The 143,122-nt window shown below is 44.6% G+C and overlaps 1 protein-coding gene and 1 pseudogene across 10 annotated transcripts; one reads left to right on the forward strand and one right to left on the reverse strand.

Moving 5' to 3' along the window:
* Positions 1–10,689: 10,689 nt before the first annotated feature.
* Positions 10,690–115,791, forward strand: TNRC6C (trinucleotide repeat containing adaptor 6C). Of its 10 annotated transcripts, none has more exons than XM_030962217.1 (24): positions 10,690–10,818; positions 31,117–31,216; positions 32,084–32,105; positions 55,501–55,857; positions 74,771–77,356; positions 84,347–84,556; positions 85,773–85,939; positions 86,577–86,681; positions 87,124–87,204; positions 87,805–87,874; positions 88,069–88,214; positions 93,553–93,726; positions 94,928–95,074; positions 95,472–95,594; positions 96,921–97,004; positions 97,845–98,076; positions 99,997–100,164; positions 101,202–101,393; positions 102,144–102,287; positions 104,965–105,081; positions 107,392–107,589; positions 108,863–108,933; positions 110,449–110,588; positions 113,816–115,791. In XM_030962217.1, the coding sequence occupies exons 2-24, from the start codon at positions 31,154–31,156 to the stop codon at positions 114,174–114,176; spliced, it is 5,958 nt and encodes a 1,985-aa protein (XP_030818077.1). In that variant the 5' UTR covers positions 10,690–10,818; positions 31,117–31,153; the 3' UTR covers positions 114,177–115,791. The 10 variants fall into 10 exon arrangements, with proteins under 10 accessions (XP_030818077.1, XP_030818082.1, XP_030818083.1 ...); XM_030962222.1 differs by having other exon boundaries at positions 93,577–93,726; XM_030962223.1 differs by having other exon boundaries at positions 87,805–87,862; positions 93,577–93,726.
* A 15,825-nt stretch (positions 115,792–131,616) lies between these two features.
* On the reverse strand, positions 131,617–132,389 carry LOC115911351 (annotated as a pseudogene).
* Positions 132,390–143,122: the final 10,733 nt, after the last annotated feature.

The following is a 143,122-nucleotide window of genomic DNA, read 5'->3' on the forward strand; positions in this document are numbered from 1 at the left end:
AGGCTGTTACACTTAACCTGTACTAAACTGTGCATGAATGATTTATTGTGAACTTCTCATGCAAATGACATTAATAGACTCTGTCATACATAGGAGAAGATGCTAGAAGATTACTAAAAGCTGCTGCACTTAAAAATGTTTCAGAAGAAAATAATGTCTTATATTGTATTACCTGAGAAATCCATCTGATCTCCCCTTGAAACATGAACATGAGAGAACAGTGTGAAGGTTGTGCTGTTCGTGTGTAGTACCTTGAGGCTGTAACAGAAAAGCTACAAGAAGTATTTTAAAGGAATATATATTGATACCCAGAGCTGCATTACAAGCAGGGAGAGAGCTGTTTTCCTCACGCACATCCTTCACCCCGCCTTGTGATCCAGGAGTGTTTGATGACTTCAGGATCACACTGCAGAGAAGAAACAAACCAAAAGCAGTCCTGTCTAATTAACTGAACATATTTACATGTGTAAAACTCTCCTGTAGTCCTCGTAATGACTAATGCATAATTATGCACAGACAAATCCCCACAGTAAACACAAATATTTTTGTTTGTGATTATTTATCTCAGGAGAGCCTGGCAATTTGTCAGGGCTTTGCTGAGCTTCTCAGCTGAGCCCATTGAGGTGTGGGCAGAGTGTGCCTGCTGTGGTCACCCCAGGAGCCCTTTCAGCCATGCAGCAATAGAGGAGGGCAGCTTTGGGCTCCCAAAATGCCTCTGCATTGAGAAATGTAGATTTGTGGAATCACAGAACTGTTTAGGTTGGAAAGAACCTTTAAGATCAAGTCCAAGCATTAACCCAGCATTGCCAAAACCACCACTAGACCATGTCCCTCGGCACCACAGCTACATATCTTTTAAATACTTCCAGGGATGGTTTGGATTAACACAAAGTATTTTGCAAGTTTATTCCAATTCCATGGAAATCCTGCGATTTCTCCTAATTTTAGGCAACATTCACAACCTTTTCATTTGACAACCTTCTCTCTTTTGTGCTGTCTCCCTCAGACTGCTGGGATGGAACAGGCTGATGTGTGCTCATCTTGTCTGGATGTTACCAGGTGATGTTTGCCACAGGGAAAAGCCATGTCCCAGTGGCTCCTTCCTCTGTCCATGTTCACTTATCTGAGCTGCAGGAGCCAAGTAGGTTTTGTACTTTGTACTTTGGCTTTTGCTGTCCTGGCTCACCCCAGGGCATTTCTGCAGGGACAGACAAACCTCCCCTACCAAGCCCCTGACCAGGGCTAGTTTGACATCATCCCTGACGCCCCTGGTTTCAGTGGGGCTTCTGCACCAGAAAATCCATCCTGTTTTGATTCTCCACAGCACATTGTGGTGCTCTGGAAGGCTGTGGGGAAGGAGAGCATGGGGCACCATGCCCAATCCAGCACTGCAGCAGGTACAGGCAGCTGTGGTGTGGGAACCCAGGACATCCCTCTGGCTGTCCAGGACACCAGGACCCCTGCCAGGGGGCTCAGAAGCCCTGGCACAGAGCCCCAAACACCTGTGGGTTTGATTGTGACCCGTGGAGCAAATTACCAACCTTAGATGAAGACCAGCAAGCCAAAACAGCTTAGGTAGAATAATAGTGAGGTTATCATGGGGTGGAAAAGTAGATTTTGGGGTTTCTGGAATGGGAGTTCAGGGGGCAAGATGGAGGGAACTGGGCATGTCCAGCCTTTCTCCTTCTTCTTCTTGGCCTCCATCTTCTGCTGTGATGGTGGCACTTTTAGATTGGTTTAGAGTAGAAGATCACTATCTAACATAGGTGATAGGTATTGGAAAGTAATTGTAAACATTGTACATGTAGTTTTTAGTATAAAGACATAACACTGCCCTGGGGCAGGCAGAGTGCCTGGAACTGTCCTGCTGGATGGACCTCGGCAGAGCAGGAGAAAGAATTTTATAGATAAGATACAATGAACAACATTGAGACTGGGAAATGAAGAGCTCTGACTCCTTCTTCAAGCACCAGGCTGGCAAAAGAGACTTTCGAACTCTTCTCGGGGTCACTCTGACAAGCAAGAGATCCCGACGCTGTGGGAGCATCTGCCCAGTGCCCTGAGCATGTGTGGCAGCTCTGACCCACCCCACTGGTGGTGTGTCTCCTCCCTGAGCTGCCATCACCCTGCCTGGGAGCTGTGTCACATCTCAGCCCATGTTGCTCCTGCCTGAAACCCCCAGGGCCACCAGGAGCTCTCTGAGCCCTCTGTGCCATGTCATCTTAATCCATGGAGCCAAGCAACCCCCAGTGATAAATTCCTCACTTAGTCACTGGCTTTCCTCCTAAAATCCTCTTCAGGGAACAATTCTCCCATGTCTGATGCAGTGACTAATTGATAACTTTCTTTAAGGGGACTGCACAATAACTTTCTTTAAAGCAGTATATTATGATCAGTGGGTTTTCCAAGGAGCGTGCTGCTCTCTTAATTCTCACCTTCATTATTTTAATACCTCTGTAAAATGGATTTCTAATGGATCTATATTGCCATAAAACTTTAGGGATGGTGGGTGGGTGTCAATAAATTCTTTGCAATCCGAGCAGCTCCTCCAGCCGGGTAAGGAGCAGAGTGACAGGCTCTGGGGACAAGCCAGGTCTTGACTCAGGATTGCAGCTTCCAGCAGCATGACCTTCCCTGATTTGACCCCATCCTGCTGTTTCTGAACACCTTGCAAAACTTCATTAAGCAACATGACTAGTATCTGTCAGAAGCAATTCTTTCTCTTCCACCTCCTCACCCCAGGGATAAGTCATATCAGCTCTGTCAGGAATACAGAAGCTGCCCTAGGTACAATCCAACCCCAAGTGTTGATACCTGGTGAGTCTGTACAGAGCAGCAGTCATCACATCTCAGCGTTTTCACCCAAAGTTCCCAAGGCAGGTAATAAATGTACATTATATTGGCATCAATCCCCTTCAAAATGTCCTCTGCCACTGACAGAGAAGGAAGGCAGCAGCCAGGATGCCCAGCTTAATCAAAGAAAGAAAGGAGTGGATGTTATGTCCTTCTGAAGGTTTTACAGAGGTCAAATTATTCCCATGTGTATTAGACAACACACTAGGAAAAATTCTTTTACCACTGGGTCCCATAAAAACTGCCCAAAAATCTCATTTTTGTCTCATCCATAGGGGCTATCATAACTCATTTTTACCTTGAAGACTAAAGTTGCTGGTCCAGCAACTGCTCAGAAAGGAGCTGCAGCTGTAAGCATTTGCCACTCTGCCATGCTTTACCCTGAAGAGCTCCAGGGTTAGGAGGTGATGGAAGGAAGGTGATGTCCACATTCAGCACGTGTGATATAAAGAAATCCTCTGACAGAAATGGTGGAGGCTGAAATCTGTTGTGTTGTTCCACTGCCAGCATGGGATGACTGGATATTATAAAGTCCTGCTGCAAAACCCCACCAAAGGCTGGTTTGCCCTGAGGAAATGGTGTTGGGCTGCCACAGGCACTGCTCAAACCAATGTGGGAGCAGTGCCTGGCCCAAGGTTTATTTTTTAGCTTAAGTATTTGCAAGGTTTTTCACCACTGCTTTAATGACTGGTGGGGTGCTAGGAGGCATTCCCCCTAGCCCAGGCTTCTGAAGAATTTTCATCCCTTAGGTGCTTGGGTGCAGATCTTTGAGCTGCCAAAAAAGGTCAGACTGGTATATACAGCAAATTAACTTTTTTATGGCCTGCCCCAAACTCTGCTTTTTTTTTGTTTTTATTGGGGTGAGAGACTTGCAAACAGGTAGGAAAACCAAAAGCACCTTGACTTTTGAGCTCATCATGAAAACAGCTCCAGTGCTTCCCATCTGTGCAGGAGGCTCTGTGTGGGGTGAAGATAAAATCTACAAGCTAAAGGAGACTTGGAAAAACCTTTTTGGAAAGGCTTCTTTTCAGCAAAGAAGCACTGGCAGCTTCCTCCCAGTTCATTGAAATGTTGGGTAATCAGGGTTTTTTTTTCCCTTTCTGCTGCAGGATTTTTATTACAAACACTTGGCTTGGTGCCCCTGTCAGTGCCAGGGGTGACAACTCCAGTATTTCACTGGGGGTTCACATGCTCAGCAAGGGTTTTCTGTGCAAAACCAGAGATTTCTGTAACATTTGCAGCCGTGCCTGGATGATGAGCACTGCCTGTGCCACTGAAACACTCTGTGTCTTCCCTCTGCTTGTTCCAGCCCCCTTGTACCAATAAGTGATGACCTAAAAAACAGAGGAGGAGAGGCTGATTAATGGCAATACTTTTATTCTCAGAAGCACAACGGGAAATTTGCATCTTTGCACATTCCTCCAGCCTACAGACTTATCTCAAGGTGCCACATTCAAAGGTTCCAACCTCTAAATCATTGCTTCCTCTCCCCCAAAATAAGCTATGGGGTGAGCTATGGGGCAAGCAAATCCTGGGCTCTGAGCCCTCTGTTCAGGGCAGATTATGTATTTATTGTAAAACAGCTATTGATAATAAGCAGAATGTGTTATCACTGCTGCTGTGGCAGGCAGGGTAGGGAGTCATGTGCTTCTTGCTTGCTTTTTGGCCTCAGGACACTTGTGTTCCTGTTTGTACAATAGCTCTGCTTGGAGAGCAAGAATAAAAAATCCCATGTTTTCCCCCCTGCCAGATTGCTGTTTAGCATCGTGCTACATCTCTCTCGTGGGAAATACAGGTTGGAGACTCTCGGGTTGGGGAGGGAATTGAATCCAGATGTTGTGTTTTCTGGGCAAATGTTTCAAGTATTTGGTTTTTACACAAAAAAAAAAAGACTATCCAGCGTAAAGGTGTGGTGTTTTCTGGGCAAATGTTTCAAGTATTTGGTTTTACACAAAAAAAAAAGGGGAACAAGCTCATCCAGTGCAGGGTAAAAGGTGAACTGTCAGACTCCTGTGATGTTGCTCACCACACTGGGTTTGCTGATGTGAAATGTCTGTGCCAGGCATCAGGAGGAAGATGGGGTACCAAGTTTTCAGGAGCTCTTTCTGTTTTGGGCCAGTGCCATGAGAGGACATTTCATAGCTGGGTACAACCACCCTGATGTGGAGGTGTCACAGCAGGGCATGGTCCCAGCAAGTGGGAGGAAAATGTGGGGAAAGAAACACAAGTTATGAAAGTGAGTTTTTCCAATAAAAAATTACGTATAAGTTCAGTACAGTTCATTAAAAGACCTTTGAGGTCTTTTCCAGTTTAACAATTCTGTGATTCTATTTCAGTGTTCACCCTAAAGACACCCTGTTGTGGTAGGGTGGCCAGGGAGGGATGTGCTTGCATCCTTCAGAGGGATTCCATCTTGCACATTCATATTTTCCTTGGAAAACTTGGGAAGAGCCTGTGGTGTCCTGGATCCTGGCTTCCCTGAGTGATCCTGCCCTCAGAGCATCACCTCAGACAAGGCAGAGCCTTAGAGCTGTAGCTTCACTTTGTGTGGGCTCTGGGAAATCCTGTGCAGCATCAGAGACTGGATTCTCCTTAAAGAATGGGGCTGTTTGTGTCGCTGGAGCACAGCACAAGGGCTTTGACTTTGATTTTGTGTGTGCTCCTTATTGCTGGGTTGTAACTCCACATTTCTCTTCACAGAGAAAAGCAAGGCACAATTCTTCCCAAGAATATTCTTATCTCATTTGCTGTGCCTGTGTTTGTGCAAAAGTAGGATGCAATATGGAGATTGTTTACCCACAGTGATGGGGTTTTGTTTCCTTGGCCTGTCAGGGCCAAGTGTGTGTGTCTGTGGGGACTGTTGGGTGACAGCCACGAGATTCAGTCCAGTTGGAGTGGAGTTGTGTGCAGAGTGAGTGCTTGGCAGGTTCAGTTTTAGATTTATAGAATAATATAGTATAATAAAATAATTAATTAGCCTTCTGATATCCATGGAGTCCTCCTCATCATTCCTCCATCGTTGGGGCTTTCTCAGCACAGCAATACTGGGTAAGAAGTGTAAGAAATGCTGGGTGATGATTTTATGTTCGATTGGGTGATACAAAACCAAGCAAGAGATGTGATGTCTGTGCTGGAGGAATATTTTGCCTGGGTGTGGTTGAGCCCCCCCAACACAGCCCTGAATGTGTGAAGAAGACCTTTGCTTAGCTTGGCTTTGTCACTCTTAGCAGAGAAAATGCTGTATCTGTGTGAGTGCCTGGCTCTGTGTGCTCAAAGCCACCCCACCCTGGGGACACTGTGGTCACAGCCCTTTGTGGAACTCCTCTTTCTCTGTGAGCACTGAGCCCTGGATCATCTGTCCCTTTGCCTCCCCTTCACCCCAGCTCACATCTGTTCTTATCCACATGTGACAAAAGCACTACCTGGGCACTGGGGGGAAGGAGAGCCTTCAAAGGCAGCAGGGGCTGCCTGCAGTGATGGCTCCTGTGCCGGAGCAGCTCTGGAAAAACACAGCTCAAGGAGAAGCCTGTGCCCTGCCAGGGTCCTGCCAGCTCAGGGCAATTAGGGGACAGATGTGCCATGAGTGGTGACAGCAGCCACCAGCTGCTACAGAGCCCCAGGTGCTGGGGGGACAAACCCACCTGGATCTGTGTGAGCCCCCCAGGAGAACAACCAGGGGAGTGGGAGGGCAAAACCCCAGTGGGAGATCAAAGTAGGGGGGAAAAAATCAAGTTACATTGGATAAAGCCCTGTATTCAATGGTAAAGAGCTCAGGTAAGACAGGAAAAGTTTACTGGAATGTGTTTTTATCCATCAAGGACAGTATTTTAGAACAGGGATGTCAAACACAACAGGCTCTCTGTGGGGCTGTGGTTATATCATGCTTTTGATGGTAATTTCTCCAGGGCCAAGAAAACAGATTAGTACACAAATCACTTTCAGTTTTATTCCATTTTGACATTTCAGGGTCTCCAGCAACTTGGCATCACTCTGCGAAGCCAGAAATATTTGTGTGTTAAAAGTGTGTTTTGAATTACAAATATTTTAACGTTCACAGCGTGGAATTTAGGGGACCGGGAACATTCCTGGGCACAATTGCCAAGCAGAGTTTTTGGTGCAGGGCAGCCTCCTGTAGGTGCATGTTGTGCTATAAACATGACATCTCTGGAGTGTGAGAGGCAGAAGAGATCTCCTTTCCAAAAGGAAAGAAATCTCCTTTCCAAAAGGAATCTCCTTTCCAAATCTCCTCGGAAAGCAGCAGTGGTGAGCTGCTGCAGCTCGGGGGTGGGTTGGGAAGGAGTCTATAGGTGCTGACCTACATTTAAGTGAGGAGAGTGAGGGGGAGCTCAGCTGGCCCTTGGGATGACACAAGGGCATTTTCCCTCCAAGCCAGGTCTGTCACCATCCTGGCGTATGAATTCACTCCCGGTGAAAGGTGCCAGACTGACATTCCAAATAAGAGTGGAAAAAAAAAAAACCAGCCTTGTTCTTAATAATTCTTTCTCTTCTTTGTGCTGATGAAGTACAATGGGACATTTAAATCTGATTTTTATAACATTTTGCATTGCTATAGATCACGGTCTGACCTGGAGAAGACACTTTGTTCTGACTACAATGATCTGATATTTCATATTTTAGTGTTTTTTTGTCTTCCCCGTAGTGTTTCTGTTGCATTCTGGCACAATATGGGCTCCCTCCAGTGGTCAAGGGGCTCCGGGCTCCCGGCGTCGTTTGCCCAGGGGCTGGCACAGGGTGGCTTTGGGGCTGGCATCACAAATGCCAACGGGAATCATGCTGGGATTGCGCTTCTTTCCCCCCAAATCCCCCCTGTGGGTGCCAGGCAGCAGAAACAGCCCTGCTCTGTAACCCCCGCTCCATTCACATTTCAGATTTCAGTGGAACAGCCCGAGCAAATAAAGATTGAAGCTCTGGATTTCCTTGCAGTTCCCAAAACGTTCGCTGCAGAAGGGGCAGAGGAAACAGGAGAGGAGAGAGAACCGGAGAAGATCTGCTGGAAGACCCAGACACAACAATTTTAGCGAAAAAAAAAAAAACGACCTCATTTTTTGCATTCCGCTCTTCCCGTGGTATTTTGAGACCAGATCCTGACTTTCTCCTGACAGAAACAGTTAATGTGGTTATTGTGGGGGACAAGTCAAGCGCTGCCACTCTGAAATGTGACATTTCCATGTCCCGTCTGGTGTACTCAGCCAGGGTTGCATTTCAAACGCCGGGATTATTTTTGGAGTCCCCGGGTAGGACGGGGATCCCCTCCGATGGCCCTGAGCCCAGCAGGGCTGCGCAGGGGAGGTGTCCTGGGCCGTGTCCGTGGGTAGCCCAGAGTGTCCCCAGGTGTGTCCCTGCAGTGTGTGCTCACACCTGCCACAAACAGGGGGCTCTTGGGGTGCAGCAGGGATGTGTGTGACCCCCCCTTTGCACCCCTCGGCCGGCCCCCGCAGATCCCCAGCCCGCGGGGGGGTGTGAGGAGGGGTGAAGGCACCGACCCCCATTTGCAGGGGGTTGGGGGGAGCCCTCTGTACTCCTTTATAGCCCTTTGGGGGGTTCAGCTCTCCTGCACCCCCATCCCCAGGGGTTGTGAGGAAGGGGTGAACGCACCTAACGCTGTTTGCCGGTGTGGGTGTGAATGCACCGACCCCCATTTGCAGGGGGTGGCGGTGAAGCCCCTCTGTGCCTTTTGGAGGGGGGCACAGCTCTGCCGTCCCCCACACCTCTCCGCGGGGGTGTGTGACGGAGGGGTGAGTGCTCCGAAACCCACATGCACGGGTGTGTGGGTGTGTACGTGTTTTGCACCCCTTCGGGGGAACACAGCCCCTCCACACCTCTTTTGGGGGGACACATCGCTTTTCCCCCACCCACGGGGGGGTGTGCGACGGAGGGGTGAATGCTCCGACGCTCATATGCTCGGGTGTGTGTGTGTGTGCGTGCATGTTTTGCACCCCTTCTGGGGGAACACAGCCCCTCTACACCCCTTTGGAGGGGGACACTGGGACACTTTTCTCTCGCCCTCTCTCTCCCCCCACTCACGGGGGAGGGGTGTGCGAGGGAGGGGTGAATTGCCGTTCGCCGCCGTTGGCTCGGGGGTGTTGTGTGTGTGCGCGTGTGTGTGTGAAAGCACCGACACCCACCTGCCGGGGTGGGGGTGACCCCCCTGTACCCCTCTGGCCTGTGAGGGGGCTGTGTGTGTGGGGGGGGTCACAGCCCTCTCCCCCCTCTCCTCCCGCGCCTCGGCGGGCGGGGGGCGTGGCCCGCGGCGCGCGCGCGCGGCCTCGCCGCCGTTTGGCTGCGGCCGCCGCGCTCATTTGCATACCGGCGGGGGCTCCCGCCCCCCCGCCGTGTCACGTGGTCGGAGGGGCCGGGTCGGTACTGGCGGCGGGCGGGGGGGGGGGAGGGGAGCGCGGCACTTCCTGTTGGCGGCCAGCGCGGGAGGGGGCGCGCGCGGAGCCGCCCCGCGGTCTCGCGCTGCCTGGCGGGGCTCTGTCAGTCAGCGACAAAATGGCCGCGGCGGCGGCAGCGGCGGCAGCGGCTCCTCTGCTCCCCAGGGCGGCACCGGCGGCAGCGGCGGCGGCGGCGCGGAGGAGCGGGGGACCGGCCCGGCGGCACTGAGCCCGGCACCGCCTGCCCTGCGAGCGGACGAGGCGAGAGCGAGCGGGAGAGACGGCGAGCGGCGCTGCGTTCTCCCCCCCTCCCCCTCAGCACCCCGGCGGACCGACCGACCCTGCCCGAGGCGCTGCTGCGGCTCCCCGGGGACACGCCGCCGCCTCGGCTGCCCCGCTCCCCGCCGCCCACGCGGGTCCCTGCCGGATCCCTGCGGAGCACACGGAGAGAGCCGCGGGATCGCCCCGCTCCCTCCTGCCTGCGGATCCCGCTGCGAGCCAGGCACACAGACTGTCGGGTTTCCCCGCTCCCTCCTCCCTCCGTGAAAGACTTTGCTGGATCCTCCTCCCCGGATCCCCTCCCCGCGCTCGCTCCTTCCTGCGGGAGCGGCTGCCGGATCCTCCTCCCGCCGCGGATCGCCCGCGGGGTCCCTGCGGAGCCGCGGACCCTCCTCCTCTGGCAGAGCCTGCGCTGGATCCTCCGCCCCCCCGGAGCTCCCGGCGGGATCCTCCTCCTGCCCGCAGCCCCATGTGAGACTCCGCATCCCCCCGTGCCTCCGCCGTGCTCTTTCAGTTGGGTTTTTTTTTGGTTTTTTTCCACCCCCTCCTCCTTTTATTTTGAAGGGGGGATCCATCTTAAAACTCTTTTTCTGGATCCCGGTTTCTCTTTTTTTGATTTGCACTTTTTGAAAAACCCTCAGATGCTCCTCCATGTGGACTGAGAACCCATCAAGACACACACACGAGAACTCATCCCGATCAACTCCAAATCCTGGCTTTCCGTGGGTTTTGCTGCAACACATGAAAGCAAACTTGTATTTAAGACACACTCGTGCAGAAATTTAGCTGGGGACTTGAACGTGTATTTTGTCTTGGTTTCTTGGTCTTGGTTATTTTTTGTTGTTGTTATTTTTTTTAATTTTTATTTTGCTTCACTGGAAATCAAAAGCTTGTTTTGGAATTGGACCTGCTTTTGCTGCACTTCTCCTCTGGGCTGGATAACACTGAAGCTCTTTGCTTTTCTACTTGGATAGTGTTTTCCTGTTGATCTGTTGGGTTTTTTTCATCTCCTGTGTGGCAGACTTTTTTTTTTCCCTGAGGGGGGTAAACAAACGACGACAACAACAACAAAAAACTTAGTTTTTTTGGCCGTGTGAGATTTTTTTCGTATTCATATTCGTGAAATTACGGGTACACTTACAAAAAAAATTAAAAAAAATAAGAAGCATTAAAAATAAGAAAGGAACACGTCAGAAAGACCCCTACACGGTAGACAAAATACTCACTTGTTTCCTTACAGCAAGACTGAATCGAAAGCTGCCAAAGAGCCCCATAAAGAAAAGACTAAAAGGTAAGAAGGGGTAAGAGCCTCTCTTAATCCGGGCACGGTAGAAGTTAGCAGGGGAAGAGACCTGCAAAGCCGGTGCATTCCTCCTTTTTCACAAGTCTAAACTAGATTATTATTATTATTAAACTGTTTATTAGTCAGCGAAGCAAGAAACACCCCAAAACATTTCAAAACCCCTTTTATTTTTATACGATTTTTTAAAAATGCGAGCAATTTCCGGATATTTTTTAATAGTAGAATTAATTGGGTGGTTTTTCTCTGTCCGGAATCGCTGTTTCTCCCCGCGCAGCGAGCAGAAAGTGCCATTTGTGAGCGTGTTGTGCCATTCAGACATGACATGAAGGCAGCTCTTGCTGCAAGGCACGACCGTGTGTGCTCTTGCTTTAGAACTTACGCGTGTGAAAATTATCGCACAGCGGCTTGGAAATGATCCCAGGGCTGGAAAACTGTGGGCATGGCCAGCAGTGCTGCCCTATGGGCGAGCACATGAGCTCCACCTTTGTCCTTCATGGCTGCTTTCTCTTAAAAGTTCAGATATCTAGCTTTGGGTTATTTTTCCTTCCCCCCCCCCCCGTAATGAGACTGCGAGCATCCGCAGTAATTTTCTCCTGTGTATTCACAGAGAGATCTTCGTCTAAACCTGGAATATCCAGGGGGAGAGAGAGTATTAAACAGAGTTTATTCCTTTAACTGCGAAGCAGAAGGGGTGGAAAATGGGGAGGGCTCAGTTGTTAACCTGAGAAATCTTGAAACACTGGAAGTTTATTAATTGTTCGAGGCTTCTTTGTTTGTATCACAAGTTTGTGTCAAAGGTTAATCTTCTTAATATGTAATTAGTTGAAGGTTCAATTATGGGATTTATTGAACTCAATTGGGTTCCCCCCCTCTTTTCCCATTAAAAATAATACTGCAGGTCTTTGTGACTAGTTTATTTTCTGCTACAACTCGAGTGTATCTGCGAGATGAGATTTATTCAATTATTCTAACAGCCAGTTTAAATTTAGAAATAATCTTTGGGACGTCATACCCGAGTCTGTTGCATATTTTTCCCTCTCGTTTGCATATGTATGTATCTGGCGAATTATGCTAATTTATGTACAGAAATTTGCTGTGGACATTAGGCCGGTTAAGGTAATTAAAATTCCAATAAATCCCGCTGTTAGTGGGCTGGCCGGTGGTGCAGAGCTTTAAATCAGGTGGGTGTCGGTGGTGCTGTGGACCTGAGGACAATGCCAGAGCGGAGGAGCAGGAGAACATCTGCACTGCTGCTGGATGCACTGGGAGAGCCAGGCACGGCTTCCAGATCCTGCCCTCCTTCCCTGCGGTGGGTGGGGTTTTTTGGGGTTATTTTTTTGATTCCCCGACAAATTTAAATGAGAATTTAAATGGTGTTTCCTCTCGGATATTACATTTTTTTAAAAAATAATAATTTCGAGAAGGTACACACGGGTTCTCACTGCTTCCCCTGGTGTTTTCCAAGGAAATAGGAGGTGACTTGCAGCGGGTGCAAGCTGTGCTTAGCACATCACAGAGTTTCCTTCCCGCAGCCGCGGTTCCTGGGCTTCAGGAATCCCTGGGATGTCTGGCTGCCCGTTGCTGTGTGTTATTTGTCAGCTCAAAATGGTGTGTGCTGAGCAACAGCCCCCGGATGCGCTGGCGTCCCTGCTGTGGCTTCTGGAATTCTTTCCAGAAGGTGAAAGCAGCAGTGTCAGCCCTGGATACCCCAGTGTGGAAGCTGCTCCAGCCTCTGGAAGCTCGGTCTGCTCTGGGGAGCACTGTGGTGCTTTTTGGCTGGGATTGCTGGTGGATAACCTCACCTAGCTGCTTCCGAGCCCAGGACTCAGTCAGTGAGAAAAAAGGGCTGTAGTAAATCAGATTAATTTGAACTTTTTTTAGGGAAAATGGGTGCTTAAGGGCAGCAGCAGTAGTGGAATAATGCCTTGTGTGGCTTTGTCCTTATTTTCAAAGGGGAACGGATCATTTCTGAGTGGAAGTGATCTGCCTGGCTTCCTGAGCTGAGGAAGGTTCGTTGCAGTCCAGCCCCCGGAGAACAGGTGCTGCCACGGGGAAAACTGCAGCCAGGACTTGCTCCAGGGCGAGAGGGATGGGCATTAGTAGGGGCTAATTTTAGGCAGAATTTTGTACTTTGGTGTAAAGGTTTTGTTCGTAGCAATGAAAGAAACAAGACAGACAAACCTTTTTTTTGAGACCTTCCCTGGATTGCAGCAGGATATATTAATTTTTCTGTTCTATGTGTGGATTCCCATATTGACAGATTAAAGTCTGGGATCCATCAGACTAAGAGCTGTTGTGTTACACGCGGGTGGTTTGTGTGTGCTGTACATCAGCTTTGCAGCACATGGATTATTTTGGAGCTGTCAGTGGTGCAAGGTGCCAGTCCCAGTGCCTGGGAATATCCCTGTGGGCAGCCTTGGGCTGTGCCATTTCCCCGCTGGCCACAGCAGAGTGGAGTTTGCTGTGGGACACTGCCCTTGGGCTAAAAACCATCTGGGGACTTGGAGGTTCACCCTCAGCCATGGAATCTTGGCTTCCTCCAAAATCTGTCTCTGATCACCTGTGAGTGGATGGGTTTGCCCATTGCAAAGCCTGCTGGACCTTGCTGGGATCGATGAAAACCCCACCTCTGCCTTAATTTCTGGTTTCTTCTCCAGGATTTCTTTTCTAATAAGATAACACACTCTGCTTTTGCTAAGTTGAGGTTTCTCACTGGTGTTTGTGGGAAGTGAGGTAATTCTGTGCTCTTTTTGCTTGAAAGAAGTTTTTAAGACTTTGAAAATGATGAGATGGAATTTCCTTAAAATAGAAAAAGCAATTGGGCATAAGACTACTTTTAATCTGAAGATTCTTTGTTAGAATTCTCAAAGCTCCCATGTTCCATACCTTGCCAAGTATGGACTAACAATAAAACCAGATGAAGTGAAAGGTTTTGTCAAGCAGGGATTTATAATCTTGTGTAGTCAAGCAAACTGTTGCTGAGTGGCAGTCTTGTGGAGGGCATAGCTTTAAATTAATCTAGAAATAAAACCGCTTATTTTTCAGTTTTTCATTCACTTCATTCAGAAAGGCCAGGAATTTTATTGACAGAGTTACTGCCTGCTGTTCACTCAAAATGACCTAGACCTCTGCAGCCCCTTCAGATGCTCCGTGCCATGGAGAGTCCTTTTCTCTTTCATGTTACATTTATTAAAAGCCCAATGGCAGCGTTTACTTTCAGTTTTAGCTGTGAAGACTTAACCAAGAGCGGGGGATGTGGGAACGGGTAATATGTTAACTTAGCAGCTGGCCTCGCCGAGATAAACATGCGCTTTTCCAAATGCTGTCATCTGGCCCCTTTCCAAAACAAGCTGAAGGAGGAGGTCAGGGGTGGAGCCATCCCCTGCTTCAGTAAAAAGAGGCTTTCATTTGGAAAGAATTGCCAGATCGTATTGACTAAAAGAACTGCAGATTTAAAATAAAATGACCAAACCTTTCCTGAGCAAACCAAGTGGTCTCTCTTGATGGCTTCAATTTAAGTGCCTTGTTACAGTGCTGCTTCTCTTTAAAGGTTGAGCAGCTTCAGTGCAGAGTGCATATTTCTGCTTTAAAAAAAAATCTGTGTTTTATGTAAGACTTTGAACATGACAACTGATAAAAAATATATCATCTTTGGTAACAGTAGAGACCTGCAACACAAAAGTGCTATTGTTTTAATTGTTTAAAATTCAGATTACAAGATAATGGTAATACCATTAGAAGGTTTCCCCTTGGCCTAGAAGCTGCAGGTAGGAGTGTGTCGATCCCTCAGTATTAAAGATGAATGATAAGGAAACCTCTTAAATGCCTGTGACGCTGCAGTCTAGCCAATTTAGGATCAGCTGATGCCTTCTAGTGATAATGGCTTGAGGTTTTCAGCTGTATTATTAAGATATCAGCCAGGGCAAATAGTATTTAGAAGAGAAGTATACTTTATTGAATGGGGAGATGATCTAGAAGTGACAGTAAATTGCATTACTAAATGATCTATGTGCTCTGCGCCGTCTCTTCACTGGCAAACGCTGTTGGTAAAATGAAAGATGGTTATTCTTAATGTATGAAAGCAGAGGAATCAAAGTATTATTTGATCTCCCTTTAGGAATCCGTGCTAGTTAGGAAAATTGTCAACTGAAAGCATGGCTAAGTTGTACATCTTAAATGCCAGAAGGAGATGTACTTAGGATTATTTTATCATTACTTAATCATGGTTAACTTCACTGTGGATTCCCAAATACAGTTACAACTGTGTTTTCTGAAACTTCATTTGTGCTCCTTCCTGCCTTGTCACTAATGTTTTAAAATCTCCTGCCCAAGATACAAATGTCTGGATTTGATCATAAAGAAACTGGCCCAGAGCAGTCACTGTGCTCTTTGAGGCCGTGTCAAAGATGGTGGAAAATGCAGCACTACTCTAAAATATGCATCTGATTCTTTTGTCTTGTTTTTGAAGAGAGTAGCATGTCTGTCTCTTCCTCCCAATAAAAAGGCTTCTGTCACTGAAGGCAGCTGTAAAATCACTGGCTGTTGTTGCATCTCGAGGTTCAGGGTACCAGGCAAATCCGAGTGAGTTTTGGTCTCAGCCCTGGGTGTGAATCAGCGCTGTAATTTTTCAGCACTGAGGTCTCAAACGTAGTTGTAATTCAAGTTCATAAAATATTAGAAGCCCTGCCGGTCCTGAGGTCTGGTTTCTGGAGCTCTTCCCCGTGGGTTTGCAGCCAAGGATGGCTGAGAGGGAGAACAGTTATCTGTGCTGCAGCAGTGATGGTTTATGGCTGGGTGCCCAGATTGTCTGGCTTTGCACACAGCTTTATAGTTTGCCTTTGAGGGCTGTGGAGGAGGTGGAAGTCATTTGTAATAAACAGCTATCTGCAGCCTGCTTTTTCTGGGGTTTGAAATGTACAGCCATTTAAGAAATTGCAAACCCGATGTACATTTATTTAGATTTCAGTCCAGAACCTCTATGTTTTAGGAACTCGGTTATGAGACATGATAACAATTGCTTATTGCTTTGTATTGAAAATATCTAATATTTATTCCTTGGGTGTTTGGGCTGTTTTTTAAGCTCTGCATTGCTAGACAATAAGATTTTTCAGGTGTTTTTTTTTTTTTTATTTGAGAGAAAAATTGACATGTCAAATTGGTTGGCATCCTTTGTGGTAATTAAGCCCCAGAGAAAAATATGTTTATATATCTCAATAGTTATCATGCAGCTACCAGCTATAGGCTCATTTAGGAAAAGATAACAGCCACCCCCCTTCCACAGCAAGGAAAACAACCACCCTGGGCTATGTTTAGTTGCTGCCCATGGGTGTTTTCAGAGGGAGATCCATTCTTCCCTCTACTTCTGTCCCCCAGCTTCTTGTTCTGGGGTCGGTGCATGTTTTCCCATGCTGATTTTCTGAAGGGATGGTGCTGCTGCCTTTGTTATGGTCCTGCCCAAGAGGAGTCTCTTAGAATGGCATTACATGATTTTTCTTAGATGTGCTCTTTTCCTTCCTATTCCTTTCTTCCCTTCCTGTGTTCTGTATGCACAAAGTTTGCAGTTTTCTCTCTCATCCTGCATTTCCAAAGCTTCCCGAAGGGAAATGGGAGAGCTGTTTGTTTTGGTGGAGGGATGGGGAGTGCTTGCTGTGGCTTGAACACATTCTGGGTGGTCAGTGTGTGTCCACAGATCGATTCTTAGTCCAGGCTGACTTCTGCCAAGTCTATTTTAAGCTCAGCCAGATATCTGTGTTGTGTCAGTTTGATTTCAGTCCTGCTCAAGCCTCCGACTCTCAGGTCTTTTAGTTCTTCAGAATTCCAAAGTGTTTTCATGGCTGATGCTCACGTCATTCATTGGTGCTGACAATGGAGATCCTTGTTTTTAAACAGTAGCTGGTTACTGGTAAACAAAAGAGCATCAGCCCAGTGCTTTAACACAAACCATTCTAGAAAAAAGGAGCAGTTCAGGGAGAATGCCAAGAAAAAAAAAATCCGCTGTACAGATGCATAATGTGCTGACTGCCATTTTCCTGTGTTTCTACAAGGTCATTAATAGACCATGGAAGGTGGTCTTGGTGGTGTTTGTAATGTTTCTGCTTGAACTCAGTGTGTGTTCACAGTAGCCTTGAGGATGATCCTGCACATGAAATATGAAGCTAAAAACTCAGGTAGCACTGCGGGCATAACCTAATGGGGTGTGTGTAAATCAAGTAAATCACTCCTTACACGAGTGTGTTACCAAAAGCAGGAGCAGGAATTCCTCATTATCTCTCTGCTAACGTCATTCTGTCCGTCTGCAGGTCACAACTTTCCTCTTTCCTCTGTGTTTTTAGTTGCACTTACCAAGTGCCCAAACTTAACAGAGGAGAATTGCTTCCAGTGTTTGTATTGTCTGAGTTTTTACCACATCGTCAGCTTTGAAATGGGTGCTACCTTGAAATTCTTTCTCTTACAAAAGATGCTCCATCTCTGCAAATCTAATCATCCTTATCTCCTTATGGTGGAATGTTTTAAGTGCCCAGTACTCATTCCTGTTTTGTGATGCAGAAAAAATTGCTCTTAGTTAAAAATAACCTGTTGGCATACTGTGTGCTGTTCACATCTTCCTGCCTATGAAATTATTCGGTTTCTCTTTGCTGGTGTAAACCATAATGAAGTAGATGTTTATCTTTAATCTTTTAAAAATAAATTATAATGGAGATTGCAACATCTTCTGATAAGGAAGGAGGAGAGCCTAGTGATAGCAAACTAAATGCTATTTAATGTTTTCTAGTATGATCATAATAAAATATATGTCTGATCGAGGTGTGGAGCTAAATTTGGTGTGTCACAGTAATAGAACTGCTGCTGTTGAGGAGCAGTATCTCTGTATAAATAGTTCTGTTTCAGGTGAAAGATTTATTATCTGGAACTTAGTGGAGCTTGGTGAATGTGTAATTTTTACTATTTCTATTTTTCTAATCAATCTCATAGAACTCAACTCCTTCACTTGAGAAAAGAATGGTCCGAGTAAGTCTCATTACACCAACAGTGCATTGGAGATGTCGGTCTTTATACTCTGCTACCACATTTACATGTAGTAATTGACTAAAGCAATGGTTGGCTTAGTGGATGGATGTTTATATAATGATTTGCCTAAAAAAGACCCTTAACTTTAATTTTTTCTTACAAATTCTCTCCCTTTAATTTTTTCTAATTTGTGAGAATGAAATGTACTTCACAAATCTCTGGGTGAAATACTGCAGTGATGACAAAACTCACTGCTTTTGAAGCCAACAACCCAGACTGATAGATATAATCTTTTTTTTTTATCTGGGTGATATTGCCAACACTGATAGTCCACCTTCACTGAAATTGTGCTTCCCTCCTGCCCCATCCCCAATCCCTCAGTCAGCATCCAGACAAGCAAGAGCTGTTCTTTCTGGAATTCTGGTTGCATCTCCTGATCAGATAACATACTTTGAGACATATTGGATATATTTCTGAGAATATTTGCTCCCCTGGGCATTTCATGCACTAAATGAAGGCATAAAATAGTTATTAGTAAGATCGTAATTGACCATAAATTGATTTCCAAAGTGGTATTTACTGCAACTAGTTTTCCTGTCCTGGAAGATCATTTATGGCTATTTCCTTTCTCCATTTCTCCCCACCCTGTCTCTCCTCCCCCATGGAGCTGCTATTCATTTGCTAAGTTGAAAAATGGATGATGGCCCATTCTGATGCTGGGTCTGATATTCTAATTTATGCTTTTAGTATGGAAAGTGAAGAGAGGAGCAGAGAAGTTTATTTCCATTAAGCTCAAGTTTTAAGGATTACCCTTTCAGCAGTGCAGAGCTAATCTTTTAAACTCTGGTAGGTTTGTGGAAGGAAAGGTGGATGGATTATGCTGTTTCCTTAATTTTGGATGGCAGGATAAGTCTTGAACTGAATCCAGTTTCCAGCCTAAAGAGTAATTGTTTCTTATCTTACTCAAACTATGCTGCCATCTTAATTTTCAAAACAGCCTTGCAGCTGAAGATGCAGTGGAACAAAAACTTCAAAGTTTCAAAAAGTATTTTCTTTAAGTTAAATGACATGATTATGGTGAACAGTGTATTTTGATTTTTGCAGTGAAATACTAGAAGTGTATAAATCGCACAAACCAAGTAGATTTTCTTCATTTGTGTTTAAACTTTCAGAAATTTGCAGTGCACAACTTTTAGTACAGTTTATTAGTCTATAGTGTGTTTTGTCTTCCTTGACTCGGATCAAATTTGGTGTTAACCTCCTGCCGAGAATTCCAGGACCCCTGACATTTTATTGTGACTCTTGATTAGCTCACCAGGGTTCCTGCTACGAATTCTTCTTTCATTCATTTGATAAATTGAATTCCCTATTCACAGTGCCTTTAAATAGAATGGTATTTGGAAAACTTGAAGACAACAGCTTGAATGTTCAATGAGCTCACTCAGCAAATTTAAAAATGCAGCAGAAGGAAATTATGGGTTTGTGTATTCTGAAATCTTCTAAAAGAATAAACATCTTACTAAAACTTAGATCTCCATCATCATATTTGCTTTAAGTGTATTTCCCGTTTGGTTTCTAAGACAAGGAGGTTTTCTGACATCTCTTTTCCCTTTTTCATCTTGATTTGCCTTGCTGTGTCAGCAGCTGTGCATTCAGTTTACCTGTGCATGTGGGAGCAGGTATGGTGAGGTGACACAGCACAGAGGGACAGAGGGACTTCAGCTTCCCGAGGCAGTGTGGAGAGAGAGCACCTCATCCTTCCCACCCTGGGCTCTGCAGCATGAGGAGCAGTGTCCTTATTTTTTCCTGATTGTGGATCTGGGGACATCCCTTCCCTGTGGGGCTGCTGGCCTGTGATTCCCCCACCCAGGTGTCTCTGTGGGCTGCAGCAGTGTCCTGCATCTCTCCTCTTGTGCCTCCAAGGTGACACCTGGGGATCTCAGTGCTGGGGTAACAGAGACCCACCCCTGTTTTCCTAGAGGTTGGCTTCTACAGCTTCTGCCACACATCTAGGAAATGATTTTAATGTCACAGGACAGCCCAGGCTGGAGGGGACCTCAGGTCATCTCAGACAGGCAGATGAGTGTTCAGGTCGGGTGACATGTGTGTGTCAGGTCACTGCTGCTCTCACTGTCCTGCTGCTGTGCTGTTTGATTCTTGGACATGCCTGGTACAGTGTCCCTGCCTGTGGCTAGGAATGAGGGCAGTGTGTGTGCATTTTTCCACTCTGCCTGAGGGGAGGTGTTGCTCACCTTCCTGGGCCTGTGTAATCACACTGGAACCACTCATGAACATGGACACCCAGTGGACCTGTGGCTGCTGTAAGCTGGGGGTCGTTTGCTGAAGGTATTAGCACCACCTGATTCCCAGAATAATCACAAGGGCAGCACCATAAACCCTGTCTTCAGGAGAAATTCTGTTTCCTTTTTTTGATGCTGTAAGTTGTGTTGTCCAGCCCTGCCTATGTGAGAGCACCAACCTGGTCTTCAGCTCTGGCAATAAATGAGTTCACTGTGCTTTCACCTGCTGCTGACAAAGTGATTGGGCTCAGAAATAATTGAGCACTGGCACCTAACTGTGATGGAAGGGAAAAGGAGGGTTAGATGTGTTGGAAATCCCTACAGGCAAAATGGTGCATCATTGTAGTAACATAAACTTGATTTTCAGTTTTTTTCAGCAGAGTAGCATTAAGGCTTAGCTTTGCCTGCTGGAGGGCTCTGAGGGTTTGCTGCACAGTGCTCCCAGCTGTGGCCTGTCCCTCCTGACCCCGTTGTCCCTTCAGGATGACAGGTGGCTGACTGGCTCCACCAGCCTCCGTCCCTGGGAGTGGCAAAACATCCTGTGGAGCTGCTGCTCCTGTTCCAATTTCCTGGCCTCCTACGTTGCAGTGTCCCTGTGCAGCTGCCCCAGGAAGCAGTGCTCCTCTAAAGTGTTCTTGGAGTTCAGCTAAATAGAGCCAGCAGCTTGTCTGTGCCTTGCTTCTGCTCCTGGGTCAGCTAAAGCATGACACTTGGTCACTGAGGGGGACTGGCACAGGGCTCTCATCTTCTGAAGTATTTCCAGAAGCCAAAATAGCCAGCAGTATCTGGAGAGACAAACATGCTGTGCTCTTGCTGAGCTGCTGGATTCCAAAGCTGTTTTCCTTTGTGCATTATGTCCCAGGAAGATTGGGGACGAGCTGTGGAGCAGATGCCAGATCAACTGCTGGTAAATATCATCAGGCCTGGGAGGGAATGTAAATCTGGTTATCTGCACCCTTCACAGTGTGTAGCTTAATTTTTTCATCTCTCTGTGTTTGCTGGGGGAGGAGAGTTGTTTTCCATAGCAGGTTTCTTGCTGTTTGTAGCCTGCTTTCAGTGATGAATTTAAGGGGAGCTTTTTTTTTTTTTTTTTTTTTTTGGGTGTGAGGCTTTTTTTCTTTTGGTCCTTGCATAGTCTGAGTGGTGCCCATGGGTTGGGGTGTTGTCAGCAGATTGAGAGAGTAAATTCTGATATGGTTCATGCCTGAAATGCATAAATGGCTGAGGTTTGGTGTACAGTTCTAGCCCATGGCCACATTAACCTGCTAACTCCTTGATCTGCCCCATGTTGGAGCTTGTATGTACACTAATATCCCTGCACTGTGGAGAGCAGCACCTCCACAGGAGAGGGGATGAACCTGTGAGGTGGCATCCCTGTGGGATTATCTACATGAATCTCTTCATTTGGATTGGAACTTCCATGATTGATCCGGTGATTGTCCCCACTTGCTGTGCTTTGATTGGTGTCATGTGTCTTGGAGTGCAGTTATCAGATGCCTTTTAAATAAAATGTCACTAGATGATGAGTTCCAAGGGTGCAGTTAATGCTCTCATGCTGCATGGGAGCAGGCTGGAGCTGGCTCTGCCTGGAACAGGGATGGTGTGAGTAGGAAATCCTCTGCAGTGACAGTTTTGCTCAGTAATGAAGGGTTAACACACACCTGCAATGTTCCTGGTTTTACTCCAGTGCTCTCCTCAGCACCCATCCCTCTCAGCTAACACACCAGGAGAAACTGGAGTGTTTAACAAAACCAAAAGGAAGTCTTTAGATGAAGAAAAGAACAACTTCAAGCCCTGCAAACATTTACTGGGACTTGACAGTGCTCAAATATGGGCTCTTCAAACTTCCGGTTTGCCAGTCATCGTTCATCTGCATCTTTAGTTTATAAAACCTTTTCTTCTCTGGAATTTCCCCCTCTTCCAGTCATTGGTAATAACCAAGAGAAGCTAAAACAAGGCCAGGTCCCTGTGCTTTTGAAAAATATCCGTAATTGAATGATGGTAACTACCTGTTCTGCTTTATTTTTGTTCTACTCTAATCTGCTTGAGTGGTTATTTACCTTATGTGTACACAAAGGAGGGTCACAGTAAGTTAACACTGGGTGAGCTGGAAACTTCCAGTGGGAGCCCAGGTCCTGCAGCACACACCAGCTGCAATTCTCTTTTTCTCTCCTTGGGATCCTGCCAGAATTTTATTGCTCTCCAACCAATATTCCAAAGTGACATCTTAGAAACGCCGTGTGCTGCTGCTGAAAGCACAGCCTTGAGACAGAGCATGGAACACAGAAATGCTTTCTGATTCTGGAATTTCTATTTTACACTTTGTAGGAGCAGGATTATTAATTTAATCTCTTGGACAACCTAAAATCTACCTCTAGTTTCACCAATTTTAATTGAATGTGTTGCTTTTCACACCATGTTCTCAGCTAATGCTGTGATGTTCTGGGTTGGTTTTGAATGGCAGCTACATTCTGCTCCTGCAGAGATTCCAGATTTGGTGGGATTTCTGAGTGGCTGCAGAAATCTGGCTGCTGCTCCTGTTCAGATCAATTTTCTGTTACACATTTCAAGATAAGTTCACCAGAAACTGGAGGTATCAAAGTCCCAGCCCACATCTGTTAGAATGGATGGTATCTTGATGTTTCAGAAGAAGGAAACTCCTGTCAAGGCAAATAATTTATTAATGAGAGTTAATTGCAAGACAGGGACTTAATTGGACAGTGAGAAACCCCAAAACATGGGATCAAGAAATCATAAACTGAGGTCAAACAAAAACTCTCATTGCACTTCATTTATGACTCCCCACAGGAACAAATTTTGCACCCAGACTTTCAAATTACAGGGTGTAATTTAAACTGTGTGCTCACAACTGTACCTGTAACTCCTCCATAGATTTGTCTTGTGCACAGGGTGTGACTGGGGGCTTGCCCCCACTAATTCCCTGGAAAGGAGATTGTAGGATTTCACTTTGTAAATGGGTAGAGGCCTCCAGTTCTCTAATTGTTTTTGTGTTTAGGAGTTGGTGTGGCCTTATATCAATTTTGCTTCATAAAAAATAAATCATCTTTTCTTTTTATGTTTTTCCTCTTCTCCAAATGTATATTTATAAAGATTTGGTATACATTTTAATGTTGGGTTTTTTTAAAACGCTTCAGCGTGGAGGATTTTTCGTTACCTAATCCAAATCTTCTTTGTTGCAATTTAAATTCACTGCTACTTACCACAGCTAAAGGAGAAAGATTTTACTCCTTGCTTCTCTGCCTCTGTCTTTAACACCTTTTTGAATAGCAGTGTTGCCATTTCTTTAGATTAAGTGAAGTTTTTTCCAAGGGCCTGTGCTTTTTTTATCTCCTTGGTGCTGTTTTCTGGGTTTTCTCCAGCTGACCTGTGTCTCTCTTGCTGTAGAAGTCCCAAGCTGGACACAGCACATCAGCTAAAGAATTTCTGACCATCTGTGATGTTGTTGCTTTGCCTTTGGAGTGAAATCCACTGCAGCACCTGCTTTTTTGTCTCCCCAAAACTGGTGCTCTGCCATTTGTTCCCTATGCTGTATTTATATAGGATTTTTCCTGCCAAACATGGTACCCTGTGCTTTTTCTCACTGATTCTCTGCCTTTTTGAGTTCATCAGGGTGTTCTGAATATTATCTCTCCTTAATTGTTTTCCAGCCCCATGACTTGATATATTCTAGAAACTAAGTGGACACATTTGTCCAGCAGCAAAGTGGTTAATAAAAATTTTACTGCTGGATGTGTGGCACACTGCAACAGAAATTCATCAGGTCCCTGCCTTGTGGGAGGGGTTTTGTGGGGTTTTATTGTGATTTTGTTATGTACCTTAAAATTATTAAATAATAAAGCAATCATATTCTCACTAACAAAAATATCCATGTGGATTGAAAAGTCAGTTATGTAGTTTAGTTGCTTCTCTTTCATCTTTTCCAAAAATACCTGGGACTATGCGGTAGGAAAAAAAAAATCAGGCTTTTTTTTGTTCCATAAATCCTTGTTAGCTCTTGCTGATGTTTTTCTCTCTTCCCTTGTAAGTTTTATGTACAGTCTTTGCCATCTGCTGCTTTTCCACAGTGCCATCCATCCACCTGCTCGTGCTTTAAGGTACGCTGCAATGACTTAGACATGGTAGAATGACAGCAGGCCCTGCCAGGGGGAGAATATCCCATTTCTCTCAGGAATTTTTAAGCTGTTCTTGCTTTTGCTGGCCTGGTTTCCTCTTTGGATTGGCAGCAAAATGTTTAGCTCTATCTCCTTTTCTTCCCTGCCATTTCATGGGAGTTTTTCTGAGAAGCCAGATCATCTCAAATTTTGGGAAAAGGGACTTTTAAACACATCTTGAGTGTTTTGCCTGTATGGCTGTTTGCTCCTCTTGTTGGGTTCTCTTGATAGGGGAAACTTTTTTGTAACAGTTTTGTGTTAGGAAAGAGAAACATATGGGACTTTTTTGGTCTTCAGTTTGTTGTTTATTATTATTAAAAGTTGTGGTACATTGTCTGTACTAGATTTAGTGCACAGGAAAAGCACTGTAAGAAGAAGACAAAGACAACACTTCAAAGCTTCCATCTTACTTCCTATTTATGTCTATACTAAAAATCCTAAAACTTAAATTTCTCACCTGTGATGGTGTTCACAGGGGTCTTAGGATGAGGGAAGAGATGAGAATGTTGACTCCATGTTTCAGAAGGTTTGATTTATTATTTTATTATATATATTATATTAAAACTATACTAAAAGAATAGAAGAAAGGATTTCATCAGAAGGCTAGCTAAGAGAAGAAGAGGAATGAATAACAAAGGCTTGTGACTGACTGAGACAGTCTGGACAGCTGGACTGTGATTGGCCATTAATTAGAAACAACCACCTGAGACCAATCACAGATGCACCTGTTGCATTCCACAGCAGCAGATAACCATTGTTTACATTTTGTTCCTGTGGCCTCTCAGCTTCTCAGGAGAAAAAATCCTAAAGAAAGGATTTTTCAGAAAATATCATGGCTACACTCACCTAATAACAAACTACACTATTCTCTATTATCTGTTTTACACTCTAGTAAACTCTAGTCTATCTCAAAGTCTTAGCAGCCCTCTCTATAAGCAAAAATTAAAACCAGCACTTCATAATATTCCCTGTCCCCCAAGTTCCCACATGCAGCTGGAGCTATATTCATCAACCCTTTGGGAAGGAAGCCAGAATGGACCATTGCAGGGATGGAGGTGGAGTGTGGGAACCCAGGGCATCCCTCTGGCTGTCCAGGATGGCCAAGACCCCTACACCCCTACCAGGGGGCTCAGAGACCCTGGCACAGAGCCCAAAATGCCTGTGGGTTTGATTATGACCCGTGGAGCAAATTACCAACCATAGATGAAGATCTGCAAACCATGACAGTTAAGTAGAATGATAGTGAATTTATCACAAGGTGAAAAAGTAGATTTTGGGGTTTTTAGAATGGGGGTTCAGAGGGCAAGACGGAGAGATCTGGGCATGTCCAGCCTTTCTCCTTCTTCTTCTTGGCCTCCATTTCTGCTGTGATGTTGGCACTTACAGATTGGTTTAGAGTAGAAGCTCACTGTCTAACATAGGTGATAGGTATGTTAGAATTAGTTGTAAACATTGCACACGTAGTTTTTAGTATAAAGACAAAACACTGCCCTGGGGGCAGGCAGAGTGCCTGGAACTGTCCTGCTGGACGGACCTCGGCAGGGCAGGAGAAAATTTTTTATAGATAAGAAACAATGAACAACCTTGAGACTGAGAAATGAAGAGCTCTGACTCCTTCTTCAAGTGCTGGGCTGGGAAAAGAGACTTTCTAACTTTTCTCAGGGTCACTCTGAGCTGCTAAAGATCCTGACAGTGGAGCAGGAGCAGCCTGGCTGTGGGTGCTTTGCTGCCCCTGGCACCAGCTTGGCCAGAGCCCCATGAAATCCCTGGGAGAAATCCCTGGGAGAAATCGGTGTCGTCACTGCGGCTCCGCACCAGCGCGGCCGTTGTTGGCCATCTGTTCCCCGCTGACCTCTTTAGGGAGGGCTGAACAGAGAGAAAAGTACTGTCACTTCAGCCCTCACAGGGTCATCTGTCACTGCTCCCCTTTCCCCAGCAAGAATCAAAACTAATATTTCCTCTTGCATGTTAATGAAGCACTTAAAGGTTGGTTTGTTGTTGATTTTTGTTCATATTTTCCTGGCTTTTCTCAGTTTGTCCCCGTGTGTTTGCGCTGGTTTTTTTTATATTTCCTTCTTATTTATTTGACCTAGTTTTGCATGCTGCTTTCTTTTTTGAGGTGATTGGAGAGCTTGTAATTAGGGACCAGCTTGACTCTTTTTGATTAATGACTGAGCCTGGATATCAAGGGAACAAAGCTGGCACTTTAACAGTCACACCAGCTCCTTCCCTTCACCCATATTTACTCTGCAAAGGTCACAGAGCTGGACCGTGCAAAGATGAAGCAGGAAACAAAATTAGCAATAGGCAAATACAGAGTTTTAGTTTATCTGTTCCAGCACTTGTGAAAACAAGGATTGCAGATGCTCTGGTGAGCTCCTGCTTTGTGTAGGATTCCTGCTGTACATGTGGGTATCTGCACTGTTGTTTAAATTCCTGGCGACTTTCAAGAAACAGCACCTGCCTCCTCAAATGGGACAGTATTTCAGGTGTCCCGAAGGAATCAAAGCCTGCTTTTCCAGAGTTTGATACTCTTATTTTGATGTTAATTTTTAATCCCATTTCATCACCACCCTTCAAGCTCTTTTCCACCCTCAAAATTTCAGTCACTTCTTTCTTACAATGAGATCTTGAAGAGTCACTAAAGTAGTCATTTTCTTCCTTTCTGTTTGAAATTGTGTGATACCAGATTTGGAGAACTTGTCTTTGAGAGCTCATGTCTGTGCTGTCCAAACCCTCTGTTATCTGTTATCACCTGTAACAATGCATGGATCTATTCATTCCTTCCATAAAGCCCCCACAGCCTGCATTTGGATGATTATTTGCCAGTTCCTTACAATTCTAGTTACAAGGTATTATTTTTTTTTCAATTTTTTTCCCTCCCATCATTACTGTTAGGAAAAATGCCTGTGCAGGAATGCACGATGGCCTCTTGTATGGTGAGGGAAGTCAAAACCAGAGCAGTGCAAGTTGTAGGATTTCTGTTAGTAAGAGCAACTTCCACAACTGTCAGGGGAATTTATTCCAGCATAAAGTAGGATTGAAGATGCGAGAGAGGTATGTTGGAATTAAAGTATGGTGGCTAAACCAAAGGCATCTGTAGGTAGGGATTAGGAATGCTGTGCTGAAAAGGCAGTTTTCCTATGTTATTAAATAAACCTTCAGCATCTTGCTTATACAACAAAATTAATGAGGTTGTTGAGGTTAGGAGCAGTGTGAGATGGAATGACAAGAGAGACAAGTCTGTGTTTAGCTCTCAGTTACTGCAGGAACTTCTGAACTCTAAACCACTGCATGGGCAATAATACAAATAGACTCTACCTGAAGGTTGTTGAAGAACACTGTTCCCAAAAGGAATATTGCAAAATGCATCCAGAATGTCCCCTCAGTGCTGATCCACAGTACCAGCTGTGCCTTAAGCTGTGGAAGCAAGAAAACTCAAGTTCTTCAATAGCTTAAAAAATAAATCAGCCTGGATTTGTTAATTTTTTAAAAGGATTAATCAACCTTTCAGCAGCAAGCAGTGACAGGCCAGAGCCACAGTGCTGGAGTTGTTGTGGCCATGACCTGCAGCTCCTCTTGCTTTCCTGTTCTCAGAGAGCTCTCAAGCACATGCACTTTACAGATAACCTTGGCTTAGGCTTGGATTTCATAAGCAATTTGCAATCTGTGAAAACACCACTTCATTCTGTAGTAAAACTCCTTGCTCATAAAAATCCCTCCCCATTCAGATCCATATGTAAGAACAAGGCAAACTCCTACAGGGATATTCTGAGACACTCCTGCTTTAGAACATGAGCTTTGTATTCATAAATGTTTTAGCCTGTTTCCTGCAATAAAGATTAAATTGTCGCTCAGGAAGTAAAGCTGCAACATGTGCCTTTGACAACGTAATCAAACTTTATATAGCCATGGTTTTATTGTTTTCCTTTTGTTTTGCTCTTAGATGACTAATTTCTGCCTAAAAGTGACAGCAAGAGTTGCCGTCTGAGAGGCCGCTCGGAGCTTTATTTCTATTTTAGGCATATTTAAAGCACATGTATTCAGAAGTGTCATTATGTAAATCAGTTTTGAAAATTGAGCTCCATTAAAAATTGCAGTATCATTTTCTGAGCTAATCCGAGGCTATTTTAATCTCAGAAATGAAAAAATAACCCCACAACCAAACCTTAGGTTTTTGTGAGGAGTGGCTCTTCTACCTCTGATGTTGTAATTGCTGTGCTAATATGGTAATAAAATACATTGTATTCTTAGTGGAGCAAAGTGTTTGTGCTTCTTGGATTTGGAAAATCCACTGACCTGAAATTTGGAATATTTGGAAATTCCACTGCATTGCCTGGAAACAAAAACTGATAGTGGAGTCCAGTGTGAGGAATGATTTTGGCAATGGTGAAAGTTGATCCTCAGGGTTTGACTCTTTAAAGGCTTGGCTGGGCCAAGAAAGGTTGGACCAGATGATCCTTAAGATCCCTTTCAACTTGGTATTTTAGGAAAAGAATTTGAGATTAAAAAATAGGCCTAACATGGAAGTTGGGTAATAGGTACTTTTATAGCTTAAAGAAAACTCTGCATGTTAGGCAGAGCGGTGGTGGTAGTGGTTTGTTTTTGTGTGTGGCTTTTTGTTTTTGTTTTTAAATACTGCCCTGAGTATTGAAGGGGATTTAAATGTAACTGTGGTGTTCTGGAATTGCTGTAACGGCATGGGGTTTCTTAAGTACTAACAAGAGGAAACCAAAAAGTTTCTCATTTTACATGGACTTGTTTCATTCACCTGCTTTCAAAAACCAGAAAAAGCTGAACTTCCTCTGGCAATAGTGTGAGAGCTTGGGGGAGTTCACTGGAACAGGGCCTTTGTAGAGTCTGCTGTGACTTGGGTAGGGAGCACTGCAAATGAAGGGACTGGATGTTGTTTCTTTGTAGTTTCTGAGGTCCTGGGGACTTCTGTTCTCCACTGAGCTAACAGGGATAAAGGCAAATCTATTACAGTTTCAACTCAGTTTCTTTTGGCAACCGAAGTCATCACTTTTTGCGAAGTCCCAGAAGAAGCCATTTAAAAGTACAGTATCATGCACCTTTGTCTTAAGTGTGATTTAATAATTTTAGTGTAATGCAAATCCTCACCTGCAGTTCATCAGGGCAGATGTTTCCCAAACCTCAGTTTACAGTACAGGGTTTAAAAGGTGGCCCTTTGGAACTGGCAGAAGCTGAGTAGGTGATGAATTTTTGGCTGTGACAGAAGGTGAATCAGTGCTTAAAAAACAGATACTTAATGCCATTTCAGCTGCCTGGACCTCCAGTGGTGCACCAAGAGCTCCCAGATGTGCCCAACCCCTGGCTGCTATTCCAGAGCCTGGGTCTCGCCATATCTCTCACTTCTGTAAATAGTCTGAGTGCTGTAAACTGCCTTAAAAAGGCACTAACACCTAAGTTTAGAGCTGTGAATTGCGTTCTGTGGTGTTTATAGTTTGGGGTGACACAAGGAAAGGGAATCTGCTTTTAATTTAGTCTGGAGCTCCATACAGGATCTGTGTAAGCATTAAAGCATCTGCACGGCCAGGATCGGTATTTTCAGGCAAGTGAAAAAGCCAAATCCCAGAATGCCCTTCAGCACCAAAATATCAGAAGTTACAATGTTCCCTTTTTTATAACAAAGGGAAACTATGTAGGAAAATGCAAACTTGTTAAGAGGCAAAATGTTTCATGGGGAATGTTTGAAGACACAATGTGCAAAATCTGAGTGGTTCTTTTCTCCTTTAGGTAAAGAGCAGTTTGACAGATTGTGACCAAAAATAAAGAGTTTTGTAACTATAAACCTCTTTTTTTTAAACAACAACAAAGATCCAAACAAAGAAAAGGGAAAGGGGCTGCAGGCTTTGGCAAGTTAAATGTAAAGCAATAGTAAATTAGGCTAAAAGTGGTCTTGAGGAGTAATTGGAAGGCTTTGAATCTAATAATAGTGAGGGTAATGGCTTCAGCCCATCAGAAACAGCCTTCTCAGAAGATCTGTAAGGCTGATAAATGATCAGGACCTGAAGAGCTGTCAAGGAAGATAAAGCAGTTATAGAGAAGTAAATGAATTATTTGCATTGGTATTTATTGGAAAGGATGTTGGGAGGGTCATTGCTATAACCATTTATTTCAGTGATGGACATAGGAAGCAGAGAGAAGAAGGTTTCAGATAGGTTTTCTTCTTGATTTGGAAGGATTCAGGTTAATTTTTAATCAAGATGATACCGGAACAGTCTTGTTTTGCATTAATGCAAATTCTTCAGCTAGAATTTATAGGATGAGCACAAAATATGATTATTGGAATTCATCTGGGCCTTAGTTTACAACTCTTGAGAACAAAATTGATGCGTATGGAAAATTAATGCAGCATATGTTTGATCAAAAAGAGAAAAATATTGCAAAGTAATGTACTTGCTCATGATCTTTAAGGTATATTGTGAATCACAGCTGCTGAAAGCCAGCAGAACTTGCATTAATTACTTGGGTTTGTTCCTTTTTTTTCCCAGTTTCAAACTTTCTTTCCCTAGAATATGCTAATATTAAACAGTGCTTATGAGTGATTGTGGAAAGAGGTTCCAAATAAAATCTGTCCTTTCTGAATTCTCACTGCCTGCTATTTTATTTGTTGTGAGTTTCAATTTTGGAGCAGCTCTTTTTTAGTGCTTTTATTGTAGCATTAGAAGCAGCCTTTTTTAGGCATGAGATGTAGAAAGTTAGCAATGCAAATATGGATTATTCACCTTCCTAGAGAAACTTCATCTTACTGAAAAGCTCTTCCTAACCTTTGTTTTTATCAGGGAGAAAGAACAAGAAACACAAGAAGAGGAACATTTGATGGAAGAAAAGAAAAAGAAAAAGCAGGAAGAAAAGAAAAAGAAGGAAGGTGCTCAGAAAAAGGTTTGTTCATGTTCCTGTTGTAATTGATCCCTTCACTTGTAAATGTGACTGTGGGTTCTGATGCTGCAGCTTCACTTGTGGGAGTGAGCCTGGCACTGCATCATTGCCACTGGCTTGGGGACAGGCTGTGGTGACAGAATCCTGCCCAGGCAGCTGTGCCAGGGCTGTGGCACTGACAGAATCCTGCCCAAAGCAGCTGTGCCAGGGCTGTGGCACTGCCCATGCTCACCATGCCCTCCTGGCAAGGGGCTGCTCCCACACCTGCCTCCCATGGCCACTCCTCTGCCCCAAGTGCCTGGATCAGCCCCAGCAGGTGCTGGTGGCACTCTGGCATCCCAGGCTCATTTTCACTGCTGGCCATTCTCCTCCCTCATTTTCTGCATTGCACAGTTTTAATTTGAAATAAGAAGTAAATGTTGTCTTTTCTGGTATAAAAATCAGGCATCATGAAAAATTCCAGACAGATTATAAAATAAACAGATCTTCTGTGAAAGCTGGTAGTGAGGGTGGATTCAGAGGGATGCTGGGCAAAGTCACAGAAGTTAATTCTGCTGGGTGCTCAAGGTTCACACACAGAATAGGGGTCCAGAAAGCCTCTGCTCCCCAGGAGAGGGAAGGCTGGGTGGGTGGAGGGGGCTGCTGCCCTCTCTTGTCATTCTTTACACTTTTATGGCATCTGCTTCTGGCTCCAGGCAGACATTTCTATCACATGAAGTTAAACTAAAATTCTCTAGTCCTTAAATGAAACAAATGCCTGATTTATGTAAGCAGTTTCTGCAAAAAGTTAGGCCTGCAGCCCTATAATTGTTAGGTATCATTTGCAGTATTGACAAGTAGTTGATTTGTTTTGTTCTTCTCTTCTTTCAGGCTGCTGAACAAAAAACCAAAGGTAAATTCATGTTTATTCTCTGTGAAATGTTTGATATTTTTATAAGCTTGTTTAAAAAATGTGCTTGTACTTTTTATTCATTGTGTCTCTTTAATGAGGGGAGTATATCTTACTAGCATTGTTATGTTCCTAAAGTTTTGTTGGGATTCTCAGCATAAGCTTTGGCTTATCTTGCTGGGTGTATTCTATGGCAGCCTTTTGACAAGAATATATGGATTAATTTTCTGTGAACCATAACACAGCATGTGTCATCTCTTTTGTCAAGACAGATGCAGTTTTCCATTTAGTTGTTAGTAGTTATTTATCTGTTTCAAAGACAAGTAATTGTCCCTTTCCCCTTGCACAATTCAACTCAATTTAATGTGTAAACTCAATTCATGGAGCTTAGAAGAAACTATTTCCCCTGCTGCCACCACTGCCTGTTTTTCTTTCTGTGCGGCTTTTCTGCCTGGGAAGTGAGTGGAGCTGCTTTGCAGCAGGGTCAGGAAGCAGCAGAGGTAAGAAATGCCTTCCCCTTTGGGGGCACTGGGCTGCCAGGTTCCCTGGGAGAAAAGTTAATGAAGCTGTGGCTTTCAGAAAGGTGAGGAAGAGAGGCAAGGTAATGTCTTTCTTCTGCATCTGATGGCTTACAGAGCTTTTTGTGTGTCAGTTCTGAGCCAGCTCAAGTGCATTGTCATTTCTTGGTGGGTAATTAGGTGACAGACAGGCAAGTGGAGCTTCCCAGAGTCCCAAAGAATGAGAATTAGAGAAGAGCCAAGCTTAACATAAGGGCTGGACTAAACAACTTATGTTTCAAACACTTATGGTTTATTTCTGTTTCAAACACTTAGGATTTATACAGCAGAAATTGAATATTACTTCGGTAATATGAATTCAGAAAAATAAAGTAATAACTGCATGATGGAGATTCTGTAACAGTAATTTATCAAAACTTTGTCCTTTTCTTTCTAAGTTTTTCCTATGTAGAAAGGGAGAGGTCAGAAAGTTTTATTTTGAATTCTGTAGCATCTGCACTCTGAGATTTCATGTAGTGTATAACACTGGATTTTACTTTCAAGAGAAGGGGGCAGAGGTATGTGAGTCCCACCAAAACTTAGGTACATGAAAAACCTTGGAATTAAGATTCATAAGAGCAATTTCTATCTAAAAGGCATATTTTCACAGTATTGCTTGTTTTGTTCTCTGTATCAGCTCATTTCTGTGTGAAAAGGTTTCACTGTTCTATAATGGATTATAATGACTTTTTAATATCACAATTCAGCAGCAGATGTTTTTGCTGTCAGGGTAACTAAATTCATTTTCACGTGGTAATGCAGTGGCTCTTCATTTCTGTTACGAGTGAGACACAGAGCCTTCTGCTTTCCCTCTGTGGGATGTTACTATTTCTGTCTGTGTTGTGACAGCTTTGCTTTTAATTGCTTGAAACTGCCACGTTTAAGTTTCTAGTTAATAACCTCAGTTTTTCAGGTATGCTTGTGAGTTTGTTTCTTGCAAATTTAGGGACTGCATTTCTCCATCTGATGGATTTTTTTGTTCATTATCCGTGTATTTAAGCATCTTCTATTCCCATAAAATATGGATCAGCAAGAAGACAGCAGTGGATAAGGAGAGTTATGTTAGAGATTAAGCAGCTTTGGCGTTTATTGTTTCATCTGTCAAATGCAGTGATGCAGCTTTTTGTGGTTCAGTATCATTGGAAGGGAGTACCTGTCCTACAGAGAGCCCAAACCCCCTGTTCATGCTCAGGGCAGGGGCCAGGGGTTATTTACAGTCCTGTAAGTGACCCTTCTTTAAATTTCCTTTGTCTGGCAAATACTCCTTCCTTTTCAGGTTGCTCTGTGGAAATATTTTATTTCCTCTTTATAGTGAAGTTCCTTACATTTATCTTTAGGAGGGATGTGCAAGAGCTTATGAGAGGTGGCAGGAATTTCTTAAAATAGATAAAATATTAATGCAAAATTAATGAGAGGAAAAATCTGACTGAACTTTTTTCCTACAATATTCAGAGTTGACTGTAAACCTTATTGCAATGCTGCACCAAGTGCTTTAGTTGGATACATTTTCAAGGATAAGTGACCCATACTACTAGAACTAAAAGGCAACACAGGGATTATCATTGAATTTAGTTAATTTATTTCCTGTCTGGGACACAGCAATTAAATTAGTTGTGATGACAGGATGGCGCTGTAAAACTGAGTGAGTGGACTGCAGCAGGTAATGCATGCCAGTGGGCAAGATGTATTAAATCAGAGATTAAAGCTGGACATTTTGCAAAATGTAGATTTTGGTAGGTGACATCTTTATAAATATTATTTAATGGAACTCTTTGTAGTTACTTAAAAAAAAATTGCTTAATTTTGTGTGTGTGTCACTGAGTTCTGCAACTGGGTTGCCATGGCAGTGAGAGGTGCTTGCACTACTTGGTGGAGAAAAAGAAATCATACAAGTGCAGGTGGGATCTGGCAGGGTTTTTCATTTTGTTTTTCAGCTGGCTGGGGCAGGGTGTTTGTGCAGTCCCTGTTTGCTCTCGGCAGTGTTTGTGAGGGGAAGGCACTTTGCTGAAGTGGGTAGGAGGGGCCAGGTGGTGAGACTCGAGAGGGAGGGAGGGGTTGGCATCTTCTGTGCTACAAACCTGTGACCAAGGTCTAACTCTTTTTAATTAATAGTTAGTTTTTCATGGATTTGCCTGTCACAGCGGTGTGGAGTTGCTGTGCTGGCCAGTAATGAACTCGTGTGGTTTGTTCATGTAGCTCTGAGCTGGTCTGGGCTGCTGCAGGTTCAGTCTCTGCTGAGGCCTCAGGAAAGAGAAGGGAAGAAAGAGGAAGGAGGTTTCCTGTGGGGGTGTGTTTGTGGTGTGTTGTCAGTTCAGTCTTGCTCTGAGGCCTCAGCCCCAGCTGAATGTTTCCATTTGTGATGTGGAGCACAAACCCTTCCAAAATAAACACGTATTTCCACCCTTAGGGGAAAGGTATGTGCTGCTGCTGGAGCCCAGGCTAGGAGTGCTCCCTCACACAGCTCTTGCATCCACTGAAACAAATTCTTTTCTCTTTTTAACAATGATCCAACCCTTTAAATCTTCTCTACATAACAACTCCTTCAGTTTCTATTTTTTTCCCTGTAACGTTGTTTGCCTGAGTATTTTTGTGAGGCTGGATCTTTTATAAATACCCTGTTGGCAACAATTCTAGGGAATGTGAAAACAAGAGAGATTGGAGAGCTGATAAAGAACTGAAATGTTTCTCAATTACTTGAAAACAAATGAAAGTAGTCTTCCTGTTCAGCTGGAGAGAAGCACTGCAGAATTAGATGAGGTGGGAAATGAGCAGGTTTTTATTGCAAATTCAAGTTGTTGTTCTTTTATGGTAATTTTTTTCAGAACAGGACTATTGAGCACAGGCTATTAGTGTTTATTTTACATGTATAAACTCTTGCCGGTTTATGTGCACTTGATCAAGAAACTTTGTGTATAAAGGCTTCTCTAATGAAAACATTCAGCTGTAGTTGTGAGCGCTGTTCTGTTTGGTGAAGGGTCACTAGTATGGGAATGGCTGTTATTTAATAACCACAAGGGCTTTCAGGGAGCTGTGCTTGTCATAAATACTATCAGGGTGTGTTTTGCTGCCTGCTTCTCTTCTAGCCATCCTCCTGCAGATTTAGTCAGCACAGGTGATCAGTTCCTTACCTGCTCCACTCCCACCTCAGCTGAACGCATTTGTTTAAAGCTGATATAAAATCGCTTAAGTGGTTTGTTACTCAAACATCCACCCTGGTAATTGAAAGGCAAAGTATCCATCCAACCCTCCAGCATTATATGCAGTAAAGGTAAGTGCTAAATCTGCAAACAGAGAAGTAAAAACAGTTAAGCCTGTATAATGCAGTTAGTCCAACATAAAAAGTATTTTGCTAAATACTTTCATTAGAAATGTTAGCTGGAAAATATTTTTTTCCCTTGACTGTAAAGCAGAGCTGGTCAATCTGTGCCTTTGGACCTCCATGGTCCCTGTAGGTCTGTCTGGCATGTTCATGGCATGGGACCAGGCAGGGAGAGGAGGGCTTTCCAAGGGGAAAATGGGAATTTCAGCTCATGCTGGGGAATGATGAAGCAGGACTGCAGGATCTGGAGTGGCTGCAGTGGCCCTGGGACTCAGCAGCCTGTCTAGCACTGCCTGTCCTCTGTCCCAGAGGTGCAGTGGCTCCTGAGCTGAGCACCATTCCCTTCCATCTGTGCTCTGGTGAGGAGCTGTCCCCTCCCCCAGGCTGTCTGGGCTGTGTGCCTTGGGACTCCTCAGTGTGTGATGATTTTAATATGCAGCCTGCAGAGTCAGGGAGGTTGTCTGCAGGCTGGGAGATTACTCTGCCAACGTTTATGCTTTCATACATTTTATTTTGGAGGACTGAACAGAAAACATGTAGCAGTGTGTGGTTGCTGGGTAAACCATTGTGGTGTCACAAATGTTGGCATACTTCCTTCAGGTTATCTGGCAGAACTGTATCTTTTACCTGGAGGAACATGGTCTGCTCTATTAGAAAAGGGAGTTAAAAGGAAAAAAAGAATGGATGAAAATATCTGAGACTCCATCCCCTGCTCTGGCATTTCTGTTGGGATGACAGGAGTTGCAGCATGCCTGTTTCCAAAGCTGGGTTATTTTCATTTCCAAACCAGCCATGTAGATTATTGCATATTTTTAAATTGATTCTTTACTTACCCTGCCCAAATGGGCTGTTAGAATTTTCTCTGCCTGTGCTCATGTGTGTGTGACTCACCTTCCTGTAACCTCCATTCTGCTCGTACAGAAATGAAGTTTGTATATATTGATAATGTGCTCCTTCTGGCTATGGTAGATGTTACTGATGTTTAGTGGTAGTTCCATAGGAAAAAAAGGAAAATGAAACTTTTTAGAGAATCTCATCAGGATTTTAAGTAGAATTCTGACAGAGTGTAACACAATCAGTCTTTTTTAAAAAGAAAAGTCTTGAGTTTTTCTAGTTCGTGTCATATTATTGTAGGAACCAGCAGAGGCATTTTCCATAAGATTAGAAAATGTGTTCCAGCCTACAAATCAGGTATGATTTACAACAGATTTACAACCTCTGACTCATTTGAGTATTTATAGCTTGTGCTTGAATATCTGCCTCTGTCATCTTGTTAGTTAAGTGCTGTGTTTGTACTGAACTGCTGCACATTGTAGTGACAAAATGTGCCATAAATCATCATTGCAGAAGGAGGGGGAGCCCTGCAGTAAGTTCTTCAATTAGATCTTAATATGCAGTCACTTGATAACTTAATGATAACCTGTGGCCATACGTTAAGGCTTTGTAACACAGAAATGTTTTCTTTTTGATAAACGTTATCATGGGGGTGTTCTGCTACTATAAGTATCTTTAAACAAACATGAATTTGTTCATAAAACCCACTGAGATATCACTTCTCTGATAGAGGAGTAATTACCATTTTACAGCCTGCACAGAATAGAGGATGGAGGTAATTTGTGAGTCCAGTACTGGGTGAAGAGGAGTAGAAAATGCAAAAAGATTGAAGCAGACAGGAGGAGCAATTTGCCTAGTCAAGGAGACAAAGCAAAAAGGATGAGCTGAGAGAACTGGAGTTAAAATAATAAAAACTTTGGTTTCCTACCTGCTTTTCTTTCAAGTGGAGTGACTGTGAGGTATTTAATAAGCTTTTTGCTCTCACAAGTGCAAGAAATATTATGAGTAGCTTCAGCATTGCCATTGTGAAGTGAAGGAGAAAAGGTAAACAGTAAATGTATGAATAATCTTTGGTAAACTTTCTTTGGGTTTGTAGCTCTTTCTGTGTGTGTCTTGCTGGTTTGCAAGTCAAAGGTGCCCAAAGAGAGATTTTCATTGATAATTTTTTAAGGAGAGAGGGTTTGTCAGGGCTGGACAGCCTGAGCTCTGCAAGCAAACACTGACACTTCTGGAGGTTTAAATCTTCTGTAGCTCCTGGGGAGCTTTAGATTCCCCAGCTTTCAAAGAAATGCTCTTTTCAGACAACAACACATCAAAGCAATTAGTACAGGCTTGTGGGAAAAAAAAAATTTTCTCTTAAAGTAAAACAAACGCAAAACTCTGGGGTTATTTGAAAATAAAAGAAGTAACCATGAAATATATTCTTCCTAATGTACTCCAAGCTTGAGCTGGATTTATAGGACAGCTGCCTCCTCAGAGGTGCTTTGATGTCCTTGCTGGAGTTGCTGCTGCTTTGCTCCTGTGAAGCACCTCCAGTCCTGGTGATGCCTGGAGAGGCTGCCTGGAACAGAGGCTGGACAGAGTTAATGGAATAAAATAAAATAGGGATTTATTTGTCATGATATTTTCTGAAAAATCCTTTCACTAGGATTTCTTCTCCTAGGAAGCTGAGAAGCCTCAGAAAAGAATGAAAACAATAATTATCTGATTGCTTGGGAATATGGTCTGGAGATAGTTTATCAACAGGTGCATCTTTGATTGGTTCCATGTGAATTGTTTTTAATTTAAGACCAATCCCCATCAGCTGTGTCGGACTCTGAGGAGTCACAGGCTTTCATCATCATTCTCGTTTAGCCTTCTGATGTATCCTTTCTCTTTCTTTAGTGTAGTTTTAGTATAGTATTTATTTTAATATCATAGAATATAATATCACAGAATATCCTATCATAGAATATCATATAATATCATATATCTTAGAATAGAATATCATAGAATAATAAATCAGCCTTCTGAGAACATGGGAGTCAAATTCTCATCTCTCACCTCATCCTGAGAACCTCACAACACCACATTTATTTGAAGGCCTTCAGAGGATACACCTGGGGCAGTACAAGAGCCCAGCCATGGCTACATCCAAGATAGACCCCAGGTCACGAGTTTTCACACTTTTATAAGTTTTGGTCCATTTTGGTATTGGGGTTAATTGTCCAATTACAGCTCCAGGTTATGCAGTCCCACCCTCCCAGATTGCTCTCCTCATTTTGCTGTTGTTTGTACTTTCTGGGCCTGAAACAGCCCAAAAGCTCGGGCTGAAAAAGGATTGTTTTGTCTGACTGAACTGTGCAGAGAACTTGCTAACACTTTATATGAAGTTCAGAGTCACACACCAAGGCAGTACAGAATCTGAAAAATGTGAAAGGTAAAACTTAAGGCATCACTGGTCAGTGCTTGCCTTGTGAGCTTTGCAGATTCCTCTTCTGGGAATGGAAAAGCAGGTAAGGGCTCAAGCAGATACTCCTAATGCTCCTCAGGTAGTTTTTATTCTCTGTAGAGGTGGTCTGTTGTAGTTTGCTGTTCTGCAGATTTTGACATGTGCTCATAATATAAATACAGAGAGAATATTGCTTTTTCTGTTTCATCAGATAGGAATGATATGGGTTTATTAGGTTGAAGATGGCAAGAGCCCGACCTGTAAGTAGTTAGTTCTAGAATTAGATAAAAATGGGAGTTTTCCAACACTGGACACAGTTGGTTAAAAGCACTTTTCAAATGCCCTAGGTTGTAAGGGTTGATACCCTGCTTGAAGGCAGCAGGACACCCTGTACATCATCAGATTTCCCTTTACATGGTCCTTTGGCAGATGCATTTCTAGCCTAGCACATTTTCTCTCCAAGAATACCCTTTGAAGAGAGAGCAAGCACAGACTGGGTTACACAGCTAGGCTTTTCTAGTCTAGACTAATTGTCAGTGGGAAGTGCTCTCAGATAAATCCCAGTTTGCTTTCCCAGCAACAAAACTGCCAATACAGTTGTGGACAACTGGGTATTTTAATAGATAAATTTTAACCCAGCTGCACAGTGCTAATGGTGTTGGTTATGATCAAACTGCACGCTGGGTTATGGGCATTTATCTGCCCACAGTGGGTGCTTTGCTCCCTGCTGCTGTTCCCCAGTGCAGTGTGTGGAGCATGTGGGCTGTGAAATAGTCAAACTGCTGCTCTTTTGGCATTGCAGCAGCTCAGGCACTGGCAAATGCTCTATTCTTCTGTCAGTCTGCTTGTAAAATAACTGTTTTCCAATTATAAATAGAATGTTGTCTGATGTTTGCCCTCCATCAGAGCCTATATGCCCCAGTATTTCCTTTGTAAGATGCCAATTTTATATCTACTGATAGCAACAAACACCCATCCCACATCTCCTCCCCACCCTGCAGAGATTTGTTTCCTTGGAAGGGATTTTGTAGCAAAAATATAAGCACACTGTTCATCAGTGTGCTTCTTTCTCCCTTTACTTTCTGAACTAAAGTCTGCTGTTCACTTTTATTGTTCTTTTAGAGAAACACGTCCATGAAGGGAGTTCCTTCTCTGTCTGGAGGCCTGGCTCACACAGGTTTGCATGGAGAAGGCAGCTAACAGTTTCTCATGAAAAAATGACCTATCAGCTTTGATTTATCTGCAGCGTGCTGACCACTTTCCATTATTAGATTATCATCTTGCTACCTGGAGGAGGCTTGTAAGGCATATAAATATAATGTTGATAAGATCTGCAAACTGTGAGCTGGAGGAGAGGTTCATCAAGAAATGCATTAGCTCTCTTTGGTAATGATTGTTTTGAGATACGTGCTGGGTTTCTAAGGAAAGGGGAAGGATGAAATCCACTTTGAACTGTAACACTAGTAGGTGCTCCTGGAATAGTTACTGTACAAATGCTGCAGAGGGTTATCTTGGGAAAAGGAAGGGAATGAAAACGTGTTTTTGATTCTTTTACGCTGTGTGTGAAGTGTCTGGCCTGAGGGACCTTTGTGTTCTCTTGTTGACTGTCTGGTGTTGACATTCCTCTATTCTGAGAACCCTTGGCTTCCCTGTGTTTTGCTAGATTATTTTAATGTTTTTCCTGAGTTGTTAAAGGTGGTAGCCCATACTTTACAAATCCTACAGGACTATTTAAATGTCTCTTTAACCAGCTCACACTCTGGTTGAGCTGGTAAATGCTCTGAAGCTTCTGCTCAGGTGTACATGGTGCACCTGATCCTTCAGGTTATTCCTGAACTGGTTCAGGCGGTGCAGAGTGCATTAGCATGCAGAGAGGAGGTGATTTTCCCTGCAGGCATCCTGCCCCTGTGGGGTGGCAGCAGTGGCTCATGCTCAGCTTCTTGTGGGACCTGTGTTTAACAGCAGCACTGAATCCTGCCCTGGGCGTGGCAGCTACTGTTATTGTCACCTGCCCCATGGGAACAGCTGAACTTGGTGTGACTCAGGCTCCTGGTGACCTTGCCATGTTAACAGAAGTTGTTCTCTGTTTTAGCATAGTCTCCTGAAGACCTGTCCTGTTACCAGGATGCTCTTAACATTTCAGGCAGAATTTCTGATTTGGCTGCTGTTACTGTCTTTTTTTTTTCATAAACCAGTTTTTTCACCTTTAGGAGGCCAGACATCTCTCACGAACTTCTGTTTTGAAACACATGAGTTACTAATCGAGAGAATTGATAATTCTTCAACTCTGTTAAAAATTTAAATGCCACCTTGAGGTCTTACTATCACAACACTAAATATATCCCTTTAGATGAGGAAAAAGGGGATGGTCTTAACCCTCTCCCCTCTCTCAGACAGGCCCAACAGATGTTCTTGAAAGATGCTAATTATTGTTGGAAAGGCATCTTCATGTTCAGTCTGTCTTTCCTATAACTTAAGCCCCTTCTTTGTTGGCTACTTGGCCCAGGAGAGCTGATTTTCCCCTCAACTGCAGAGGCCTTTTTGTGTCTCCTGTTTTTTACTTAGCAGCCCATCCAGTTTTCTCTGGTGCTACCATTTTCAGGCTGTTTTTCAAACTATAATAATTAATGTTTTTCTCCTTTGGAAGTCCTTCCAGTTAGTGGAGAATTATTTTTTTAAAATGCAGTATCTGTATATCATCATGGTTTAACCGCAGGAGGCAGGAGCTGGGGCTCACTACCCCCTGGCAGGATGTGGAGAGAATTGGAGGAGTAAAAGTGAGAAAACTCGTGGGCTGAGATGAAAACAGTTTAATAAGTAGAGCAAAAGTCACACAGGCAAAGCAAAGAGTTGATTCCCCACTGCCATGGCAGGCAGGTGCTCAGCCATCCCTGAGGGAGCAGTGCCTGGGGAAGACAAACACCACCACCGCAAACATCCTCATCTTCCTCCTTCTCCCCCAGCTTTGTGTGGTGATCATGGCACCATCTGCTGTGGAGTATTCCCTTGTCCCAGCTGGGGTCAGCTGTCCTGGCTGTGTCCCCTCCCAGCTCCTGGTGTCCCTGGCAGGGGTGAGGAGCAGAACAGGCCATGGCTCTCTGTGAGCACCACTCAGCAGTAACAAAAACACCCTGGGTTATCAGCACAGATCCAAACCACAGCTCCACACCAGCTCCTGTAAGAAAATGAGCTCTGTCCCAGCCAAAACCAGCACAATATCATTGGAGAGTTATTAAGTAGCCCCTGAGTTAATCTGGGGGCAGTAACCTGCTGCTATTCACAAGTAAAACTTAAGGCTGATTTATTTTATGTGCTTTTCAGGCTCACCACATTGCATAGCTCTGTAATCCAGGCTGTTCAGAGCAGTGCTAATCCTTCTCTTTCACTTTTCTGTCCCTAAACTCATGAAAAACTCCCAAGTTTCAGATATCTTATCCCATAAAGACCTCAATTTGATAATGTGCAGTTTCTTTTTCACTCCCCATTTCTTCTGTTTAATCACCACCCATTTTCCCCCCGCAGGTAGTTCCCTGAAGTATACATTTAAATATATTCCTTGCTTTAATTTCCCACTGCAGTTGTTAAGGCTTGATTGACAAACCATGAGCACCCTTCCTGCAGGTGCTGGGGGTGTCAGGCTGTCCTGTCCTGCACTGGCAGTTCTGTCCTGCTGTACATGTGAGCACCTAGCATTTCCTTTCAAAACAGGAGAAAGGCTTCAGAGTGAAAACAGGAAGAAAATGTGTTCAGTGCCACCTTTCTGACATAGGCTCCATCATAATTCATGTCTTGCTGCAGCTTCTATATCTTCCTGCCAGTTTCCAAGAGTAATAATTTAATTTTTTTTCTTTGTTGTGTAGTTATCTCTAATCTTGTCCAGTGATCACTCTAGAAAATCAGATGAGAGGTTGTCTTCAGCCTCCTCAATTGTTCAGCTATTCCTTCCCAGAAAAGATCTGTAGAAGACTTTGTGATTTGGTGCCTTATTATAGCTACTAAGACTTAAAAAAAATATATATAATTCTAACTTAAAATCTGTGGATAATAACTTAGATGCGTAGTAACACTGAACACTTAAATCCATAATCCCATTTTACTGATACCTGGAATGGAGATGAGATGTTGAAGCTCATCTTGTTCCACCCCACAGGGTTGTCACAGCCTTAACTCACATTTGCTGGAGATTCAGGGAATGTTTTAATCCTTATTTAGCATATTTATTCGTTTAGTGGCAGTGCTGCCTTTCCTCTGGGCGTTGAGCAGAGCTGGTGATGGGGCTGACGTCATTGTCACCCTGTGGCCAGTGGCAGATGTGACAGCTCCGTGTGCTCCCTCTGCTGTCACCAGCTGCATTCTCAGCACAGGCACAGCTTCTTCCTGAAACCCCAATAATGGATAAAACTGAATCACGTGGTTCATAATTCTGAGTGATTATTGTGAAATAGCCCCTGGTTTAACCCAAAGTGTCTTGGTGTGTCCTGAGTTCAAGTCAGGGTGGTGGGACAGCACAAACACCATCAGCTGGCAATTTTCACTTTTTATTTACATGAGAAATTGGGAGCATTATAGATTTGCCTCCCAGCTGTCTGTCCTCCAAAGTGCAAGAATCTACTTTAAAAAACAAACTTAATAATGCATTGTTGGATAGATCTGCAAAGCCATTAAAGGGCTGTTGTTTTTGTACCCTGCCTAGGCAGACATGGTGTTTTCCTCTTTGTTTGCAATTGGCTTTACTGCAAGACATTTTCATTTTTTCTGCAAAAAGCAGAAATGAAACCCTTTGAAAACTGGACACACTCATTGAAAGTGTGGAGTTTACCCAAAGTGTGAGTGGGGAGGAAGAATCTTAGGATGTCACTTATTAAACCAAGCTGTATTTCTTAAAGTGCTGGTGTTACTTCTTTTAGCTAAGTCTAAGCTCATTTCTATGAAATAACTGTGTGTAATACATGTGGAGTAATTAGGTATTCCTTCCTAGTGAGGAGAAGACATGTGTCTAAAATAAACTGAGCAGAATTTTTGAATTAAAATGAAGTAATAATATTAAGTTATTATTAGTAATCTTTATTAAAACATCTTTAATTTCTTTTAACATTCATGTAATAGAATCTGATTTACTGGGAGTGGCATTTAATTAATTTAATTCAATTTAGAGAGTTAACTCTATTACATATTAGTACAGAAAATTACCCCTGAACAGTCATTTCTCACTGGTGACATGCAGTAAGTTAATTTAGCTCGGAGTTCGTTTGGGTGCATTGTGAGTTCTTGGTGAAAGTTGCTATGGTGACACAGGGCTGTCACTGGGACAACAACCCTGCTGGAAACATGGGATGGATCCTCTGGCCTTTTCTCCCTGCTCCATGTGGTGCTGGAATCTCAGGAAGAGCTTCCCTGGGCACTGAGGGGACTGGGCTGTCCTGCAGGATGTGCTCAGCAAATGAACTCACTTGGAGTTTTCTTTGGTTCCACCTTACCTACAGGGAAATGATTGCTGAGCCCCCACCAGCTTTTAGTCTGCTTTCCTTTAAGAAATTTTCCTGAGGAACCTGAGTAGGAGAAGGTGTGTAAACTGCTCGAAGTGCTTTCTTCACATTTCTGAATAATTGAAATCCTGTTTTTTATATGTGGCATTAATGCACAATGGCACTGGAGACATAAAGAATCTGTTCAGCTATAACTGAATTAATGAAGAGTTTGCTTCAGATTCAGCGTTGAATCAGAAATGAAGAGTTTGTTTCTGACTCTCCAGGTGTGACTATGAGGTAGATGAGCTCAGAGTTCCAAACAAAAACCTTCCAGCATTGAGAAGCTCATTCAGAAAAACACTATTGCATATGAAATGTCATGTTTAGGTTCAAAAGGAAGTATTAAAAAAACTGAAATATAATTTTTAAGTTCAGTGGTTTTTTCTTCCTCCCCCCCCCCACTGCAGATCTGTATACAGATTTAAACACTCATTTGTTTGTTTTATCACTAGAGCATGACTTTAATTTCATTTGGTTTAGCTGCATAAGGGATCACTCTTCATTTTGGGCTTCAAGTTCTTCTCAGCTGCTCCTTTCTGAAGGCAAGAATGACATTTTTGTGTCTTTCAGATGCTAGGAACTGTATCCAAAGAAGGATGTAGAGCCCCAAACAGGTTTTTTATGTTAGAAAGTCTGTGAAATTTTATTATTACAGTCCCCTAAAGTGATAATGATATCCCTATGGGTTCTGTATGTTAAAGACCTACTTGCTCAAAGCAGCGATTTTCAAAATAATTCTGTGAAATATAAATGAACATCCTCACTTATCCTAATAAGGACACAAGATTTTAACATGTAGGGTGAAAATATTTTAGGTTTACCTTTCACTGACTTGGCTCCATGCACAATTTCTCAGGATGATGCTACCTGAAACTTGGAATAAATCCACACTGCCCAGGAGTGGGGGAAGCTGGTCCATGCTGGACACTCCGTTGGCTCTGCTTGAGTTTTTCCTGCTGACTGATTTAAAATGATGGCTCAGATAACTCTACACTATCTTTAGAGCTGTAGTATAAACATATTAAGTCTTTTTTTGAGATAGAATATGAACTGGAAGAGTTATGCCAAAATTACAGGGGCCTGTTACTGGTTGCTCACAGAATTGTTGCTATTTTTATGTCACACATAAAATATTAATTTTGTACCATAAATGCCCATGGCAGGAGGGCTGAGGCTTTGTGTTTGCACAGCCTTTAGTCAGTGTGACATGTGTGCCCAGTGCCATGGTTCCAGCAGCACAGGCAGTGTCAGGCAACGTTACACTTCCCATGTGAGCAGCAGCCCTGTCATCTGCAGGCAGTCACAGCCTGCTGCCATGGGCATGTCTGAAAGGAATTAAATATCACTGCAGCCTGCTCCCCCAAAACAGAAATGAAATACCTGGAGGAGCTGTATTTCTGCTTTCCAGGAGAAAAAAGTGCCTGTGTGTAGTGATGGGATGTGTCTGGGCTGTTGGGCCCAGGGTGTGTCCATACTCCCCAGGCCTGGGGCTCCCTGGACACTCAGTTTTGGGTACACAAAATCACACAGGCACACCTGGCAGCTCAGAGGTGTCCTGCACTCATTGATCTCTCTATCCAAATTAGTGTATTGATCCATAAATATCCAAATCAGGATATTGATCTACACGCTGGCAATTTCCAGGCATTCCAGAAAACACCCAGGGAGTCCTTACCTTCTTCCCAGCTCCAATGTCCAAGTGGAAAAAGAGGTGTTGTACCTGCTGTAGCACGAGTGTTTGGTATTCCCTGTTGTCCTGGGTGGGATGGCAGCACTGGCTGTGCCCTGGGACACCCTGAAACTCCAGGAGCATCCACCCAGCATGGACACACTGTGGGTACAGGACACATTCCAAGTGGGAATCTGAATCTGAGAATCTGTGCACTGTGTGCCAGTGCTGAGTGATCTCTGTAGAGCAGCCCCAGCAGAAATGATGGGGATGTGGGGTATGGGGTATCTTTACAGTAACCAATCACATCTGTATGAAACTGGAAGCATTTTCACTCTGCTGGGATTATCTTTAAACCCCAGCTGAAGAGTGGGCTGTGTAGATCCATCACTGTTCAAGGTGAAGGAAATTTCAGGCTCTTGTATCCAGTAAATCAGTGGATACTGAGGCTATCCTAATTTTTAATTTCTTAGAAATGTAATATTTACTGGGAATTTGCATATTTATCTGTGTGCAAAGTTTAACAATTTGGTTCTGCTGTAAGGAATATTTACTCATCAGTCTGTGCCTGGAAGTGCTCTGTGGAAAGGAAGAAGAACACGTCTGGTGTGATGGCTCTGCCATTTGTAAATTTGTTTTAAAAAAAATTCTTTTGCATATGAAAACTGTGTAAAACATTGTCTAATGAGATTAAATGCACACAGTCAGTTTAAAATTGAAGGATTCACTTCCTGGGTCTGCCCAGACTTCTTCTGTGACTCTGTATGAAGTTATTTAATCTGTTATTATATGCTTGAATTTTCCCACAGGCACTTGCAGTGATGATAGTGTTGCTTTTGTGTCATTTAACTTTAAACTGTTTCCTGTCTTCTCTGACTCTTTTATTGTGTAGTTCCTGCTGGGGGTACCTTGCCTGGAGCAGCACTGAGGAGGGTTTGGAGTGAAGGGGGAGCACGTGCCCATGGCTGGCTCCTGACATCCTTTGCTGTGTTCCTGAATTGTTGGAATTGTGTTTGGGATGCTCTCATGTCCTCTTGGTGGGATAGAACTTATATTTTTCCCTAGTGGGTCTTTATACAATTAGTTGGTGGAGTTCAGAGGTTCCTAAATACTCTGGGAAGGAACGCAAGATGTGAATTCTCTGTGTGGAGTTCTGATTACTCTATAGGAAAGTCTTATAAAGCCTGAAAATATTCTGCCAGCATTTCTAACCACTTGCTGAGAATCCTTCTCTTAATTCTGAGCTGCCCTCTCACTTAAATTTTACAGTAGTAATTTCCTGCACCAGTTAATTCGTCTCAGCAATGACTCTTATCTCCCTTCTGTCCTTTTCAGACAGTTGTTAATGCAGTTGTTTCTTGATGTTATTAATATGGGTGATTAAAAGCTTCTAATGGCTTCATTATTTTCCTTTAGAATAGCCAAGTTCTCTGGAGGTGGGAGTTGGGTTTGCAGGAGTCTGAATTCCAAGTGTGATGATGTGTTAAAGGAAATAGTCCTGTGCTGAGGTGTCAGAGGCTTCAGGACAGAGAGCAGCTTTTAGTTAGGTGAATTCATTTATTTATTTATCTGTTGCTTTTCAGGGGGTAGCATTTGGTCAGGTCTGTGTGCAGAGATGTCCATGATGAATGCTGGTATTGGAGAACTCGCGCTTGAAAGGAAACAGATGAATTGTTAATTCTTGAAAGTTACCATCTGTTATCAGTTCCCGTCCTGCAGGAATGCTGCTCTGTGAATTTAACTGTTTAACCACAGTCCTGGTTCCTAGCTTGGGCTGCTGAGTTTGAGGCCTGGTGTGTACAGTCCAATTTGTGCTCATCAATTAGCTGATGGCAAACCCCATGTGTGTGCACTCAGAGCTTTCAATAAACATGAGAGAGTTTGGCTTGCAGTGGGAGAGCATCATATTTACTTTGGATTATCAATCTATTGTTGATGACAACCTATCAACTTAATTAGCTGTACCATTTTTAATGGCACAGCTAATTAATTGTGAATTTAAAATTAAAATTATAATCAGTGTTAACATGGAGGAAAGCAGTGAGGCAAATATTAAAACTGTTAAAAGTATAAGTATTCTTCACAAGATTGCTGCACGTGACACCAACCTGAATAATGTAGAATAGGATTGAAAAAAAACTTAAAAATACATGTTGAGTCACCCAAAACAGGTTTTGTATCTTTCTGTCAAAAGATGTATTTGTCACCATCTCTGCTGACAGATCTGAAAGAAGAAATGTAGATGCTGTTCCAGAAAGGGAAACAAACTCCTGTGTCTGAGCTCTGAAGTACTCAAGAATCGGTGTTTTTGTTAGGAACTTGTCCAGCTCTTAAGAAAAAAGTTCGATTTGTGAATAGAGTTGGGCTCTGACCCTTTGCTGCACAGAAGTTCTGCCTCAGGGTGGGCTGTGCTGGCCTTACACAGAGGATTCACTGGGGTGGTGAAGGGATAAAATGTCACTCAGGACTGATACCATTTCAAGTTTACATTAACCAAGAACAAAATGGAGAGGATCTGCAAATAGGGCTAGCAAAGAAAGGCCACATCTGAAACTTATTTAAAAACCAGCAGAAGCTGGGCAGAGTGCTGTGGCTATCAACCTGAGAGAAAAAGGATTTCTTTGTCATGGCTGAGGGAAGTGGGAGAACTGAGTAAGATGGATTTGGAGCTCTGTTTTACATGCAGAGTGGTAAAAAATGTGCTCTAAAGGTTCTTGAAAGGTCATTTATTCCATCCTCTTGCCCTGAGACAAGATCACCAAACCTGTATCATGTCTGCAGATAATCCTTAATCATCCTTATTGTTGGAAATGTAAGTCTAAATCTCCCTGACTGCCATTTAAACCCAGCAAGTCTTGTCTTATTCACTGTGGGGCAGGGCAAATTATTTAGTCCTCTCTGTATTTTTTAAAATTTGTGTACCCAGTGCCTTGTAGACTGCCTACTCCCTTACCTCTGCCTGCTGTGGTAGTTCCCTTTTCCAGATTCCCAGTTCCTTTGTGCCCTTTTCAGGTGGTCCAGCTCCATCTGGAAGAGCTGTGGGTACAGCCAGGGAAGGCTTTGTGATGCCAGGCTCCAGTAGAGAGGTTGCTGGGTGTTTATCCCATTCCACCAATTGGAATCTTTACAATCCAATTGGAAGATTCCAAATTGGAATTTTTTACAATCTTCTTGGTTATCTTTTCCTCCTCTTTGGTTTATGATCTGCTAAAACATTGCTTCTTTTTCTGCAGAACTGCTGTGGGGTGAGTTGTTTGCTGTTCTGCATTTAATTCCCCCCGCTAATGACGTGATTCTCCTTATTGAATTGTAGTGGTTTTGTCACATCTCTTCTCCAGTTCCTCACTGCTGAGCTCTGATCCTGTCACACAGTGATCTGACCACCCCCATCTTCCTTCTCCCATCTTGGTGTCATTTGCAGATTTAATAAGGATATTCTCTAGTCCATCATCCAGCTGTTAAGGAAATATTGAACAGCGTAGGCTCGGATCAAGTCCCCATGGAATCTCTTCTGAAACATTTTCTGTTTTGACAGCAAGCCATTGATTCTCCCAGAGAACATTTCAACCAATTTCACATTTTGCTCACATTTCCCCACTTTGCTTATGACAATATCAAGTAAGAATGTCATTTCAGCAGCCATTACATTGTTAAGATACATACAGTGAGCTTTGGCTGGTGGGATATGGGTGGGAAATGTGAGCAAACAGACAGAACTTGTTTGAACTGAGGTGAATGACAGGGTCTGAGGGGTGGGAGGAACAAAGGAGTGTCTGGGGTCAGCTGGATTTGTGGATACATTGCTGTAGAGTCAAAGTGGAGGTGGAGAATGAAGTCCTCAGTGCTTCTCTATTCCATACCTTTGCATAAAGCCAGCAGTTAAGGACATAAGACCTTCTATTGCTGAGAAATTCCAAAAACTGATTTAGAAGTTTTCCATGAACTTTGCAGCTTTCTGTTAATTCCTACTCTGACTTCAATTACCTGGCCAAAAAAAAAAAACCCAAAAAACCATCAAGTTCTGTGTAGAAAGTCCAAGTTGGTAGAAGTCAGAAGTCTGTCAGGAGAAGTGGATTTTAGATGACATTTCTGAACTGGGGTGGTGAAAGACTAAGGAAGGAAATGTTGTAAAGGACAAGAGAAGAAAGTGGAGAGGAAACATCTGGAAGAGGAAGCAGAAGAAGCTGCACCATGGTCAGCTCTGAGGGGGGAAATGAAGTTAAAGAAGGAAAAGGCTTCATTTGTTCTGGGTATTAGATAAATGATATCATCAGGAATTGGCCCAAGGTCAAGGCATTTCTTTAAATAAATGGTGACAAAGTTCTGAAGCCACAACAACTCATGTATTTTTACTTTTATCACTCAATGTGGGCTTTGATGTCAAACAGCAGCTTCTGGTTACATTATTAAAGCTACTATAAGTTTAGGGATTATCTTGGCATTAGACTGCAGTTTTTTTCTCCCCAGAAGTTCATGATTTTGGGGGAAGGGATGATCCAGGCAGAAAATTTGGCATTTTATGTGTAAAAACATTAGAAGTGGGTTTTATGCAATAGTTGTGAGCACCTTTGCTGTTGCCAGCAGATGTCACTGTGGATAGCAAATCCCAGCACTTAGGAGACAAAGGAGGTAATTTGCTAAATGAAAATTCAGCCTTTGAAAGTAGATTGGAGGGGGGGGGAAGCAAGAATATTTTTTCAGCAACAGACTTCTGTGAGCAAATAAAAATGGGTTTCTCACTAATGAGGACTTGTGGTTTTGCCCACTCTAATGCTGTGTTTGGTGGCTGCCTTCACCCGACTTGGGTAAGTTCCTGGTGCTCTGGGTGACCTCGGAGGGGGTGTCTGTGGGATTGTGCTGCTGCTCAGCTTTATTTGGAAAGCCTTTAGTGTTTGAAGGGAGGTTAAAGCAGCAGTGATGTGCTGCAGTGTGTGTGTGAGTGCAGGGAACTGGCCGTGGAGGAAGTGGCTTCATTAAGGTTGATTTGGAGGGGGGAGCAAGATGAGGAAAAAAATTGCCCAAATGATTGGCTGGGAGAATAGCTCTGAATTATGGGATCCATCTGTTTCCTGTAATGAATTCATAAACCCATCAAACAATGACCTGAACGAATTGCTGAAGGAAAAAAATAATACACTGGCATGATATGTTTAACGCAGTGAGGCATTGGCATTGTATAATCAAAAATTCTCCTCACATCCAGCACTTTGTAATGGAGCTGCTGTGTTTAATAGAAGCTGTAAATAAATCCTGTCACAGTAGCAGCCAAGAATGCATTTCTGGGTTTAACTGTTTCTCTTCTGGAATGTCTGGTCCTGGAAGGCTTTAGAAATGCAAGTTTCATAGAGCTGGAGTGGGGGATTCTGAAATACAGAGAAATGTTAATGAGGTGAATGAAAGGAAAAAGCTGCCATAAATCAGTATTATGTGGCTTAACCAGTTTCTTTCATTTATGCATGTTCTTTCCTTATGTCATAGAAATGTACTTAAAAGCTATTGTTGTAATTGAAATCTGTTAGACTGATCCTATTCATTATATTAATAAAATCCACCTACAATTGCTCGTAACACTTTTTTATGCAGTTGGGATTCCCGAGATTGTAATCATCAAAAAGCATATGGAGTAATTATTGGATTTGTTTGGGTAAAATTGGATTAAGAAGTTTAGATACCATTAAGTACTGATAATTATTACAAGCAAGCTCATTGTTTAGTGTGTGTACAGCTCAGAATGGAGAGTAAGCAGATACCCATCACAAACATCTTAAGAGCAAGCAATCTCAAGGCTTTCATTTTATGCCTTTAATTGTATTTTTGCAAGAGCCTTTCCACTTAAATGTTTTTGCTTTAGCTCTTTAATCACGTGCTGGTTATGAAAATCACTGCCTGTTAAATCCTTTCCCCCGCACAATTTAAACAACATTTTTTTGCATTCAGCTATAAAATGGCTAAATTCTGTGGTTTAATTCCTGCCTTTCCAGCAGCTGCCCACACACCATTAGCAGTGACAGTGGATTCCTTGCAGGTGGGTGGGTGGGCAGGCTGCTCCTGGGGTTGGCAGCTCTGCCCTTATGCTCACAGTGGGAAAAGCCCTTTGTGGGTGCTGCAAGGGGCACCCACCATCTCAGGGTGGGGGATGGCTCAAGGCTTCAGAAAGATGCTGTTATTGCCAATATCACACAGCAAAATTCAGAATTAGGACATCCAGGGCAGACACTTGGAACATTTGGTATTTCTCACAGCGCATATCAAGTGAAAATTGCTGGTTAAACATTGCTGAGGATGGCTTTTAGAACACAGTCATATTGTCTGTGTAATATGTATTCTCTAAGTATTGTTGCTGTGTTTGAAGTCTGAATCCCAGTCTGGTATGAAGCTGGAATTTAGGGCTCAAGCCCATTTGTGTGATGTTGTTCACTCTTCTTGCTTTATTCCCTATCATTTTGTAATTAAACATTTCTTTTCCAGCTACCATGATTTGTAGACATAGTATTCTTGCAAGAGCTTCCATTTAAGCACTCTTTAAAGAGATTTTGATGTACAAAATAAAAATTACTTGGCCGTGTTGATTAGAGAAAAAACAGTACCATGAATATGCAGAAATATTTTAATTCTAAAGTACTGTGATAATTTGATTTTCTTTGTTCTTTTCTCTCATCTGTGATTCAGATATGTAGAGGGAACATTGTCTCTAACACTGGGAAAATGGGTTTCTCTGGCCTCACCTTTGTGATGAAACACCTTTGTTAGTTTACATTAAAGTGAAAAGTGTTGTCTATTCTATGACTGTGATAGAATAGTGATTAGTGATTTCTAAAAAATATATCTATATGCACACCTCTGTGAAAGTATCAGATGTGATTTATATATACACAATATTGAGAATATAATGCTTTTTTAAAAGTTGTCTGTCTTGTTCTCTAAAATGTGTTTCCAGTTAATTAATATTCCTCATGAAAATCTTGGGGCCAGACAAATCCCAGCTCTGCTGGCATGGTGCCAGTGAGTGGTTTCCATTCTCCTGTCCTTTTCCTCCTCTTCCCTGGCATTCCCTCTCAGCTGCTGGCACCAGGGGGGGTGTGCCTGGTCTGTCAGCCGAGCTGGAGCAGCTCCCTGGCTGCTGGGTTATTTTTGGTTGATCAGCCTGTGTCTGCAGTGCTCTGAGTGAACCTTGTGGTAAATGACTTTGCAGAAATCCCGAGTCCTTCAGATCTCACTGTTTGTAAATGTTTGCATCTCTGTGATGGTGGTGGTAGTAGAGGTAAATGCTTCCATTGCTGTAGCAGTAGTAGCAGAAGGAGTAGGAGCTAAAATAGACCCATTACAATGAAATCAGACTTATTTTCTTTCACGTGAACAACAGATCTGTTTGTATTGTGGAAATAGAACAGTTTTCACATGCATATTGAATATGCAGATTTGGTATTTGAAAATAATTACTCTGCATACCACAATACTTTCTATCTACTTTTTAAATTTCAAAGTATGGATAAACTGTTTGTTTCCAAAGGTGACTGCGTATTTTGAAAAGCTAAGGAAGGTTTGTTCTCTGCTCTTCAGGCATTAGTAGTACTTCAAAATTTTTAATATACTTAGGAGTTCCTTTTTTGTTCAGACAGAACCACAGGTGAAAGTATTCAGGCTTCCAAAACAAATAGCTTGGAGAAGTGAAGTGCTGATGGCTCTGTCAGACTTTTTGGCATATTTTACTTGGTCAAGTCCCTGCTTGTTTTGAAGCCACCTTGGGCATTCCCTTGGTGCTGATCACTGCTGCAGCTGTAGAAGTTGTTCTGTTTTCCAGGTGTGTCAGAGCCTGGAGAGAGGCTGTCTCTGGGTTTGTAGTGGCTGTGACAGAGTTCAAGCTACATTTGAACAGTGTCCTTGGGCACAAGGTGTCACTCCTGGGGAGAGTCCTGTGCAGGGCCAGCCCTGTAGGAATGATCCTTGTGTGTCCCTTCCCTCTCAGCATATTCTGTAACTGAATGAGCTGCAGTTTTGCACTTGTTGGACATGGCTTGTGATGAAGAGAGTTTCTCTGGGTGGCCAAAGAGCTGCTGCCAGGTGAGCTGAGCCAGAGCTGCCATCCCCCAGCATCGTGCCCACTCCCTCCTGCCTGTCCCAGCAGGACCTGGCACTGCTGGTCACTCATGCCAGGTGTGCAGGCACATTCCAGGGTGCCTGGCTGGCTCACTGCAGGCTGGGTTAGTGTGAGATGCGTCAGATACATGCCTGGAGTGCAGATGTCAGTGATTGGGATGTCCTAAGTGTTTGATGCAGAGGTTTGGATAAAAATCACAAGAAACCCAAAGTTTGTGTGAGTGCTGAATGAGCTGGTGAATCAGGTCTTTTAGCTTGTTTGTTTGGGAGCTTATTAGAAGCTTGAAAATGTTTGTTTTCATGGCTGTAGGCCCTGGGATTTGATGTTAATATTGGCAAGGTCACCCCTGGACTAAAAAGGCAGTGGGGGCTCAAGGTGGGTGCAGCAGAAATGAGTGTTCTGTTCAATACTGAATTGTCTAAGCTTTCTTTTGTCCTCCCTCCTGTTTTAAACCGCACAGATGATTTGTTTCAGTAGGGCATAAAAGCTTCCAGTACCATCACAGAGAGTAAACATACACAAAAAGTAACACACACTGACTGCCACCTTCTCAGTGGTGACCTTCATCAGTTTACCTGTTACAGTTAAAAACCAACCTGATAACTTTTCAGATCCTAAACCAATGATGATTCTTTTCTTTTGCCCTAGTACCAGAACCTATTAAGACCAGTTTAAGCCAACCTCAACCTGCCAGTACCGGTACCAGTACTACCAACAGCAGCAATGGCAAGCGCGTGTCTGCCAATGGGCAGCAGCCTGGTGTTTTAAACCACACAGAGGATTTGTTTCAGTAGGGCATAGAAGTTTCTAGAACGATCACCGGAAGTAAACCTACACAAAAAGTAACACGCTCTGCCAACTTCTCAGTGGCTGCAAACCATCAGTTTACCTGTTACAGTTAAAAACCAACCTGATAACTTTTCAGATCCTAAACCAATGACGATTCTTTTCTTTTCCCCTAGTGCCAGAACATATTAAGACCAGTTTAAGCCAGCCCCAACCTGCCGGTACCGGTACCAGTACTTCCACCAGCACTCTCACCAACAGCAGCAATGGCAAGCGCGCATCTGCCAACGGGCAGCAGCCTGCGGCGTCCCGCTACCTGCCCCGAGAGGTGCCTCCCCGCTTCCGCCAGCAGGAGCAGAAGCAGCTCCTAAAGCGGGGGCAGCCACTGCCCACCGGGGCTCTCGGTGCCCCCGGCCCAGCGCCGGGCACGGCAGCAGCAGCGGGAGCCAGCCCTCCTCCTCCTCCTCCTCCTCCTCCTCCTCAGCAGGGAGCAGCGGCACAGCAGCAGCAGCATCCCGGCAAGGCGCAGCCAGGTAAGGGCGGGACCTGGGGGAGAGGCTGCTGCAGCAATGGAGCTGCTTCTGCCACTGCTGAGATCGGTTTAAGTGCCATTTGAAAAATTCGTTTTAAAGTTCCATTGGAAAATTTTGTTTTAAAACGCCACTTGAAATTTCATTTTAAAATTCTATTTAAAAATTCTGGTTTCAAAATGCCATTTTAAACTTTTGTTTTAAAATGCCATTTTAAAATTCTGGGTTTAAATGCCAATTTAAAATTCCCATTTAAAAAGGCTGGTTTAAAATTCTGGTTTCAAAAAGACCATTTAAAAATGCCATTTTAAAATCCGGTTTTAAAAGGCCATTTTAAAATCCCCTTTTAAAATGCCGTTTTAAAATTTGGGTCTTTAAATGCCATTGGAAAATTCTGGTCTTTTAATGCCATTTTAAAATTCCGTTTTAAAATGCCATTGGAAAATTTTTGTTTTAAAATGCCATTTTAAAATTTTGTTGTGAAATGCCATTTTAAAATCCCCTTTTAAAATGCCGTTTTAAAATTTGGGTCTTTAAATGCCATTTTAAAATTCCGTTTTAAAATGCCATTGGAAAATTTTTGTTTTAAAATGCCATTTTAAAATTCTGGTCTTTAAATTCCAATATAAATTTTTGGTTTTAAATTTCCATTTTAAAATTTTGGTTTAAAATGCCATTTTAGAATTTTGTTTTAAAATTCCATTTTCAAATTTCATCTTAAAATGCCATTGGAAAATTGTGTTTTTAAATGCCATTGGAAAATTGTGTTTTAAAATGCTATTTTGAAATTCTGGTTTTAAAATGCCATCAGAAAATTCTGGTCTTTAAATGCCATTTTAAAATTCCCATTTTGAAATGCCATTTAAAAATTTCATTTTAAATTGCCATTTAAAAATCATGTCACAAAATTCCATTTTAAAATTCCATTTCAAAATCCTGTTTTAAAATGGCATTTTAAAATTCCAATCCTCACCTATACTCATATTCTTACTCGTAATATCCTCATATTTGGGAATTACTTGTAATTCTTGGCTATATGCTTGTATTCTGGCACAGTGTGCCATTTCTGGTATGCACTTGTAAAAGATTTTATTGTTTGTTCACGTGCTCAGAGCTGTGGGGTCTTCATCTGGTTTGTTTTTTTCCCCCCTTGTGTTTCTTTGGTAGCTATAATGGATCTTCAGGAAGTGTAAATATTTAGTGGTGATTCTTACAGAAGCATTGGTAATTTGGGTATTTACAGATTATATCTATCATTCTGATAATTTTAATGCTCCTTGAACAGTGTTTTGCAGGTTTGTAAATAAGGAATAGTAACTTCATTTAGGTTCTGTTGTGACATTTTTATACCTTTGCTTGCTTATGCTCTCAATTATTATTTTCACCTCAGGAAAAGAATAGTTTGGGAAAAGTAGTTGAGTGTCTTAGACCTTTTTATCACTTCATTCTGTCCTTTGCAGGTCACAGAATGGTTTGAGTTGGAAGGGACTTAAGGGAACAGCTATTTCCAGCCCCCTGCCATGGGCAGGACGCCTTCCACTGTCCCAGGTTGCTCCAAACCCTGTCCAGCCTGGCCTTGGACGCTTCCAGGGATCCAGGGTCTTCTGTGGGTACCCTGTGCCATGGCCTCTCCACTCTCACAGGGAAGAATTTAATCCCAGTATCCCATTTAATGCCGCCCTGTGCTAGTGAGAAGCCATTCCCCATGTCCTGTCCCTCCATCCCTCCCAAGTCCCTCTCCAGCTCTCCTGGAGCCCCTTTAGGCACTCCCTGGAGATCTCCCTGGAGCCTTCTCCTCTCCAGGTGAGCACCCCCAGCTCTCCCAGCCTGGCCAGAGCAGAGGGGCTCCTGCCCTTGGAGCATCTCCATGGCCTCCTCTGGACTCTCTCCTGCTCTCCATCCTCCTGATGTTGGGAGCCCCAGAGCTGGAAGCAGTGCTGGAGGTGGTGGGCAGCCACAGGGCAGCCACAGCTGCTCTGAGCACCAGTTCCAGGGCTTTCCCACCCTCACAGGGAAGAATTTAATCCAAATATCCCATTTAATGCTGCCCTGTGCCAGTGGGAAGCCATTCCCTGTGTCCTGTCCCTCCATCCCAAGTCTCTCTCCAGCTCTCCTGGAGCCCCTTTTAGGCCATGGAAGGGCTCTGAGCTCTCTCTGGATCCTTCTCCTCTCCAGGTGAGCACCCCCAGCTCTCCCAGCCTGGCCAGAGCAGAGGAGCTCCTGCCCTTGGAGCATCTCCATGGCCTCCTCTGGACTCTCTCCTGCTCTCCATCCTTCTGATGCTGGGAGCCCCAGAGCTGGGTACAGTGTTGGAGGTGGGCTCTCAGACACACACAGGCTTTTCTTTGGCTGTTGGAAATTGGATGCTGAGGAATAAGTCTCTTAGCTAAGTTCATTTTCCTGAAGCTGCTGATGGGAAATAAGAGCTCTCTCAATGGTGTGAGCTTTGCAGTGGGGATGGGCTCAGTGCTGCACATCCCCTTTTCCATCTCTGCTTTGTGTGGATGCCAGGCAAAGCAAGGACTGTTCTGGCATGTAGTTATCCATAACAAAGTGATCTGGACTAAATCATAAAGGAGGAGTTTGATATCTTGAATATCAGTCATTTCTGTGTGATCTCAAGTGTGTCTCATTATCACTCATTAGCACTGTCAAACATCACAAAATTTGGATCTGAACTGTCTGCAGTTTTTCCCTTTGGACATTAGTGAATCTTTCACTATTTTTGCTGCTGAGCAGAACTACAACAGAGAAAATTCTTTGGTGTTGTCCTTAGAAGTTTTAGTTAGATAAGAGAATAATCTCTCTCTGAAATTACAGCTTCTCTGGTTATTGAAATACATTTGAAAATATCACTCACCTACTCCCCAGAAACCTAAAACTGAACAGACAAAATGAAACAATTTATTATTTATTAAAGTGGTTCTTTTTTAGGAAGGGAAGAGATTCTGCTTCTGTGTTCTCAAGTATTTGGCTTTAGTGAGATGGAAAGTAATCATTTCCCAGCAGCTCTCTAACTTTTCTGACAGCAATCTTCCTTGCAAATCCCAATTCATCAGGGATGGTTCTGACATTCTTGGCTTCTTCTGGATTGGGAAATGTTTGTTAACTGTCAGACTAATGTTCTGTGTCAGACATATGTTTATTATTTTATTATCAGAATTCTGGAACCATCGAAATCATAGCATATTAAGAGCTGGAAGGAGCCCTCAAGGATCACCCAGTGCAGCCCCTGTCCCTGCCCAGAAATCCCAACAACCCCACCCTGGGCATCCCTGGCAGCCTCAGGGCTGTGCCCATTCCCTGGGGAGCCTGAGCAGTGCCCAGCACCCTCTGGGGGAAGAACCTTCCCTGAGATCCAACCCAACCTCCCCTGGCACAGCTCCAGCCATTCCCTCAGCTCCTGGGGAGCGGAGATTGGAGCTGCCCCTCTCATCATTATTTATGTGGCACACTCAGAGCAGCCAACTGCAGTTGCTCAGGCTGCCTGAGGGTCAGGAGGTTTCTTCCAGGCATCCTTGTAGATAGATCTGAAGCATCTGTGTTTGAGTTTAATGAAATAAAGGCCACTGTAAATCATAACATAACTCATAAAAGAACTTTCCTTGTAAGAGTGTAGTATGAGCTGTCTGACTTTGATCTTGCCAGATGCATTTCTACCTTGAGGCTTTATTTTTTCCCAATTCCTATTTTAACTTGCTGTATGTGTAGTATTGGCAGCCCTCAGCAGATGTTTTACACTGTTGAATTCGTTCAGGGGTTTTTATTTTTTTGCTTCTTTTATGTTACCATTGGAAAAATTCAGAGGACAGTCAAGGTTAGTAGAAATGAGAGGAAAAGAAACAGTGCAGCAGCTTTTCAGCTTCATTTTATATTATTGCCCCAAACAAGTTAACCAAGATCAAACTCTTTGTAAAAGTGTTACTTGGCATCATAATCATGGAATGGTTTGTGCTGAAGTAACCTTAAAGCTCATCTCATTCCACCCCCTGCCACAGACTGGGCCACCTTCCACCAGACCAGCTTGCTCCAAGCCCTGTCCAACCTGGCACCAGTGTCCCACCACCTTTAGAGTGGAGAATTTCTTCCTCATATTTCGCCTAAACCTACCCTTCTTCAGCTTACAGCCATTCCCTGTGTCCTGTTCCTCCATCCCTGGTCCCCAGTCCCTCTCCAGCTCTCCTGGAGCTCTTCAGGCTCTGGAAGGGGCTCTGAGCTCTCCCTGGAGTCCTCTCCAGGTGGGCATTCCCACCTCTCCCAGCTTGGCTCCAGAGCAGAAGGGCTCCAGCCCTTGGAGCATTTCCATGGCTTTCTGGCCTTACTACTCTCTGAGTAAATAATTTCTCCCTCACTTCAAATCTAAAGCTGCAATTTTAATTACTCAGTAGCAGTTTGTCCAAAGAATCACAATCATCCTGTTGCTCTTTACTCTGTAAACTCAAAACAGAAATTTCAAAGGCACCACAAGATCTGCACCTCTTGGAACAAGATCTTAAACAAGCTAAATCTTGGCTACCTTTTTGTCTGCTGACACAAGGTGGAGATTTTATTTGGAGAATGAAATGTTTGGAGATTTCAGTGATGGCCCAAAGAGAGAACTTGCTGAATTCTGGAGCCCACGTAGTTCTTTCCAGCAGGTGGAGCATCAGCTCATTTACTGACTGCAGGCACAGGAGTCAAAAAAGAAATGTCCAGCTCAGCTTATAATGACAGCAGCTCTGTGCCTGGCTGCCCTGGGAGGCCAAGGGAGGAGTATCTCTCTCCTGAGAGACCTTTGTAGCCATGAATTGCACATATCCACAGTCTCACTCAGTCTCTCATACAGGCTTTTGTTTTCATCTTGTCAAGCATAAAGAGCAAAGAAGTAGGAGCAGCATCCAGGGAAGGCCAAACCCTTTTCATCTCAGCTGTTGGGATTTGAGTGACTGTGTAGATTTAGAAAAAAATAGGGAATTCTGTGTCCTGTAAACATGAGGATTTTCCCAGAAATCTTCAACTGGTGTGTTTTTGTGGATTGAAAATGAAGAATTTTAACCAGGAGGATTCTCACTAAGAAATACTTTATTGAAAGGAAGCTTTTTTACCATCCTCCTCTCAGCATCAGTAGGAACTGTTTTCCTTTAAATGTCTGTCTCTGGCTCCCTGGGTATTTAATTTACTGAAGAGTCTTTGCAGGTAAAAGTTCTCTGTGGAAATGATGGGAAGGAACAAAAAAAATCAAACTTGTCCAGAAGAGTCAGTGTAGGTACCTGAGCCATGTGTGAAGAGGAATTTTGTCTGCCTGAACAGCACCTGCAGGATGGGAGAGGGATCCCTGCAGGGGCATTATAGGACATCTCCAGGTGTAAAGGCAGAGATGGAGCAGTGCTCAGGGCATTGTTGGACATTTCCAGGGTGTAAAGGCAGAGATGGAGCACTGCTCAGGGCATTGTTGGAATTTTCCAGGGTGTAAAGGCAGAGATGGAGCACTGCTCAGGGCATTATTGGAGAGGGTGTAAAGGCAGAGATGGAGCAGTGCTCAGGGCATTTTTGGACAGGCTGTAAAGGCAGAGATGGAGCAGTGCTCAAGGCTTTATTGGACAGGGTGTAAAGGCAGAGATGGAGCAGTGCTCAGGGCATTTTTGGACAGGCTGTAAAGGCAGAGATGGAGCAGTGCTCAGGGCATTTTTGGCCATTCCAGGGTGTAAAGGAGCAGTGCTCAGAGCTCCCTCCTTGTCCTGTCCTGCCCAGAGCCCCTCAGACCTGGGCTGGCTTCTTTAGGCTCACAATGAACCACAGCAGCACATTTTAGTGATGATCTGGTGTAATCAAAGAGTCAGGGTTGCCCTACATGAGCACCTTGTATCCAGAAGATTTTTGATGTGAGCTCGTGTCTGTAGCATTTCTTCTTACACCTTCATATCCCTTCAGAGTTAATTTGTAGTTATGCCTCCATGCTCCTTTTAGGCCTTATTTATAACTATCCAGGTACAAGGAATAGTGTTAGAGAGTCACTGCCAGTCTCTCCACTCTAAAAATCACACTATTTTATCTCTTTATTCTCTTATCAGCAGCCCCTGTTATCTACTGCCTCGGCCTATCCAAAACATTTATCAGAACTTAACTGCAATGTCATGAATTAAAAAGGATGTTCTGCCAATGTAAGGCAAGTGGGAATTAATGGCCACTAATATATTCTTTGTCAGGTTTATCACCTAGAAGTATCAGGGAAGTGGATGAGAGTAGGGATTTTTTGTTTCTCTCTTAAGGTAATCTCTAAAACATTAACCAGACAAACTGTTAAGAAATGAAAACATTTCAAATTGCATAGAATATTTTAGAACTCTTACCCCTTGAAAACAGTCTTTTATTCATTGTTAACAATTATGGAACTGTTTTCTGAAGTACTTTAGAGTAGAATAGTTATTTGTCTGGAATGTCTGTCTTGAGCCACAGAGCTTGTTCTTGACCTGCCCCCTCTGTAATCCTTTCCAGGATTACACTGGAGGAAAGCTGTATCTCTAATTTATGAACAGTATTCTATTATCTAGTCCAGATTGGTATTTTTAAAGTTGTGACTCTTTATCTGTTCTCTCCTCACTTTGTCATCTAACTCCACCAAACAGGTGAGTAGATAACTTCCCTCTTTAAGGTATAAGGCATTTTCCTATTAATGGAATTATTGGAATGATCCTTTGCCACGTGATCTAAAAGAATTAGGATCATTTCTGGAAGCTACCATGGGAGATTAAAAATAACAAGTAATAGAGATTTCTTAGTTTCTTTTCAAATGATGAATTTTATATAGGAGTTTCCAGGCAACCAGTGTGTTTGATGATTATTAGAGCAGAGATCAAAAGAAGTAATCAGTTCTTCTCCAAGATATCTTTGACTTTCCTGAAATTCAGCAATGTGAAACCACCATCTGTCAACTCAAAAGCAACCTACCACGTCCTGCGGGAGTCAGGGTGGAACTTGTGCCCATCTTTTTATTGGCAAGTTCAGTATTTTGCAGAACAGATCCACATTATCTGTTTCCAAAGTCCAGAAAGAAATGAGAGCAAATAACTCCTGCAGTAAATCAGAATGAGTAAACACACCAGTGTTGTGGGAACTCGAGTTACATTCTTAATTTGTTCTATCTGTTGTTTGTTGTGATGTGAGAATTTGACAGCAGTTAGAAACAGAGATTTATTTTCCATGTGTGGGCTGATGCCAGATTTTGTGCTGAACTTTTTTCTTCTTTTCTCTGGAGCTGGAAGGTTTATTTTGTGTTTGAAGGTTTCTTTAGCTGCAGTTGAGAGATTCATGCTCGTGGCATGGTGGGGTGTGCACCTTGAAGTGGGCAGCAGGAAATTGCTGAGTGCTCTTCTGTGACAGGTTAACTCTTCTTATGATCTCTTTGTATTAACTTTCATTGTAATAATTTTTTAGGAAGCAAGATTAAAATATGCTGGTTACTGTTAAAATCATGTCTGACAATACTCATTCCAAACATCCAATCCTTTAACTGCAGTTACTTCAGAATTCCCTCAGAATTTTATATGGTTTTAAAATCAAATTTGGAGAAAAGTTTTAGAGAAAGATTATCATGCCTTGAGTCAATGTACTTGGAAAACACTGATAAGCTTTGACATACAATTGTTTCATCAGATCCAGCAAAGTGATAGAGACCTTTCTGCTAAAGTCATGCTTGAAGAATTCAGCTTGAGCACTTCAGCTCATTGTGATTTGTGATGGCTGTAGGTAAGGCATGCGTGTGCCAAAGCAGTTCTGAAATATATTAACAAAGTTTAATTTCAAAAGTCTGAAATAAGATTTAGCTTGATCTCCTGGAGGCATTGCAAACAGGCTGAGCTTTGACAAACAAAGCACATGTGAAAAGTGCTTTTATGGAAATGATTTGCTGAACTTCACCTCTTTGGGCTCATATTCTGCAATTCCATTAGCACTATATCTTTGCTGGCAAAACATTACTGTGTTTTTGCTTTTAGTTGGAAAGTTACACAATTAAAACCAGAAACTTTAAAAATGGATTTATTCTGGATCTCCCAGAGCAGGGTTTTTAATATGTAATAGTTAAAACACTAAAAGCTTTAAAGTAGAAATTGGGTAATATTCATTCATTGTGTTTGCACACTTCCTATGTATATAATTCCACACTTTATGTAGAAAATACACTTTAAAAAAGTTCTCCATAATACCTGGATGATGTGCTTCATAGTGTCATGGCTGTTGATCTCAAATGAAGAGAGCAGCATGGAGATGTTCCTTTGGAAACACAGGAACTGGCTCTTCATGCTGCTTCAGTGGAAGGTGACTGTGTATGACAAACACACAATTCCATCCTGCAAGAAACTCCTGAGAGCTTCAATCCTTACACTCCTCTGCTGGCCACGATGTGCAGAGCAGTCCACTGTACATCGCCGTCCACACATTTCTGTAATGTGGCTGTGCAAAAGTTCTCCTAATACTGGGATCAAAACATGGGAAAAATTACCAGAATTTGGCAAATTCTGGTTAATTGAAAATTTTGAAAAATTACCAGAAATTTGAAAAATTACCAGAATCAAGAATTTGGCTTGATTACATTTTTTTCCACTAGTCCCACTCAATTGGTGCTGTTCAGGTGTAAGAGGTGATTATGTTTCTGTCTTCTCATGTTGTTTCTCAGGGTTTTGTTCAGCATTTGGTGGTGCTTGCTGTGTGCTCTGTGGCCCTGAAATCAGACAGTGTTCCCAAAGGTCACTGGTGCCAGGTGTAGGTTCAGACAAAAGGAAGTTAAAACATCACACAAGGCCATAAATGTAGCAGATAACACAGAGAATGGATCTAACCCACGGTTCTGTCTCCTGGGTGAGGAACATTTTCTGAACTGCAGTGACAGGAAAGTTGTGGGAAGTGAGTCTCTGGCTACTTTAGAGTTTTGTCTCCCATCAAAATTTTCAAAAACTTCTTAAAATGCTTTGAATACAAGAAAATGGCAATCTCTGTGTAGCCCATATATGGGCATTAAGAATGAAAAATTATGGTAAAAACTCATCAGTAAACTAATCTTTGGAACAAATTTTTCTGTATTGTGAATGTTATCTGACATCAGGCAGCAGAGCATGAAAAATAAATCTGCTGCTTCAAATCTCTCTGACAGTGATTAGAATTTTGCATAGAGAGAAAGAAAAATAGAAATCTGTGGAAGGATAAATAACTGAGGTGCTTTTGTAGTTCTGCTGTCCTCACTTTTCAAAGAGTGGGGCTGTGCAAAAGCTTCATGGCTCAGAGGTGGCTGCTTTTGCTTCAGGAGCTGCAGCTCTTCTCCAGCTTCACTGTGGATGGCTGTGCTGCAGGGACAGCCAGGGACAGAACTGCCCTCCTGAGGTGTCTGTGAGGAAGGAAAGGTCAGGAAAGAGCCTGGCAAGGTGGTCAAATGTGCAGGTGGCAGTTGCTGACAAAGTATGTGGAGAGACCAAATAGCCGGACCTGTCCTGATGGTGGAGAAGTTGTAGGTACAACACAACTAAAGTCAAAGTGACCTGGGATAGGAAGGAGTTTAGTCCTTGGGAAGAGGAGAAAGTCCCAGGTGCACACTCAGGTCATGTAAAAATTACAGGAAAGCTGAATTTTTACGGTTCAAGAATTAAATATAATGCTACTAGAAAGAAATAAAGACATTTGTAGCAGTTTGGAGGGGGAAAAGCCCCAAAGAGCAAAAAGCCGAGTCTTTCATAAGTGAGTCAGTAGTAAGAGCAAGGACAGTGGGACAGAGGGAGCCACTGATGGGTGGCATCAGGAATACTTTAAATACCTTTCCCCATCATCTGTAATCTTAGAACTAAAGCTACAGTGAGTTAGAGACTTCAGGAAATAGAGTTTCCAGTTGTCTGGAAATAATGACATGTCATCATGTGCATCATTCATCATGGAGCAGACCAAACAGAGGAGGGATTGGAGCAATGTGGTCACTTTAAGAGCATGAAAACTACAAAAGAGAAAAGAGCCAACCAATGTTAAGAGGTGAGAAAGTTAGAACCGAGGAAGTGTAAATCAGTCAGAGTAACTGTTAGAATGATCCTAGGGGAAAAAAACCCCAAAACAGCCATTTCTGTGCATGTTGAACTTTTCAGGAGAGAAATGCAGAGTCACTGGGGATCGTGGAGAGCAGGTTATACCAAAGGGGATGGTTAAACAACAGCCTTCAATACATTTTTGGTTGAGACCAACTGGAGAAGAGTGCTAGGCAACAGAAAGGCAAAATTACAGTATGGAATAGTGGTGACACAACTGTGTAATTGGGTAAGAAATAAAGAAATATAAAAGTTGCTTTATTTTGGCCAGAGCAGTTCTGTACCCAAGTACAGATGTGTGGGTCTCACAGTGCAAAAACGAGTCTGGTCACAGGATAACCTTGATTAATGTGTTAAAAAGAGAACAGACCCTGAGGGATAGAGACATCCCTGTTCCTGAGGGATGTGTGGGTAAGGCCTCTGAACTTTCCAGCTGGGGGTAGAAAGAACCACTTGGAAGAAGCAGAGGAATGCAACAGGAATGGGTAAAAATCTTGGAGAAAAGTCTTGCAAAGAAGGAAGGAACCAGAGCTCCTGAGTGAAAGGGAGATTTGAATTATAAATGCTGAGATACCTGAATGGCTGCTGCAGGGAAGGAAATTATACTTTCTATGTGCCTGTGATGGATCAGATAAGAAATTATGGGCTAAAATTTCAACAAGGAAGATTGAGGGGGGACATTAGGAAAATCCTGCTGTTATGAAAGCAATCTTGAGAAGTGAGATAGAGCACTTGGGAATGTGCAGGTTCCATTGCTGGAGGCTTCCTTGCTGCGTTGGGATAACGTCACCTTGTGTGTATCAGGAATCGTTCCTTTGACCAGGTGAGCAGGCTGCATCACCTCTCAAATCCCCATTTTTAGTCTTCAGATATTAATAATTACAGATTTTAAATTTATGAGACACATTTCCCATCAAAGTTGGCCCAAGATAGGAAGGGAACAGATGAGCTCTGCCAGCACAGTTAGTTGGAAGCTGCACTTTATTTTGCTCCCAAGCTTTTTATTGGGCTGTGACTCATTTCTTGGGGTTCTTCTTTGCCTTTCTGTGTACCCTGACTGGCAAAAACAGTCCCCTTCAATAGATGCCCTATATAAGCACTTGCCTTCATAAATTGAAGTTGATTATAGGAAGTTTGTGTTATTTATAGGAAAAATACAAGGAGCCCAGTTTTGACGAGTCATTTTAACTAATGGAAATTTCCATCATGTATAGTTAATTTTAAAGGAATGTAATATACCACAACAATAGTCCCACTTAAACTGTGCTTGCAAAATTGACTCTCACCCAGTTCCTGGGTGCATTTGAAATCATTTTCTGAGTAGAAACAAAACCAAACAGATTTGATTTCCATTTATCTGTTGTTCCTGAGATGAGGTTGAACCCGACCAGTATTCAGAGACTATTGCAGAGAAACAGAGAATAAATGTCTTCAGGAGGAAACCAACTATTTTCAGGAGTCCTTGAGTGGAGCAGTTCTTTAGCCAAGAATAGCAGCAGTGATTGTGCCTCAGTGGTGAAGTGGCAGCGACCCTGAGAGTGTGGCCAAAGCTTTAAAGAGCCATGGTGAGATCCAGGACAGAGGGGCAACACTGCTCTGATGAGAACTGAAACAGCACAGCTGAAACGTGCCCCATTTACCACATCATTAATATGTATTTGGGGCAGGTAGGAGGGGAAATAATCATAAAGGAGCGTATTGGGCATGCTGGAAGCTTGTGTGAATTAGCCATCGAGATTTGCACTGATAAAGGCCCTCTATGTGCAATTCTGCATTTATGATGATCTTTAGGCCCTAAAAATGTAAAGCTGACCCCATTGTGAGTGTTCCTGTGCCTTGGAGGGAGCCGAGGCTGCCAGCCCAGGGTGTTCCAAGATGGTTGGTCCCGCTGTGCAGCAGCGCCCGCCCCTCTCCCTCTGCCTCTCCTCTCCTGCCGCATTGTTCGGGCAGCTCTTCCCTGCCTCTATAAACAACTGCGCCGCTGATTAATGCGCTCGCATTTGCCACTTAGAGCTGGTTTAGATAGAGGCAGGGAAGTCATTAAGGGCTTGGCAGCAGTCCAGGGTACATCTGGGACTTGGGAGCTGCCGCTGGGGCAGGGAGGAGGGCGGCGGGTGGGAGCTGGGGCAGGGGAGAGGACGCTTGGCACAGGCAGGAGCCAGGGCAGGAAGGAGAGCGATGAGGCAGGAGCTGGTACTGGAGCAGGAAGGAGGGTGATGGGCAGGAGATGGGGCTGGGAGAGGTAGGGGGCTGGGAAAGGGAAGAAGGCACTGGGCAGGAGGCACAGATGGGGCTGGGAAAAGGAGGAGGATACTGGGCAGGAGATGGGGCTGGGAGAGGGAGGAAGGCACTGGGCAAGAGGCAGGAGATGGGGCTGGGAAAAGGAGGAGGATACTGGGCAGGAGATGGGGCTGGGAGAGAGGGGAGGACACCAGGCAGGAGATGGGGCTGGGAGAGAGGGGAGGACACCAGGCAGGAGATGGGGCTGGGAAAGGGAGGAGGACACTGGGCAGGAGATGGGGCTGGGATAGAGAGGAGAACACCGGGCAAGAGGCACAGATGGGGCTGGGAGAGGGAGGAAGGCAGTGGATAGGAGGGAGAAGGACACTGAGCAGGAGGCAGGAGATGGGGCTGGGAAAGGGAGAGAGGCACTGGGCAGGAGGCAGGAGCTCTGGGGCAGGAGGAAGGAGGAGCATGCCGGGCAGGAGGAAGGAAGAGGGCACTGGGCAGGAGCTGGGGCAGGAGGAAGGAGGAGGACTCCGAGCAGGGGCAGGAGGAAGGACTCCGAGCAGGGGCAGGCGTTCGGCAGCGCCCGCGTCTTCTCTTGGCTGACTTTCAAAAGCAGCAGAAAAGCAGCTACGAGTGCTAATTGTAGCCGGGTCCCGAAGTGAAAATGTTTTGTGACAGTTGAAAGAAATAAAGAGGAAGGAAGATCGGTTTAGTGTCAGCTGCAATTAGATAATCAAAGCTTAAAAATCCTGCTCTGTTGATACCTTCACCTAGAGCCGGGGAGCGGAGCTGGGGAAGGGGGAGGAGGGCTGTGCGTGGAAAGGGCATTTCCATAGCCAGTGCAGCCGAGGCCCGGCCGAGCTCGCAGGTTGTCTGGGCGCGCGCTCGCACAGAGAGATTTTCTTGGCAGCTCTACAGGATGAGGCTTACACTGTACACAGCCGACATATTGAAGCCGGGAGCCCTGGAGAACGTAGAGGCAGGAGTAGAAACAGCTCTGCACACAATGTAGCGTCTCCTAGGATGGTTGGGCGGCTCCTTTCTTCAGGTATTTTATTACCCATCAGCCCTTTTTAGAGCCAAAAAAAGAGAGAAAGTAACCCTAACCCTGAGAAAATAGCATCTGCTTCTGTTAAATCAATTTATTACATAACATTTCAGCGAGAGAGCAGCAGCACAGCGTCCTGAGCTTTTGGCTGCGTTTCAGGTTTGATAAAATGGCGTCTTCGCAGCGAGCTGCTTGTAAAGATATGTTGCACTGAGCAGAAAAATGCAATGATTTGGTGTTTTCTACTGCTGCTTTTGTGTCGGAGAGGTAGCCTTTAGTGGAATCTCTAGTAATAATGAAAAATCTTGTTTATTTTTTTGCTTGTTTTCTTAATGCATTTGAAAGCTTTCAGCATCAGAGGGAAGGAACTACGTTTGAATGTCGTAGTGCAGAAAATGAAAAGGGGATAACAGGCTTTCCCCCGTGTGGGCTTAGCTATGGTTTAGTTTTAAAATAAATAAAGCTGCTTTATTCAATGCTTCCATCTCTTTTCTGCCTTTCCACATTATGTGTGCTGTGCAAGATTTCAGCTTCCTCAATCCATGAGACTTGTGAGAGAGCTTTTTAGGGGTTTCAGATAGATGCCAGTTTTCAAATCTGTCTCTATCCCTAGAGCTGGATGCAGCAGGTAACCTGAAATGTTAGCACCACAATGCCCAAAATTTCTGCTTTATTATATTTTGTGCTTCAGAACAGATGCTTATGTCATGTTTTCTTTATGAGATTAGGCTACATTTGATTTAGCACTTAAAATGTTCCTAGCAATTCCTATTTAATTCAGATTTGGAAAAACTCATTTATAGTATTTTAAAGATCTGCTCATGTTGAATTGAAGACTATATTTTGAGGGGGGGAGAGAAAGTAATTTGCCCTTTTTTTCCCTCCTATTCTGATTGAGGATCACTAACCTTTATGTGCCAAGGAAAATCCCCAGTGGGACTGTCAGTGGCCCTTGGGATTTTTCTGTGTTCTGCATGTCAGAGCAGGGAGCACCGTCTGTCATCTGTCCTTTGGGCAGCACAGGGCGAGCCAGGGGCTCTGGTTGTTGTTACGTGACAGACGTGGGCTGAGAAATAAAATAAGTAATAAGAGAGGAGTCACTGTTAGCTCTGATTTAAAATGGGGTGAGCACAATTTATTAATAATGTTCCATTAAAAGTTCATCCCAGGCTTTGCCATTTCGTACCCTGTCTGTACTTTGGTTCCAAAGTCAGCTGAATGTTGTGTTATAGTTGGGGCGACAGGGTTTTACTGCACAGCATTTGAACTAATTATTGCAGTGGAAGCTATGAACATACAGTTACTTTTAACTCCCCTGAATAAAAAAAAATTAAGTATGATTGTAGTTGAGATTTTCAGAAGAGGAGGGAAGTTTGGGGTCAGTTGCTTGTGCAGGCAGAGTATTTTCTTTTCTGAGAAATGCATGCAGCAGCTTCTTCCATTTCACTCTACTCATATTTTGCATTTGTAATCTATGTAAACATTAAACTGATTTTGTAACTAATTATTCATTACCCAACACAGCCAAAAATGTTTTCTGTTTTTAATAAGTACTGAATTGAAGCTGGTCAAGTATGTTTGCTACAGTACATAATAACACCAGCAATCTCCTCCCACCCCATTAAGGATATTATTTAAAAAAACAGCAATCCAAAACAAAACAACTCCCTCATGCTATTATTTATACTGCTCAGAGCTGTGCATTTTCCAGGTCATGTGTATGGTTGCAGTTGGACAGAAGTTCTATGCTTGTTAAAAACAAATTTAAGCCATTATCCTCCAATTAATATTTCCTTCCTGATGGCTGAAGAAATGTTGTTGTTCAGGGGAATGATATTTCATAAAAGATGCATAATTAAGATATTGAAACACAAAGTATTAATTTAAAAATAATTCTCACTTTGTGGTGTCCCAGCACTCGGATTTGCTAACACGGAATACCTGTGGTTCCTGTTCCTTGTGCCTTGTTTACAGTCTTTGCTCAGCTCACAGAGGAGGGATAGAAATGCTTCTGGTGGACTCAGTGCTTTTATTTCACATCTTTGCATAAATAAAGAGGAACCCATTCTTAAGAATTTTTATAGTGGGTTTCCCATTTCAATCTTAACAACTTTGAAAAGAAAAGAAAATACTGTGAATTTCTGTGAAGAGTTAGTTTCCTAGAAAGTTGGAGGAAATCTGCATTTTCAAAAAAAAAGCCCCAAACAAACAGAAAAGTTCTCTAGATTTAATAATATAAAATATTTCGCATTCATTATTTTTCCCAAATGTTTAAGGTCGTTACAGATTCAGTAAGACTGTGCTACTCATTATTTATTTCATAGCAGCAAGCCCCTTTTAGTTAAAATGGAAAAATACCTTTTTGTTATTTGCTTCTAGAGACAAGAATATCAAACTTATATTACTCTATTCAAGATCTGTATTCAAACTCTTGGTTTGTCTGACAGCTAAGCCCCAGTTTTTGCAGGTTTCTGTTCATGCTGTGATTTTTTTTTCCATTTTCTTCATGCGTCCTTTTTCTTGCAAGCTTTATGACAGCAGCCTTGGTGTTACAACCGATTGTTCCGGTGGGTGTTGGACACTCTGAGGTTATTGCAAAGTTTTTTCTGTGATTTTTGAGCTGTGACTTGTGGGAGGTGCCAGCAGGACCCGCTGCCTGCGGAGCAGGGAGGGCACGGCACAGGATCCCTGATTTCACACCCCTCCACAGAATTCCTGTCATCCCTACCACAGTCACCACTGCCAGATTAGCCTGTGGGTATTGCTGGGGGAATCATCTGAGCCTTGGGGAGAACAACTGTGGGACAGGAAAGGGAGCACCTGGGTTTGCAAAGCCTTGGGAAGCCCAGGGGTTGGAGCTGCACATTCCTGGCGGGATCCTGCCAAGCTGTGCTTGGCCAACCAAGCCCAGGCACTTGGCCATTTTCTGCTCTTAATATGGACATCTGTTGGGTTTTATAGTTCTTCTCCATCATAATTTTCTTTTCTTCTTGGTTTCTCTTACTGTTCCTGAAGATCTGGTCTCGTATTTAACAAATTGTTTTGTTCCCTCCTCTCAGCAATCATTCTAAGCTATTTTTTCATCTTCAATCCCACCCCTTCCCTTTATTTTGTCTCCTAAGTGCTCTCAAATTTGAGCACTGCTTTAACCACCATCTTTGGGGGAGAGGAGAAAGGAATTGATGAAACAAGCAGCTCCCTTTCATCTCATCTCATCAGCCATGGTGCTGTTCCTGTGAGCGTGGAGATGTCCTGGGTGCTCCCCTGATCCCCCTTTCCCCAGCCTGCCCTGCAGGGCTCTGCTGGGGCAGCACCTGCACACAGAGCTGAGCTTTCAGCTTTGAGGAGACCTTTCATTGGAACAATGGATTTCCAGCCACTTTCAAATCCTTCTGTCGAGGCTCAAACGCAGCCCTGAGTCGCACCACCCACAGGGTTGAATAAAATCTCCTATAACCTCTCTTATCTGATTCCTTGGTTGCCTCAACTTCTTATCTTCTGGCCTGGCCTGCTGCTGCTTTTTTCCCTTTGTTCATTCCTGCTCTGCTAAGCATGTTCCTCGGCTCATTTCTCTGACCCTGCTGACCCTTTTTAAGTCCTTGCACAGCCTGCCTTCCTCTTCCATGTCTTATCTGGGATTCAGGTCTCTGTTTAACACCTGTGTAGCAAATCTTAGATCATCAGGTAAATGTTCAACGTGTTGTAGCAGTGGCTGTATCCATCCAGGAATAACAGGATCCTTTCTTCCTTTCCAGCCATTGCATGTAGAGGAAGGAATCCAGGTAAATCCAAGTGGTTCTGTTCACATTCTTTCAGATTTGTCATGTGCTTGTCAATTATTATAAGAGAAATTCTTCCCTGTGAGGTTGGTAAGGCACAGGGTGCCCAGAGAAGCTGTGGCTGCCCCTGGATCCCTGGAAGTGTCCAAGGCCAGATTGGACAGGGCTTGGAGCCCCCTGGGACAGTGGGAGGTGTCCCTGCCCATGGCAGGGAGTGGAATGAGATGATTTTTAAGGTCCCTTCAAACCCAAGCAGTTCTATTTTCTGTGATTATTTAGGTCTTTTCCTAGTATCATGAGAAGATAGGTGATGAACTAAGACTGTTTTTCCTTTCCTTTCTCTAAAATCCTTTCTTCTGCTTCAGTTAATTTAAATGTAAAAAAACCAGCAATCTGGGTTGGTTTAGCACGTTAGTTCTTCATCTTGCAAAATCTTCATAAGGCAACCAAGCAACCACCTTAAAAAGCTACAGGTAAAATGTGTGAACAAGACTTCGTCGGAGAGAGAGAGCGAGCTTTTTCTCATCTTGGGAGTAAATTTTGCAGTATCAGAACGCCCCTAATTAGAGGAGCTAATCACACCAACATATTTGTGATTTAAATTAATTCATATTAGGTATTCATTGTTAACAACTTGTTTGGGAGATTTGTTGCATCCATCTTCCTCACAAAAATATTCATTTTATTCACAAAAAGAGTAGAAGCCATGTTGCAGCAGATTCAAAGCAAGTAAAAATAATTGACATCCAAAATTTGTTACTCTGATATGTGCAAGCAGTTAAGAGGAGCTCTTCTGCAGATTGTCTCCTTGGATCAGACTGAAATACTTGTTAGCAAATTCCTGTCAAAAGAAACTGAGAGAAATAATCTTGTACAGAGCAATTGGGATGGAAAGGAAATGCAAAACCTTGACCAAAGCTTGAGTTCTTAACATGAGACGTGTTGTGCCTTCCAGTTTATCGTCACACCCTGGTGAGCAAACAGCTGCTCAAGAGCTCTTGGTTAATTTTTTGGGGTAGTGTCTGTGTTTGAGGATGTGACAGTGCTGAAAAGGCACAGCATCACTTTTCATTGGCTTGGGGACACAGGGGATCATGTGTACAAATCCCAAATGATTTATAAACCACAAGTAAAGCCTGTGAGAGGTAAGTTTCCTGACAAAACTGTCAGTTATTTGAAGATGTCCAAGTTCTCTGCTAAAATGTACATTGGTGGTGTTTATAACTGGCACCTAACAGTAAAGGTTGCTGTCTGGATTTGTTTCTTTGTTTCTAGGAAGGGTTGCAAACCTAAATACAGTGCGAATTCTGTGTGTTGTGATATGGGTGTGTATGTAATATCTCAGGGCAGGATGACATTTTACATTTTTTTATTGGATGCACTTTCATTGTGTTTCTCTGAAGAATGAGAATTGAGTCAAAATAAATGGTAAGAATCTGCTAGGTACTCTTCTGTGGTTTTTTCCAAATTTGCTTTTTAGACTTTTGACATAAATTAGTATATTTGCTCTTCTTATTTATTGCCTGCTTATTATTTTTACTGGTACACTGGGGGCTACAAAACACTTCTCTGTTCTAAAATGAATTTGTTCAGTTATTTTAATTGAGAGTTTTGTCAGATTAAAAAAAACCCAAAGAAGTTAATAAAAGCATCGTGCTCCATCCATTGTAGTGAGGAAAATTGCTGTATTATGTTAGAGAATGTACTCTAAATTTTAGCAGAATGTAGTGTTGTAACTAGTGATGTAAAACAGTGCTTTTAATAGAGGGCTTTTGCAGTGCTTGAACAGTGGACTCATTTTTAACCTTGGATCCTTTCAGATCTCAGCCACAGTGGATTGGGAGACCATTATGAGAATTCCCACTGGGGACAGCAGCCCGCTTTCAGGAGTGAAGGCAACTGCAGCTGGGATAAAGTGATAATAGACAGGACTGACAAGGAAGCGTGGCCTTCCATTACCGGAGCTGAGACTGAGTCTGCCTCAGAATGTACTACAGACACTGACTCTGCCTCCAACTGTGGCTCAGAGAACAGTAGCATGGCTACAGGGAGTGCCCAAGGCAACTTCACTGGACATACAAAGAAAACTAATGGCAATAATGGCGCCAACGGAGCACTCGTCCAAAGCACTTCTAACCAGAGTGCCCTTGGAGCTGGTGGAGCCAACGGCAACGGCAGCTCGGCCAGGGTGTGGGGGGTGGCTGCGGGCTCCAGCTCTGGCCTAGCTCACTGCTCTGCCAGTGGTGGGGATGGAAAGATGGACAACATGATGGGAGACGGTAGAAGTCAGAACTGCTGGGGTGCTTCCAACTCGAATGCTGGCATTAATCTTAACCTTAACCCTAATGCCAATCCAGCTGCCTGGCCTGTACTTGGACATGAAGGAACTGTGGGAGCAGGCAACCCTTCCAGTATTTGCAGTCCAGTCAGTGCCATAGGTCAGAACATGGGCAACCAGAATGGGAACCCAACAGGCACCTTAGGTGCTTGGGGAAACTTGCTGCCGCAAGAGAGCACAGAACCACAAACGTCCACTTCTCAGAATGTGTCTTTCAGCGTACAACCTCAGAACCTTAACACTGATGGACCAAATAACACTAACCCCATGAACTCTTCACCAAACCCTATCAATGCAATGCAGACAAACGGACTGCCGAACTGGGGGATGGCCGTGGGCATGGGGGCCATCATCCCGCCCCACCTGCAAGGCCTTCCTGGTGCTAACGGGACTGCGGTTTCTCAAGTCAGCGGGGGCAGTGGTGAAGGAATGGGCAGTTCAGTATGGGGGATGTCCCCGGGTAATCCTGCCACAGGAAACAGCAATTCTGGGTTCAGTCAGGGGAATGGAGACACTGTGAACTCAGCATTAAGTGCTAAACAAAACGGATCCAGCAGCGCTGTGCAGAAGGAAGGAAACGGAGCGAACGCGTGGGACTCGGGGCCTCCCTCTGGTCCTGGGGTCCTGGCTTGGGGCAGGGGCGGTGGCGGGGTTGGCAGTGTGCATTCTGGAGCCTGGGGCCACCCCAACCGCAGCGCCAGCAACGGCGTCAACGGCGAGTGGGGCAAGCCCCCAAACCAGCATTCCAATAGCGACATCAATGGGAAAGGATCAACAGGGTGGGATAGCTCGAGTGTTACCAGTCCCAATCCTGCCATGCAGCAGGGCAATGAACAAATGAACTCTTGGGCCAAAGCTGCGGCATCTGGCACCACGGCTAGTGAAGGAAGCAACGACAGCGGTGGGAGTCAAAATGAAGGCAGTACTGGGAGGGAGGGGGCTGGAGAGGGCAGGAGGAGAGACAAAGGGATGATAGACCAAGGGCAAGTTCAGTTGCCAAGAAATGACCTTGACCCCAGGGTCCTGTCCAATACGGGGTGGGGACAGACCCCTGTGAAGCAAAACACTGCCTGGGAATTTGAAGAGTCCCCAAGGTCTGAACGGAAGAATGACAATGGAACTGAGGCCTGGGGTTGTGCAGCTACTCAATCTTCAAACTCAGGGGGGAAGAACGATGGGTCCATCATGAACAGTACAAATACCTCTTCAGTATCTGGGTGGGTCAACTCTCCACCGGCAGCTGTTCCAACAAATACAGGTTGGGGAGACAATAACAACAAAGCACCAAATGGCCCAGGGGGGTGGGGAGAGTCAGCAAGCTCTACTACTGTTAATAATGCTGCTGCTGCCAAAAGCGGCCACACTTGGAGTGGGACCGCAAATCAGGAGGACAAATCACCTACCTGGGGTGAACCTCAGAAACCCAAATCTCAAAACTGGGGAGATGGACAGAAATCAAATCCAAGCTGGACTTCAGGAGGTGGAGACTGGACAGATTCATCATCTGCTCCTGGACACTTGGGTGATGGGAAGAAGAATGGATCTGGATGGGATTCTGACAATAGATCGGGGTCTGGCTGGAATGATTCCACAAAGTCTGGGACCAGTGGGTGGGGGAATGGCACAAACAGCAAGGCTAATACAGGTACAAGTTGGGGGGAATCTTTAAAGCCAGGCCCCCAACAAAATTGGGCTAATAAACCCCAGGACAACAATGTGAGTAACTGGGGAGGAGCTGCTTCTGTAAAACAGACGGGGTCAGGGTGGGTTGGTGGGCCAGTGCCAGCCAAACAAAAAGAGAACTGTGAGGCAACTGGCTGGGAAGAGCCATCTCCACCGTCCATTCGCCGCAAGATGGAAATCGATGATGGTACCTCAGCTTGGGGCGACCCAAATTACAACAACAACAAGACTGTAAACATGTGGGATAGAAATAATCCTATAATTCAGAGCAGTACCACAACCAACACCACCACCACTAGCACCATTATCAACACCAACATGGTTGAACCTCAGCCATCGCACCAGTCAAGTGCCCAGCCGAACCGGTCCCCGCTGCTTGGCCCAGGTATGGCAACAGTTTTGTGAAATATTTCATAAAATAGATTTAAGAGGTGCTTTTTATACCAGTACCAGTTGCTGAATGCTGTCTGTCCTGTTGGTGTGTTGGGTAGAAATCCTGTGTTTATGTCCAGAATATATTTATTCCTTTACTCTGAAGCTGTCTTGTCTTGAGGACAGAACCCATGGAATCTGACACAAATTTCCATAATCTGAAATGAATGTAAGAAAGGCTTGAAACAATATTTGGTCAATACCGTGGTAGGTTTTAGATTGTGGATCCATGTTCATTGTAACACCTCTTCCACAGTTATTTAACACCTTTTAATTCAGCCATTTGAGAGGCTTGGGAATTTTGGCAAACCTTTCTTGTTATTTGTCTGCTGTCCCCACTGCGCAGGCTCGGCGTGTTTAGACAGTCTGCATCTGTTTCTTTTCTGCAAAACATCGAATTTAGGCTGCTGCTGTTTCTCTGTCCAGCTTGTTGTCTTTTATGAAGAAGTGGTTCTCTTCTCAGGGGTCAGGCACAGGCAGCATCCTGGATTTTGTGTGGTTCTCAAAAAGCAGGACTGATTCTAGGTGTTAATATTCAGGGTGGCTGAAGTTAGGTTATTCTAACTTCAGTTGTGTTTCAAAGACAAGGTTTTAGGCATTTAGGAATTTTTCTAATCAAAGGCAAGGTCTGTTGTAGACCAGCAGCAAGGACTAAAAATGCATAAAAAATGGGAAAATGCTTAAAAGAGAGGTATTTAAATGAAGGTTACACTAGCAGCCTGTATCTATATCATGACCGCAGACCTCTCCAAAAAAATGTAATCATGCACTACTCTTTCAAATTCTCCATCTGAGTTTTGTTTCCAGGTTTTTGTTTCATCGTGGTCATGGCTAAGTACTGACTTTTTAACCACTTTTCTTCTCCAAGTGGGATTTGTTCTCTATTCCCATCCTTTTTCTCTTTGATGTTTTGGAATGTTTCACATTTGCTTTAATGTCTGTATAAAAATAGTCTTAGGTTCCCCACTCTGGTCAAATATGTTAACAGTAGAGGGTACCTATTTTAATGAAATAACGTGCTCCAGAAGCAGAAATCTTTAAATGGCTTTGTTCTTGGTCAGCCCAACATATGTGACTACCTTATTTAATCAATATTTAAAACTTTACCCATGAAACAAGAATTCAGATTCCTGAATTGTAATGGAAGTATCAGGAAAGTGGATTTTTGGTTGGGTTTAGGTGAGGTTTTGTTTTTCATTAAGGTGATTTTTTGAGGATTACTTTGATGCTTGTGAAACTGTTCATACACAGCAATGCATTGTTAACGTTATTCAAATAATTACCACCTTATAGAGGAAAACTTAACGGTCGTGAGCCCTTCAGATTTTGAAAATGGAATTTAAAAGCTGGTGTTAATCTGCAGTGATTCCTTTGGAGCATGAACAGCAGCAAAGGGTTTCTTTGAAGCAATTTGTTTACATATTCAGAAAGCTGCCTATGAACACGTAACCAGCCTGCTCAAGCTGCCCCCCAACCAGGTTCAAGTGAGTGTTGGGCTTCTTGAAAAATGTGAGCTAGAAAGATTCTAAGATCTTTTAAGATAAGCAAATCTTTGATCTTCTCCTTTATTTTTTTTTAATTTTCTGAGATAAGCAAAGCCAGCTCTCAGAATATATTTAAGTCAGCATGCAAGAAAAGGACAAAATGAGTAATAGTGAAGACAATTAAAAATATGGTTCTGTTGTTAAAATTTAGATCAAGTTGTAGCAGGCATAAATTAAACCTTATACTTGGTATAGTTCAACAATTCTGGGTACAGTGTATATAAAGGTGTATTACCAACTCTTGGTATGGTACAAGTATAAAAGTCAAACATGGAAATATTTGGAAGGATTTTTGTCTGAATGGAAGCATAGAGCAGTCCCTGTGTCTTGAGCTCTGCTGTGTTTGCTTGTGGCTGTGCCAGAGAGGGACCTGTGCTTATCTCCCATACAAAGCAGCAGTGTTATTCCAAGGGATGGATCCCAGGGACTCCCCTTCAGGCAGGAGCCCCCTTTTCCCAGGGCAGGCAGCACAGGGCAGCTGCACAGCAGCATCCTCCTGCTCTGGGGGAAATGTACACAGACCTGAAACATCCACAAATCACCCAAAACATGGCAAGCAAGTAGTGAGTGTCTTGCCTCCCACGCAGACAGGGCCCTGCGCTTTGGATTTGTGCTGCTTAACTCTTTTTCCTGCTCCAATCCCCTCTCCACTTGGCTGTGCGTTTGCAGCCTCTGCAGAGAATCCTGTCAGCAGGAGACTTCTGCAATCCACAAGCAAAGTTCATCCAGCAGCAGTTCTTTTCCATGGAAAGCATGATTGTGTTATTAGAGCCCGTGCTACAGTGCATGCTCATCTAAAATCCTGCAACTCTTGAACTCTGTAGTTACCATGGGCATTTTGTCACATGCATGGGTCATGACAAGCTCTGCCAGTCACTTTCAGGGAATATAATGAATAAGGAATCATGGATTCCATTCCTGTATAAGTAGGGAGGAGTTGGCAGATGGAAATTGTCACAGTCACACGTCCTGCAGGCAAAGAAGTGGATTTTAATTCTGCTGCACAGCCCTAGTTAGGAGTTCACAAAGGATTAACAGTTCCTTTTGGGATTGGAGTGTATCCTTTATTAGTTTGGAAATAGAGGCCAAGTTACAGTCTTGTTATTCAAGTTGTCACCCATCCCCAGAAGTTCTCCAGATCCTTTGAAGGCAGAACTTAAAAACCATTGATGGGAAGCAGATGTTGGTAAACACTTGGTGAAAATGAAGAATGCTCTAAGGAGTTTCATTTTCCATTGGAAAAGAAGAGGAAAAAAAGAGGGGGGAAGAAATAGATAATGTGATAGATACAGTCCTTAGTGGTTATAGGAGCTTATTCTTAACGTACTGGTGAATTACTTAGAAAGAGGGGCAGAAAGCTGGTGGGTTAGATTGGGGTTTAATCAAAATTACTTGTGCATAATTCTTCCTAGTATTTCTAACTCATGCAGCTTTGATATGAGGGGAATAAGAAATGAGAAATGGTTTTGCAAACAGAAATGATTTAAAGAGATTTTTGGTTCCCAGACAGCATCAGATCCTCCCTCCAAGTGCTGAGGAGTGGGCTTGATGCTTTCCTGCTCATTACATAGGAGAGCCTGGCAGGGTTCCAGCATCCTCCAGCTGAGGAAAGAAACAGCAGAAGATAACACAGGTTTCCCTGTGGGGATTGTAGGTCACAAATTAAGGTCTTTGTGGTTACTAGAGAGTGAGGAGCTTAAGTTTTAAAAACCTGAACTGGGTCTAAGTTCTGAAAGCTCCAAACATCTCCTTTTATAATCCTGTGCCACTAAGTGGCAGCTCACATGGCAGTGTTTTTCTTACTTTGAACTTCCATCAGAATGGATTTGAAAGCAGCTCAGCTTTGGGCTCCTTTAGGGTGCTCATGTGAAAACCTAAAACCCTCTGGTGGGTGCTCAGCCCATGAATAGCCAGGTTTTGGGGGGCAGCCAAGTGATGCTGAGAGAGCTGCCCTCGATTTTCACACAAGGGTGATGTCACTGCTGAAACCCAAATTAGAGCTTTCTGAATGCTCAGTGAGGAGCTGGAATCCCTTCTGGAAAATGAGAATTTGAAAGATTAAAGCTTGTAGATGGCTCTTAAATGTATATATATAAAACCCAGAATAATTAGTGTGTAATTAGTAAACAACCTCTTTTCTGCCTAATATTTTCTTTTATATCTATATAAGGTTCTAATATTTTGGTTTGCCTGTATTGTGCTCATGTGCTCTGGTATTTATCACGGACCAACAACTTGAAAGAAAACAATTTCTGCCATCCAAATAGCTATAGGGTTATTTTGAGGGAAAACAACTGCATCCTGCCACAGCTTAGTTAACATTTCACTTTCCCTTGAGGATTTCCTGTTGGCTGTGGCCCAATGTTAATTATGTTTTTATTTCTAGAAAACAAAGCTCTGCCAATGTGTCCATGTTTATTACTTACTGGGATCTTTTCATTTCTTGCAATTCTAACAATGTTTAAAAACTTCAGTACTAAAACCTCACTTTCTTGCCAAAGAAGCATTTAAATGGAGCGTGTTCTGTTGTGAAACAATATTTGTGCCGATCTGGGTGGGTTTTAAGGAGCTTTTTACCAGGACAGCCTAAATCTGTATCATTTCCATCAGAAAATGGGAAGTTTTCTCCAAGCAGAACTTTTGAAAATGTTTGGGAGGTTCAGGTTTTGAGACTGCTCAAAGATCTTGATTTGCCTTCCCAACAGCCATGGGGAGTTTTTCATCATTCATTCAAAAATGTAATTTTGTTCACCTTTAAACTTTCTAAACCAGAATCATTTGGAGTCAGAGGAAGATAGCACAGAGACAGTAGCACTGGGACAGCAGTATTTACTCAGAGGGGAAACAGGTTTGCAATTGAGAAGTGCTCCAGAATTTACAGACAGGGTAATTCTTGCAGTGCACAGGTTATTTTTCCAGCAGCCTTCAGATTTTATTTACTAATTTCCTGCACTTAATTTTATCTGTTAAGATAGTTTGGAGAACTTTTTGTAGATTTCTTTTGTTTGCTTTTATGCACTTGTACTATTTTCTGTTAGTAAAGGCTGGCTCTCCCATTATTTGTAATCCCATATTATTTCCTGCTCAGTGCATTTAAAAGCACTTAAAATAATTTGGACATGACACATCTGTGGCCTTTAGTTGAAGTTGTTGAATTTCTAAGGCCAACAGAGGAACTGGGGTTTTTTTGAGGTTTTTACTCTATAGCATGGCACACTTTGGCTTTTTAATGTATAAATTGTGTTTTAAGGATGATTTCCTAAATTGAATTAGGTAGAGTTTCCAGTAGAGGTTGCATGAAGTCAGGGGGATGTTAATACTCTGCACTGTCCCTGTTTGCAGTCTGGGTGGTGTTGTGGAGATGTTTTGTTTTGTGTTTCATTTGCCTGCAGTTAATCTTTTTCAGCTGCCAATATGATTTAATACTCACAGTTGTCTGCCAGTTGCCTCCTGAGTAGTGAGGCAGAAACTCAAATAAAGCCTCCTTTAAATAAAGCTGGTTTGAAAATACAAGCAGAAACCTTGAAATAAGCATTTCAGGTACAACACCAAGGCAGCTGTCATGTTAAGTACAGGTTCATTTAGGTACATCTGTGGATCTGCCAGTTTATCTTCTTTACACACCTTAAAATAACCAGAAATGTGAGGTACATTGATCGAGCCTAAACCATGGCATTTTTGTTTCAAATGGAAATAACTTGAATGAAACTGTGACATTTTGAGTTGTTTCAGGAGCTCTCTTTAAATTCAGTGCCTCTTGCTGGTAGAGAAGGAGTTTTCTGAAGCTGCGACACACCAGTGGAGAATTTGGCACCCACTGTGCCATCTGCACTTGCATCAGTGTCTGAGAGCTGCTGTAAGGAATAGAGCCTAAAATAAATATATAGTGCAGGAACATGGGAGCAATGCACAGCTCTGGGCCCATTTATTTGATTGTTTTCTCTGCCAGGCAGTGTTTGAGTTGTTATTGGCAATGGATGCTGCTGCAGTTTCTGGTAAGGGGAATTCTGTGGAATTCAGTGAGTTCTACAAGGACTTGTTGCTCAGTGAACCATTATGTTTGGTTATTTCAGTGTATTTCAAGGAACTGTTAGACACTCCCCTGCCATTGCCTACCTATTCTGGGTGTCAATTTGTGGAGAAAATGTTGTTCCTGCTTTTTGAAACCTTTCCAGAGTATTGTTACAGATGCCATTGTGGAGCAAAAAAAGGAAATAATGCTGTGGCAAAGCAGCATCTGGTCATTCACTTAGAAAATACTCATCTTAATAACATTCATCTCCAATAAAAAGGGAACAAGTTCCTAATTTAGCAGCCTAATTACCAGTGGAATTTTTAAGCAGACTGAATTCTACAATATTTGTGAAGATCTCAGCTGTCATGTAATGGGATGTAGTTTTATTTACAATTGTAGAAAAATAGGTTAGTGTCAGGTATCTGTAAGAATTTTGTTTTCTTGCTTGTTGTGCCTCTCTTTGTGCTTGTTTACAAAGTACCTTGAACTCCACCTGTGATCCAAGTCCTCTCTCCAGAAAATCTCTGGTAACAATGGCTGTAAATTCAGTTTACCCCTTTGCTGTGTTGGTCAGGTTGCTCTGTAGGCTCAGGAGCCCTGTGGCTGTTGCTGCCATGTTCAGCTGCAGGGCTAAAATCCTGTCAGATGGATTTAAGAGTATTACATTCAAGGCCAGCCAGACTAAAGCTGTTTCTTCGGAGTAGCTTACGTCTTCAGTGAGTTCATGTAATGCTTTGGAGGAAAACAATGGCTTCTACCTGCCATTCCCTGTGGTTTGATTATGGATTCTCATTGCAGTCTTGATTAATTTCCCTTAAAATAATATTTATTATAATGTAGAGGGTCAGTGATGAGGGATAGGTAGGTAACCATGAGCTATAATAAAAGCTTTAAGGAATACATTCAGCACAGATAATCTTCACTCAAAGTGGGAACAGTCAAACGGCATCTTATTGCCAGGGCATGAGAAAAGAGATTTTATAATTTGTAAACAGTGAAAAGGAATTAAAATTGGTTAAGATCTTTCTGTGGAGCAAGGCCCAGGTCAGACTGGGGTCTTGGTCTCTGGAATTCTGGCCCTGGGCAGGTGGGAGCAGCTGCTCCTTGGAACCAGTGTGGTGCTCACTTGGCAGCCTGGTTGCTCCTGGCTGTGGAGAAAAACCCTCTTTCTGTGTTGACACCTTGGCATTAGTATTGAATTAAGAAAAAACTCTTAAAACCAAATTTAAGGGATTTTTTTTAAACACACTTAACTACAATCACTGTATGTACTTACTGGTTCATGCTCTTTCCAGAGAAACTCATGAGCAAAATTCCAACTTTTTTTTAATTATTTGATGAAAAAACCTTTCCTCTCATCACTGTTCTCCTTGCCTTGCTCCAGCAGGCTGGGGAGAGATGCCTGCTGTCCACACCAAGAGTGAAGCTTCCTGGGGAGAGCCTTCCTCCCCTTCTGCTGCAGTTGATAATGGCACTTCAGCCTGGGGGAAGCCCCCCAGCAGTGGGACCGGGTGGGGAGAGAATCCTGCCGAGCCTGCAGGGACCTATGGAAGAACAAATGCTCCAGCTGCTGCCCCAGCACTGTGCAAACCAGGTACACACAGGGCTGCCACTGTCCTGGCAGGGGAGGGGGTTTGTTTCTGCCACTTCTGCTCTTCTCTGCATTTCAGTCACAGGCAGCCTTGGTGATTTCATTCTCAAAACTGTGTTAGCTGTCACAAGGCCATGTTAATCCAAATACCCAGTTAATTCAAAAGTATGAATATGGTGCATCCATCTGGAAATTTAAAGGAGAGTAGTTTTGTGTGTTTGGAAAGCAGCATGGCAGAGGTGCAGGAAACTGTGAAACTGCAGAAGAACATGACTAGGACTTAAAGCCTTGGTGTCTAAAAAAAACCTGTATTGGGATGAGAAGCAGTGGAGAACAGTCAAGATAGAATTGATTCTGGTAGGAAAAGCAACACTTGAGAACCACTAATGATAACAACCTCATGTTGTGTTAAATTGAGTGAGTGGGTGTTTTCTTCAGCCATTAAAACTGTTGCCAGGTTCAGGAACATCCTGAACAACTTCCTGCTTCGTGATTCCTAACTCGTGGTATTTAATAAATCTCCTCCATCTCTGAATGTCCTGAGGGCCACTGTGATTGCTTTAGACTCTCCTCTTGGCTGTGCAGATTGCTTAGAGATTCACTCCTGCAAAATACCATAGTGAGACGTAGTTAGAATTCCCAGAAAACATAAAAGAGTGAGTGAGAGCTCTTAAGATGAGTAATCCCAGCTTTAAACAGAGTAAACAGAATAAAACAGACTGAGGTGATACAACCTCATCACTGAATGTGAAGCGTTTCCTGCAGCCCACAAACTCCTTTCAGATTCTCCTTTCTTCAAGATGGGAATGAGTGTCTGAGCATTAATGACTTAGAAATCTAGTTTGTTCATGAAGAATGTGGTAGGTAAAATGGTGAGATTCATTGAAAGCAAAATAGCACTTAACAAATGTGTGCTCCTGCTTTGGTTCCTTGTTGCTGGGAGAGTGGAGTGGCCATGACCACAGTTCTTACTGGTTCTGGGAAAAGCAGGACTTGGAAGTTGCTGGATGTTTTCTTCTCTGAGTATTTAGAGAACTTACCTTTTTTTTGCTAGGTTCAAAGAAGACATTCTTATAATTCTAATGCCAATTAAGCTATTTGATGAACCTCTTTATCTCTTGAAAATGCTCATTAGCACACTGGATGTGGCACAAAAGACTACTTCTGTGAAATTTGCAGGAACCCGAATAATATTTTTCTTCTCCCACTTTTCCTCCAGCTTCAAAATCTATGCAAGAAGGCTGGGGCAGTGGTGGGGATGATGTGAATCTCAGTACTAGTCAGTGGGAAGATGAAGAAGGAGATATGTGGAATAATACTGCTTCACAAGAGAGCAGCTCCTCCTGTAATTCCTGGGGGAATGCCCCGAAGAAAGGACTTCAAAAGGTAAGACAAAAATAAAGACACTCTCTAGCAAGAGTGGAATTAGTGTAACGTTTGTAGAATAAGTTGTCACAAATTTGCTGGTGCATTACACCTGATATTAAACCTCTGACACCTGAACACAAGCACAGCTTGCCACTACAGTGGTTCAAGTACAGCCTACCTTGTTTCCAGGGGAAAATGGGTGATCTTTGAATTTAGGCATGTCAGATGCTTCGGGAGTTTTGTTGTTGTTGCTTTTGTTTTCTCTAAGTTTTATAAACTTCCATGTATTCTAAAGAATGATAATGTATTAACAGAAAGAGAAGAAGGTGTTAAGGGGGCTTTCAGACACTTCCCATGGTGGTGGAAAAGCAAACATTGTGATGGAGCTGTTTAACACAAAAAGCTGATTTCTATTTGTGAGGACGGTGTGTGTGTGTGTGAGAACAAAGTGAACTTGTGTTAATGCTGCACTCAACCGAGAATGTAGACAATTGTGTGAGGAAATTTTCCATTGCACAGTCTTTATTTCAGGACAAGGCCAGGCTGTAACTTAAAGGAATTGGGAATGCATTTAGCCACTTTGTTTGTTAATCCATTAGCCAACAGTTAGGCCGGTGATTTGATCAAGTATGGTTGTTTCTTGTACTGTCCGCAGCCCAAAACAAATCCGCGCTTGTCCCTTGGTACTTTCTGGAGAACTGAAAAGAAGAGACTTCTTAAGGATATTGTGATAGAAAAGCTGCACAAAGATCTTTTAAAGGTGTTTATCTAGACGCTCTTGTTTGTTTTTAAGAAAATACACTGAGTAACATTCTTAACTTCAAGGTTGCAAACTTGTTTTTGGGAATGTTTTTCAGGAAGTGTTGTACTATTTCAGCTTTATTTCGTTATATTTTTCTGCCAAGGATTAAAATGAAATATGTAAATTCAAAGGTGGCTTTAATTCAGTGGCCAGCAAATCAAATACTAAATAGTACTCTGAACACCTATTCAGCTGAGATAAATTTTTACACTTTTGGGGGAAGAGAATCGTAGTCGCGTTGCTCGGAGGGTTCTTCAATACTTTCTGAATTAATGTACTAATACATCTTTCAGTAGCATGTGCTATTAATAAAAACCACTTACCATTTCTTTTATGTACATCTCACTACAATGAACGTGGCAAGCAGCCCATTAATGGAATCTCCCATTTATTTACTAAGGGCATGAAGACATCTAGCAAGCAGGATGAGGCCTGGATCATGAACCGTCTGATAAAACAGCTCACAGACATGGGCTTCCCTGTGAGTAGTGCTCAGCCAGCACACTGTGCCTTAGCTTTTAGTTTGTACTTCTGACTGTGGCTGTTTCAGACTGTAGCTACACCAAGATCTTCACTCTCCAGGCCAGGAAGTAGCTCTGACCTGCATTTAAACACATACTGTGATTTCAGAAATCTGCTCTAAACCTATTCAATGCTCTGAGATGAACGGGGATAAGATTTTGAAGTTCATAGTTTTATAACAACAGGTATTACTTTGAAGTGCAGTAATAATCCCTTCCCATTCCTCTTTTTTCATTAAACAGGTGAAATGAGAGTATAGCTGGGTTGTTTCTTAGAGAAAGTCATATCATTGTGATATTTGAGTTGTTCGTGGAAAACAGGAAGATGTTTAAACAGAACAATGTGTTTCACCTTGTAGAGCCAGTACTTCCTTGACAAACTGAAATACCTGAATTGGGAGAATTGTTGAAAGCAGGAAGAAAACACACACAGACATTATTTAGGCTGCTGAGTAAACATTAAGCCCAGTATTTAAGAGTTGTGCCTGTTTTCTCAGGTTACTTTGAAATCACATAAATGTGATTGCTTTTCCTCTTAACATAATTCCTGTTTTTGACAGAGAGAGCCAGCGGAAGAGGCCTTGAAGAGCAACAGTATGAATCTTGATCAGGCCATGAGTAAGTATCTGTGTAAGTAACTTTCTTGTCTTTAAAGCAACACAGGAACTCTGCATGATTATAAGCATTTGATTATACTCAGATTAATTGGAAAATATTTCTTTTCTTGCCTGCTTTTGTAAGCAAGATGAATTTCTCTGAACTGCTGGTGGCAACTTTACTCTCTCTGCCTCACCTTTGCCAATCTATTTCCCTTTTCTGTGCAGGTGCTCTGCTGGAAAAGAAGGTGGAAATGGACAAGCGTGGAATGGGAGTGACCGACTATAATGGAATGGTCACCAAACCCCTTGGCTGCCGCCCACCACCAATCTCCAAAGAGTCTTCCATGGACCGCCCCACCTTCCTTGACAAGGTGAGCTCAGCAGCAGGAACGTGGTGCACAAGTCAGAGTGTGCACACTGTAAAAATGATGATGATTTTCACTGTCTGCTCAGAAAGCGTAGAAAGAAGTGTGATGGATGTGGTTTTGTTATTTTTCTTGTATTTGTTCAGTTTTGTGGGGAATTCAGTTCTCGTGGAAAGGAGAAATTATTTGATTCTCAGATAGAAAGAAAGAATGGTCATCCCCAGTTTTACACTTGAAAACTTGCTAAGGAATCAGTAACACAGTGGAACTAGAAATGGGGGGAAAAAAAGAGCAAAAATACTAACCACAGCTATCTGTGAGAGTGCAGTCAGTGACCCTTGCCCAAATTCACAATCAGGCAGGACCAAGGCCAAAATCTTCCAAGAAGTAGGCTCTTAATTTCTCTTCTTTTAGTTTTGAGCTTCTTAAAAATTTCAGTGGAAGTTCAGTACCTAAATATGAAGGAGGGGTTCAAAATCTTCCAAGAATTAGGCTCTTAATTTCTCTTCTTTTAGTCTTGAGCTTCTTAGAAATTTCAGTGAAATTTCAGTGCTTAAATACAAAGGAGGAGTTCAGGTATTTGTGCTACATCTCTACATCTCATAAATAGCTTCTCCAATGAGCTTCCCTTTCTGTGACCACATATGACAAATTTTCCAGCACTGTTTAATGACTGAGGAAAAAGGCTCCAGTAGTTTGTGATGTCCAGGATTCAAAGTGACTAAAGAAGAGAATATATGAAAAAGGGACCCAAATCTTCAGTAGGAAATGAGATTTACAGCCTTGACAGAAAATCCTGGAGGAACTTACCAAATCACCTAAGAATCCCCTTGAAAATTATTGACAAGTAAGAAGAATCTCAGATGTTATTCTGTATTTCACAGGTTATATAAAGGTTCATACAGATAGATGGGTAGTGGAGGATTCTGACCACAGAAATCAGTGCTTTTGACAAACTGTGCTGAAACCAATTCATCTCACATGAGCTGTGTACAGGGTGTGAGGCAGTAATGAAATCCACTCATATAAAGCTCATTCTTTGCCATGGCAGACTTTAATGAATGTGTTAATTGAAGGCCACAAAAGATGCATGCATGCCAGTTAGCCTTTCCTTTTCTTGGATAACAATACCTTCAGCAGTGGAATTCTTGCCAGACAGAGAGGTGCATTATGTGCAGCATGATGCATAATTCTGGAAACATATGTTAAACACAACTATTGAGAAGGGAGTACTAAAATCATTAATATTCATACAGTAAGTAAAATCTATCAGTCTAGGCATAATCTGTCACAGTGACTTGGCTCTAACAAAGGAAATAATCCCACACTGTATTTGTTAGCTATCACAGTGTTGAGCAACTTGCTAAGTGAATTAAATAAATATAGTTTCTGCTCTAAGAACACAGACTTTTTATTCCTCCAAAGAAATTCTTTCCAGATTTACAGCTCATGCTAGTTAAGCAATTCCTCCAAAACCTTTTTGCCCTTTGAGGTACTGTTTCAGGGTATGAGTCTGGAGCTGTCTTGTTTCTCTTTAGGTCATCCTTTTGGTAAGGAACAAGCTCTCCACACAGCTGGACAGAGCACTCCAGCCAGCATTCCTTGTTTTACTTACTGCTTTATCAACTCATCATCCTTTTGTTGAGTCTTCAATAAGTTCTGCAAGGTTCCGCTCCACGAATTTGTAATTTAGGGTGGTGTGCTCATTGTTACCACTCTCAGCTCACCTGCATTGAGACACCAGCATTTTTCTCTAAACAGCTAAAGCCAGCACTTCATATTTTTTTAACTTTGTATATTTGAGGAGGGAAAATTTCCAACCCTGACATTTGCCTGTGGACCCAGTGAACTCCCTGTTCTCTCTGCATCAGGAGTGGTCTGTGCAATTCAACATCACCTTTGAGTGTTTGCTTTCTCTGCTTGCTGCAGGTGCTCTTTATTCCATGTCACACCGAGTCAATCTTCAGCACTCAGTGCTTTGTTAATTTATTATTCCTCAGGATGTTATCTTGACCTGTAGCACCATAAAAGGACAAGGGAGAATATCCAGTGGCCTTGAGAGAATAAAGATGCAGCCCTGATACGTGATCTCAACCACATTATGTCACACTTGGTGGCAGGCATGCTGTGCTTAGGTGTCAGGTTTGCCTGAAGATGTTACCTGGTGCCTTCTGGAGCCATCAGATTTGTAAGAAAAACATGTCAGATTTTCCTGGAAACATCCTTAAAATACCAGAAATAAGCCTAGAGAAGGGATGTTTTTTTCCAAATATAGAGTTTGGTTTGGGACTCTGAAATTCTCACCTTGCAAATGAAGTGTCCTTTTCCCCATCCCTCATAGTCAGTGATCAGCTTCTCTGCTCTACCTTCTGGAAAATCCAGGTCTTTGAGCCTTGATACCTCTCAGCATCCAAAAAATCTTGCAAAAATCTTCTGACTAGCCCTGTTCCTTGTTTCTGATTTGAACATAGTGTTTGTTGGGTTTTTTCAGCCTCACCCTTCACATTCTGAGCTCAGTAATCTCTGGGGACTGTGATTGGTTTTCATCTTTGGGACAATAAGGAGAATATTGTGTTAATAGAAGAAGAGAAGAGAAACTTTTTTAGATGTCACAATTAGATAATGATCACTAGGATTTTAAAGTTTTCTTCTAAATTCTTCTTTGCTTCATCTCAGCCACTTGTGATCCAATGACTGAAACCATTTTCATCACCCCTTGTATGATGAGCACTTCTTTGACTATTGCATTTCCTCCAGGTTTCTTTTGCCTAATTCCTGTTTGATTTGAAGATAACTTTATTTTAGATGACATTTTATTACTTTAACTTCCTCTTTTAGGAAAGGATTTTTTAATTTCAATCTTTTTTTTTAAGATGTCAGTGTGTATTTTCTGCCAGCTACTTCTGTAACTGACTTTATACAAAGAGCTCTGGCAGATTCATCAGCCTCTCATCTACCTGTTGAGACATTTTGATTCATGAAGTGGCAGTTGTTGGCAGGTGACTGCCAAAGTGTCCAGGCATCCTCTGCTAAATTGTCCATATCTCATAGGACTAAAAACCTTTGAGTAATTCCACTTGCATTCTGTCACCTTTGATATGTGAGACTATTGTGAGAGACTTCCCAAAATCCTCAGAAACACCAGTGTGATGCTTTGTGTTAGGTAACTGAAGTAGGAAACACTGCTACCAGTAGGATTTTATGGGTGTGCCAAATCCCTTCAAAAAAGTTAAAAGCAGTGCTGGATTGAGCATTAATGTGATGATTCAATTTTTAATTGAGTAGCCTGAGGAAGAAGTGTAACATAAATTTGTAAGAAAATCACTGAAGAGGAAAGGTTAGGTAGAAAAGATTGTTCTTCAGGAAACAATTATTACATAAAGGATCCTGAGAAATAATGGGTCAGAAACCACTGTGAGCAGTAAAATTGTCCTCTAGTCTGGTTTGAAAATGCTAAAAGGTGCTTTAATTTGACCAACTAAAATACTTCATGTTAAATGAATTGATTTTAGTTCAGTTATAGAGCACAGATTTGTGCAGCACACTGCAACAAGTTCAAATTAAATAAGATAGAACCAGATGAATATGAATAAAATGTTAGGAACCCACACAAAGCCATTTGCTACAATTCAGCCAAGGAACACACTTGTGAAGGAGTCTGGAAATGAAATGCCTGAGTCTCCAGTGTGTCCTTCACCATCCTTGGCACTGCCTATTTCCAAATTGAGAAAAAATAATGTCACTAAGGCAAGACTTGAATAAATTTGGGGGGCAGGGAGGGTTTTTCATGGTCAGTAGGTCTGTTCACATAGGGAACAATGGCATCTGAAGGGGAGAGCAAGCACCAAGCTTGAAATTATTTTCACTTTGAAGGGGGAAGGGTAGAATTGTAAACATGTGTCTGTGATCTAAAGAGAAATCCTTGAACCTGTTACTGTCATGCAAGCTGCAGTTGTTTGTGGAGTGTGACTGATGTCCAGTAGAATGTAAAATATCTCAAGCTGAAAGGCCTTGGGGATATCATTAGAAAATGTCAGTGTCCCCCTCAGGATAGTCAGATAGGATGTCAAGTGTCACTTTGCCTGATAGTAAAGAAACTTTTCCTTTGCATCAAAGGAGAGCTGTAGAAAATGCATTTTTCAGGATTAACTTAAAACATATAATTCACTGAGCATGCTTGCTGCATTAGGTCATCTGTTTGGGTATGTGGTAAGCAGACTGGGCTTCTTTTTCAACAAAGGAGGTTCACCAGTATCTCACAGTCTTCTGGGACATTGAATTTATTGGTTGAAGTAAAGCTCCTCACCTCTTTAAAAAGCTTTTCCTTACAATGATCATACTGCCTGAAAAGCACCAACCCAGCACATTGCAAATTAAAGCTTTTTCTCTCTGCCTGTTTTTTTGGAGCCCTACTTTGTACACAGTGTTATTTGATCATTCTTACCCCAGGCTTCCCAGACATCAAAGCACAGTTTGAGACAGAACTCGGTGCCCCACTGAAACACGAGCAGAGATCTACCTGTTTGATTGGGGGTGCTCTAATTTATTTTATTTTCTGCCTTGCTGTTTGCCCCCTGTGGGGGCTGCCTCCTGTGCATCAGATCCACGCTCAGCTGTGGTTCCTCACAGCCCAGTTAGCAGAGAGGGCTCCTCCTGCCTTGCTAAAATCTGCCTCCTCCTGGGGATGTTCAGGAAGGCTGCCCAGCTGATATTGTCATTTCTGGGGTTGATGGTTTGTGTTCATTGGCTGCCTTGCAGTGTAATGTTTCAGAGTGGGGTATTAATAACTCAGCGCTGTGTGAATATTAAAAGAGGCTCATATGTCTCAGTTAGGAAAGGGGATTAATGCAAAAATGCTTTTTTAAGAGCAGAGCTATGATGTGGAACCAAATCCAGACTAGTGTCAAATAAGCTGATGTGGCCTTTCTCAAGTTTTGGGTTTGTTAAAGTGCTGGGTTATGTCTGGAGCTTTCCAGACAGACAGAGGGGCTTCCCTGAAATGTGCTGGGCCTCTCCCTTTCCACCTTTCAGTCTGGTGAAGAAAGGAGAAAACCTAAGTGGGGAGGAGGCAATGGCCACATGATAGCTCTGCAATCAGCTGCTAAAATCCTTCCTTTCCTCTGGAAAGGTGGGTAAGGGTGATTGTGCATTTGGGGGATTAAGTACAACAAAATTACCAAAACCAGTACCTTAATCCTGTTTCTCTCTTTCTTCTCCCTTCACTCCATGCTTTCCATTCCCTGCTATTCATCCCTTTTTTTATGTATCTCTTTTTACTCATCCTCACCCTCCTGTGCCTCCATGGGACTCTGGTTTGTGCTGTGGGCTCCTGGCATGCACACAGCTCACCCTTTCTTTCTCCAATCAGGATGGCGGCCTAGTGGAAGAGCCCACTACTTCACCATTTTTGCCTTCACCAAGCCTGAAGCTCCCCCTTTCAAACAGTGCACTCCCTAATCAGACCCTGGGCGGGATTGCCTCAGGGCTGGGCATGCAAAACTTGAATTCTTCTAGACAGGTAAGGCTGTTGGGGGAGATGCCGAGGGGAATTTGGCTCTCTTGGAGTAGCTGCTAGTGCCTGTCAGCCTCTTTCCCCAGGAAAAACAGGTTTAAGCTGGAGGTGCAACAGCTTTGTTCATGTGAAATATCAGAGAGGAGCTGCCTGCTGTGTAAATGTTTCACCTTACAGGACATAAAAAGCAGTGTAGTTGTAATTAGCCTGCTGATGACACATATCCATCCAGAAGAGACTGTAGTGTTGTGGATTGACACCCCTGAACCCTGATGTGGCTCTGCCTTCATTGATAAGAAATCTCTTTTTTTGAGGCATTGCTAATTGTCCCAGACTGTAAGGCAGTGAGATTGCTCTAATTCATCTTTCCTGGCTGGTATAAATATTCTGTGATGTCATGGGGGCTTCTTTATTCCTGTTCCAAGTGTCAAGGCATCTCAGAGTTTTAACAGGTGGCAAGAAAGAAACTGAGCTTCCAGCACCTGGATCAGGTAGAGCATTGAGTTAAGGGGGTGTTTTGGCCCCTGTGTAGAACAGGTGAGAGGGAAAGAAAAGGAGAGGAGATGAAGGGGGTGAAAACTGAAAACCACCATGAGAGTGAGAAGCCAGTAAGTACTGTTGATTATGACAAGGTTATTTTTGTCATCAAACTGAAGTCCCAGCAAAGATATGAAATAACAACACAGAAAAAATTCATCATTCTGTTGTGGCTCTTTATTATGTATATTCTTTTAAAGTCAGTTTTTTAAGGCAATACTTGTCCAGCACTTACAGCCCATTAAGCACAGCTTTCCAAAGCAGTCTCCACTAATAGCATGTCCATTATCAGTAGCTTTATAAAATGACTAAGTAAAAAAACTGCTTAGCCAGCTGGAGGATGGGGTTACTGTGAGTTTAATGCCTCCATTCTCCTGTCCTTTGCTATACAAATATAAACATTTTTGGCAAGCACTTTTGATTGTTCATCTTGTGACCCTCTAGGGTCCTGCATCCTTATAAAAACCATCTTCAACTTCAGCTGCTTTTTGTCCAGGCAACTGTACAAAGTTTTAGGGGTTTAGGATGTTGGGTACACGGCAGTGCTAAACTTTGTATGTGCTGGTCTCTTGATTCCTGCCTGTCATAATCACTAAGAATAAAGCCTGCCCAGACAAGTAGCACCCAGGTTGTGTCACTAAGTGCCTGTGTCACTGTTGTCCTGCTGCAGATACCGAGTGGCAATCTGGGTATGTTTGGCAATAGCGGAGCAGCACAAGCCAGGACCATGCAACAGCCGCAGCAACCGCCAGTGCAACCTCTTAATTCATCCCAGCCTAGTCTTCGTGCTCAAGTGCCTCAGTTTCTATCCCCTCAGGTCAGACAACACCTCACTCATGTTTTCCCTTTCCCTGGAACTCTTCCCATGTGCTCTGTCATGCTCCTGCCTGCCTGTGTCTGTGTTATTTGTTTGTTTCCTAGGCAGGGAGATGTGGCATGGCTGAGGTGTTCTCACATGCATGTCATATAATTAGAGCATGTTCTCATGCTCCTTTTTGCACAATGGTGATTCTGAGGCATTTATTCTCATCTCTTTTTTTATAAATGAACACTTGAGTATGGTTATTATGATTGTATTAGAGCCTCCTGCTAATTTTTTTGATAGTTCACGGTGGTAATAACATTTTCCAGCTGATGTGACTCTTATTAATGGCTCACACAGTTGCCACTGTTAGAAGTAAATGTACAATGTTTAACACTCTTCTCTCCTTTAGGTTCAAGCACAGCTTTTGCAGTTTGCAGCAAAAAACATTGGTCTCAGCCCTGCACAGTTAACCTCGCCAATTAATAATCCTCAGCATATGACGATGTTGAACCAGCTCTATCAGCTGCAGCTGGTAAGTTAAAAGACGTGGCAGATAAGCTGTAAATCAGAATTGAAGGCATGAAGATAAAATAGGAGAATGACTAAATTTTTAAATGACATGACAGATCTTCAAAACAATCAGCTGCTGATTTCTTTGGTAAAGTTTCTTTTTAAAGAAGCACTGTAATTTTTTTTTTTGCCTCAGGCTTTATAAATAGTCATTTGTGGAATAATTATCCTTTACAGCTGATCGGTGGAACTAAAAATCAGCTGTCTTCCTACTGGTGTGAATAACACAGTGTGTTCTCAAACAGCACTGGCCTGTGTGTTACATGTCAGTAGAAAGATTAAACTGGACGCATGTGTCACAACAGAACGAGAGAAATCTTGGCAGTGCTGGTCACCTGAGTTACCTACAGAACTTCTTCATTTGCCTCACTGAAAAATAAAGCTTAGGGTGAATTTCCTTTAGTTAATGGAGTGTATTTTAAACATGTCATGTGATAAGAACTGCTTACTTTTGTGTACTTTTGCCATGTTTGCACATTTTACATCTGTATTTTTAATGCATATGAGAATACTTAATTGCATTTTGAGAATATTTTTAAAAGAGATATTGTAAACTCAGTACTGGCCAGGGTTAAAAATAAAATTACAGATGGCAAATTAGTTCAGTTGCTGATCTCAGTGTGCTAGTCAAACTCTTTTATTCAGAGTTTGATACTATTACTCATTTCTGATTATTTTCTCTAGTTTTGAGGAGCACAGCATTATTCTCATAATAATTGAACAGTACCCAGCTACTTGAAAAATGCCTATACAGAATTCCTTTGGATTTTGAATTCATCAAAGTGTTTCAGAGAAACTTACCTTGTAAAAGAATTTGCTGTCAAGCCAGCTACTTGAAAATTGTGGATTTTTTCAGGAATAAAGCAGCACAAGTGATTTAACTGTAAAGTGTTGGCAGAACTCAAAATGGCCAAACCAAAAATAACAATTGGTTTTTATTATATATTTATATGGTACATGGTATATTTATTAATATACTATTTGTATAATATTATAAACTTCTATTTTAATTTTTGCTTTGTGTTACAGTTATTTCAGAAACAAAGCAGGTTCCTCTCTTTAATGACCACTTTTTGCCATATGGACTTATTAGTTGCTTTGGTTTTAAAAATGAACACGGGACTTAAATAAATGCATTCTAAAATGCATTTGCAACAGGATTATTACTGTTGCTTGGTGGAGTGTTTTGAGAGCACTGCAGAGTTGGCCTTTTCTGAGCTGTGGTGCAGCAGAGCAGCTGGAGGGAGCGTGCTGAGGGTGCTGTGTCTGACTGTCCCTGTCCCCACAGGCGTACCAACGTTTACAAATCCAGCAGCAGATGTTACAGGCTCAGCGTAACGTTTCCGGACCCATGAGACAACAGGAGCAGCAAGTAGGTGTCCCTGCCAGCTCAATCTCTGCTTCAGGGGTTGGTTTCAGTAGCTTGAAGAGGCTCATTGACATTACAGCAAAGCAGCTAAAGCATCCTTAAATCAGGGATGCAGCGCGTGGCTGGAGTGCTGGGCAGGGAAGTGCTGAGTAAAAATAAAATAAAAAATAAAGCTTATAATGAAAAAATAAAAATAATCTACAACCTTGCTGGAGGAAAGCTCTTCAGCCCTATACACAGGCAGTTTGTATTTGTAAGGAGATGCAGTGTGTTATCTCACTGTAGGGAAAGGCAGAGAAGTGCAGTGTGTTTGTGTGGATTGCCCACTGCCAGGTGTTTGTTGTTGCAGCAAAGCAGCTAAAGCATCCTTAAATCAGGGATGCAGTGCGTGCCTTGAGTGCTGGGCAGGGAAGGTGCTGAGTACAAATAAAATCAAAAATAAAGCTTATAAATAAAAAAAAAATAAAATCCACAGCCTTGCTGGAGGAAAGCTCCTTCAGCCCTTTACACAGGCAGTTTGTATTTGTAAGGAAGTGCAGTGTGTTGTTTTACTGTAGAGAAAGGCAGAGTGTTTGTTGTTACAGCAAAGCAGCTAAAGCATCCTTAAATCAGGGATGCAGTGCGTGCCCTGAGTGCTGGGCAGGGAGGGTGCTAACTACAAATAAAATCAAAAATAAAGCTGATCCACAGCCTTGCTGGAGGAGAGCTCTTCAGCCCTTTGCACAGGCAGTTTGTATTTGTAAGGGGATGCAGTGTGTTGTTTCACTGTAGAGAAAGGCAGAGAAGTGCAGTTGTTTGTGTGGATTGCCCACTGACAGGTGTTTGTTGGCTCTCTCCCTGCAGGTTGCACGTACAATCAATAACATGCAGCAGCAGATCCAGCAGCACCAGCGCCAGCTGGCCCAGGCCCTGCTTATGAAGCAGCAGCCTCCCCCTCCACATCTATCTTTGCACCCCTCTGCAGGCAAATCAGCCATGGATAGCTTTTCACCCCATCCCCAGGCTCCCGGCCTTCCTGACCTGCAGACCAAAGAGCAACAGTCTTCACCGAACACCTTTGCTCCTTACCCTCTTGGTGAGTGTCCTCCTGCAGCAGCTCCTCACAGGGAGGCCATCTCTTCCAGTCACACCTCAGTATTTTGCTCCACACTGTGACAAATACATCTATCTATATATATATATCTATATCTATATATATATATCTCAATATATCTCTATATATCTCGGTATATCTCTCCACATCTCAATAGATGTAGATAGATATATAGATGTATAAGTATAGATATAGATATATATAGATAATATATAGATAGATTATATATAGATAGAGATAGATATAGATATATCGAGAGAGAAAAAATATATCTATAAATATAATTTTTATATATATATATATGTTTGGTTGGGTTTTTGTTTATTAAATAGCACTGAAATCACAGAACAAAATCATGCCTTTATGGTAGCTGTATCTGCTCATCTGTATTCTGCCTACAAATATCAGAATATTTGCCTAATTAACTACTTTTGTATCACAGAATAATGAGGTTGGAAGAGACCTCTAAGATCATAGAGTCCAACCTAAGCCTTATGTTGCTATTTAGGAACTAAATATAAACAGCATCATGTTGTAAAATACACAAATGTCATATTGATAAACAGGAATATCAGCTGGGAAAATGTTGTGCAAAGTCATCTTTCTGCTGTAGTCAGCACTGTGAGGGATCAGTTTTGGTCAATATATTTCAAGAAATATGTGGATCAGTTTGAAGGAATGCAGAAAGATTATAGTGGAGGTGATTAAATGTTTCAAAAACGCAACTGGTAAGGAAAAAATAAAATCCTCTGCTCAGAAGTCTAAAGAGAAGATTTAAGAGACATGCAAGAATCTTCAGAAATGTAAAAGAGAGCTAGGAAGACATTTTCTTGCATTTCCTAATGCAAGAGGTAATAAACTTAAGTTTATTAAAAGATCTAGACATTAAGGATCACTTGGCTTAAGCAGAGTAGAGTACTGGAATAAATAATTTAGGAAGTTCCTGAAATCTTCACCAGCATTTTGTGGTAGGCTAGACATAGATCTGTCAAATATGATTGAAGTCAAAATAATTGATTGGGCCTGGATACAGAGGGAACAGAGCAACCTTTCAGACCTGTTTGCTGTGTGATTGTTTGATGTATGCTACAGACATCCTTTCTGACATAAAGGAATTAATTTAATCTCTTTGTGACTCTCTTTATGCTGAATACAATAGCATTGCCAAGCTTTATCTGCCATGCAGCAGTTAAGAAGGTAATTCTGACTGCTGTGGTGAGCTGTTGTGGCTGAGAGCATCAGAATGCAAAAAAGAATTGTGAATTAAAGGCCTAAGTCTGAGAGGTTCTTATGATATCTCAGCTTTCTGTGATCTGCTAACATTCAGGATTATATATCAAGAAAGACCCAGATTCATGTCACAGAAGCATTTCAAAATCATTCCCTTAATAACAGTCTGGGTGATTCTGTTCTGTGTATACAAAATAGAAACCAGTTAGTGCAGAACCTGCTATGAAAAACAGCTGCTGTTTTTCTGACCTTTAATTGGTTCCTTTTTTGGGGGATTTTTAGCAAAATTAAGTGGCAGACATCGTGGGGGGATGCTGGGGAGACAAGAGGAGTATTTTGGGTTAGCCATGGAGTGGTGCAGACTGATTTAAACTCAACATTCCAGTGCATTCTTCCAAGGCAAGTGAAGAGACTGCAAGTAGAAATACTGACAGCTTTAAAATATTATCCCTACATCTTGTTTCCCTCCCTTTTTAGCAAGGTTTTAACGTATTCTGAATTTATAGGAGTTCTGTTAGTGTTCCATAGAAGCAAAAATTCTTGAAAATGTGCATTGAAAATGCCATACATGCATACAGATACCTGAAAATCAATGTTGTGGCTGGATTTCAAAGCCAGCTTTTCAATCCTTCGGTGTCTGATGGATTTCTAAGGATCTCTTTCCCCCCTCAGCTGGACTGAACCCGAACATGAATGTAAATAACATGGACATTACTGGTGGTTTGTCAGTGAAGGACACTTCTCAGTCCCAGTCTCGCCTTCCTCAGTGGACACACCCCAACTCAATGGATAATCTGTCTAGTGCTGCTTCTTCTCTTGACCAGAACTCCAGCAAGCACGGTAATGTCCCCTGACATTGTCCCCCCCATGTCCCCCTGCCTGCCTGGCTTTTGGTGATTCCAGCCACAGTGCAATTGGAGTTATTTCTCTCGTGTTCCTTTTTTGTGTAAGTGCGATTTTATAGATGATTTCTGCAATGAAGGGCTTGCAGCTGTCACTCCCTGCATGCAGTGTAGGAATGTATTTTTCATGTGTTGAATTTTGTTGCTGAGAACATGGAGTTCAAGTAAAACAAGCCTTTACTGTTGGTAAAACAAGTCCCACAATCTTCCCCTTATTCCAGACCTGCATACCTTCAATCCAAAAAAACTTTACATTGGCTTTCTCCCACAATTTTTCCAGTATCATCAACCTTTCCCTGTGCAAAGCATGATGGATTACATAGTTACTCAGCCTAGAGTTAGGGGCAAAAAATTCTTACTTTGCCAGAAGTGATTGCTAATCTGTTTGAACACCCTTATCCTTAACGCCTCCAGTCTCCTGAGCCAGTTATTCCTTTATTTCCTGTATCAAATTTATTCTGTTAGAACATGGGGCTCTCTTAACTTTATTATATCTTGGATTTTATTCTGAGCAGCATGAATTACTTCTTTTACAGCAGGTTTTTATTCTGCAAGTAGCTGCACTGCTACTGCCAAATTGTTGTTTGATAGTTTGTAGGAACATGAGAACAGCCATTTCAAATCATCCATCCTGTCAGCGCTGAATGCCTGGGGAAGGCTGAGATGAGGGATATTCCTTGGTATGCTGCCTCAGCAAGTTCCTATTTACCAACAGTGTGATAATTTGAATTACTTAGTCTCTTTTTGGCAGGAATTTAATGCAGAATTCTTTAACTTGAGTATCTAGATTGTACCAGCAATGTGTCTCTCAGCTGTAATCCCTGCTAAGGCTTCAGATGCCATTAAGCTTGGCTTACCGTGTTTGCATTTTAGTTTTCTTTTATCTTTGTAATACAAAAAGAAAAAAAAGGCAAATAATAACAAAACATATCCTGCTGAAACTCCATCCTTCAACCTCTGTTTGGCTCCTTGCAGGTGCTATCCCTGGAGGTTTGAGTATTGGTCCTCCGGGCAAGTCCTCCCTCGATGACTCCTACGGCCGCTATGATCTGATGCAGAACAGTGAGTCTCCTGCCAGCCCACCTGTAGCTGTTCCTCACAGCTGGTCACGTGCCAAATCCGATAGTGATAAGATTTCCAATGGCTCCAGCATAAACTGGCCACCAGGTAACTCAATCCAAAGCCTTGCTGTTGGGCTGCTGTCCCTCAAACGTGTTGTTGAGTGCTCCTGATGTGCAGGAATGTGGCACTCACATTCTCTGCAAAAATCCCTTTGCCCAGGAGTTTTTTCTTGGGAAGCTGAGAAGCCTCAGAGAAAAAAGAAAACAATTACTATCTCTTTGCTTCTGTGTGTTTTGCTTGTCTGGAATGTGTTTGGAGATTGTTTACCCACAGGTGATTGTTCCATTAGTTTCTAGTGTGAGTTGTTTTCACTCTTTGGCCAATCAGGGCCAAGCTGTGTCAGGACTCTGGAGAGAGGAGTTTTCATTATTATCTTTTTAGTATATCTTATACTAAAAAGATTTACTATATACTTATAAAAGTATATTTTCTGTATTCTTTAGTATAGAATAGTATATAATGTTTACTTGGAGTGTGTTTGGAGATTGTTTCATTGGACTCCAGTGTGAGTTGTTTTGACTCATTGGCCAATTAGGGCCAAGTTCTGTCAGGACTCTATAAAGAGTCAAAAGTTTTCATTATTATCTTTTTAGCATTCAGTAAGCATCCTTTCTGTATTCTTTAGTATAGTATTCTTTAATATAATATAGTATTATAAAATAATAAATTAGCCTTCTGAGAACCTGGAGTCAGATTCATCATTCCTCCCTTCATCAGGGCACCCTATAAATACAATACAGAAGCTCTGGAGAATTACAACCTGACACATTTCCCTTTTTGTTGTGTTGGAAACAGAGTTTCACCCAGGAGTGCCATGGAAAGGACTGCAGAATATTGATCCTGAAAATGACCCCGATGTTACTCCTGGCAGTGTTCCAACTGGGCCTACCATAAACACCACGATACAGGATGTGAATCGCTATCTGCTCAAGAGTGGAGGTAAACAACAAACTGCTTCCACATCTGTGCATCATTTCTTTTCCCTTCCAAGAAAGGGTTGGCCTCATTTGTTACAGATTAACATATTTTTTGCATGTGCTCCTAATCTAATAATGCTTCTGCTCAGAACTGACACTGAATATCCAGAAATAATTGTTTTAAAAGGAGGGATTAAGAAGTTTCTTGTTTTCCATGGCATGTAAATACTTTTATATTGGAAAAGGCTGTGAGATGTAATTTAAACTTCTGTGGTCGCTGGAAGTTTTTCTGACCTGTATCACAAGGTTTTGAACAATATTTTGCTCTCCACACTGCCCACCCTCCTCCATAGTTAGTGAAATTCTCAGAAGACTCAATACAAAGTTCCACAGTTGTTGCTGAGACAGCAGGCTTCTGGTACATTAATTAATTGTAGCTTTGTTAGAAGATCAATAAGCAAAATATAATAGAACTGGTTTATCTCCAAAACCATAAAAGAAAAAAAATGGGAATTGACTAGTAAACTAATATTTCCCAGTGCTGTTTCCATTCCTTTTGTCTTGGCAGTGCTTACTTCAGAATAAATTCTATAAAACAAGAAAGGATTGTGACTGTGCTACTTGTTAGCCACATGTACTGGAAGTTGATCAAGGGAAAGGTGGCTTGGTTAATTGTGATCTGAGTGCCAAAATAGCCAAGTTATCTGCACTCTGCCAGAGCACTGCAGTTGGCACAGGAATAGCATAACCAGGCTGTGCAGAAGGACCTGTCAGGAGTAAAAATGTGGGGTTTGTTTTAACAGTTACATCTGTGATACCAGCACAGACTGTAAATCTGTGAACCCCTTGAAGTGGGGGTCCAGCTCTGGGATTGTTACCTCAGGTAAGGGCTGTGAAACATGAGGGAAAGGAATGCAAAGTGTTGATTTTGGTTGTCTCTTAGCAAGAAGCAGCCTTTCTTTCAGCTGAAACTTGAAGTATTTGAGTAAGGTTGAATTAACTTGAATGACTCCAGAGTGCTTTCAAGGGAACAGGCAGGTTTGAAGTTATAAAAAGAAAAGCTGTAAAATGTTTAATTCAGTGACACTTCAAATAGAGTTCACCCAAGAAATACTCTTCAGGCCAGAAGCCTAAACCTACAGAGCTCTCCCTGTAAAATCAGATGATATCCACTACAGGTCTTGCTGCTTTAGAGAAGGAACATGAGCTCTGTTGGTGCATAATCTGCCTGTGGAATGAAGAAATAACTCCTCTCCTTAGAGAGGGTCAGCAGAGATGGTCTTAGCAGAAGTAAACAGGCCCTCAAGAGGTCAGACCTTCTGAAAAGCAGTGCCTCTGGGGGGTCAGTGTGTGCTTTTTTTCCTCATTAGCTTTTTAGCTTGGTAATAATAGAATTTTAGTAAGAACTATAGTTGCAGAATCTGTTTCTTTATGCTTGTATAACTGCAGCCTGAAGCACAGAGCTTGTGCTGACTGAGCTGCTCCCCAGGTAGAGGGTCAGGCTGTGGGGTGTGCTGTCCTTGCCCTGTGCACTTAAAAGCAGGTAAAACTTCAGCTTTTGGGTTGATTTTTGCTTTGCCCTGTTTGCTAGTGAAGCTTTGAGGGTCAACTTCTATGAGCTGAGAGTTGTAGCCACGAGGAATCAGGACCATTTTCAGCTCTGTGGGCCTTTGAATCTGCTATAATTCCATAGTTCCTGCCTGGGAATAGATTATTTCCAGACAAGGCCTGATAGAGAATTCTGTTACCTTCAGCTGATGTCTGTATCAGTGTCCCTTGGAGCACAGGGAGTTTGGTTAAGGTGAAGTTTGGTTGGTTGCTGTTCCAATGGAAAACAAAGCCTGTGGTTTTTATTGAGCTGTGAGGGATGAGATTGTCCTTTTACTTCCTCCCTTGTACCTCAACACAGTGCTCTTTTCTACAGAGCTCACCTATTATTAGTCAGTTAAAGATGTTTCAGTATCACAGCCCATCTCTGTGTGTCAGGAATGATAAGTCACCCAGGATACACACTTGATTTTGTTGGTGGCTGAAGAGAATACTTCCAGCTCTCCTGGTTTTTGCAATGAAGATTTTTGATTTTATGTTCAGTTTCTTTCATTTGCTGCCAGTAAGGAAATTGTGCATGGGCTTAGATAGCTGCTCAGATTGTAAATGATTTACTGAGGTGGTTTTGTGCTATTTCATTTATGTTATCAGTTTGAGAAGAGATTGCTGAAATATATCTTTGCTTTTACCAAAAGTCTGCAAAAATTTAAAGATACTTGTGGGCATTAGGATGTAGGGGAAGTGTTTACCTTGAGTAATTTAGGACAGATCACCCGTGGTAAGAGGTTAGTTTATCATACACATCTCTGCTCATTTAAACTTCCCATTGCCTAAGTCAGCTGGCAGAGGACATTTATTAATGAAGCCTGTTCCTCTGAGACTAAACACTTTAACACTGACTTTTTGAGTCATGTGTCTTAAAGGAAATGCAGAATTTACCCTCTGCACTAGAATTGTTCCTGTGCCAGCTTGCTTCTCTTTCCTTCTACTTTATCATGCTTCCAGCAACATTTCATTCCTAGACTTCAGAGATCAGGCTAATTAAGGAGAATGCCTTGCATGGTTTGTATTTGCACATAAGAGATTTGCTTATGTCACACCAAACATCATTATGCCCATCTTTCTTAGTTGCTTCTCTGCTGGTTCTGCAGGGTCATCCCCAACATCATCTCAGAATGCCACGCTGCCTTCATCGAGTGCCTGGCCGCTTAGTGCCTCCGGCTACAGTAGCTCTTTCAGCAGCATTGCATCTGCACCTAGCATTGCAGGTACGGCCTTTCTGCTTCCACAGCTTCTGCATTCCCAGGAAAAGGCCCTAGGGAGTGCTTTTCCAGTGCTTACAGGAGTGCTGCCCCAGGCACAAGTGTGTTTGGAGCCCTGTGCTCTCCTGGCAGCTCTGCGGTGGGGAGTGGTGGATGGTGAGCCTGGGATTGTGCTGAGGAAAAATGGATTTATTCCCGCCTGGTGTCACTCTGGCAGCATGATCTTTGTGGGAGGAACACTGCCCAGGGCCTCAGCAGGAGCAGACCCTTCCAGGAAGAGCTTATGTGAAATTTGTGTAAAAAAACTCACTGTTAAAAGTGAAACACCTTCAGCTCAGAAAAAGCTTCAGTAGTACCTCCAAGGGGTACTTTTTGCATGGCTCTGAGGTTTGGGTTTGGGGCTCTTGAGTGTCTTTTAATAGTCAGGCCAAAGCCTGATGCTCCCCTATATGAGTGAGCTAAATAATTTCCTTTTCTTCAGTGCCTTTTAATAGTCAGGCCAAAGCCTGATGCTTTCCTATATGGGTGACCTAAATAATTACTCCATTTTCTTTACTGAGCTCTAAATTCTGGAGCTACTTTTTGCAGAACATGGAAACTTTGCTTGCAAACTGGCTGCCTAAATATGCAGTTTGTCCCATTATAAAGTTGTGTTGGGCTGTATAGATGGATTAGATAAGAAAATGCTGATCCACTGAAACCCCTCCACTTCTCTGAGGGTGCAGCCTCTGGGTCAGGCTCCAGAATGCAAAACAAAAATAATTTGTTTGGGATGTTTTCTTCCAGTGAAAGGAAAAGAAAGGAGTGGCTTGCTTTTCTTTATCTGCAATGCATTTCTGCTTTATTTTCTGCCTTTTTTGGTTGTTTTTGCAGTGTCATCTAATGTTTGTGTTACCCCATGACAAGTAGTGACATAGCAACACCTGGCCTGTGGTGCTGTGCCTGTCTTGGGGGCTGCTCTGAGCTCTCAAACTCAGACTTCCTCCTCTCCTCTCACCATTTTACACTCATTAATGTCCTCATTGTCATTGTCAAGTTATTTCTGTTGCTACAGTTTGCCAGAAGATGGGAGAGTGGTTGCCCTTTCACTTAAATTGTTATGATTCAATATGAAATAATTGAGTTAAACGATTTAGATAAATGGAGTCAATTTGGGGAATGTGTGTGTGTATGTAACTGAGTCTGGGATTTTGCAACTGGTAAATTTGGCTTTGGGACTCATAAAATTACTCAGTGCCTGCCTGATGTCTTAAAGCACTGAAACTTAAATCTGCCAGTTCTGGTTTTTAAAAATTCACAAGATCTTTGCATCGTGGACTTTATCAGACCAAATATTTTCTTATTCTGTGCAATCAGCATTAAAACATAAGGGCAGCACAGTCATAGCATCTTTTGCTGGGGCAGAAGATGCAGGATTTGTGTCCCTTTCAGTCCATTCCAGCCCTCCATGTGCTGCCAGTGCTGCTAACAGCTGGACTGTGCTGTGACAGGGAAATTGGGCTCTGATTGCACAGCACATGTTGGTATCAGGAGGAAAGGCTAAAGGTGAATAAAGATTTGTTTTGTTACTCATTATTTAAATCAATCCAGTCTGAATGCTGTAATGTGTCTGCTGTTCTTGGATTTGTGTTATTTTATAAAACTCTGAATTGGCAGTTACAGCAGTAAGAGTTTGAAAACTGATTAGGGAAGGAGTAAGCAACAGCAGAAAGTTATAAAGACTGAAGGGTTGTGGTGTGGTCTGATCTTCTGAAGACTTAGTTTTTCTCAAAGATACTTGGAAAAAGGAGTATAGGTTACTTCAAATATTCAGAAATGAAGTTTTTGTTGGTCTTTGATCTTTAGAATTTTAATAATGCATCAGCAGAACATATGGATATACTGAATTCTTTTTATTAGGTAAAATGAGTTGTGCAAGAAAAAGTGTTTAAGTCCTGTTAAACCTTTGAGAGAGACAATCTTGAAGTGTTTCATTATAATTTTGGTGAAATCAGATTTCAAATACCTACATCCATTTTCTGGACTTGTTTCCATCTATCATCTTTACCAAGAAAACAACACAATAGATTTTCAAAAGGGAACTTGCATGTAGCAGGTAGTGTGAGGTTCACTAAACACAAAAGCACTGAAAATTGTGAACAGTGGTTTAAGTAGGGTCAAATATAGGATTATTCAAATTATGTTCAATATAGGATTTGTAGGACTAGATGGTACAGAAAGTTGTTCTTTTCCTCCTGAGAAGCTGGGAGGATGTAGCCCAGGATGCCCATTGGTGAAGAACACCCCAATGTACACTAAAATGTTTTTCTGTTGCAGGTAAACTGTCAGACATCAAGTCCACGTGGTCCTCTGGCCCAATCTCTCACACCCAAGCCTCTCTGTCCCACGAACTCTGGAAGGTACCCAGAAACACTACAGCTCCAACCAGACCTCCTCCAGGCTTAACCAACACCAAGCCATCCTCCACGTGGGGTGCCAGTCCCCTGGGCTGGACCAGCTCTTCTTACTCCTCTGGTACTCACTGCTCTCTTTTCTGCCTTCTTTTCAGCATTGTTTGCTTCTGCTCTGCCTGTGAGGCTCCAGAAACCAGAGCTTTAACACAGCTGCAGTGTTCTGTGCTGGGGATGCATCTCTTGTCTCTTTATTTCACTTTGAATAAAATGAAGCATCTTTCAGCTGGTCATGGTGGTGATTTTACATAGGAATTGCCCAATTTCTTTAACTGCCAACTAGGATTTTTTTTCTGCAGTTCCTTAATTTCTAAAAATGTCTTTCAAACATGTGTCCTCTTCTGTGGTGTGATCTAAGACTCCAAGAGGAGCCTGTGGGATTTAATATGAAACACATGGATGTGAAGCATTTAGGACTTGATGGCATTGCAGGGCCCTCAGGGAATGCCTGAATTTTTTCATGCAGGCCCCTTTTTTGATATGCCTTTGTTTGCTTTAATATTAATATGAGAAGCCATGGATCTGGCTAAATATATATATCTATATTTAGATATCTCTATCAATATAAATATAGACACATATGCAGATATTACTTCTATTTTATAAGGCTGTTTTAATAATTTGCTTACACTAAGTTGAGAATTAAATGTTCTTTCCTCTTCCTGCCATTTATTTTGAATATTTCTTCATCAAACCCCCACCTGGAAGGGCAGATAAAGCTGCTCCCAGGATTCTCTCTGGAGCACCCACAGGATGCACTGTGACTCTCAGATGCCACTCATAAATATTAAGCTTGTACAGCTTCTTATTGTAAAGCCCCAGGCTGAGGTTGTTAGGGCAGGTTTTGTTGGTTATGTTCTTGTATCTTCAATCAGGACATTGTCAGTGCAGAAATACCTGTTTTGAATAAGTCATACACATTAATCTGTCATTGACAAGAGAGCAGAGTGCTGCAGTGCTATAAAAATCTTTATTAGCAGGCAGCAATCTGAGCCTGGACATCAGAACTGCTTTTAAAATGTGTCTTCCAGATTAATTGTAATGCATCCTGAGGATCCAGCTTGTTGCAGTGCCATACCTGCATCTGTTAGTTGCTCAATATTTACTGTGGGAGTATGAAAAATGCCACAGATCTTTGAAAAGTAACAAGAGCAGCTTTTCATTCAGCAGCCTTTCCTTCCAAGGGAGGCAGTAAATCAAGATGTGAGGCAACTGCTGTAGGATTTGTTTTCAGCAGCACTCAGTCTTGTTAGTGTGTTGTGATTCTAGGTAAATTTTCTGTAAGGTGCTCTCCAGAGACCTTGATCAAATGTTTTGTTGTGGAATTTGTGTTGCAGGTTCTGCATGGAGTACTGACAGCTCAGGGAGAACAAGCAGCTGGCTGGTTCTTCGGAACCTCACCCCCCAGGTAACTGCAACTGTACAAAACTGGCCAGGAAAAAACACTGCAGTTTAAGAGATGATGAGAACAACATTTAGCAGCCTCGGCCATTTGATTCATTTGAAAGAAGAATAATTATTCTGCATATATCACCTGTCTTCTACAGGGAATTTGTTAAGTTTTCAAAGTGCTGTCAAATCAAGTATGAATTTTCAAGCCTGTAATTAGTCATTCAGTGGGCACCATTTCTGTGTGTGTAAGTTTGGAGGTGAATGATGTTGTAAAGCACAGACAGAGATGTAAAATCTGATTTTCCTATGGGTTTTTTGGGTTCTTCTCATATGTCTATCACATCCTCTATTTGTCCTTCACGGTGTCATTCCAAAGGGAGAACATGAGCCACAAAGCCTTGGATGCAGACATCCAAATTAATCTTGGGGAAATTCTAATTACATTTATGAAGTGTGTTTTCCCTTTGACTTATTTCTGGATTTCTATGGATGTCTAATGATAAATATAACTTGTATAACCTAAATTGAGATAATTTGTACTCTGGACTGTAGGGAATTTTTAAAAAATCAGGATATCTCCCTCAATGAAGAGAGCAATAAGTGTATCATTAAGTACTTTCATTGTATTCACTCTTTAGCTTTTAAACACTTGTAAATTAGGCATTTAAGGTAAAATGACAGTACCACAGATAACCTGTTGGAACCCTGGACGCTAAGAATTTTAAACTTTCTGTACTAAAAGGCACAAACCCACTAGAAAATACTACATTTGATCTGAAGCCGTAAAAAAAGCTTCCAAAATTAATTAATAGCACTGGGATTATGGGTGTGTAGTTTAATTAAAGCGTGAAATATCACCCATTTGGGAGAAAATATTTCTTTGGAGAAAAGTGGAAAAAAACTTGTTTATTAAATAATAAAGCTTTAACAATATTAAACAATAAAACCTAAAGTTTAAAACTTAAAGTTAAAAACTTAAAGTTTAAAAACTTACAGTTTTAAAATAGCAATATATAAAAAACAAAATAGAAGTTTTAGGGTAGTAACCAATCCTTCTTCTTCACCTTCTTCTCCATAGTTTTGGGTAATATAAAACAAAATAGAAGTTTTAGGATAGTAACCAATCCTTTTGCTTCACCTTCTTCTCCATAGTTTGGGGTAATATTTTGTAATTAAACAGAAAAGTCTGCACTGTGGACTTGGAAGGATTAATTATTGAGTTAAAAGTAAAAATAATTTAAGTTTCATTTCTTAATGAGATAATTTAGCCTTAAAAACCTTATACAGAAAAATAATTAACCATTTTTTAACTTATTAGTAAATTACTATAGAACTCACAATTTATAATATGGATAAAAATAATAATATGGATAATAATAAATAAATATGGATAAATAATAATAAATATGGATAAAAATAAATATCTAAGTCTAAACACAAAAGACCATCTGAAACCCTTTAACCCCATCTTTAAGAGGAGCAGAAAAGAGCCCAAGAGGCAGCAGTAACCTTGGTGCCCTGTTCCCTGCAGATCGATGGCTCCACGCTGCGCACGCTGTGTCTGCAGCACGGCCCCCTCATCACATTCCACTTGAACCTGACCCAAGGCAATGCTGTGGTCCGATACAGTTCCAAGGAGGAAGCAGCCAAGGCCCAGAAGTCTCTGCACATGTAAGTTCCTGCTCCATCTTTCTTTGGTTACAAACCCAGAAAAGATTTTCTTAGGCGTAACCAATCACTAGGTAATTCAATCTTGGTTTTCAAGATTACCTAATGAGAGAGGGAAAAGTGAACTGGGGCTAGATACTGAATGAGAGGGTGTTAAAAAACTTTATTCAGCATAAATAATTGTCATGGTGCACCCTAAGTCCAGCTAGGTGATACCAGGGCTGTGACAGATCCCCCATTTGAGCTCTGTAGAATCAAAAAGGCAGCAGCACGGGTCTTGGGGTGACTTTATTTGATGGTAAAACTCCCCAATCCAGGGTCCCAGGACCCCAAACTGAGGGCAAACAACAGCTTATAAACAGGGAAGGTCTCAGGGGAGTATACAATCTTTAACCAATCTGAAAACTGGGGGTGGAACACAAGGCTGGGGAATACAATGTGTAAAGCAATGAAGGATTTCAAGGGAGGAGAACAGCTTAAATAAACTAATGGGGTTTCAAAGGATACAAAACTGACAGGGAAGTTTCTAAAGGGAAGGGCAGGTTCTGAGAAGGATTGACATTTAATGGAAGGAGGAGTAAGGAAGGTTCTGGGGAAAAAAGTAAGGACAGGGGGGGTTTGAAACTTGGCAGGGAGTGGTCAGGTAACAAACAGAGAAACCGACACTTAACTGAACTGAATAACAAGAAGGGAGCAATCTAATTTTAGAAACATAATATACAAAACGGGGGGCTTTGTGCCACTCCAAAGACAGAGGGGGGACAATACAGAGGGATTGCAGAACCACAAATTAAACAGTGAATATGCCAAATAAAGAAAATGCACTGCAACAATAATATCCTCAGTTAGGACTTGTCACCTGTAAGGCCACAAAGAAGTTGTAGGACATGATGAGGATTCCAAAGGAAGCTCAGGGAGAGCACAGGACAAGGTTTTAGCTTTAGAAGGAAACAGAGAGGGTAAAACAATGCTAAATAAGGAATTGTTCATGGTGGTCGCCTTTTTTTTAAATGAGTTATGAGAGAAGTATAAGATAACAAAATCTGCTTTTTAGGAGTTTTACAATCAATGGCACTAATTGGCATAAGTGGTAAAATCAGTGCCATAGGGCAGGATGAAGAATACAGAGAGTGATGTTTCAGGAGAATTACTTGGGTATTTAGAGTTGGAAAGCAATTTCCTTTATCAACAGGTTATAGAAAGTACGGAGGCAGTGGGAGCATCATTTGGCTGGAGAACTTCTGTCCTTATTCCTGAAGAGAATTGAGGCTCCAGGATGTGTCAGTTAGAGGAGGTGGTCTCCACATGTGTGGATTTGGGTGTTTGTGGATGTAGGAAGGAGGATAGAAAACAGGACAGAGCAGGCTTGGTTGAAGAGATGGGATTGCTCAAAGTGAGGGGATGTGGTGGGAATTTTCACCTTGATTGCAGCTTGGGGGAAGGTGGATTCCTGTCACAGAATTGATTGGGTTGGGGGGACATTAAAGATGATCCAGTCCCACTCCTGCCATGAGCAGGTGTCACTATGGGACATAAAACAACACAAATGCTACACACCCTGCTGCTCTCAAGGTGAAGAAAAGGGAAGTTTATTTTCTGACTCCAACATTTATAGATTTCCAAAAGTGACAGTGGATTGGAGGGTGACAGTGCCACCTCTCCAATGACACTGGACAAACCAACAGGCCAGCAAATTTCTCCTCCTCCATAAAAGAATGCAAAACAAGAAGTTATTTACAGGAAGCGTGTGAGAAGGTTCATTGCAAGAATGTAAACATCAGAAAATCTTAAAAAATCAGGGTGACAGGCAGGGACACCTCCCACTATCCCAGGCTGCTCTAAGCCCCATCCAGCCTGGCCTTGGACATTCCAGGGATCCAGAGGAGGCTTCTCTGGGCACCTGTGCCAGGGCCTGCCCACCTTCCCAGGGAAGAATATTTCCCCCATACCCCATCTAACCCTGCTCTGTGTCAGGCTGAAGCCATTCCCCTTTGTCCATAGTCTCTCTCCATGTTCCCTGGAGGCTCCTTCAGGCATGGGAAGCGTGCAGTTAGGTCAGGAGTTAGAACTTCCTGACCCTTCCACTAAACAATCTGAATCGCCCCCCGAGACAACCCCCAACACCACAAACAAAGTCAACACCAACCTTCAGCCCCCAATCAAAAGCAACCCCGCTCCCTCTGAATAAAGCATGGCCACCCCACTAGAAGGGCTCTGAATAAAGCATAGCCACCCCCTCCGAATAAAGCATGGCCACCCCACTAAAATGTGATTGGACCAACAACAGATCCCTACTATAGTAGGGGTAGTAACCCCAAAACACCCCCTATAGCCCCACCACCACAACCAACCCTATCCCAAGGCCATAACCAACAACACCCCAGTTAGCCCAGGCTTCTGGGTAAGGATCCGCTGCCAACGACACTGAATAAACAAACACTACCAACATCCCCCCTAAATAAACCATAACAAGCACCAATCCCAATCCCCTCAGACATTCCTGACAGAAAGCACCCTTTACACCTGTCTTGGTTTGGAAAGACAGGAGTCTGCTAAGGAAGGCAGGAGCCTCCCCTGAAATGGAGAATATAAACCCTCCCCACCCCTCCAAATTGCTATAAAATTTAAATTAAGGGGCTCTCAGGCAAAAATATGGGAGCAGGAAATAACAGGTCTTTAATGGGGAAGAAAGAAAATAAAAGGATAAAATAAACAATGCAGTACACTAGAACAACACTGACAGAGTCAGAGCCCAACCTGACACCCTGTGGGTCAGGGTGCTGGCAGCAGTCCCATTGGAATTGTGGCTGCAGCCCTCCTGGAGTATCAGGTGTGGTTCTGTTGGACCAGGGATCCTGTAGAGAAGGATGTATTCTTCCTCTGAAGATCCAGTGGAAGAAGAGGCAGCTGCTGTTCCACTGGTGAATCCAGTGGAGAAAGCCGTGCTGGTGTCTCAAAACCTCTGGATTATATCTGGGTAGCAATGCTTGGCTCCTCCCTCTGGGCTCATATCTCCCAATGGGATGTTGTAGTTCTTATCAGCCATGCAGGGACATTCCATAGCTGTTATCAGCAACGTCCCCTCCCGAGGGAGGAGTGAATGTGGTCAGTCAGAGAGAGATGAGGCAAGCTGCCCACTTGACAAAAGATAATCTGCCACACCGATGGTTATAGAAAACATCTTGCATTGCAATCTGGAACAACACCTCACACCTTGCTCATCCCCTCAGGTGTGTCCTGGGCAACACCACCATCCTGGCGGAGTTTGCTGGTGAGGAGGAGGTGAACCGGTTCCTGGCGCAGGGGCAGGCGCTGCCGCCCACCTCCAGCTGGCAGTCCAACACTGGATCCACGCCCGGCCGCCTGGGCTCCTCGGGCAGCTCCCACGGGCTGGTGCGCCCCGACGCCGGCCACTGGAACCCCCCGTGCCTGGGGGGCAAGGGCAGCAGCGACCTGCTCTGGGGGGGGGTGCCCCAGTACTCCAGCAGCCTTTGGGGACCCCCCAGCGCCGACGATGGAAGGGTCATCGGGAGCCCCACGCCCCTCAACACCCTCCTGCCGGGGGATCTGCTCAGCGGGGAGTCCATCTAGGAGACACGGTGGAAGTAACAATCATCAGCACTAAAGGAGAACAGAGAATTTAAAAAAAAATTAAAAAAAAAAAAAAAAATTTAAAAAATGGTAACCCTTTCCAGTCCCGGGCTTGATGAAGAATCCAGCTTTAACCCATGAGACTGGCAGCCCTCCTTAGTACCTCTGTCCAATATTGAATCTGAAACTGCAGAAGTCCTTGTGAACTGTTCCTGAAACAGTATGGGCTCCTTTGGTCAGTGTCACATGCTAATGACAGGTTTTACTTTTTTCATGGCTTTTTTTTTTTTTTGTTTTGTTTTATGTCGTCTTTTTATGTTTGTATGGTGATTTTTCAAAACCAAGTATAAAAGCTGCTTAGAATAGGTCTATCATGAAGGGCACTTTTCAGAATTTGGGCTGGAAAGGGTTATTTTATCAACTTGGGGGGGTGGGAAGGGGAAATGAAAGCCTATTTAAATGAGCCTGTGACTATTATGCACATTACAGAGGCGGACCCAATAATCAGAAAGGGTGAAGTGTGATATTTTACCATTGGTACAGAAAAGTGACGATTCCCAGTGACAACTCTGGACTGTACAGGTTGAGAGGGGGGGAGGGAGGGCAGGGTTGGGGTATCTCTGTGTCCACTACTCCCATGGATCTGCCTATGCACATTACCCTTGTTTCATTACTTTTTCATGTCATTTTTTTAATCCCAAAAAATATAAAAAGTAAAAAAAAAGAATAAAAAAAAACAACAAAGAAAGAAAAAAAAATACTTAAAAAAAAAAAAGCAACAAACCATATCAACATGCAAATACTTGAATCCAGCAGGCCAATAACAAAATGTGAACACTTTCTGAGTTGAATTATTACACTTCCAGGTCAGCATCAGTACACAAAAAACAGGCTCTAAGAATTTTGTTTTTTAAAAGTTCAGACTCTATGTTTTTGTTGGGACAGATGTGAGTGTGAGTGTGTGAGTGTGTGTGTGTGTGTGCCCACGTGTGGTTTAACTCAACGTGTGAAGTTTTTTCCTTTGGTTCAGTATATGCTTTTTATTTGCTCATTGGTCAAATGTTTAATTGTTATTAGCTTCTAACTTTGCACTGAGTGTCCGCAGCCCTTCTTGTAGCTAATCCTGTAATGGTAAAAACACACAAAAAACAAAAAAAGACAAAAAAAAAAGGAAATTTAAAAAAAAAAAAAGGAAAGAAACTGATAGAAGGGGCCGGCGACAATTCACGTGTAAATGTTTACTCAAGGACTCTTATTGCATTTTAAAATTACAGTGTGTATCTCTGGAGAATAATATGTATATCTACCTTTAGCGGCTTTTTATTGTGGACTAATGCAAGAAAATTATTACCGGAGTATTGCACCATTTTTCCATTCGGAATATAAAGTTTAAAAAAAAAAATACTCTTGTTGAACTGTGGCCATAGATAATTGTAAAGAGTTGATAGTTCCCTTGCAAGCAGGAACAGAAACAAGCACTTGGACATGAGTTTTGACTGCTTTTGGAGGAGCCAGGAGTTTTGGCTCCCACCTGTTTACAGACCTTTTTTTCTCCTTCAAACTTTAAAATAAAAAAAAAGGAATTTAAAAAAAAAAAAAAAAAAAAAAAAAAAAAAAAGACTTCCATCGTAAAGAAAACTATTTTCAGAATGAAGATATGCTACTTCAGAGCTCTGGGATTGAACAGTGTTGTTGTATTATCCTTTTCTTTGGCCATTGCTGTGTACTATTTTTGTTGTTGTTTTCCTCCTCTTCGTCAAAGTGGCGAAAACTTTGTGATCACTATCTTGCACATGGTGGAAGATGTCTCAGGAAAGCCGGGTTTCCCGAGGAGCAACTCCACACCATTTCATGTATTTTTAAAACCCAACTCCTAGCACTGAAGATATTATTAAAAAACAAAAAAAAAAAAAAAAAAAGACAGTAAGAAAGAAGAAAAATACCTAATCTAATGTGTAGCAGTTACATATTTACCAAATAATGGACTCAAAAGAAATAGATGTTTGAAGAGTGCTTTATATATTAAAAAATCGCTTTATGTTTAAAAAAAGATCAATGTTTTTGATTGTTTTGAAAGGAAGAAAGACAATGGAATAACATACACTTCAAGTATGTTTTAAAAATTATATGAACATTGTGCTCCCTGCCTGCTTGGATCAGGAAACTTGTGCATTACATTTTTTTTTTTTTTTTGGAAGATTAGCTTTTTAATGGTTTTATCAGATTTAAAGGGTCCTGCAAGATTGCAAATTAACAAAAGCTGGTTTTATAGAGGATCATGAACTATGCACAAACTGGGTTCAAGACTTGTTTTTTTTTTTTCTCCTCAAGTTTTAGTAGTGTATTTAGCTGAATAACCTTTCCTCAGAGTAATTGCATCTCATTGCCATTACACGCCTCCTACATATATATTTTATATATACATATATATACACACACACACTTATATAAAATATGTATGTGTGTATGTGCGTGTTTACATACAATTTTCCATGCTGAAGTTTAGCATTGAGTTGTAGAAAAACTCCTGATATTTTCAAATTGAGAATGAAAATTTCTGTTGGATGGGTTTGGGGGGTGGGGGAACGGGTGGGTTTTGTTTTTAGGGGCTATTTTTTTTTTTTGCCTTTCCTTTTGAATTAAAGATGTCTGTAACTCTGAGATTAAAAAGAAAACCAACAATTGTGGCTTTTAATGTTTATTCTCCTCATAGAATGTGATTGTTAAAAGAACATGCACCGAAAGTTGCTTTCAAGAGTACGAAGATTCTTTGAAACTTAATAAATTGCAGTTTTTTCTTGGCTGTTGAAATAATGTGTACTTTTCTTTTATGCAGGGGATACTAAATATATATATATTGTTTAAAATGTGAAGGTATTTCATGGAAGGAGTTTAATTTTGAATGAGAATGCTGTGTACAGACAGGCAAAGCCCTCCTGTTGTGGTCACCCCTCTGCTCTCTGCTGGTGACACTCATGAGCTTTTCCATCAACGCTTTGCACATCTCATCCAGGAGCAGCAGAACCCATTTTTGCCTTCAGATTCTGGGTTTTTTTTCTCATTTATCCCTGTCTCCAGTAACACAGTAGGTGAGTTTGTTACCCCCTCCAGCCAGGCTGGGGCTTCCCCAGCTCCTCCCCAGTTGCTGGCCCTGGATGTCTCTAAATGCCATTTTAGAGATCTGATCTTTTTGAGGTGAGCAATAGCCCTTAAAAAGGGGAGAAACAGCAAAATATTTTCATTACAGCTCTAATGAAAACATGTTCTTCATGTTTGGCCTTGCAGGGTTTGAGTTTAGGAAGATGTTCACCACTTGAAGGTTCTTTTACCCCAAAGTTGTCAGTGCAGGGCTGGGGGTTCATGGAGAGATCCCAGCCTTGCTCCATTCCCTGGGGTTTCTGCCTCCCCCAAACCAGTCCCTGAGCCCCCACTGGGGCCACTGGTGCTGGGGGTGGTGCTCAGCAGGCTCTCAGGGGTGTGAGTTTGTCCAGAGGAGCTCATTTTCCCCATCTGTTTGGGAAGGAGAATCTGGCATGAATAGCTGAGGGTTGTTCCAGCCCTGAAGCACCACCCACGGTTACTGGGATTGTCCATGAGCCAGAATTGCCAGGAAAGACCCAGTGGCAGTTGGGTCTGAGTTGTGCTGGCAGATGTGATACAGTCAAAATACCCAAATTCAGCTTTTGGGGGTAACTTCTGATATGGAAACAGCAAAAACTCCCAGTCTGGAGCCTGTTCTGCCAATTTGATTGATCTGGCCCCAAAATCACACAGCTGTTTTTCACTGGAAGCTGCTTCCCCTCCCACCTCCGTGGTTTTTCCTCTTCCAGGTGTTTGTAATGAAACTTAGAGAGTTGCCTTTTCTTTTTCTTCCCTGATTCTTTCTTGGGTTTGTATTTTGTTGGGAATTTTGTCCTTGGCAAGAAGAGATTTCAGTTTTGGTGTCTCTGGGCTTTGTTGCCAAGACATTGAGGTCCCTTACAGAGCTAGATGTTTTATTCTTCCATGAGGTTGGCAGCAACAACTTTTTGTAAACCAGATGCACTCTTAAAATTCAGAAACCCCCCCTGATACATTAAAGGAAATTTCAGCTTCAGGCCAAAATCAATCTTTCAGTGTTTGCATAGCTCTTTATTTTTTTCAGTCATTCTTCTGCTTCAGTGCTATCCAGTATTTCTTAAATTGTAAAGAAAGCTCCTGGTGATCAGGATTCACCCTCTGGCTGCAGAATCTTTACAAGAAAACATTTTTAACACTTTGTGTTTTTCTGTATATTGCATTTGCTGTACCCTCCATGGCACCTTCACTGCATGGCTCCCTGTCTTTAGGCCAAGAAAATTTCTCTTTCCTAAGTGGTCTGAAACTGTCAGATTTCTTAGTTCTTTGTCTAGTTTGTGGGTGGCACTGGCAGAGCAGATGTTTTGCTATTCTCCAAGAAATATATTATTGTTCTTGCTAATTCAATATATGATTGTGTATGTGAAGGAGCTTTTTAATTAAAAACAACAAAAAAATGTATATGGCTATCTGTATATGTTGAGAATTGCTGCAGTTGGAAGAGTCTGGAAATGGAATTAGAAAACATTTTAGGATTTGGGTTGTGGGCAGCCACAGCGTGGAGGACCCGAGGTGAGCCGAGTATCCCCCGATGTCGCACGATGTCACAGACACATTTTCTGAAAAATCCTTTCCTTGGGATTTTTTCTCCTGAGAGGCCTCAGGAACAAAATGTAAACAATGGTTATCTGCTGCTGTTGAATACAACAGGTGCATCTGTGATTGGTCTCATGTGGTTGTTTCTAATTAATGGCCAATCACAGCCCAGCTGGCTCAGACTCTCTGTCCAAGTCACAAGCCTTTGTTATCATTCTTTCTTTTTCTATTCCTTAGCTAGCCTTCTGATGAAATCCCTTCTTCTATTCTTTTAGTATAGTTTGAATATAATATATATCATAAAATAATAAATCAGCCTTCTGAAACATGGAGTCAGATCCTCGTCTCGTCCCTCATCCTGGGACCCCTGCGAACACGGTCACAGCACCAGACCTGTCTGTGCTGCTCTCCTGTGCCCTCTCCTGTTCCAGCTCCTGTTCCAGCTCCTGTGCCCTTTCCTGTGCCCTCTCCTGTGCCCTCTCCTGTTCCAGCTCCATCCCGCAGCACAGACAGCACCTGCTCCACCTCTGCTCTCCCAGGAGGATGTTCCACCAAGAGGAGATGATTTTTGGGTGATTTTGGGGTGATTTTTGGATGATTTTTGTCCTATGTGCCTCCTGTGTTCATTTTTTTACTGTCCAATGTGTTGGGAACGAGTCCCTTGTGAATGAAATCGTGGTCCTGGGGCAGTCCTGGTTTCAGGGTTATTAAAATGGTGTCAAACACAATGAGCTGCTTTGCTGTCAATGAATGTGGTTGTTGGTAAAGGGAGTTTGCCTTGACCCACCTGTGGGGCTGCTGACTCCTGGGAGAGGTGTGTCTGTCCCATCTGTCTGTCCTGACTTAATACTTCATGATTTTAAATGTTCATTTTGGTCAAGGCATGGTCTTGACAATATTCACCTCTGTGACAAATTCCTCTCTAATTTTTCTGTTGTTCTACCTCCTGGATCCTTTGCCCACTTCTTAATTTATCTGAATTTATTCTCCTTTTCTACTGAAAACATATTCAGGCAGGCTGCAGACCTGTGTGACTGGTGGTGTTGGAAAAGAGCAGATCCTCTTTCCATTTTTGCAGTAGGCCTCCTTGTTTTGGTTGCAATATTCAGGCTTTACAATTATGTTTTACTCACAGGAATACCCCACAAGAGCAGGAAAAGCTCACTTTTTTTTCATTATTTTATCCCATTTCAAGCAGGACCCACTTTTTCTGCCTTTTCCTGTCACTTGTCTCTGTCCCTCCCATCTCTTCCCTACCTCCAGATGCCAGGGAACTTCTGATAAAGGCAGAGGAGGTGATTATTCCCCAAGTAAAGAATGGCAGCTTCTGCCTGTGTGAAGTCTGGAAGTTGCCTAATTAGAGCTGTAATCCCAGTGGGAGATTGAGCAGAAGCAGAAAATACCTGAAAGACAGAGGAGGGGACAGACATCAGCCCCCACAGCTCAGCAGCCCTCGGGTCTTTGCTGGGAAAATCACAAATCCTGAAGGAAAAGATTGCAAATAGCTCTCATCACCCTGTGATGCCTTTATTGATGAGGATTTTCCAAAAAAAAAACTGCCAGGATTGTGTTTCCCAGCACATTTCCCCAGCTGCCTGAGCCTGCAGCATCCAAGGGAGGATGGAGCTGCTGTGGGGAGGGTGGAGAGCACAGGGACAGGGAATTGCACAGGGATTGCCTGATTTATAGGGGAGACTCATTGCTGAAAGGACTAAAAATGACATTAAAAAGGAAAAAAAATCGAAGGAAAAGGGAAAAAGGGAAAAAAAAAAGGGAAAAGGGAAAAAAAGGGAAAAAGGGAAAAAAGGGAAAAAAAGGGAAAAGGGAAAAAAAGGGAAAAGGGAAAAAAAAGGAAAAGGGAAAAGGGAAGGAAAGGGAAGGAAGGGAAGGGAAGGGAAGGGAAGGGAAGGAAGGAAAGGAAAGGAAAAGGGAAAGGAAAGGAAAGGAAAGGAAAGGAAAGGAAAGGGAAAGGAAAGGAAAGGAAAGGAAAGGAAAGGAAAGGAAAAGGAAAGGAAAGGAAAGGAAAGGAAAGGAAAGGAAAGGAAAGGAAAGGAAAGGAAAGGAAAGGAAAGGAAAGGAAAGGGGAAAAAGGAAAAAGAAGAAAAGAAAAGAAAAGAAAAGAAAAGAAAAGAAAAGAAAAGAAAAGAAAAGAAAAGAAAAGAAAAGAAAAGAAAAGAAAAGAAAAGAAAAGAAAAGAAAAGAAAAGAAAAGAAAAGAAAAGAAAAGAAAAGAAAAGAAAGAAAAGAAAAGAAAAGAAAAGAAAAAGAAAAAGAAAAAAGAAAAGAAAAGAAAAAAGAAAAAGAAAAGAAAAGAAAAGAAAAGAAAAGAAAAGAAAAGAAAAGAAAAAAGAAAAGAAAAGAAAAGAAAAGAAAAGAAAAGAAAAAGAAAAAAAAAAAAAAAAGAAAAAGAAAAAAAAAAAGAAAAAGAAAAGAAAAGAAAAGAAAAGAAAAGAAAAGAAAAGAAAAGAAAAGAAAAGAAAAGAAAAGAAAAGAAAAGAAAAGAAAAGAAAAGAAAAGAAAAGAAAAGAAAAGAAAAGAAAAGAAAAGAGCCACAGCAAAACAAAGGAATTGTTTTCCCTGTTGGCTCAGTGCTGCATTTCTCTACAGCAGCACTGTGTGAACACGAGCAGTGAGGTGGTTCTGGAGCTGTGTTCAGCTCACTGTGATGGACTCACATCCTTTATTTCTTGCTTCTCATCTTTCTGTGCTTCTTGGTTTGTGAATTTTGGGTTCCACAGTGACCTGGCTGGGAGCACAGCTGGGAGTAGTTTCAAAATCATTTCCCCAGGCTGCTTCAGCACCTTTCTTGGAAAAATCCCTTTTCTGGGGGCTCTTCTGAAACACAAGACACAAAGCGGGGCACTTGGGACCAGCAGAGAGTGCAGCCTAGGACAAGTCTGGTGCTGCTTTTGGGCACAGCCATTCAGGGACTCAAACTGGCTTTATCAGAGAATAAAGCTTTAAAACTCTGTCTGCAGCACAAAAGTATTTTTTGTTATTTAGTGGAAGTTAAGCACAAAACACTAAACCCTCAAAATACAAAATTTAAGACACAGTGTTGGTAATTTATGCTTCTGTCCTTAATTGGGGTGGGGCAGAAGGAAAAGCAAAGTATTAAAAAATAACAGGACCCAGTACAAAGGTGAGGTTGTGTCATCTAGTACAGACATCTCACAACAGTGATCCTTATGCCCTTGCAGCTCAAACACTGATTTTTGATCTGATTTAGAGAATTCAGGTATTCTAGGACATTGGAACCCAATGTGGGCACAGTCTTTAGATGAGAAATGAAAACTTTCTGAAGTGAGTCTAAGGGGAATTGGTTGAAGTCTCCTTTTCTATTTGGACCTTCAACGATGTTAGGAGGCCAAATATCACATTTTTCAGATGGGTTATTCCTGGAGTTCTTGTCAATATGAGACATCTAAAGTGCAGCATTCCCCGGGCATAGCAAGAGTTGATGCATTCTTAAAAGTGCTCTGCTGGTGTCATTGTCACCACAGAGGGGTCAGTTGTGTGTCCAGCTGCTGTCCTGTGTGGGACCTGAGAGCAGAAATATCAAATCAGAGGATTTATCAAGTCTTTTACTTTTTTTTTTTTTTTTTTTTTTTTCTTTTTCTTTTGCATATTTATCACGGAAATCTCTGAAAGTTCATGGCCTGCAAAACAAGAAATGGTTACCAGCACCTTGGCACGTCCCACGGGACTGCAGCAAGAGGCACATCAGGGTTTCTAGAGCACAGACAATGCTGGATTCTGCTGCCCTGGGATTAAGGCCAGAGCCAGGATGGGGATGATCAGCCCTGCAGTGAAATCTGGGGGCAGGCACTGCTGGGAGTGCAGATTCCTGTGGTTTTGGTGGTGTTGCCCAGCCCAGGAGCTGCTCTGCCCTCCGAGGCTCAGGGGGCCCTGCCCTTGCAGGGCACAGCTTTGTGCCAGGGGAACAAACCCCACTTCTCCTCTCATTTTCTGCAGCAGCCCTGTTCTGTGAAGGCACAACCATGAGCCTGCAGGGTCACAGAGCTCTCCTGAGGGCAGCCTGGATCCTCTGAAGGATGCAGGCCACGGACACAGGAGTTTGCAAAGCAGCTCCTCACTGCAGCCCCTTGATTTTGAAAAGCCTTTGTGTCAAGCAAAGCACAGCACGCTGAGCTTTGAGCTGCCAATTAAAAAAGGCAGAGGACTGTAAATCCTCTTTGCAAACACTTGGAGCCCTGCAGTGGGTGATTCCCTGAGCTCCTGCAATCTGTTCTGTCCGGGGAAGAAATCTGCAGTGGCCCCACGCACAAGGCACGCTGGGCTGGTGCTCACAGGGGTCAGTGGTCACAGGGGTCACTCAGAGGGGTTGGTGTTTGCAGGGGTCAGTGGTCACGGGGGTTGGTGGTCAGAGGATCCAATGGTCACGGGGTTTGGTGGTCAGAAGGGCTGGTGGTCACAAGGACCAGTGCTCACACAGGTCGGTGGTCACAGGGGATTGATGGTCTCGTGGTCAGTAGTGGCAGGGGTCGTTGATGAGAGGGGTCAGTGGTCCTGGGGGATTGATGGTCACAGGGGTCAGCAGAACCAGGGATCGGTGGTCACAGGAGTCAGTGGTCGCAGAGGTCAGTGGTCACAGGATCCCATTGTTGCGAGGGTCGGTGGCCGCAGGGGTCAGTGGTCAGGGGTCACAGGATCCCATTGTCACAAGGGTCAGGGGTCACATGATCCCATTGTCACAAGGGTCAGGGTCACATGATCCCATTGTCACAAGGGTCAGGGTCACAGGATCCCATTGTCACGAGGGTCAGAGGTCACAGGTTCCGTTGTCGCGGGGTCGCCGAGTCCCGCGCCTGTCCCGGCTGCAATTCCCGGTGTCCCCACACGGTGGTGCCAGGGAGCCGCTTCGAGCCCCGGCCCGGTTTTGGTTTTTTGGGGTTTTTTTGTTTCTTTGGTTTTTGTGGTTTTTTGTTTGTTTTTGTTTTGTTATTTTGTTTTGGGTTTTCTTTTTGTTTGTGTTTTTGTTTGTTTCTCTATAAAATTCTTTTCTGGGACACAATTCCAGGTGGGATTTGTGTCCCGGCTGCTATCAGGGGAGCTCCGTGTGCTGGAGGCTGCTCTGCCGAGCAGGGGGTGCTGGGGCCGCGCTGCACGGGGCTGGTTCCACAAGCAGAGGGTGAAGCCGGGACCGTGGGCTGTGCTTGGATCCAGCCATGGAATCACCAGGCTGGAAAAGACCTCCAAGGCCAAGAAATCCAATGGTCAACGCAGCTCTGCCAAGCCCACCTCTAACCCGTGTCCCCAAGTGCCACATCCACTCGTCCTTTAAATCCCCCCCAGCCACGGTGACTCCACCACTGCCCTGGGCAGCTGTGCCAGCGAAATAAACAGGGCAGATTTTTCTCCTTTTAATGCCTTTATTAAAAATCAGCTCGGGTGGGAAGAATCAACGGGTCGCGCTCATGTCACCACTGCTCCCAGGAGTGACACAGAGAAAAAGCGCAGCTTTGTCCGCTGGTCTGTGGGCAGACGCGAGGGTTCTGTCCTCACAAGAGCATCAGGACATCCCCGGTTTTTTGGTTCGACATTCGGGTTCCTCTTTCTAGCCAATGTCTTTTAGGTTAGGGTGAAAGGTAAAAAGGGTCTTAGCGGATACTGGATTCTGTTCCTCACGTCCAGACATCACTTAGATCCCTTAATTCCGTGTTGGCTCGTTGTTTTCAGGGGTTTTTGTTAGGTTTGGTGAGGAGCTTCTTCCTTTGCATGCCAACTTGGTTGTCCCCTCCTCTTCACCGTTTTGGGTGCCATCCTCCAGGAAGCAGCAGGGTGTTACTGACAAAAAGGGGAATTCCCAACCATCAACAACAGGTAGTTAATGAAAAACTATTAACAACAGGTAATTACAACAACAAACAGTTAGAACTCCACCCTGGCAGCAACTGGCCCAACCTGTGCAACCTTTTTTTAAAAATAGGCAACTTTCCTACTCATAACACCAGGGCTGGACAAACCTTTTAGAGAGGAAATTTTCCCCAGTATCCCATCTAAACCTCCCCTGGAGAAACCCGAGGCTGTTCCCTCTCGTCCACCCGGGAGAAGGGACCGATCCCCCGGCTCCAGGCTCTTCTGGGGCGTTTCTCAGGCAGCAGCCGGGAGGGAGCTGCGTGGCCGGGATGCAGCCCTGAGGATGCTCCCGCTGCTCCCTCCAGCGCCGGGAACTCGGCGACCTTCCAGGCCTTTTCCAGCCTCAACAACCCCACAATTCCCCGAATCCCAGCCCGCCGGGAGAGCCCTAATGGGGCTCATGTGATGAGGTTTGTTCTCTGCAGAGCACTCAGCGTTTCAAGACAAACACCCTTAATTACCCCTCAACGAGCAAGAGCCGCTCTGGGGTTTAAAATGTTTTGCTCCTCTGGCGTGGGTGTTCATGCCTGTGAAAAATGCGTGGTTTATGATTGGCTTTTCGCAAATATTGAAATGAATATTGTGTGTGTTATGTTAGAAAGTTCTGCTGTATTAAGTTTATTAAGTAGTGCGTTAAATATATAGTTTTGGGTTATAACATAATGTTAAAATAGAAACTGTGCTATGTAAGATTTTTTTTTTAAGAGAGGGCTCTATAGCAGCCACAGGACGCCTAAATCTTTCAGATAAAGAGAATTTATTGCTCTCTTATTGAGTTCTTCCTGCTTCACTCAGCCCTGAAGACACTGTCAGGATTCAGAGGAAGAAGTTGACACTGACCAGACAGAATCCTGTGTTTGAATGGAATTTATGCATCGTGTATAAAATGTATGGATATGCAAGAGGTTATTGTTTTAAGGGTTAATCCTCTGTTAATGTGGGTCCTTTTCCAGGCTTATTTTTCCTGGAAAAAGGTACCCGGACTGTCCATGACTCTTTGTTTTTATTGTCTCATATTGTCCTAATCCTAATCGTCCAATTTCTATTACTCTAATTATATTGCTCTTTCTATAACCATTTTATTACTATTAAACTTTTAAAATTTTAGAAACAAGTGATTGGTGCTTTTCACCGTGCCGAGGCCGCCCATCAGTCAGGGCTGAGCCCAGAGCAGCAGCCGGAGCCAATTAAGCAGAGCCAATTAATCAGAGCTGCTCCCTGCCCGCGGCTCCTGGCCCGGCCCCTTCCCCGATGGTTTGTGCTCACAAATGAAGCTCGAGCACCTCGAGGCCGTTCGGGGGATGCGCTCATGATGCTGAACGGGTTTGTCCTCACAAACAAGCTGTGGGGCTGCTGGTCGATAAAAGTATAAAAGAAACGGTGGGAAGGATTCCACTGGTTGATGTATGGAAAAAAGAGATTTGCCTTTACGAACAGTTTGTTTGTAGGTTTGCTGATAAATGGAGTTGGATATTGAAAGATGAAAGAAACAATGGGAAAAAAAATCCCTGATAATTAAAAATCCCAAATTAAAAATGAGGGTTGTACATTAGAGGGGAATCTCTGGTATCAGGAATTTCAGGAAGTCTGAACCTCTCAAGTACCTCAGAAATGGGAAAAGACAGAGGGAAATGTGGGAAATTGGGATAAAAAGGAGGCTGCATCCTCCAAAAATTGGAGAGATCCCAAGGGAATGCCCCATGGCCTCTCCCTTTATTCAAATAAAGTCAGAGGACTCCTCTGTCTCCTTTTTGGACATAAACCTCTGGTGTTTGTGGATTAATCTTCCTGACAATGTGGAACAGAACAGGAGGGATCACACAGAGCTCTTCTCCCAGGGTGTGAGGGGACAGGGAGGAGTCTGGGGTGAAGTGGTGCAGCTGGGGGAAGGAGAGGGATGGGGGTAGATGCTCCAGAACTTTCTGGTGTTCGGAGAATGGCAAAAGCAGCCTTCAGTTCTGTGAGTTCACTGTGATGGTTTTTGTAGAGAAAACAGCACCAGAGACCTCAGCTCCAGCCAGGGCAGTGCTGGGGAGCCTGGTGTGTCCTGGCACTTCCCTCGCTGCTGTGGGATCTCCAGAGCCCCCAGAGCAGGGACAGCAACAGCCACGGTCACCCCACAGAGGCAGGGCCTTTGTCCCCCTGTGCCTTTGTCCCCTGCAGAACAGTTCCCATCCCTTACACCTGGACATCCAGGTGTGACATGACCACATCACGCCAGCCCAGCCAGGGAAAAGCAGCTCCAGCCCTAACCTCAGCTGACCACTGAGAGCCGGGCAATGAAACCCCCCAGCCCCAGGGATGGGATCAGAGAGCAGCCACTGCTGCCAGCACAGCTGGTGCTGCCTGCACAGGGCTCACTGCAGACAGATTTCCCTGGGTTCCCTGCCCCTGGGCACTGCAGCAGCCCTGAGTGCCCTGGGCCACAACCAGGGAGCCTTCCCTGGCCCAGAGTGGATCTCCTGTGGGCTGGGGGCACCAGCATCATCCCTGCACCCCTACACCATCCCTGCACCCCTACACCATCCCTGCACCCCTACACCATCCCTGCACCCCTACACCATCCCTGTACCCCTACACCATTCCTGCACCCTACACCATCCCTGCACCCCTACACCATCCCTGCACCCTACACCATCCCTGCACCCCTACACCATCCCCGTGCCCCTACACCATCCCTGCACCCCTACACCATCCCCGTGTACCCCCCTACACCATCCCTGCACCCCTACACCATTCCTGTACCCTGCACCCCTACACCATCCCTGTACCCCTACACCATCCCCCCTACACCATCCCCGTGCCCCTACACCATTCCTGCACCACCCCTGTGTGAGGGGATGGAGATGAGAGAGATGAGGAGACTGACTTGGTGATCAGAATCTGATTTTATTGTGGGATACAAACGCTTATATCCTATTTCAGGCAGACTAGTAATGTGTACTGCAATGATTAGGTTAAAATCACATACACAAACTTATGCATATAACAACATCTCTTGCTTGCAGAGTTTAATAGGATTTCCTTTTTCCTCTAAACCTGTCTAATTAAATCTTCTTGCTATCCAGGTCTAATTTTCAAAGTTCCATTTGCTTTTGCCAAGGCATCCTGTTATCAAATCTCTTCTGTTAACCAGGTCCAAAGTCCATCATCTGTCTTGTTTGCCCCAACATTCCATCACCCCTGCACCATGCCTGTATCCCTACACCAGCCCTGTGTCCCTACACCGTCCGTGTCCCTACACCCTCCCTGCACCACCCCTGGACCATCCCTGTATTCCTCCACCATCCCTTTAAACCTACACCATCCTTGTGCCCCTGCACCATCCCTGTGTCCCTACACCAGCCCTGCATCTCTGTACCCCATTCCCCCTGTATCCCTACACCATCTGTGTCCCTTACATCATCCCTGTGTCCCTACACCATTCCTGCACCCCTACACTGCCCCTGGACCACCCCTGGACCATCCCTGTGTCCCCGCACCATCCCCGTGCCCGGCCCCGAGCCCCTGCCCTGCCCGGCCGGGGGCAGTGGGGCTGGGGGCGGCCCCGGGGGACCCGGGCTGTGCGAGGCCGGCGGGCATTGGGCGAGGGGCGGTGGGGGCTGCAGAGCTCCTCCAATGGCTCCGCTCTTTGCTGGAGCCCCGCGCCGCAGGGGCAGGAGGGGCGGCCGGGCACAGGGTCCCGGAGCTGCGTGCGGAGCTCCTGCACCTCCTGCACCTTCCTCTGCACCTCCTGCACCTCCTGTACCTTCCTCTGCACCTCCTGCACCTCCTGCACCTTCCTCTGCACCTCCTGCACCTCCTGCACCTTCCTCTGCACCTCCTGCACCTCCTGCACCTCTCCCTCCTGCACCTCCTGCACCTCCTGCACCTTCCTCTGCACCTCCTGCGCCTCCTGCGCCTCCTGCACCTTCCTCTGCACCTCCTGCACCTCCTGCACCTCCTGCACCTTCCTCTGCACCTCCTGCACCTCCTGCACCTTCCTCTGCACCTCCTGCGCCTCCTGCACCTCCTGCACCTTCCTCTGCACCTCCTGCACCTCCTGCATCTTCCTCTGCACCTCCTGCACGTCCCTCTACACCTCCTGCACCTCCTGCATCTTCCTCTGCACCTCCTGCACCTCCCTCTGCACCTCCTGCACCTCCTGCACCTCCTGCATCTTCCTCTGCCCCTCCTGCACCTCCTGCATCTTCCTCTGCACCTCCTTCACCTCCTGCATCTTCCTCTGCACCTCCTGCACCTCCTGCACGTCCCTCTGCACCTCCTGCATGTCCCTCTGCACCTCCTGCATCTCCTGCACGTCCCTGTGCACCTTCTGCACCTCCTGCATGTTCCTCTACATCTCCTGCACGTTCCTCTGCGTCTCCTGCATCTCCTGCACCTCCAGCATCTCCTGCACGTCCCTTTGCAGCTCCTGCACCTTCCTCAGCAGCTCCATCACCTCCTCCTGCACCTCCAGGGTCCCTGTTCCTGCATCTGTTGCAGCTGCGGCATCTCGGTCAGGATCCATCTGCACAGCAGTGGCTGCTGCACCCCGCAGGTCTCAGGCTGGGCTGGGCTGGGTGGGATTTGGGGTCCTGGAGCCCCCAGGGAAGGCAGAGATGGGCACAGGGGAGCAGCTCGGGGGGCTCTGGGCCCAGGGAGGCTGCTGGGACCCCAAGAGGGGCTGTTTCCAGGCCATGGCCATGGATCACGACCATCCTTGCCCCTTGCCAGAAGGAAAAACAGAGATTTTCCTTCTGTTTTCAGCACAGCGCTGTGAACCAAAGGGCCTGGGGCTCCTGATTCTGCATCCCCCAAACCAAACCCCGTCCTGGGAGGGGTGGGGCTGCTGCAGGGCTGTTTGCTCACTGAGAGCTGGGGGCACTGCATGGCTGGGGCAGGCAGGGCGGGCAGGGACAGCCCTGGTGGGCACATCCCTGTGCCTGCACCCGTCACACCCGGCCCTGCTGCAGCTGGGGGGCACCACGTCGGGTCAGCTGCCCAAAGTGAGCCGGTCCTGTTCATTCCCTGCAGGGAATTCCCTTTCCCCATGCACAATGTTGGGTCAGCTGCCCAAAGTGAGCTGTTCCTGTTCATTCCCTGCAGGGAATCCCCTTTTCCCAGGAAAGGCTCCATCCTGGGCAGCTCTGTGTGTGCCCAGGGCTCTGGGTGAGGGACAGCCACACACCTGGGCAGAGTGTCCTGGTGGCAGCACGAGGCACACGGCTGTGAGACAGAGGTGAGGGCAACCTGGGTGTTTTTATTTTCCAAAAATACCCATCTGTAATGCACAGATCCCCAGGCCCCAGTGTGCATAGGGTTTTACTCAGGACTATTCAAGTTGTGATTAAAAAAAGGCAATTATTTATTCCATGGATATATTTTGGTCGGACAATGAGGAAGTTGAAGGAGGGGGAAGTAGATAAACTTCCTTTTAATAAACTGCAAAATAGGTTGTAACAATCCTCTGGCCACCTAGCTGGCCAGTTCTATGGGGTGAGGACAAAAACCACTGTTTCTCTCATTCAGGAAATATAATTACAACCTGGACTTGATTCCTCATCCTCACCTTTTTGCGAAGCGGGTCCTGGTGGCACCTGCCTGACCCTGTGCTGCCTGTCCCCCCCAGCTGTCCCTGCCCTGGCTGTCCCCAGCCTCTCCCCACACCATTCCCTGGGAGGGTTTTGCCTGTCTGGAGGTCCCTGTGGCCCCAGTGCCCACGGCAGGGGTGGCAGCAGGGTGTGCCAGCAGCGATGCCCAGGGGAGGCTGAGCTCTCCCTGCTGGCACCTGCTCCCCTGGGAGGGGCTGGCACCCCCAGGTGCCTCCCCAGCTGGTCAGCGGCCCCCCATCCTGTAGGGCTGGGCTTCTGAAAGCTGCAGACCCCAAACTGCCCACCCACCTTGGGTCTGGGCGGTGACACTTTAGTCCATCAGGCTTGGCTATCTCAATTTCTGGTGTGTGTGTGGGGCTGCTGAGCAGGTTAAGTGCTCATTACGGCCAGGCTGGGCCGTGTGAGGGGAGAGTAAATCAGTTCAGGGCACACTCAGAACAGCAAACACGGCTCTTCTGTGCCTCCCCCCGTGCAATCTATTATGTCCTTTTAACATGTTTGTGTTTTTGTTTCAGTGGATCAGCTGTCTTTTAATGGCTGGGTGTTACTTTCTGTGCTCAGAGGTGAGAAGGTGTTTTATTGTTGGTCTCTGCTGCTTCAGTGTGGGTAAATTATTAGAAAAATCATAACTCTGAATGTCCTGGCAGTGCCAGGGGAGGCTCCTCCAGTGCCAGGACACTCCACACGAGGCTGGAGCACAGAGGAGGGAAGGCAAAATGCAGTGATAAGAGCATAAAACACTGATAGCAGGCACTGCAGCACCTGAAATACAGGAGAAAGAAACCGAGACATTTTCCAGCTCCACTTTGCAACAATTTATTTATTTGGAATGCTTAAAAAAAACCCAAACAAACAGAAAGAGAATAGAGAAAACCAAACTGATGTACAGACCACCCTATCACATGCTCTACACCGGGTACAGACTCAGGATGTGCTGTGGGTGCCAGAGCCACGCGAGGTGCTTGGGACGAGGTGACACAGGACCTGAGTGCCCTGGGGCAGCGGTGCTGATGCGGCTGCAGGTAGGTGCCCACATCTGCCAGAGCCCTGGTGTTTGTCCTCCCTGCCTGTCCTGCCCTGGCTGACCCGCAGCTGCTCCCCAGGCGAGCCTCCTGCTTTTTTGGGAATTCCCCACACCCATCCAGCAGCCAGCATCCCACCTCCTCGTCACCTCCCACCCTCTCCGCTCCTCTGGGCTGGGTGGGGAAGAGGAGGGAAGGGGTGGGAGGCAGCAGGGGAGGTTTTGGCCGAGGCAGCGCCTCTCCCACCCAGCCCACCTGAGTTTCCAGCCGGTGCCAGCGCCGGGGCCGCGGCTCAGCACACGGAGCAGCTGTTGGTCTTGTTCATGGGCGGCCTGAGCGCCTGCTCCTTGGGCAGCGTCTCCCTTCTCTTGCAGAGCGCGGGGCTGAGCCTGCTGGGCAGGTTGGCCTGCTGCAGCAGCTCCCTGAACACCTCCAGCACGTTCTGGTTGTCCTTGGCCGACGCCTCCACGAAGCGGCCGTTCCAGTCCAGCTCCACCAGTGCCAGCGCCTCCTCCACGGGCACCTGCCGCTCGCCGCCGCTCTCCGCCTTGTTGCCCACCACCACGATGGGAGGGAACTTGTCCTCCTTCACCTCCAGGATCTCCTCCCGCAGGCTCTTGACGCTCTCGAAGGACTCGGCGTCGTCCACGGCGTAGACCAGGGCGAAGGCGTCGCTGTTCTGGATGGAGAGCTTCCTCATGGCCGGGAAGGAGTAGCTGCCGCTCGTGTCCAGGATCTCCACCTTGACCGTGGCCCCGCACACCTCGTACTCCTTGCTGTGCAGCTCCTCCACCGTGCGCCGGTGCTTGGGCTCGAAGGTGTCCAGCAGGAAGCGCCGGATCAGCGAGGTCTTGCCCACGCCGGCGGCTCCCAGGAAAACCAACCGGACGTGGTTCTTCTCCTTGGCCACCAGGGACATGGCTGGCACGGAGGGGACAGGATGCTCCGCAGCTGGTGCTCACTCTGCAGGTGTCCCTGGGTGGCTGCAGCCCCGGTGTGTCCGTCTGTCCGTCCTCCCTGCTCTGACTCAGCGCAGACGAGGAATGTTGGTGCCACCGCTCTGCGAACTTCTCCCGGCAGACTCTACAACCCCCGAGCCGGGCTCATTTTTTTTATCCTGGTCCCTCTGTGCCATGTGGCACCAAGCTGTCCAATCTCTGAGGGTTGTGGGTGCTGGAGGAGGGAGGGCAGGGAGGGAGGAGAGCGGGGCCAATCCGCACAGTGCAGCCCTGGAGTGCAGCAGCAGCAGCAGCAGCAGCGCTGCATCGCCGCCGCTAGCGCAGGAGCCGCGGCACCGCCAGTCCCCACAGAGCCACGGGAGCTGCCCGGCCTGGGGGACACTCAGTGCCCATCCCCACCCCTGCATGGGGGACACTCAGTGCCCATCCCCACCCCTGGTGTGAGGGATACTCAGTGCTCATCCCCAGCCCTGTGTTGGGGACACTCAGTGCCCATCCCCACCCCCTGGTGTGAGGGATACTCAGTGCCCATCCCCAGCCCTGTGTTGGGGACACTCAGTGTCCATCCCCAGCCCTGGCATGGGGACACTCAGTGTCCATCCCCAGCCCTGTGTTGGGGACACTCAGTGTCCATCCCCAGCCCTGGCATGGGGACACTCAGTGTCCATCCCCAGCCCTGTGTTGGGGACACTCAGTGTCCATCCCCAGCCCTGGCATGGGGACACTCAGTGTCCATCCCCACCCCTGGCATGGGGACATTCAGTGTCCATCCCCAGCCCTGGCGTGGCTCGTGGCCAGCGCTGGACAGCGGCACCCGCGGCGTTTCCTGCGCCTGCCCGGGGCTGGGCACTCGTCTGCAGACAGGGTTGCTGTGAACGTGCCCAGTCTCCAGTGAAGCGATGAAATCTTTGGCTGGAGGGGGAAAATAAGCTCTCCCGTCTGTCATAACCTCCTCGTTCAGCTGTCAGTTACCGGTGATTTTTGTGAAATATTTAACCAGAGGGGGAAATGAAATCTCCACGAAGACGACGCGCCGCTTCCAGGAGCAGATGCTGGAGCCACGGCCCTGACCCAGCACTGGGGTTGCTCTGGAGGTGCAGACTGCCCCATCCAGGTGTGTTTGCTCAGCACTCGCCTCCCATCCCGTGCTGGAGCTGTCCCAGAAGCTGATTCATGCAGAGTGCAAACACAAAGGGAGCTTGCACAGAAGTTCAAATAAGTTTCTGTCACAGACATGTTTTATGAAAAATCCTTTCCTTAGGATTTTTTCCTCCTGAAAAGCTGAGAGGCCTCAGGAACAAAGTGTAAACATTGATTATCTGCTGCTGTGGAATGCAACAGGTGCATCTGTGATTGGTCTCATGTGATTGTTTCTAATTAATGGCCAATCACAGTCAGCTAGCTCAGACTCTCTGTCCGAGACACAAGCCTTTGTTATCATTCCTTCTCATTCTATTCTTAGCTAGCCTTCTGATGAAATCCTTTCTTCTATTCTTTTAGTATAGTTTTAATATAATATATATAATAAAATAATAAATCAGCCTTCTAAACATGGAGTCAGATCCTCGTTCCTTCCCTCATCCTCAGACCCCTGTGAACACGGTCACAAGTTTCTAACCTAAATTTGTGGATCTATGGTTTTGTGGAGCTTTTACTCAGGTTTTCTTTCCATAGCCAAGTGCCAGTTCCAGAATTTAGTTCTGGATGAATTTGTCTGCTGATTCCAAAACCCTTTTCACTGGAATTAGTCCTGCCTTTCAATTCTCCAGTTATTGTACATTTCAGCCATGTTAGGAGCTTTCCCAGCTAATCTTATTATCAGGAGAGCCAAGAGATTACATCAGGATGAGCAGGGCCCTGTCCTGGTGTCAGCCTGCCCTGGGAGAAGGGAGAGGTTGGGTCCCAGCAGGGCTGACAGTGGGATTGGTGTCCAGTGCCCCACAGCATCACTGCACCTTCCCTCACCAACATGAAACTCTTTCTGGGGACACTTCCTGAGCCATGAGGAGATCCCACATGTCAAGAACTGAGCTGTGGGAGCTGGAAGGAGCTGGGGATGCAGAAGGTTTGATGGCAAGCTAAAAGCCAGGAGAAGGGGTGGCTGAGCAGAGGGTGCATGAAGGAAGCAGTGATGGGGGCTTGGTGCCAGTGCAAATGAGGAACTGAAGGCAGCAAAGCAGGACAAGTAATCTCAAGCCAGCCCCTTGGAAGCTGTTTAAAGCCAAACCTCTATTTTCTTTTTTAATAGGAAAGAATTTGGTTAATGCCTCTTTGTGTTTGGTTTTCAAGACAGATGGAAAGGGTTTCCCACAGTCCCTCCCAGCTGCTGCAGTAGAACTCTGCAGGCTCTCAGGATGTGCTGGGTGCTGTGGTGCCCTTGCTGCTGCTCGTTTTCCCAGAATTTCATTCCAAAGGAACTAAAAACACGGATCTGTTCAATCTCACAACACCCAGCATCTCTCTGACAGGTGCAGAAATGACGCCCAGAATGAAGGAGGAACCTGTGGCAGGACGGAATGGGAACCCCAGGCTCCAAGCACCCCATCCTGGCTCTAAACCATCCCCTTTATTGCTGGCACCCAGGGAAGGCAAATGCCAGGATTGCTATGCCATCCATGGAGGTTTCCAGAGCTGGGCTTGGGAAGGGACCCTGTGGGGGCCAGGAGTGGGGCACATCACAGCCACTGTCCTTGGTCTGGGTCACTCCTGCAGAGCGCCCTGCCCGGTGTGGGCAGGGTGAAGGGCCAGCCTGGGCCGTGGCACAGAGAGCTGTGGCACTGTGGGCACACCCAGAGCCTCACAGAGCCTCACAGAGGCAGGCTCTGCAGCCCCCCTGGTTTTTCACATCACTTGTCTCCCCTCAGTTCTCACATCTGTGCTGCTATGGTTACCGAGAGCCTGAGAGGTTTTAAATCTCCCTCAGAGCAATGGAGGATTTCAGGGTAATCTTGTTAGGAGATGAGCAATGAATATTTCCAAAGGCCTTTTGCATGGATAGCTCGTTCCCTGTGAGCTTATGGCCCCTGACAGCAGGGAAAGCAAAGCACGGGGGACTGAGCAGGGAAGGATGAGCACAGTGACTTGTTTTCCACTGCAGCCCTTTGTGCTCACTGTAAAGTCCCTAAATTCTGAATTTTTCCAAGTCCCTAAATTCTGAATTTTTCAAGCAGTTTGGGTCAGGTATTACCCCAAAAAAAATATTATTATTTCAGTCTGTGTTTTCCCCAGGGAAAGACTCATAGGGCCTTTATGGGCACCTGGAGATGGGACAGTGATGGATGAGCCCTGCAGAAAAGCTCTGTGTGCTGCCCAGTGGGGCTGGGATGGCTCGTGGGAGTGCCCAGTATCCGTCTGTGGGGTTTTGTGATCCAGGTGGAGTTGGGGTCCTGCAGCCAGGGCACATCCTGCACCCACAGGAACTGGAGCAGGGCAGGACAAAGCCTCTGCCGGGGCTGAGCCAGAGTGTGCCCTGGGGAGAGGGGATTGTGACAGCCCTGGGAGTGAGAAATCAGGGAGGGAGGGAGGGAAAGGAGCCCTGAGCAGGGCAGGGGGAGGGGGAAGGGTGAAGGGATGACAGCAGTGTTGGGATGGAGCAGGGTGAGACGGGTGGGTTTGGGGCAGGTGAGATGTGGGGTGGGATGGAGCAGGGTGAGGTGTGGGGTGGGATGGAGCAGGGTGAGATGTGGGGTGGGATGGAGCAGGGTGAGATGTGGGGTGGGTTTGGGGCAAGGTGAGATGTGGGGTGGGATGGAGCAGGGTGAGATGTGGGGGTGGGTTTGGGGCAGGGTGAGGTGTGGGGTGGGATGGAGCAGGGTGAGATGTGGGGTGGGATGGAGCAGGGTGAGGTGTGGGGTGGGTTTGGGGCAGGGTGAGGTGTGGGGTGGGATGGAGCAGGGTGAGGTGTGGGGTGGGTTTGGGGCAGGGTGAGATGTGGGGTGGGATGGAGCAGGGTGAGATGTGGGGTGGGTTTGGGGCAGGGTGAGGTGTGGGGTGGGATGGAGCAGGGTGAGATGTGGGGTGGGTTTGGAGCAGGGTGAGGTGTGGGGTGGGTTTGGGGCAGGGTGAGATGTGGGGTGGGTTTGGGGCAGGGTGAGGTGTGGGGTGGGTTTGGGGCAGGGTGAGGTGTGGGGTGGGTTTGGGGCAGGGTGAGGTGTGGGGTGGGATGGAGCAGGGTGAGGTGTGGGGTGGGATGGAGCAGGGTGAGGTGTGGGGTGGGATGGAGCAGGGTGAGGTGTGGGGTGGGATGGAGCAGGGTGAGGTGTGGGGTGGGATGGAGCAGGGTGAGGTGTGGGGTGGGATGGAGCAGGGTGAGGTGTGGGGTGGGTTTGGGGCAGGGTGAGGTGTGGGGTGGGATGGAGCAGGGTGAGATGTGGGGTGGGATGGAGCAGGGTGAGGTGTGGGGTGGGATGGAGCAGGGTGAGGTGTGGGGTGGGTTTGGGGCAGGGTGAGGTGTGGGGTGGGTTTGGGGCAGGGTGAGGTGTGGGGTGGGTTTGGGGCAGGGTGAGGTGTGGGGGTGGGATGGAGCAGGGTGAGGTGTGGGGTGGGATGGAGCAGGGTGAGGTGTGGGGTGGGATGGAGCAGGGTGAGGTGTGGGGTGGGATGGAGCAGGGTGAGGTGTGGGGTGGGTTTGGGGCAGGGTGAGATGTGGGGTGGGTTTGGGGCAGGTGCAGTCACACCCCCAGTGTTCACAGGCGGGTCTGGAGCAAGCTTGGAGATGTTCATGGTGACCCTCACCCCAAAGCCAACCCTCTGCAGGGCTGACAGAGCAGGGGTACCCCGTGGGAGGTGAGGGATGGGCCCCATGGCCTGGCAGCCTTTGGCAGTCAGGAGAGGGCAGTTTGGGTCAGAACACTGGGAAATGGTGATTGGGCTGCTGCTTCCCACTGCGAGCTGGTGCAGGGGCCAGGGAGCACAGGGACAGAGGAAGGGACTGAGCCCTGCTCCTGGGAAAAGCCAACAGAACTCAGCACAGCAGAAAGCCCGGGCTCTGCTCCCCTCCCAGGCTGTTTGCCAGCAGGAATGTGGAACAGTGTGGGGCCTCTTCTGTCCCTGGACCAGCCCTCGGAGCTCCTCTGCTGGAGGGGTGTGGGTGAAGCTCTCCTCAAAAACATCCTGATGTCCTGACAAGGTTTGAGACATCTTTTACAAATATTTGTCTCTCTTTTAAGCTTATGTCTGGTGCCTGAAAGTGACTGAGTGAGGGGAGAGCCAGCGGAGCACAGCAGCCCTTCCCACTGGCCAAGGGCTCCCCGGCTCTGCTGCTGCTCCCAGATGGGAGAAAGGCAATTTGCACCCTCAGGAACAGCCTGTGCTGTGCCTGGGTGTGCTCTGGGGAGCTCCTGCCTCGGTGCTCAGAGGGAACAGCAGCTCTGATGTTCTCAGCACAGGAGCTGCTGGTGCTGGGCTCTGCTCCAGCCCTGGACACGGTGCCCAGATCAGCAGCGCTGCTCACACAGGGGCTGACAGAGCCCTGGGCCTGGCCCATTGCTCACAGGCAGTGGAGCAGCACTGTGGCTGTGCTGGTGAGCAGGCTGCAGCACCGTGGGGCATTCCCAGGAGCCTGAGCCAGCTCCTGAGAGCTACTGGAGCTGCTGCTGGGTCCTGCAAAGGGCACCCAGTGCCTCAGCAGCCTCTGCACCCCACAGCAGGACAGCGACAGTGAGCACAGCCTGGGTGGATGCTCCCACCCCACCTGCTCGTGCCCCTGCCTCTGCTTCTCCCCTTGGAGAATTCACAGAATTCACAGAATCACTGGGTTGGGAGAGACCTTCAGGATCATCGAGTCCACCCCAGCCCCTCACCCAAACCCTGGCACCCAGTGCCACATCCAGGCTTTGTTAAACACACCCAGGGATGGGGACTCCACCACCTCCCCGGGCAGCCATTCCAGAACTTTATCAACCTTTCTGTAAAACACTTTTTCTTGATATCCAACCTGTATTTCCCTTGGTGCAGCTCGAGGCTGTGTGCTCTGGTTGTGTCAGTGCTGCTGCAGAAAGAGCCCAGCCCCAGGTGAGCACAGGCACCTTTCAGGAGCTGCACAGAGTGATGGGGGCACCCCTGAGTCTCCTTTTCTCCAGGCTGAGCACCCCCAGCTCCCTCAGTTGTTCCTCACAGGGTTTGTGTTCCCAGCCCCTCTCCAGCCATAGATCCATGGTGGGTGTGAGGCTGGCTGTGTTTCCAGCTGGGTTTCCAGCCGAGGTGCTGAGAGGGAAGTGGCAGCACTGGGAGCCCCCCTGCCCTGCCAGCTGTGCCCCAGCCGCTGCCCCTCACCTCGGGGGTGGATCGTGGCTTCTCCCACCTGGAGTGAGCCCTGGAAGGGAGCCCAGGTGAAACAGGAGAGGGAGGAGAAGCTGCTGTGGGCCAGCAAAGGGCCAGCCTGGGCTGTGTGAGGCACAGGAGGGCACAGGGTCAGCGAGGCAGATCCTCCCCCGAGGGGGTTAAAGCTGCCTCTCCGGAGATGAAATCCGAATGGCCTTTGATTCAGCGGCAGGTGAGAGGAGAAACCCGAGCCCTGCACTGCCTCCGCCCTGGAGGGGATGCACAGATGGATCACAGATGGATCACCATACGTGCTGCTCCTGGAGCTGCCCGCATCCTGTTCCCAGGGGCCACCAAGGGCCACCTGCCACTGCGAGGGACACAGCCCGGGGGTGCTGGCCCCACAGGGGTCCCACAGACTCCTGCCTGTGAGCCCCAGGGCCAGCTGGGCTCAGAGGAGCTGGTGCGAGAGGTGAGGGCTGCCCAGAGCCCCGGGCTGGGTGTCAGTGGGGATGGAGGAGACTGGGGCTGGGTTTGGGGTGCTCCCTGAAGGGAGGTGTGGGAGGAGATCCCTGCTGGAATCACTCACCCCTGAGTCCTCGTGGCTCATGCTGCTGATGTGCTGATGGAAAGCAGTGTCACCTGTGCTGCCACCGGCACAGAGACTCGGCTCTGACACCCAGTTTTAGGCACTGTGAGCTGTCCCTGGCATGGGTGCTCTGCCCCTCATCCTCCTCCCGATGATCTCTGCCATGCCAAAGAGACCATCTGGGGTCTGGAGCCCTTCCCTGAGCCCAGCCCTGTTCCCTGGGAGGGCAGGAACCACGGACAGCCTGTACTGAACCACCTCGGGTAACAAAACCCAGTCTCCCTGTAAACAAATATCTCACCAGGGACTAAAGGGATTTAGTGTAGCTGTTCTCAGGCTCAGAGGAGTTCCTATAACATCTCTTATCTTGCTCTGGCTGGATTATTGGCTGGAGGAAAGAGCTTGCCTCTCTCCGGGCCACCAGCACGGCTTTTCCTTGGGTGACATGGGGTGACACAGCAGAGCTCTCAGGCCATCAGGGGGTGAAATGTGTGATGCTGAGGTCTCCTGCAGCCCAGGGGTGCCAAGGGGAGCAGAGCCCCAGAGCCCCTCGTTCTGCAGCAGCTGCACTGCTCCCAGTGCCTGGCTCTGCCCAGATTTGCCCACTGCAGTGGCACCGAGGAGAGAAGCCCAGACCTGGCAGGTGCCTGAACCTCTCTGGGCACAGGACAAGGCTAAATATTAGTGCTGATCTGCTTGGGGGGGCAGTAAAGGCTGATGGGGTGCTACCAGGTACGTGGGCAGCCAGTTTAGATGATTTTCTGCACGCTGCTCCAAGCCAGACTGAGCCTCCTCCATATGGGACTGAATCCTGAACCTCCTCTACTTGGGATTGAGCCCTGAGCCTCCTCCATGTGGGATTGAGCCTTCTCCACAGGGGATTGAGCCCTGAGCCTCCTCTATGTGGGACTGAATCCTGAACTTCCTCTAGTTGGGATTGAGCCTCCTCCAAGTGGGAATGAGCCTTGTCCTCTTGGGATTGAACCCTGAGCCTCCTCCATGTGGGATTGAGCCTTCTCCACATGAGATTGAACCCTGAGCCTCCTCCATGTGGGACTGAACCCTGATAGTTCTCCACTTGGGATTGAGCCTCCTCCACTTGGGATTGAGCCTCCTCCATGTGGGACTAAATCCTGAACCACCTCCACTTGGGATTGAACCCTGAGCCTCCTCCAGTTGGGACTGAGCCTTCTGCATGTGGGATTGAATCCTAACCTCCTCCACCTGGCATTGAGCCTCCTCCATGTGGGATTGAGCCTCATCCACTTGGGATTGAACCCTGAACCTCCTCCTGGGGGGCTGCAGCCCCAAGGCAGTGCTGCACGCCTCCATTCACACTTGCCAACTGCAGGCAGGGACAGGAGGCTCTGGGCTCTCTGGCTGATGCTCCTGAAGGCATGAAAACCCCAAATCTGGACCCTGCTGTCCTGGCTTCAGAGTATGAGCGGGGAAAGGGGAGGGAGGAGAGCCAGGAGCAGACAGGGGAGCAGGGATGCTGATGGATCAGTGGGGCTGAATGTAAGAGGCAGGAAAAGAAATGTACAAAGTGTAACAGCTTTCACCAGGGCAGGGTGGCAGGGTGCACTGGGCTGTGCATCTCTGGGTCACTGGCACGAGTCCTAAAGGCAAGGGATTTCCAGGGGGAAAAAATGGCAAATTAGGTAAGAACATCCCTGACATACACCATGGGGTCCAAGAAAATTAAATGTGAGAGAGGAGAGGGAGAGGGAGAGGGAGAGGGAGAGGGAGAGGGAGAGGGAGAGGGAGAGGGAGAGGGAGAGGGAGAGGGAGAGGGAGAGGGAGAGGGAGAGGGAGAGGAGCTACTCCAAAGCTCAGAGAAAGCCTGGCACCCTTGAGGGACGCCTGGAGGGATTTGGGGGCCAGGAGTGGGTATGAGGCTTCTCATGGCAGTGTCAGAAGGAGATGGGAACTTCAGCAGATCCACAGACTAACACAAGGTGCAGGGGGTCTGGTGCTGGCAGGGGATGCCCAACACCCCAGGTCTGGGAGCCAGGAGCACAGAAGAGGTTCCTCACCCATGCAGGGTGCTCTGCAGCCCGGACTGAGCCAGGATCCCTCTGTGCCAGGCTGTCACTGAGGCTCTCAGGGACTCTGCCCCATCCCCAGAGCTCAGCCCAGCTCCCAGCAGCCAGGCTGTGCCCCTGCCCAGGGCAGTGCTGGCAGCCAGGCCTCCACTGCTCCATGCCATGCAAAGCCAGGCAGACCTGATGCTCTCACCCTGAAAACAAACTGCTGCTTTTTTTTTTTTTTTTCTTTCCAGAGTGTATGGAAATGTCATTTTGTAAACATCCCCCAGTGCTGTGCCTGCCCAGGGCTGCCTGTCACTGCCCAGGGGCCCTTCCCCACTCACGGCATGGCCTTGGCTCCCTGGGCTTTCATGCCACAGCTCCCAACTCTTTCCCCAGTGACTTCTTGTCCTTAAATAACCAAATAAACTTCACATGATGGGGCACAAGTGACCTCAGTGTTGTCCTGGATCTGAGCTGATTATTGCCCTAGACACATTTATGGTCAAACTGCTCCTTCCTTTTCAGGGCAGGAGCAAAGGACAGCTCTAGCCAAAAGCAAGGTTAAAATAAAATGAGGCTTGCATTCATTTTGCAGGGGAGTTTGATGCTCCCTGTGAATGTGCCAGGCCCCGCAGGGCGGGGGACAGGGGGGCAGCTCCTTGACTGCTCCTTCAGCTGTGGAGTCTCAGCATTTTGGTCTGGCTGCCCCCAAAACCTCTCATCTTTTGGGTTCAGAGGAGGAAACCTCTGCTTACCCCCATAACCTCTCCTCTTTTGGGTTCAGAGGGGAAAACCTCTGTCCACCCCTAAAACCTCTCATCTTTTGGGGGCAGGCAGAGGAGGAAACCTCTACTCACCCCCCAAACCTCTCATATTTTGGGTTCAGAGGAGAAAACCTCTGCCCACCCTTAAAACCTCTCATATTTTAGGTTCAGAGGAGAAAACCTCTGCCCAGCCCCAAAACTTCGCATCTTTTAGGTTCAGAGGGGAAAACCTCCACCTGTCCCCAAAACCTCTCCTCTTTTGGGTTCAGAGGAGGAAACCTCTGCTCACCCCCAAAACCTCTCCTCTTTTGGGTTCAGAGGAGCAAAGCTCTGCCCAGCCCAGTCCCCAGCAGCCCCTCAGTGCAGCCCCTGTCACCCTAAGAGCTCCTGACAGCCCCGCCTGGGCAGCGCCGTGGCGGCTCCGCAGCCTCAGCCGGGGGCTCCGGCGCTGTCAGGACATCTCATGTTTGTGACATTTTTCCTGTCGGGGAGGATCAGCAGCAGCCAGGCCCGGCAGTGCCCAGGGGCAGCACCCTGCTGAGCCCGGCTCCAAGCTGGCTGCCGATTTCTGGCGTCCACACAGCTCTGGAGGTTTTGGTTTTCTCCAGGTTTTTGCTTGGGAGGAATCACAGTGGTGCTGGTGAGCCAGAGATGGCAGCTTGGCCTGGCTGCCTGTGCTGGGGCTCTCCCTGCCCTGGAGGATGGGCTGTGCCATTCTCAGGTTTGCAGGACACTGCAGTCCCCTGCTCCAGTCCCCTCCTGTGACTGGGAGCTGAGCAAGGGCATCCCTCTGTGAGCAGAGACATTGGGGACTGTCCCCAGCAGGACAGGCTGAGCCAGGAGGAGTGACCACGGAATTCCAGAGCCATGGAATCACAGAGCCATGGAATCACAGAAACATGGAATCACAGAAACACAGAATCAGAGAACCATGGAATCACAGAACCATGGAATCATAGAATCACAAAACCATGGAATCCCAGAACCATGGAATCACGGAGCCATGGAATCCCACAGCCATGGAATCCCAGAACCATGGAGTCACAGAAACATGGAATCACAGACCCATGGAATCACAGAAACACAGAATCCCACAACCATGGAATCCCAGAACCATGGAATCCCAGAACCATGGAATCCCACAACCATGGAATCCCAGAGCCATGGAATCCCAGAACCACAGAATCCTAGAACC

This window comes from Camarhynchus parvulus, chromosome 18, assembly GCF_901933205.1.
Source record: "Camarhynchus parvulus chromosome 18, STF_HiC, whole genome shotgun sequence".
Lineage (NCBI taxonomy): Eukaryota > Metazoa > Chordata > Aves > Passeriformes > Thraupidae > Camarhynchus > Camarhynchus parvulus.

Bases quoted from the DNA above. Each gene is read 5' to 3' on its own strand.
- TNRC6C (XM_030962217.1), top strand. From the start codon at position 31,154: ATGGAAGAAAAGAAAAAGAAAAAGCAGGAAGAAAAGAAAAAGAAGGAA. The intron at 88,215-93,552 runs GTGAGCTCAGCA...GCATGCACACAG, and splicing joins GCCCCACCTTCCTTGACAAG to CTCACCCTTTCTTTCTCCAA. The intron at 102,288-104,964 runs GTAAACAACAAA...CTGGTTCTGCAG, and splicing joins CTATCTGCTCAAGAGTGGAG to GGTCATCCCCAACATCATCT.